General features: G+C 44.4%; 4 protein-coding genes and 1 pseudogene across 10 annotated transcripts; 4 read left to right on the forward strand and 1 right to left on the reverse strand.

Annotated features, from left to right (window-relative positions):
- Positions 1 to 10,543: 10,543 nt before the first annotated feature.
- On the reverse strand, positions 10,544 to 45,479 carry LOC130297742 (oocyte zinc finger protein XlCOF7.1-like). The gene is made up of 12 exons (XM_056550627.1): positions 45,368 to 45,479; positions 40,924 to 41,001; positions 40,523 to 40,702; positions 37,854 to 37,980; positions 37,703 to 37,770; positions 36,730 to 37,183; positions 33,217 to 34,250; positions 23,752 to 23,919; positions 22,482 to 22,608; positions 22,337 to 22,398; positions 21,580 to 21,892; positions 10,544 to 12,310 (listed from the first exon to the last, which is right to left on the reverse strand). The coding sequence occupies exons 1-12, from the start codon at positions 45,443 to 45,445 to the stop codon at positions 11,259 to 11,261; spliced, it is 3,741 nt and encodes a 1,246-aa protein (XP_056406602.1). The 5' UTR covers positions 45,446 to 45,479; the 3' UTR covers positions 10,544 to 11,258.
- LOC130343773 (U2 spliceosomal RNA) lies at positions 15,500 to 15,676 on the forward strand (annotated as a pseudogene).
- A 6,512-nt stretch (positions 45,480 to 51,991) lies between the features above and the next one.
- LOC130296951 (zinc finger protein OZF-like) lies at positions 51,992 to 80,597 on the forward strand. 5 transcript variants are annotated; one of them, XM_056549035.1, is made up of 5 exons: positions 51,992 to 52,259; positions 74,208 to 74,334; positions 74,418 to 74,485; positions 75,569 to 76,145; positions 78,713 to 80,595. In XM_056549035.1, exons 2-5 carry the CDS (start codon positions 74,247 to 74,249, stop codon positions 79,651 to 79,653), a joined length of 1,674 nt encoding a protein of 557 aa, XP_056405010.1. In that variant the 5' UTR covers positions 51,992 to 52,259; positions 74,208 to 74,246; the 3' UTR covers positions 79,654 to 80,595. The 5 variants fall into 5 exon arrangements, with proteins under 5 accessions (XP_056405010.1, XP_056405016.1, XP_056405002.1 ...); XM_056549041.1 differs by lacking the exon at positions 51,992 to 52,259 and adding an exon at positions 70,426 to 70,579 and having other exon boundaries at positions 75,569 to 76,133; positions 78,713 to 80,597; XM_056549027.1 differs by lacking the exon at positions 51,992 to 52,259 and adding an exon at positions 70,437 to 70,579.
- A 7,498-nt stretch (positions 80,598 to 88,095) lies between these two features.
- On the forward strand, positions 88,096 to 107,741 carry LOC130296786 (oocyte zinc finger protein XlCOF7.1-like). Of its 3 annotated transcripts, none has more exons than XM_056548718.1 (7): positions 88,096 to 88,343; positions 94,502 to 94,580; positions 94,857 to 95,036; positions 97,444 to 97,570; positions 97,654 to 97,715; positions 97,869 to 98,157; positions 106,408 to 107,741. In XM_056548718.1, exons 1-7 carry the CDS (start codon positions 88,279 to 88,281, stop codon positions 107,508 to 107,510), a joined length of 1,905 nt encoding a protein of 634 aa, XP_056404693.1. In that variant the 5' UTR covers positions 88,096 to 88,278; the 3' UTR covers positions 107,511 to 107,741. The 3 variants fall into 3 exon arrangements, with proteins under 3 accessions (XP_056404693.1, XP_056404708.1, XP_056404700.1); XM_056548733.1 differs by having other exon boundaries at positions 88,097 to 88,343; positions 94,453 to 94,580; positions 106,408 to 107,738; XM_056548725.1 differs by lacking the exon at positions 88,096 to 88,343 and adding an exon at positions 88,353 to 88,444 and having other exon boundaries at positions 94,453 to 94,580; positions 106,408 to 107,740.
- A 297-nt stretch (positions 107,742 to 108,038) lies between these two features.
- Positions 108,039 to 118,558, forward strand: LOC130297276 (oocyte zinc finger protein XlCOF6.1-like). The gene is made up of 2 exons (XM_056549580.1): positions 108,039 to 108,287; positions 117,438 to 118,558. Exons 1-2 carry the CDS (start codon positions 108,155 to 108,157, stop codon positions 118,433 to 118,435), a joined length of 1,131 nt encoding a protein of 376 aa, XP_056405555.1. The 5' UTR covers positions 108,039 to 108,154; the 3' UTR covers positions 118,436 to 118,558.
- Positions 118,559 to 144,179: the final 25,621 nt, after the last annotated feature.

Raw genomic sequence — 144,179 nt, forward strand, 5'->3', positions numbered from 1 at the left:
CAGCCCCCCCCCCCTTATAAACACCCCCCAGTCCAGTGTGAAGTAACAAGGAGCTAGAAAGAAAGAAAGAATAGGGTGGGTAATTTGTGATCTGCTTCATTGATATTCCTATATGTATATTCTTGTACTAGCAGAGTACCCGGTGTTCCTACCTAAATGCTGTGGGAGAGTAAAAGGGGTACTCCACTGCCTCAGCGTTCGGAATTTTTTTTTCCAAACGCTTGGGGCGGACGATGGGGGTTGTGACGTCACAGCCACAACATGTACCTACATACATACACACATATATATGGATACGTACAGTCATGGCCGTAAATGTTGGCACCCCTGATATTTTTAAGAAAATGAAGTATTTCTCACAGAAAAGGATTGCAGTAACACATCTTTTGCTATACACATGTTTATTCCCTTTGTGTGTATTGGAACTAAACCAAAAAAGGAGAAAAAAAAAGCAAATTGGACATAATGTCACCAAACTCCAAAAATGGGCTGGACAAAATTATTGGCACCCCTTTCAAAATTGTGGATAAATAAGATTGTTTGAAGCATGTGATGCTCCTTTAAACTCACCTGGGGCACGTAACAGGTGTGGGCAATATAGAAATCACACCTGAAAGCAGATAGAAAGGAGAGAAGTTCATTTAGTATTATTTGCATTGTGTGTCTGTGTGTGCGCCACACTAAGCATGGACAACAGAAAGAGGAGAAGAGAACTGTCTGAGGACTTAAGAACCAAAATTGTGGAAAAATATCAACAATCTCAAGGTTACAAGTCCATCTCCAGAGATCTAGATTTGCCTTTGTCCACAGTGCGCAACATTATCAAGAAGTTTGCAATTCATGGCACTGTAGCTTATCTCCCTGGGCGTGGACGGAAGAGAAAAATTTATGAAGGGTGTAAACGGAGGATAAGCAGCCCCAAACAAGTTCCAAAGATATTCAAGCTGTCCTGCAGGCTCAGGGAGCATCAGGGTCAGTGCGAACTATCCATCGACATTTAAATGAAATGAAACGCTATGGAGGAGACCCAGGAGGACCCCACTGCTGACACGGATGTAAAAAAAACTAAAATGAACTTGAGTAAGCCAAAATCCTTCTGGCAAAGCATCTTGTGGACAGATGAGACCAAGATAGAACTTTTGGTAAAGCCCATCATTCTACTGTTTACCGAAAACGGAATGAGGCCTACAAAGAAAAGAACACAGTACCTACAGTGAAATATGGTGGAGGTCAATGATGTTTTGGGTTGTTTTGCTGCCTCTGGCACTGGGGGCCTTGAATGTGTACAAGGCATCATGAAATCTGAGGATTACCAATGGATTTTGGGTCGCACTGTACAGCCCAGTGTCAGTAATCCTGGGTTTGCATCCGAGATTATGGGTCTTCCAGCAGGACAATGACCCCAAACATACGTCAAAAAGCCCCCAGAAATGGATGACAACAAAGCGCTGGAGAGTTCTGAAGTGACAGCAATGAGTCCAGATCTAAATCCCATTGATCACCTGTGGAGAGATCTTAAAATTGCTGTTGGGAAAAGGCGCCTTCCAATAAGAGACCTGGAGCAGTTTGCAAAGGAAGAGTGGTCCAACATTCCGGCTGAGAGGTGTAAGAAGCTTATTGATGGTTATAGGAAGCCACTGATTTCAGTTATTTTTTCCAAAGGGTGTAAATATTAAGTTAAGGGTGACAATAATTTTGTCCAGCCCATTTTTGGAGTTTGGTGACATTATGTCCAATTTGCTTTTTTTCCTCCCTTTTTTGGTTTAGTTCCAATACACACAAAGGGAATAAACATGTGTATAGCAAAACGTGTGTTACTGCAATCCTTTTCTGTGAGAAATACTTTATTTTCTACAACAATTTCAGGGGTGTCAACATTTACGGCCATGACTGTACATGTAAATACATACACACATATATATGGATACATACATGTAAATACACACACACACATATATATGGATACATACATGTAAATACACACACACACATATATATGGATACATACATGTAAATACATACGCACATATATATATGGATACATACATGTAAATACATACACACATATATATATATATATATATATGGATACATACATGTAAATACATACACACATATATATATATATGGATACATACATGTAAATACATACACACATATATATATATATGGATACATACATGTAAATACATACACGCATATATATATATATGGATACATACATGTAAATACACACATATATATATATATATATGGATACATACATGTAAATACATATACACATATATATATAGATACATACATGTAAATACATACACGCATATATATGGATACATACATGTAAATACACACACACACATATATATGGATACATACATGTAAATACATACACGCATATATATATATTGATACATACATGTAAATACACACATATATATATATGGATACATACATGTAAATACATACACACATATATATGGATACATACATGTAAATACATACACGCATATATATATATTGATACATACATGTAAATACACACATATATATATATATGGATACATACATGTAAATACATACACACATATATATATGGATACATACATGTAAATACATACACACACATATATATGGATACATACATGTAAATACATACACGCATATATATATATTGATACATACATGTAAATACACACATATATATATATGGATACATACATGTAAATACATACACACATATATATATGGATACATACATGTAAGTACATACACGCATATATATATATATGGATACATACATGTAAATACATACACGCATATATATATGGATACATGCATGTAAATACACACACATATATATGGATACATACATGTAAATACATACACACACATATATATATATATATATATGGATACATACATGTAAATACATACACGCATATATATATGGATACATACATGTAAATACACACACACATATATATGGATACATACATGCAAATACATACACACATATATATGGATACATACATGTAAATACATATACACATATATATGGATACATACATGTAAATACATACACACATATATATATGGATACATACATGTAAATACATACACACATATATATATGGATACATACATGTAAATACATACACACATATATATGGATACATACATGTAAATACATACACACACATATATATGGATACATACATGTAAATACATACACACATATATATATATGGATACATACATGTAAATACATACACACACATATATATGGATACATACATGTAAATACATACACGCACATATATATGGATACATACATGTAAATACATACACACACACACACACATATATATGGATACATACATGTAAATACACACACACACACATATATATATACATGTAAATACATACACACACACATATATATGGATACATACATGTAAATACACACACACACATATATATATGGATACATACATGTAAATACATACACACACACACACATATATATGGATACATACATGTAAATACACACACACATATATATGGATACATACATGCAAATACATACACACATATATATGGATACATACATGTAAATACATATACACATATATATGGATACATACATGTAAATACATACACACATATATATATATATATGGATACATACATGTAAATACATACACGCACATATATATGGATACATACATGTAAATACATACACACATATATATATGGATACATACATGTAAATACATACACACACATATATATGGATACATACATGTAAATACATACACACACATATATATACATGTAAATACATACACACACACATATATATGGATACATACATGTAAATACACACACACATATATATATGGATACATACATGTAAATACATACACACACACACATATATATGGATACATACATGTAAATACACACACACATATATAGCGTATATGGATACATACATGTAAATACATATACACATATATATGGATACATACATGTAAATACACACACACACACATATATATACATGTAAATACATACACACACACATATATATGGATACATACATGTAAATACACACACACATATATATATGGATACATACATGTAAATACATACACACACACATATATATGGATACATACATGTAAATACACACACACATATATACCGTATATGGATACATACATGTAAATACATATACACATATATGGATACATACATGTAAATACACACACACACACACATATATATATGGATACATACATGTAAATACATACACACACATATATATATATGGATACATACATGTAAATACATACACACATATATATATGGATACATACATGTAAATACACACACACATATATATGGATACATACATGTAAATACATATACACATATATATATGGATACATACATGTAAATACATACACACATATATATATATGGATACATACATGTAAATACATACACACATATATATATGGATACATACATGTAAATACACACACACATATATATGGATACATACATGTAAATACATACACACATATATATATGGATACATACATGTAAATACATACACACATATATATGGATACATACATGTAAATACATACACACACATATATATGGATACATACATGTAAATACATATACACATATATATATGGATACATACATGTAAATACATACACACATATATATATGGATACATACATGTAAATACACACACACATATATATGGATACATACATGTAAATACATACACACATATATATGGATACATACATGTAAATACATACACACATATATATATGGATACATACATGTAAATACATACACACACATATATATGGATACATACATGTAAATACATACACGCACATATATATGGATACATACATGTAAATACATACACACACATATATATGGATACATACATGTAAATACATACACACACATATATATATACATGTAAATACACACACACACACACACACATATATATACATGTAAATACACACACACACACACACATATATATACATGTAAATACACACACACATATATACATACATGTAAATACATACACACACACATATATATACATGTAAATACACACACACACATATATATATACATGTAAATACACACACACACATATATATATACATGTAAATACACACACACACACACATATATATATACATGTAAATACACACACACACATATATATATACATGTAAATACACACACACACATATACATACATGTAATTACACACACACACATATATATATACATGTAAATACACACACACACATATACATACATGTAATTACACACACACACAAACTGGGGGAGATCATCAAAACCTGTGCAGAGGAAAAGTTGCTGAGTTGCCCATAGCAACCAATAAAATTGACAGCACAACGGAAATATTTTTTTCAGTTAGGGTACGTTCCCACATGCCGTATTTTGCTGCGTATTTTCGTTCCCATTGAAGTCAATGGGTAGGAATATCAGCTGTGTATTTTGCTACCCATTGACTTAAATGGAAAGGAAAATACGCAGCAAAATACGCAGCATGTGGGAACGTGCCCTAAAACTGACCTCTTCTGTTTATTCTGTGGGTCAATATGATTAAAAGCATACTCATTGGTATCTGCAAGAGGAATTATGTAGATTTGGTTTCGGCCCGGTGTTTCGAAAGTGGATTTCTATTCTGTATAAGTCCCCTATGGCCCAAGTTCTAGTTAATGGGGTTTGTTCACCTTCTTTCTCTCTTGGGAGGGGGACACAGCAAGGGTGCACACTGTTTCCGCTATTGTTCGCGGTGGCAGTGGAGCCCCTGGCGCTCCTCGACAGGATGAGCGTATTGGTCTTTATACCAATGACATGGTGCTATTTATGTTACGTCCTAAACCGGCCTTGCCATATGTCATCCATTTGATGGACCGGTTTGGGATGTTCTCGGGCCTGTGCATTCATTTGACGAACTCTACATTTATGCCTCTGCTGGAGGGGGAGTGGCCTTCTGTGGCGTGCGGCCTGCCGGTTGTACACAACTTTAAAGATCTTGGTGTGCACCTTAAAGGGGTACTCCGCCCCTAGACATCTTATCCCCTATCCAAAGGATAGGGGATAAGATGTTAGATCGCCGCGGTCCTGCTGCTGAGGAGCCCTGGGATCCCCGCTCCGGCACCCCGCTATCATTACTGCACAGAGCGAGTTCACTCTGTGCAGTATTGACAGGCGATACAGGGGCCGGAGCAGCGTGACGTCATGGCTCCGCCCCTCGTGATATCACGGCCCGTCCCCTTAATGCAAGTCTATGGCAGGGGGCGTAACGACCGCCACGCCCCCCTCCCATGGACTTGTATTGAAAGGGGCGGGCCGTGATGTCACGAGGGGCGGAGCCGTGACGTAACGATGCTCCGGCCCGTGTACTGCCCGTCATTATGTGCAGAGCGATCTCGCTCTGTGCAGTAATGATAGCGGGGTGCTGCAGCAGCGATCCCCAGGGGTCCCCAGCAGCAGGACCGCGGCGATCTAACATCTTATCCCCTATCCTTTGGATAGGGGATAAGATATGTAGGGGCGGAGTACACCTTTAACAAGGACCCCTCCCTAGATTTACAGTTTAATATTCTTCCTTTGCTCCCTTATGTATGTGCTAAATTTAAGATTTGGCGTTCGCTCCCTCTAGCTGTGGCGGGTTGTATCACTTTAATTAAACTGATTATTCTTCCAAAATGTCTATATTGTCTGGAGCATTCTGCATGCCTCATCCCTGAATCCTTTTTTGAAGCCTTCCAGTCCTTGCTATCCCCATTCATATGGGGCCCGAACAGAGCCGTTTGAAGGAATTTGGGGGCCCCAAGCAAAATGGACATTTTGCGGAACAGTTCGGAACAGTTCCCCCCACGTTAGGTGCGGCAGAGTTCCCCCCCACATTAGGTGCGGCAGAGTTCCCCCCCCCCCCCAACGTTAGGTGCGGCAGAGTTCCCACCCCCCCATGTTAGGTGCGGCAGAGTTCCCCCCCCCACGTTAGGTGCGGCAGAGTTCCCCCCCCCCCACGTTAGGTGCGGCAGAGTTCCCCCCCCCCCCCCCACGTTAGGTGCGGCAGAGTTCCCCCCCCACACACATTAGGTGCGGCAGAGTTCCCCCCCCCCCCCACATTAGGTGCGGCAGAGTTCCCCCCCCCCCCCCCACGTTAGGTGCGGCAGAGTTCCCCCCCCCCACGTGAGGTGCGGCAGAGTCCCCCCCCCCCCACACACACATTAGGTGCGGCAGAGTTCCCCCCCCCCACATTAGGTGCGGCAGAGTTCCCCCCCCCACATTAGGTGCGGCAGAGTTCCCCCCCCCCCCCACATTAGGTGCGGCAGAGTTCCCCCCCCCCCACATTAGGTGCGGCAGAGTTCCCCCCCCCCACATTAGGTGCGGCAGAGTTCCCCCCCCCCCCCCACATTAGGTGCGGCAGAGTTCCCCCCCCCCACATTAGGTGCGGCAGAGTTCCCCCCCCCCCCCACATTAGGTGCGGCAGAGTTCCCCCCCCCCCCCATTAGGTGCGGCAGAGTTCCCCCCCCCCCCCATTAGGTGCGGCAGAGTTCCCCCCCCCCCATTAGGTGCGGCAGAGTTCCCCCCCCCACATTAGGTGCGGCAGAGTTCCCCTCCCCCCACATTAGGTGCGACAGAGTTCCCCTCCCCCACATTAGGTGCGACAGAGTTCCCCTCCCCCACATTAGGTGCGGCAGAGTTCACCCCCCCTCCCACATTAGGTGCGGCAGAGTTCCCCCCCCTCCCACATTAGGTGCGGCAGAGTTCCCCCCCCCCCTCCCACATTAGGTGCGGCAGAGTTTCCCCCCCCCCCCCTCCCACATTAGGTGCGGAAGAGTTCCCCCCCCCCCCTCCCACATTAGGTGCGGCAGAGTTCACCCCCCCTCCCACATTAGGTGCGGCAGAGTTCACCCCCCCCTCCCACATTAGGTGCGGCAGAGTTCCCCCCCCCCTCCCACATTAGGTGCGGCAGAGTTTCCCCCCCCCTCCCACATTAGGTGCGGAAGAGTTCCCCCCCCCCCACATTAGGTGCGGCAGAGTTCCCCCCCCACATTAGGTGCGGCAGAGTTCCCCCCCCACATTAGGTGCGGCAGAGTTCCCCCCCCCCCCCCACATTAGGTGCGGCAGAGTTCCCCCCCCCCACATTAGGTGCGGCAGAGTTCCCCCCCCCCACATTAGGTGCGGCAGAGTTCCCCCCCCCCCACATTAGGTGCGGCAGAGTTCCCCTCCCCCACATTAGCTGCGGCAGAGTTCCCCTCCCCCACATTAGGTGCGGCAGAGTTCCCCCCCCCCCACATTAGGTGGGGCAGAGTTCCCCCCCCCCCACATTAGGTGCGGCAGAGTTCCCCCCCCCCCCACATTAGGTGCGGCAGAGTTCCCCCCCCCCCCCACATTAGGTGCGGCAGAGTTCCCCCCCCCCCCCACATTAGGTGCGGCAGAGTTCCCCCCCCCCACATTAGGTGCGGCAGAGTTCCCCCCCCCCCCCACATTAGGTGCGGCAGAGTTCCCCCCCCCCCCACATTAGGTGCGGCAGAGTTCACCCCCCCTCCCACATTAGGTGCGGCAGAGTTCACCCCCCCCCCCCACATTAGGTGCGGCAGAGTTCACCCCCCCCCTCCCACATTAGGTGCGGCAGAGTTCACCCCCCCCCTCCCACATTAGGTGCGGCAGAGTTCACCCCCCCCTCCCACATTAGGTGCGGCAGAGTTCACCCCCCCCCTCCCACATTAGGTGCGGCAGAGTTTCCCCCCCCCCTCCCACATTAGGTGCGGAAGAGTTACCCCCCCCCTCCCACATTAGGTGCGGCAGAGTTTCCCCCCCCCCTCCCACATTAGGTGCGGAAGAGTTCCCCCCCCCCCACATTAGGTGCGGAAGAGTTTCCCCCCCCCCCCACATTAGGTGCGGCAGAGTTCCCCCCCCCCCACATTAGGTGCGGCAGAGTTCCCCCCCCCCACATTAGGTGCGGCAGAGTTCCCCCCCCCACATTAGGTGTGGCAGAGTTCCCCCCCCACATTAGGTGCGGCAGAGTTCCCCCCCCCACATTAGGTGCGGCAGAGTTCCCCCCCCCCACATTAGGTGCGGCAGAGTTCCCCCCCCCACATTAGGTGCGGCAGAGTTCCACCCCCCCCCCACATTAGGTGCGGCAGAGTTCCCCCACCCCACATCCACATAAGGGTGGCAGAGTTCCCCCCACATTAGGTGCAGTATAGTTCCCCCACATTAGGTTGGCAGTATAGTTCCCCCACATTAGGTGCAGTATAGCTCTCCACATTTGGTGCAGTATAGTTCCCCAACATTAGGTGTAAAATGTTCCCCCACAGACATCCAGCCTCCAGCCATGCAGTGTATGGCTGGAGGCTGTATGCCTGTTTACTGCCCTACTTCAGTGCTTTGACCACTGCTCCTCTGGTCCGGCCACCATAGCAGTAGGTCCCGGGACTGGAGGAGCGGTGGTCTGAGCACTGAAGCTGGTGTGCCGCTGGTCACTTACCATGCTGGCCAGCACATGTCCTGTTCGCTGCTCCGCTCCTCCGTGTTGCTTTCCAATGGGCGCACGCACGGGACGTCCCAGCGTGCGCTACCTCCCGGCGTTCCCTGCGAGGGCCGAGAGGGTTAACAGGGGCATGGCATGTCCTTAATAGGGATGTTCTTAATGGGGATGCGGAAATTTATCTGGGGGGTGACTTAGTTACCTTTGTCATTAGTGACTTAGCTGGGCGACTTAGTTACCTTCGTCATTAATTGCTCAACGACCCTTTATCAGGTGCAGAGAATGCTCTAACGAGATTTGCTAACACTATACCGCCACGTCCTCTTCCGGAAGGATCTCTTATGGGTGGTCTTCTTCTGTTTCATAAAGTTGCTATACAGGTGTGGAAGGCAGCCAAAAGGGTGTATGCTTATACTGATGTGCCCTCCGATCTCACACTGCGGCATAACCCTCACCTGCCTCAGTTGCTGGGATCTCAGGACTCCCCCCGGTTCTGGGGCGAGGTGGCTGTTCATCTTTTGCCTGATGTGTATGTTGATGGGGTCCTGATGTCCTTTACTCAGGTGCAAGAATCCTATGGAGGTGACCAGGGACTCGTTCTATAAATATTTACAACTCCGTCATGCACTCCAGGAGAAGTTCCCAACGTAGTTCTTATTGGTACTACTATTGCCTATATGTGTCTTTTTTGGTCAATTTTTATTAAATTTTTTTTCTTTGATATGATGCATATTTTTGCGTTAGCATAAAAAAAATCATAGTGCTGAGCCCCAGAAAAAAGTCATACTTACCAATCCTTGGTCCCCCAATCCCATGAACCTTTGGAAAGTTGCCGGCCCCCATGTAACCCAAAGGGTAAACAGACATATTAGAGGCCTCCATATGGGGTCACAACTTTATTTTTAACTAGTTCTGTGAAGGGTAGCTGCCAATAGTTAGGTCAAGGGTACCAAAAAAAAAAACAGACATCGGTTATGCATCAAATTGTGACACTTTATTCAGCTTATGGAATTCATTACAAAACCACAACGTGCTATCAGATTTTTAAATAAAGACAGTGGGACTTGCCACGTGGCTTACTACCAGCCACCCAACAATGTAGAAACAAATGTGTTACCCTAGTCACAGTGCCCCCTTTTTTTGAAGCTGCAGTCTAGGATTTAAACTACCATCAGAGGATCCAGTTCTGCACAGCTTCACCTAGCAGACCTAGCTTTTACAGCCCAGTAAGAAGCTGTTTTCAGCACCTGTGCTGATGTGGGCTAGTCTGAAAACCTGAAGGAGACTCTGCTCACTGAGCCCCATTGCTAAACCAATTGCGTAGGTCCTGGTCTGTGTAGATCCTAGCCTTCCTTTCCTGATTGGCGCCACCCCTGGACTTCCCATACAAGCTCAGCCTTTCCACTTCCTCTTTGCAAAATTATTGTACTTCCTACCATAATCCAGCTTTTCAGGCCATTGTTCTGCTGCTACTGGTACCTGTGCACCCAATTCTGGCTGAGTATTTTACCAAGATTCTGCCTTACCTGCAATCATATTTCTGCTACCTGTGTACTGACCTTCAGCTGACTACTGACCATGATTAGTTTCTTGTACACTGTATCCATATAGTGTTGTTACTGTGATGTTGCGCATCTAATGCAACTGAATTTAGTCATTTAGTGCCCTATATTGGTTTCTCCACTTTGTGAATTTGCTGATGTTTCTTAAGCTTTGAATTCTGAGTAAAACATTTCCCACATTCTACACACGAAAACGGCTTCTCCCCCGTGTGAGTTCTCTGATGTTCAACAAGATTTGATTTATAAGTAAAACATTTCCCACATTCTTGACATAAAAATGGCTTCTCGCCTGTGTGAATTTTTTGATGCCTAGTAAGTTTTGATTTCCAAGTAAATAATTTCCCACATTCTGGGCATGAAAATGGCTTCTCCCCTGTGTGTATTTTTTCATGATCAACAAGAGTAGATTTCTTCGAAAAACATTTTCCACATTCTGGGCATGCAAATGGCTTCTCCCCTGTGTGAGTTTTTCCATGTTCAACAAGATTTGATTTCTGGGTAAAACATTTCCCACATTCTGAACACGAAAATGGCTTCTCCCCAGTGTGATTTCTTTGATGTTCAACAAGATATGATTTATGAGTAAAACATTTCCCACACACCTGACATGAAAATGGCTTCTCCCCTGTGTGAGTTCTTTGATGTTCAACAAGATGTGATTTTAGAGTATAACATTTCCCACATTCTGGGCATGAAAATGGTTTCTCTCCTGTGTGAGTTTTTCGATGTTCAACAAGATTTGATTTCTGAGCAAAACATTTCCTACATTCTGGGCATGAAAATGGTTTCTCCCCTGTGTGAATTCTCTGATGTGTAACAAGATGTGATTTCCAAGTAAACAATTTTCCACATTCTTGACATGAAAATGGCTTCAACCCTGTGTGAGTAATGTGATGTTTAAGAAGTGATGATCTCCAAGTAAAACATTTCCCACATTCTGAACATGAATATGGCTTATCCTTATTTTGCTTAACAGTCTGTAGTGAATCAGTAGATAGTTCCTGTATAACAGGATGAGATGACAGATCTTGGCTGTGAAGGGCTGAGGGTGTATCTGGGATAATGGAATGTTCTTCATATGTATCTTGTGTGATATCATCATCTGCTTTATAATCTGAAGATATAAGATTCTCCTCTGAGTTCCAGGTACAGTCATCTGCCAAAAATAAGATTTTTTTTTTTTACAATAACAACATGAAAAACATTTCATATATAATTAGTCTTTTTTTAATAACATCCTGAAGTGCAGCTCTATACCCACCTGTAGGATCGGTTGGTCCAGGACACATTTAACCATAAGTCTGTCTTAATGCGGCTGTTTGACAGAGCAAAGAGCTATTGGCAAAAGGGACTGTAGCCATCTAAATGGGGCTACTACTACCTTAAGGGAGGCAGCTGTTACTACTACATACGGGGGGGGATCTGCAAATATATATACATGGGGCTAATATCTACAGGGAAAAACCCCTATTTATATGGGGCTGCTATCTACACAGGGACCTACCTATATCTGGCACCTAATTGAGCGCCTGCCTAATGGGGGAAACTACGCAAAAGGACCTGTCTGCCTACTGGAGCGACCTGCATACTCTTCCCAAACCCAATTATCTATCCCCTCTACTGTGTGGGACACAAAGGGGGTATTATTACTGTTTGGGGCACTATAGGGGCTGAAAAAAACATGGAGACTAGTTGTAGCTGGAAGAAATGATAGTCTGCTGGAAGGGAAAAGAAAACTGAACGACTAATTAAAGAAAACGCCACCTATGTGTCACCCAATGTTACTGCACTGTAATAACTTATATGGATTGCAGAGCCTGTGTTGAGCTAATATCTACCAATATATGGTCACTGTATGGGGGAAATATTTTCCCTTTGTATACTTGTTGTAGGTTGTGAGATTACCATAACACTGTGGCTAGCTTTTTGTGAACTGGTATTTCCTGTTTGAGTTTTCTTCTTTTGCCTACAAATCCCATAATTCCATTTTCCTTCCTCCCACACATCAGCCACCCCACCCATTGAAACATAAATGAGCTGTATTCATTCAAAAGACCTGTGGTTTTCAATCAGGGTGCCTACAACTGTTGCATTAGTGGCAGATTGATCTCTCTCCCACCAAGCGATCGCTCCACCCATTGAAGCAGACAGGCTCCCTGTCATCAGCTGACTGGTGATGTCAGGTCTCGGCCGTATTGCAACCTGGGAAAAATCTGAGACAACAGTCATTTTGTATGCTGGTAAAAATAAATGTTGGGGTGAAAATCAGAGAAGAATTGTGAGAAAACCGTCACACACAGGTACAGACACTATATTATGAACTACACTAACTGTACAGCCCCTGTAGCATAGTCACATAAAAAGATTCCTGGAATGGGGTATGATTTACAAATCTGTTTAACTTTCTGGCACCAGTTGATTTAAAAAAAAAATGTTTTCCAGTGGAGTACCCCTTTAAATGAAAGATACAAATATGTGTGACTGTAGTCAGAGTCCTTTCAGACACAGAAGACCTCCAATCTAAAAACTGCATACAAACCCTTGCCATGCTCCTACCTAGAGATTAGCTGATCCCAGGATCCCAGGAAAAAAGAAAAAAAATATTTATTAACTGGGTCCAGAAAGTTAAACAGATTTGTAAATTACTTCTATTAAAAAACTTAATTCTTCCAGTACTTATCAGTTGCTAAATGCTCCACAGGAAGTTCTTTTCTTTTTGAATTTCCTTTCTGTCTGACCACAGTGCTCTCTGCTCACACCTCTGTCCATTTTAGGAACTGTCCAGAGTAGAAGCAAATTATCATAGTAAACCTATCCTACACTGGACAGTTCCTGACAGGGACAGAGGTGTCAGCAGAGAGCACTGTGGTCAGACAGAAAGGAAATAAAAAAAAAAAATAACTTTCTGTGGATCATACAGCAGCTAATAAGTACTGGATTGATTAAGATTTTTTTTATCAGCTGCTGTATGATCCACAGAAAGTTATTTTTTTTTTAAATTTCCTTTCTGTCTGACCACAGTGCTCTCTGTTGACACCTCTGTCCATTTTAGAAGTTGTCCATAGTAGGAGCAAATATGGAGCAAATCCCCATAGCAAACCTATCTTGCTCCGAACAGTTCCTAAAATGGATAGAGGTGTCAGCAGAGAGCACTGTGGTCAGACAGAAAGGAAATTCAAAAAGAAAAGAACTTCCTGTGGAGCATTTAGCAGCTGATAGGTACTGGAAGGATTAAGATTTTTTAATAGAAGTAATTTACAAAGTAATGTTTTCCAGTGGAGTACCCCTTTAAAGCTACTCATCTGAAGGTTTTATTGTCATTCTCCTCTTGTTCCGATCACCGCCGGGAGATCCTGTCACTATCTGAAGTCATCTTTGACAAGCCAGCTGGATCTCATATTTGTAAGCTTCAATTTTCTGTTTTATTTCTGTCCAGCGGACAATAATTTAAAGGCTGACCCTTCCCATTCCTTTGACACAGCAGACCAGATTGAAGAACCTATGGCCGTGTCAAGGTGAAGAACATTCCCCAGGAAATGTCTATGTATCTCCTGCCAAGAGAAAGATAATTCTCACATGGGGAAATTGCTCTAAAATTCTGGCCACCCTGGAGTGTGTAAGTCTGTGGATCTACTATGTCACCATTACTGGTGCCCTGGAAGAACATAACTATGGACTTTATTACTGACCTCCTATCTTCTACTGGCTGTTATGGGTAGTGATGGATTGATTGTCCCAATTGTTTCCGCTTCCAAGGCTACCTTCTGCCACTAGTCTTTCCATCTGTTCCTGTAGCACATCTTCTGTCTCCACGGTCCTCACCTGCATATCGTATCTGATATGGAAGTGCAGTTAAAGAGTACCTATAATGACCTGAACTCTCCCTCCCTAATCCCCCCCCCCCCCCCCATCTGTCCCTGACTCTCACTGACACTATCCCTGTGTCTCTTTCATTCAAAACCCCCTCTTTCTACCTGATTTATTGTCTTCTTGGCTGCTCATTCAGCTGTCCTAGTGTGAGGGAGGAAGGGGTGAGTGGCCCAGCATAGAGGCTGTGAACACAGCAGCCGACAGCTCTGAATCTTCTCACCTCTGTTTACAACTGCAGGTGCAGAGAGAAGAAAGATCAGAGCTCAGATAGTAAAATGAATGAGGGCATGCAGTAAGGCAGAGTCAGGAGTATGCCGTGCAGTGCTGTGAGCACAGTGCTGGCTCCTGCCTGTCTGACTGACAGGCAGGGAGCAGTGCTGAGCTTGTCTGTGTCCTGGGTGCAGTCTGAGATTTAGGACTCCAGCATGAGTCTGAAATCTATAAAAAAAAAAAAAAAAAGGGCTTGCAGCCAGGACTGGCTTCTCTGCCTTTTGGCTAAGATCAAGTGTAGTATCTGTTCTCATCAGTTTCATGCCAGTGGGGAGACACGCTGGTGTGGGGATGGGTGCTGCATGGAGGGGGCAGGTGTACCAGGGCTTTCTGGGGCTAGTTCTGAGGAATCAGCTCGACAGCTGCTCCGATGTGACCTGTTACCTCCGGGTCTCATCATGAGGCTGAGAGGGTCTAGAGCCGAGGTACTTTTGTGCCTCGGGGAGTGGTGACCCCGAAACTCACTGGGTGTACTGGCTCACTGAGTGGAAGCATGGGCACCATAATCTCTTCACCTTGTGGCACTCACCTCTTGATTCCGGCCTTCTGGCTCTAGGATCAGAGACATTATTATAGATCCGGCCGGATGTCCGGGCAATATATCTGCGCACATTCACTTATTTATTTAATTTTGTCACTGTGTCACTTTTTGCGTGTTGTGTGTCCACAGGATTTGTCAGGATGCGGTAGCCCTTCTGGGTGTCCCTCCTGGCGGTCTAGGGGAGGTGTGTGGCCATTAGGTTCTGCACCTCCCTGCAAACACCCCGGGTACTCCTGCTATGGCAGGGTACCTACCGTTATCGGCTCTGCGGGCAGATATCTTGGCTAACGCCAAGGGGATGCCGGGAGCATTTGTGGTCCCTTTGTAGCTTCGGCGAAAAGGGGCATCGAACCTGGAACCTCGCAGGTACCTTTTGGTCCGGAGGCGAAGGGTAAGGTTTCTTGGGGGCCTCTCTCCTATGGGAGAAGGGCTTGCGATAGACCGCATCCTCTGTGCACGTTTTTTTTAGTGTAACACGTTTGCACTTTTTCTTGCACTTTGGGTGATTCGAGAGCACGTTCCTCGGCTCTTAGAAATCTGGTAGGGAGACCTCTAGTGGTCATTTTTTCAAAGTGGAAAATTAAATAGTAAGAAGCATATTGGAAAGTTTGTCTGCATACAATTATACTATAATATATCAAAAGTTTTTTTTAATGAAAGGTACCCTTTAATGTCAAGATTCTGGAGACACTTAGTGGTCTGCTCGAGGTCAAGTTGGACATCTTTTCCAGAGACCACCCACAGTCTAATGGACGGGAAGTACAAGTGAACCTGATATTAGAGAAATAACTACAACACATACATAGGGTACGTCTCCCATTAGGGCAGAAATATCCTACATCAATCAAACGGGCTCTTCTCCCTTCTATACTGTGTCTTCATTGGGCTGACCCAAATTGCCATCTCAGATTGCGGGCCTCTTGTCATTGTTCCGTTTTCACTTACTATCCATGGGTATATGATTTTAGAGTAATTAGTTTAGTCATCGCTTGAAGAGTCCAATCTTGATATGTCGATTAGAGATGAGCGAACTTACAGTAAATTCGATTCGTCACAAACTTCTCGGCTCGGCAGTTGATGACTTATCCTGCATAAATTAGTTCAACTTTCAGGTGCTCCGGTGGGCTGGAAAAAGTGGATACAGTCCTAGGAAAGAGTCTCCTATACTGTATAAGTTCGCTCATCTTTAATGTCGATCAAGGGTTGTACTTAAGTTAAAGGGCTACTTTGCTGCTCAGCGTTTGGAACAAACTGTTCCGAACGCTGGAGCCGGGAGCTTGTGACATCATAGCTCCGCCCCCTCGTGATGTCACTCCCCGCCCCCTCAATGCAAGTCTATGGGAGGGTGCGTGACTATGTCACGCCCTCTCCCATAGGCTTGCATTGAGGGGGGGGAGGGGCGAGACGATGTGAGGGGCGGGGTTTTGACGTCACGAGCTGCCGGCTCCAGCGTTCGGAACAGTTTGTTCCAAGCTCTAAGCAGTGGAGTACCCCTTTAAGAACATGGACAATCACAACTGAACTACCGTAAGTAGTCTGGATATTCCTTCTCAGCCTTAGCAAGGAAAGACGAAACGTAATGCATTATATGCTCTCATAGTGAATCCACCAACTAGGAGCATCTTAAAAAGCGTATACACGGTGCAGAATATTTAGCTCACCATGACTGTCCCGGAGGTTACCAGTGTCACCACCGTCAGCCAAGCTGCATCAAGTATGTTTTTTCCCCCAGTGTAAATAATCCCAACTCATTATATTTTCCCAGTCTATTAGGAACGACATTCCGGAGGGGAAAGTCAACATCATTTTTGCTAAGACATTTTCTTGTTTCGTGGTTTTAGTGATCCCCAGACTAAGGGTGCGTTCACGCGGCCGTCTGTCCCCGTTTTTTTTATCCACGTTTCGGTTCCGTCCTTCGTGTCAATGGGATTTTTTCACAATCCGTTTACATCCGTTTGTACCCGTCTGCACTCATTTCCATTTTGCTGAGCTGTTTTTGTGGACAAATTGCTGGTTAGAGGCATCCATTTTGCTGAGCTGTTTTGTGGACAAATTGCTGGTTGGAGGCATCCACTTTGCTGAGCTGTTTTTCTGGACAAATTGCTGGTTGGAGGCATCCACTTTGCTGAGCTGTTTTGTGGACAAATTGCTGGTTGGAGGCATCCACTTTGCTGAGCTGTTTTGTGGACAAATTGCTGGTTGGAGGCATCCACTTTCCTGAGCTGTTTTGTGGACAAATTGCTGGTTGGAGGCATCCACTTTCCTGAGCTGTTTTGTGGACAAATTGCTGGTTGGAGGCATCCACTTTGCTGAGCTGTTTTGTGGACAAATTGCTGGTTGGAGGCATCCATTTTGCTGAGCTGTTTTGTGGACAAATTGCTGGTTAGAGGCATCCATTTTGTCGAGCTGTTTTTGTGGACAAATTGCTGGTTAGAGGCATCCACTTTGCTGAGCTGTTTTGTGGACAAATTGCTGGTTGGAGGCATCCACTTTCCTGAGCTGTTTTGTGGACAAATTGCTGGTTGGAGGCATCCACTTTGCTGAGCTGTTTTGTGGACAAATTGCTGGTTGGAGGCATCCACTTGGCTCATTGTGTCAATCTTCCGCACATTCCAATAATTGGTGGCCAATACTCCGTCGTTTGTTGCATGTTTGCTCTATATGCTACAGGGTACATCCAAAGACTCCAAGGAAATCGGATCCGATCAATGACTAGGCGGGATGGACACCATAGTTCTGCAGGCGGCTTGTTTCTCACAATATCCGACCCCCGACTAGTTACTTTTACGGGTCTTGTCACGCCCAAGACACATAAAATACATTTTGGTCTAACAATTTGTAGTTTGCAACTAAGCATGCTAGAATTCTTATTGATTTATTGCAAGTAGAGCTGGGGAAAGGGCCAGATCGATCCTGAAACGTGTTACATGAAATAGATTGTTAATTTTTGGTATTTTCCTATATCCCGTTATTTGGCAGCGCTCCGGTACATTAAGTATCTCTGATACAATTTTTTCTGCTCTATTATTTCCCGCATGGTTTTGTGGGTAAGGGAGAGCTGCAGCCTTACTTTTATTTTGCCGAAAATGGCCAAAGCTGTGCAATAGAGGACATACTATTGATTTTTACCACATTGACGGTTGTGCCTCGTACCTGCACAACAGGATCTGTTGAGTTCCTATAAGCAGGGCGTTGGTCATTCGGATTAGTGGATCCTACACATTGAAGTGTTTGTTGGTGTTTTTTATTTCCTTAATCAGGGTATGCCCCCAATTAGGCTTACCTATATAGCATGGACAAGATCTGTGGTGTAGTGTCCACCCCACAGTAGGAGAGATACTTGATAAACTCTTCCCAACAAAAATGAAGTAAATAAAAAAAGGGGAATAAACCATAGGAAGTGTCTAAAACATAACTTTTACTGTTTTCTTTGCTAAAATACACCAATTCTGTGCCCTTGTTCAGATATAATCAGATATAATGTTCAGATATAATCTGGTGCCAATTGTACCAAATATGTAGATGGACCAACGCGTTTCCGCTGCGTACAGCAGCTTCCTCAGGGGATCAGTAGTAATGGTACAGTCAATTATCTCCTTGACACACAATCTGATAAAGATAAGAATGGATGGGCCCGAGAGCTACCTACAGTGGTAGGGAGCCAGTTTGCTGGCTACTGGCGCTCTCAGAGTGCCAGTAGCCAGCAAACTGGCTCCCTACCACTGTAGGTAGCGCTCGGACCCATCCATTCTTATCATTTACCGGACATCTAAACCAATCCTGAAGGGACTGGAGGTCTCCCTCAGTAAACAAGCCTGTCTGGTATTTGTTATATATTATGTACTGTTTCTACATCATTTATACCTCATTATTGACCATGCTGTGATGGACCTTATTTAAAGGGGTACTTATTTAAAGGTGGACAACTTTTTTTTTTTTTTAAATCAAATGGTGCCAGAAAGTCAAACAGATTTGTAAATTACTTTTATTAAATAATCTTAATCCTTCCAGTACTTATTAGCTGCTGAATACTACAGAGGAAATTCTTTTCTTTTTGGAACACAGAGCTCTCTGCTGACATCTCTGTCCATTTTAGGAACTGTCCAGAGCAGCATATGTTTTCTATGGGGATTTTCTCCTACTCTGGACAGTTCTTAAAATAGAATGTCAGCAGAGAGCTTTGTGTTCTAAAAAGAAAAGAATTTCCTCTGTAGTATTCAGCAGCTAAAAAGTACTGGAAGGATTAAGATTTTTTAATAAAACTAATTTACATATCTGTTAAACTTTCTGGCACCAGTTGATATATATATAAAAAAAAAAAAAAATACGTTTTCCACTGGAGTGCCCATTTAAGATTCCATCTTTATCAGTGTCTGTCTTTAAGAGATTGAAGCACTATACATACTTAATGAAACAGTATAGTCGGACCCTTTGGTTTTTGCTGCATCTTTGACTATTCTGATGTTTAATTTATCAGATTGTGTGTCAAGGAGATAATTGACTGTGCCATTACAACTGATCCCCTGAGGAAGCTGCTGTACTCAGCAGAAACGCGTTGGGCCACCTACACATTTGGTACAACTGGCACCAGATTATATCTGAACATTTTATTGGGGTCACAGAATTGGTGTATTTTAGCATACAAACAAGTAAAATGTTATGTTTCAGAGAACTTCCTATGGTTTATTCCCCCTTTTTTTTTTTTTGTTTTTTGTTACTACATAGCATGGCCAAGACACACCTCAGGCATCTTCAGTATATTCCTTCCATAATTACATCCTTCTGTATGAACCTGTCATCACTTGCTGCCTCAACTACAAGTCACCAGGGTGGACCCCGGGCGTTCCTCTACCCCACTAGCCATGTGTAAGGAACTGAAGGGTTAACTTGCACTGAGAGCTTTTGTTTGGGCTTGTTGCTTTGGTTACGCCTGTCTGCTGGGACTGGTCAGCTGACCTAGATTGCAGCACCTGCTCTGGCTCCATATAAGTTGGCAGTCTACTCCCAGTCAGTGCTTGCTATAGAGCTCTGTTGGTACTCTAGCTAGCTGTCTTCTGTATTGGTTTTATCTGGCTTTTTGAACCTTTGGCTCCTCTCTCTGACTATTCTCTCTGTTATTAGCGATTTTGTACTGTGACGCGGATAGTTGACATTGGACCTATTGAGTGAGCGTTTAGTCTTTTTTGTTAGTTTGTCTGTTATTACAGTCCCCGGACTTTAGACTGTGTCATTGTAGTTTATTATTTTGACAAATACGCCCCTCACGTATATAGGAAGGGACTGTCTTCGTGATTGTGGACCTGTTATTTAGGACAGGTACGCAAGTAGGCAGGGACAGGGGGAGTGGGCGAGAATAGTGTGAACTCCTTCCCTGCCCATATGTGACAACATGATTGATAGATCTCTCTATATATAAACAGGGGGAAAAGTATTAATCAAGGCTGCTGGGGCGGGCTGAAGCCACCGGGGATAGTCCCGACGACTCGTAGTTCCCGGAGCATGAAAGTGATGACAGGTTCCCTTTAACTAAAGAAAAGGCTCAGAAGAACAGCATTATTGAATAAACCAGCTTTCCCTGGACATTCACTTTCTCACTCAGCAAAGTATGTACACTCCCCATCAGCAGGTTTCCTGCCACCAGTAAACATTTGTTTGAAAGGGAACACAGGACGCAGAATTCCACCCAAATTCATTACAGCCACTGAATCTGTCACTCTAAATTGCATTTAGTGGTTACTACTCACCTGGGCGATTTCCAGTAGGAATGACCTCCTTATACTGCTCATCACCGCTCACATCTGTCTCTTCTTCTTTTACTATTATGTCTGGAATATTAAAATAGCTCAGATCTTTCCCTGTAGTAATGTCTTCCTTATACTGCTCATCACCGCTCACATCTGTCTCTTCTTCTTCCTTTATGTCTGTAGTATTAATATAGATCAAATCTTTCCCTGTAGGAATGTCCTCCTTATACTGCTCATCACCGCTCACATCTGTCTCTTCTTTTGCTATTATGTCTGTAGTAATATAGTTCTGATCTTCACCTTGATTCATGAGCTGTGAAAGAAAAAAGGCAGGAGGAGTTATCTAAGCCCCATAGCTGCAGGTCTCCTAGAAGCCGGACATAGATATTAGATGATGGGTCAATAACCTCAGGACCCTCATACACATGTATATCCCCCATGGCTAGACAGGCTTCAGGTTGTGTCAGTGGAGGAGATCAGCTCCTGCCAGACACCTCTGGGGTTTGTCTTGGAGGAAATAAAGGATCAGATGGGTATAAATCCAACCTGTTGGTTCCTTATTCCAACCAGCAGTCTCCATAGCCAGAAAACTGTGAGAAGATCCAGACAACATGTAATGTCTATGGTCGGCTTTATCCTGTCATCTCCACCTTTCTCATTCCACAAGTATAAAGCATATAATACTGTAGGATAAAACAAGACTGAACACAAGAGCTTCACAGCCCTTCTACAGATCATAGGGAATATCTCCATCTACCTGATCCTGTGGAAGAAGAGGACGGGGACACCTCTCTGCTGCTGTTCTCTTACTGGATCTGACTGTAGGGAACACATACAGAGACTGAATTCATTCTTTACATACAAATAATGAGAGGACGTGTGTATATAGTCATGTCTATTACCTGCTGATGTGAGGGGCTGCTGATCCTCCATCATCACCTGATCCTTGTACTGATCCTTGTGTCCTTCTACATACTCCCACTCCTCCATGGAGAAATAGACCGCCACGTCCTGACACCTTATAGGAACCTGACACATAATGATACAGTCATCACCCCGACCCCTCCAGTGGTGTTACTGTATAATGTCCCAGCATTCCCAGCAGTGTCACCTCTCCAGTCATCACCAGACCCCTCCATTACTGTATAATGTCCCAGCAGTGTCACCTCTCCAGTCATCACCAGACCCCTCCATTACTGTATAATGTCCCAGCAGTGTCACCTCTCCAGTCATCACCAGACCCCTCCATTACTGTATAATGTCCCAGCATTCCCAGCAGTGTCACCTCTCCAGTCATCACCAGACCCCTCCATTACTATATAATGTCCCAGCAGTGTCACCTCTCCAGTCATCACCAGACCCCTCCATTACTGTATAATGTCCGAGCAGTGTCACCTCTCCAGTCATCACCAGACCCCTCCATTACTGTATAATGTCCGAGCAGTGTCACCTCTCCAGTCATCACCAGACCCCTCCATTACTGTATAATGTCCCAGCATTCCCAGCAGTGTCACCTCTCCAGTCATCACCAGACCCCTCCATTACAGTATAATGTCCCAGCATTCCCAGCAGTGTCACCTCTCCAGTCATCACCAGACCCCTCCATTACTGTATAATGTCCCAGCAGTGTCACCTCTCCAGTCATCACCAGACCCTCCATTACTGTATAATGTCCCAGCATTCCCAGCAGTGTCACCTCTCCAGTCATCACCAGACTCCTCCATTACTGTATAATGTCCCAGCAGTGTCACCTCTCCAGTCATCACCAGACCCCTCCATTACTGTATAATGTCCCAGCATTCCCAGCAGTGTCACCTCTCCAGTCATCACCAGACCCCTCCATTACTGTATAATGTCCCAGCAGTGTCACCTCTCCAGTCATCACCAGACCCCTCCATTACTGTATAATGTCCCAGCATTCCCAGCAGTGTCACCTCTCCAGTCATCACCAGACCCCTCCATTACTGTGTAATGTCCCAGCATTCCCAGCAGTGTCACCTCTCCAGTCATCACCAGACCCCTCCATTACTGTATAATGTCCCAGCAGGGTCACCTCTCCAGTCATCACCAGACCCCTCCATTACTGTATAATGTCCCAGCAGTGTCACCTCTCCAGTCATCACCAGACCCCTCCATTACTGTATAATGTCCCAGCATTCCCAGCAGGGTCACCTCTCCAGTCAGCAGCTCCATCATCTTGTTGATCAGTTCTAGGACCTTCTGTTCCTCCATTTCCTCATGTATCAGGGAGTGAGGTGGGGGTCCCGGGATTGGGCTCAGGGTTCTTCCCCATCCTTCACACACAGGGGCCCAACAGCGCCCACTAGAGGACTTCTTCACTACTGTGTAATCCTGTGTATGGAGAGACACATTAATATCACTAAATACATACTACAGAATTCCTCACCTCTCCAGTCATATCCATCTGTTATTACATAGATAAGAATGAGGTCATGTGACATCACTCCCAGAATCCCTCACCTCTCCAGTCATATCCATCTGTAATTACATAGATAAGAATGAGGTCATGTGACATCACTCCCAGAATCCCTCACCTCTCCAGTAAGCCGGAAGAGTATCTGTAGGGTGAGGTTTATGATCCTGTCGGCCATCTTGTTCCTGTCTCTCTCCATGGTTGATGGGTCATCCAGGAGAATTCTCTTATATAGAAGATATCAGCAGACGATCCTGGATTGGAGAAACCTGAAGGGAAGAAGAGGAGACGATGAGAAATGGCGGCTGCTAATAGAAACAACAACCCCAACCTCATATCATGAGTCTTCTTGGCCTTTTGCCTAAGATCAAGTGTAGTATCTGTTGTTATATGAGACCTGTACCTGCTGGATCTGTTAGGTTCGGGTAGAGTAAGAGCCGAGGTGTAAAGTGCCCTGGGAGTGGTGACCCCACTGGAAGGATGGCACATAGCAGGCACTTTTTCTTCCACTCTTCTAGGCACTCACCCTTTGTATCTCGGCCTTCTGATGAGGATCAGGGAATTTTTATAGATCCGGTCGGATGTCCGGGCAGTATTACACTGTGCACATCCACTTATTTATTGTTATGTCCCTGTGCTCACGTTTTGTGTTCTTTATGTTCACTAGTATTGGTCAGGGTGCGGTGCTCTTCTGGATCTCGCTCCTGCCGGTCTTGGGGCGGTGGGTAAGGGTTAAATTAACTATCCTATATTTATAGTTGTCATAGAGACGCATGGAGGGGGCATGTCAGCTGTAGCTTCGCACCGTGGTCGGCACGCCTCATTCATGCACAGAGCCGGGAGATCGCGGGGGGTCCCAGCAGTCGGATAGGGGATAAGTTTTGTGATACTGGATTTTTGCATTTCTTGGTTTCCTCCAGCCCTCCTGGTTTTTCCTCCTAAGAGCCATAACCCTGTTTTTTTTTTTTTCAATCCACAGACCCATATGAGGCTTATTATTATTATTATTATTATTATTATTATTGCTGTTGTTGTTTTTTGTGCGACCAATTGTACTTTGTTATGACACTTTTCATATTACCATGAAATGCACCACACAAAGAAAAAGTTATCTGTGGCGGAAAATTGAAAAGAAAAACACTATTTTTCCATATATGGGGCTGTATGAGGGTCATTCTTAGTGATGTGATCTGTAGTTTTTAACCCCTTAAGGACGCAGGACGTAAATGTACGTCCTGGTGAGGTGGTACTTAACGCACCAGGACGAACATTTACGTCCTGTACATAACCGCGGGCATCGGAGCGTTGCCCGGGTCATGCGCGGCTGATCCCGGCTGCTGATCGCAGCCAGGGACCCGCCGGCAATGGCCGACGCTCGCGATCTGGCGAGCGTCCGCCATTAACCCCTCAGATGCTGGGATCAATACAGATCCCGGCATCTGCGGCAGTGCGCGATTTCAATGAATGATCTGATCGCCCGCAGCGCTGCTGTGGGGATCCGATCATTCAGAACGCCGCACGGAGGTCCCCTCTCCTTCCTCCTTCCGGCTCCCGGCGTCTCCTGCTCTGGTCTGAGATCGAGCAGACCAGAGCAGGATATGACCGATAATACTGATCTGTTCTATGTCCTATACATAGAACAGATCAGTATTAGCAATCATGGTATTGCTATGAATAGTCCCCTATAGGGACTATTCAAGTGTAAAAAAAAAATGTAAAATTAAAAGTAAAAAAAAAAAGTGAAAAATCCCCTCCCCCAATAAAAAAGTAAAACGTCAGTTTTTTCCTATTTTCCCCCCAAAAAGCGTAAAAAATAAATTTAATAGACATATTTGGTATCGCCGCGTGCGTAAATGTCCGAACTATTAAAATAAAATGTTAATGATCTCGTACGGTGAACGGCGTGAACGTAAAAAAAAAAAAAAAAAGTCCAAAATTGCTACTTTTTTAATACATTTTATAAAAAAAAAATGATAAAAAATGTATTAAAATTTTTTTATATGCAAATGTGGTATCAAAAAAAAAGTACAGATCATGGCGCAAAAAATGAGCCCCCATACCGCCGCTTATACGGAAAAATAAAAAGTTAGAGGTCATCAAAATAAAGGGATTATAAACGTACTAATTTGGTTAAAAAGTTTGTGATTTTTTTTAAGCGCAACAATAATATAAAAGTATGTAATAATGGGTATCATTTTAATCGTATTGACCCTCAGAATAAAGAGCATATGTCATTTTTACCATAAATTGTACGGCGTGAAAACAAAACCTTCCAAAATTAGCAAAATTGCGGTTTTCTTTTTAATTTCCCCACACAAATAGTATTTTTTGGTTGCGCCATACATTTTATGATATAATGAGTGATGTTATTACAAAGGACAACTGGTCGCGCAAAAAACAAGCCCTCATACTAGTCTGTGGATGAAAATATAAAAGAGTTAAGATTTTTAGAAGGCGAGGAGGAAAAAACGAAAACGTAAAAATAAAATTCCTTAAAGGGGTAGTCCAGTGGTGAAAAACGTATCCCCTATCCTAAGGATAGGGGATAAGTTTGAGATTGCGGGGTGTCCGACCGCTGGGGCCCCCTGCGATCTCCTGTACGGGGGCCAGGCTCTCCAGCCAGATAGCGGGTGTCAACCTCCGCACGAAGCAGTGGCTGACATGCCCCCTCAATACATCTCTATGGCAGAGCCGGAGATTGCCGAAGGCAGCGCTTCGGCTCTGCCATAGAGTTGTATTGAGGGGGCGTGTCGGCCGCCGCTTCGTGCGGAGGTTGACACGCCCCCTTCCCGCTGGCTGTCGGGGCTCCGTACAGAGAGATCGCAGGGGGCCCCAGCGGTTGGACCCCCGCGATCTCAAACTTATCCCCTATCCTTAGGATAGGGGATAAGTTGTTCACCACTGGGTCACCACTGGACTACTCCTTTAAGGCCAAAATATGCTGAGTCCTTAAGGGGTTAAGGAGGGGGAGGGTCTTATTCACATTTATTGAAACTTAGGGTGTGCTGGGAGTTGTAGTTGTGTGCCATATAGAGACACACATGATAGGACAGCGATCCCCAGCTGTCAGGGCATGCTGGGAGTTGTAGTTCTGTACCATATTGGTGAACGTTTCTTTCTTTTATTTGTGGTGTACACATGTATGTGCGCCAAGTGTATTAGATGGTGCGTGTAATGAATATGGGTCCGGTAACATTTCTTACTTCACTACATCCCTCTATATGGTTCCTACTTTTTGCGCCACTTAGTCGCCATGATGAATTCCTGAGCGCAGCGTCTGCGACATTTCACTTTCCATTGTGTTTTCTCTCAAAGCTGCTGTGGGCAAAAAGATGCAAAAAAAGTCACAACACAAAACCACAACAAACAAACACATCTAAATCCTCTGATAAATCCCCCAATAGAGTTTATATATAAAGAAGAAACCTCCTGATCTGACCATAAATACACAATATATACAAATGTACATACCTGTACAGAGCCGTGTACTTACAGGACCTGCATGATGTCACCGTCATGTGATCAGTCACATGGAGGAGGAGGAGTCACATGATCAGGGGCTGCTGCTCTAGGCTCATCTGCTCAGTGTATGCAGGACTCTGCTGTGCTGGTTGTGATCGCTGCTGGATGAGCTGAAGTTATGTGTATGCAGCAGAGCTGTGTGTGTGTGTGTGATGTGCGTGGTGCAGAGCTGTGTATGTGTGTGTTATATATGTCTGCAGCAGAGCTGTGTGTAATGTGCATGTAGCTGAGCTGTATGTGTACACAGTAGAGCTGTATATGTGTAATGTACATGTAGCTGAGCTGTATGTGTACACAGTAGAGCTGTATATGTGTAATGTGCATGTAGCTGAGCTGTATGTGTACACAGTAGAGCTGTATATGTGTAATGTGCATGTAGCTGAGCTGTATGTGTACACAGTAGTGCTGTATATGTGTAATGTACATGTAGCTGAGCTGTATGTGTACACAGTAGAGCTGTATATGTGTAATGTGCATGTAGCTGAGCTGTATGTACACAGTAGTGCTGTATATGTGTAATGTACATGTAGCTGAGCTGTATGTGTACACAGTAGAGCTGTATATGTGTAATGTACATGTAGCTGAGCTGTATGTGTACACAGTAGAGCTGTATATGTGTAATGTACATGTAGCTGAGCTGTATGTGTACACAGTAGAGCTGTATATGTAATGTACATGTAGCTGAGCTGTATGTGTACACAGTAGAGCTGTATATGTGTAATGTGCATGTAGCTGAGCTGTATGTGTACACAGTAGAGCTGTATATGTGTAATGTACATGTAGCTGAGCTGTATGTGTACACAGTAGAGCTGTATATGTGTAATGTACATGTAGCTGAGCTGTATGTGTACACAGTAGAGCTGTATATGTGTAATGTACATGTAGCTGAGCTGTATGTGTACACAGTAGAGCTGTATGTGTAATGTACATGTAGCTGAGCTGTATGTGTACACAGTAGAGCTGTATATGTGTAATGTACATGTAGCTGAGCTGTATGTGTACACAGTAGGGCTGTATATGTGTAATGTACATGTAGCTGAGCTGTATGTGTACACAGTAGAGCTGTATATGTGTAATGTACATGTAGCTGAGCTGTATGTGTACACAGTAGTGCTGTATATGTGTAATGTACATGTAGCTGAGCTGTATGTGTACACAGTAGAGCTGTATATGTGTAATGTGCATGTAGCTGAGCTGTATGTGTACACAGTAGAGCTGTATATGTGTAATGTGCATGTAGCTGAGCTGTATGTGTACACAGTAGAGCTGTATATGTGTAATGTGCATGTAGCTGAGCTGTATGTGTACACAGTAGAGCTGTATATGTGTAATGTACATGTAGCTGAGCTATATGTGTACACAGTAGAGCTGTATATATGTGTAATGTGCATGTAGCTGAGCTGTATGTGTACACAGTAGAGCTGTATATGTGTAATGTTCATGTAGCTGAGCTGTATGTGTACACAGTAGAGCTGTATATGTGTAATGTACATGTAGCTGAGCTGTATGTGTACACAGTAGAGCTGTATATGTGTAATGTACATGTAGCTGAGCTGTATGTGTACACAGTAGAGCTGTATATGTGTAATGTACATGTAGCTGAGCTGTATGTGTACACAGTAGAGCTGTATATGTGTAATGTGCATGTAGCTGAGCTGTATGTGTACACAGTAGAGCTGTATATGTGTAATATACATGTAGCTGAGCTGTATGTGTACACAGTAGAGCTGTATATGTGTAATGTACATGTAGCTGAGCTGTATGTGTACACAGTAGAGCTGTATATGTGTAATGTACATGTAGCTGAGCTGTATGTGTACACAGTAGAGCTGTATATGTGTAATGTACATGTAGCTGAGCTGTATGTGTACACAGTAGAGCTGTATATGTGTAATGTACATGTAGCTGAGCTGTATGTGTACACAGTAGAGCTGTATATGTGTAATGTACATGTAGATGAGCTGTATGTGTACACAGTAGAGCTGTATATGTGTAATGTGCATGTAGCTGAGCTGTATGTGTACACAGTAGTGCTGTATATGTGTAATGTACATGTAGCTGAGCTGTATGTGTACACGGTAGAGCTGTATATGTGTGTAATGTGCATGTAGCTGAGCTGATGCCATTTGTTATCACATAGTTGTCCGGTTCCTTTATAAATCCTAATGATATTAGAAATCCCGCCAATGCTCCTGATCAGAAGTTTCTGTCCTATATACGTTCGTTCTTACAGACACACACGATTATATACACAGGATACAATTACAATAATTTCCGGCACCTGTGGCTTCGTCCATTACATTTAGTGTCGGTGTATAAATAGTCATTGAGTTTTTTCGCTCTCACGTTGATGCTCTGAGCAGGTGAGATACTGAGCCATGGGGAGCAGAAAAGAACTGTCACCAGTGTATTAAGGTAATAGAACTTTATACAGATGGGAAAGGATAGAAAAAGATCCAGAGCCCTGAAGACGCCGGTCACTACTGTTTAATCACTCATTAAGAAATGTACAATCCGGGGATCTCCTAATACCAAGACCAGGTCAGGTGACCAATGAAAGATTCCACCACAACTAAAAACTACTTATTTTTTTTTAAGTTTTTCTGGTGTGTGGAATCTGCCAATTTTGTACCCTGTGAGTTTTATTTATTTATTTTTTTACTGCCTTCAGAGTACCACTCCGTGGGTAGGATGCAGAGCGCCCGGTCCATTGAATGTGAGGAGGGATGTATAGCATCATTACTCACCTCCACCGGCCGTATAGTAGTGCGCACATGTATACTATAAAGGAGCCCAGACTCACTGCTTCTTTAGGGGCTATACAGTGTATTCAGCTATCTAGAGATTGCGGTATATACTGTATACAGAAGCCGCTGTCCACTTACCTCATCCTGTTCTGGATCAGTGATGACATCATTAGGGATGGAAATACAGCAGGGACCAGGGGTGGTGAGTGTATTAAGCCCTGATCACTTTGTACATTTTGCCTTCTGGTAGTGTCTTCCCAGACAGGGAGACTCCAGCTGTTGCTAAACTACAACTCCCAGTATGCCCCAACAGCCAAAGGCAGTCTGGGCATGATGGGAGTTGTAGTTTTTAAACTATTGGGGGCTCCCTGTCTGGATTATGCTAAAAATGTACAAACCCATTTTCATGTTTTTCTCTTCTTCTTGTTTTAGATCCGTCTATTCTGGGGACTACGTTGGATTTTGCCGATTATGTCAATGACCAGTGTTTTTTTTTTTTTCGTTTAATAAAATGGCTACGAGGGCTTTGGCGGAGTGTTTTTTAAATATAATTTTTTTTTAGTGTGTTTTGGTTTTTAAATTTTCTGGCATAGTAGTGGAAGCCGTCTTATAGATAGAGTCCATTACTGAGCTGGGGGTTAATGTTGGCCCCAAAAACAGCTACCGCTAACCACCAAATATTACCCAGGTAACCAAAAAATGGTGCTCCTTGGCCTAGCCGGTAACAGGCTGGTATTATTTAGTCTGGTGAGAGCCAGTAATAATGGTCCTCGCCCACCCTGATAACATCAGGCTGTTGCTGTTTGGTTGGTATCTGTCTGAGAATGAAAAGATGGGGAACCCTAAGCATATTTTTTCCATAAATAAAGAAAATACCTAAATTTGAAAAAAAAATTAAAAAACAAAGTTTCCTGTCTTTTCATTCTCAGCCAGATACCAACCAAGCAGCAAGCCCTGGTTTAGTAATGGATTTTGTCTATAAGACGACATTCACTAGTAATCCTGAAAATTACATTTAAATAAACAAAACACAATGAAATTTTTTATTTAAAAAAACACTTCCCCACAAGCCCTTGTTAGCTTTTTTTTTTTTTTTTAAGAAAAAGAAAAAAAATGCTGGTCATCGACATAGTCCACAGAATCAGATGTAGTTCTCTGCATACACAGATCTGAAACAAGAAGAAGAGAAAAACACAAATAAGGTAATGTCTTCCAAAACAGGGAGCCTCAAATTGCTGCAAAACTACAACCCCGAGCATACTCGGACAGCCTTTGCTGGGAGTGGTAGTTTATCAACAGCTGGAGTCTCACTGTCTGGGAAAACACCACCAGAAGGGACGAGCGACAGAGACCCGGCCAGAGCAGGAGCCAGGATGGTGAGTGGACTTCAGCTTACGCATCCAGTATCCTTAGCGCTATGCATCACTACTTCCTTCCACTGATGCTTAACCCCTTAACGACCAAGGGTGTAAATGTACGTTCTGGTGCAGAGGTACTTCATGCACCAGGACATACATTTACGTCCTGTGCATGACCGCGAGCATCGGAGCGCTGATTGTGGTCATACACGGCAGGTCCCGGCTGCTATCGCTGTTAATGGTGGACATCATCGCACTGATGTCCGCCATTAACCCCCTCAGATGCCGTGATCACTACAGATCACAGCATCTGCGGCAGTGCGGCTACTGTAATAGCTGGTCTGATCGCCCCCGGAACAGCCTATTGGGGTTCAGATCAGCTAAAATGGTGGACGGAGGTCCCCTCACGTGCCTTTGCTGCTTTTCCACTGATCTGCCTTCCAGCAGACTAAATGTGAAGATCGCCGATAATACTGATCAGTGCTATACATATACAATGATCGCCAGGAATAGTTCTCTATGGGGACATAATGAGTTAAAAATAAAAGTAATAAAAATTTAAAAAAATCCCCCCCCCCCCTAATAAAAAATTTTAATCACCTCTTTTCCCCATTTTACCCCTAAAAAGCGTAAAAAAAATAATAATTATTAAACATATTTGGTATCGCCGCAGGCGTAAATGTCCGGGAAATTAAAAAAATAGCTGCTTTTTAGTCAAACAGTTTATTCAAACAATTAATAAAAAGCGATCAAAAAGTCACATATACAGAAGTGGTACTAAAAAAACTACAGATCAGGGTGCAAATAATGAGCCCTCATACAGCCCCATATACAGAAAGATGAAAGTTATAGGTTGTCAAAATAGGGCGATTTTAAACATGCTGATTTTGTAAAAAAAAAAAAAAAAAAGTTTGATATTTTTAAAAGCCGTCCAATAAAAAAAAGGTATGTAAAGATGGATATCATTTTAATCGTATTGACCCACAGAATAAAGAACACATTTAATTTTTACCGTAAAGTGTACAGCGAGAAAACAAAACCCTTCAATGTGCAAAATTGTGGTTTACATTCATTTACGTTTCCTCAATAAAAAAAAATTTTGGGTTCGTCGTACATTTTATGGTAAAATTAGAGATGTCACTACAAAGGACAATTGGTCACGCAAAAAAAACAAGCCCTTATATGGGTCTGTGGATGGAAATATTAAAGTTATGGATTTTAGAAGGTGAAGAGGAAAAAATGAAAATGCAAATAATAAAATTGGCTGCGTTCTTCAGGGGTTAAACTATGGAGTTTTTGCTAAAAAAAACAAACAAAAACAAAAAAAAACAGTCTCAGCATGCTGCAGATTGGCAAAATGTGAATATCACAACCATATATCACACTCTTTTCCTACCATGTAAACTATAGTGATGACATCGCTGGATCGGTGACTACGTTCTAAAAGAAAACTTTTATTAACAATTGGGAACAAGTTTGGAGATGCAGTATATGATATATGTATAAATGTCAGATATCCTATGTACATGGTTGATATATAGATGTCTTATCTGCATCATTTATTGCTCTGAATTGTCTTCTCTCCTGTGTGAATTCTGAGATGTCTGATAAGTATTGATTTCTGAGTAAAACATTTCCCACATTCTGAACATGAAAATGGCTTCTCCCCTGTGTGAGTTCTTAGATGTCTGATAAGTTCTGATTTCTGAGCAAAATATTTACCACATTCCAGACACAAAAATGGCTTCTCTCCTGTGTGAATTTTTTCATGTCTAACAAGATCTGATTTCTGATTAAAACATTTTTCGCATACTGAACATGAAAATGACTTCTCTCCTGTGTGAATTCTTGTATGTCTGATAAGTATTGATTTCTGAGTAAAACATATTCCACATTCCGAACATGAAAATGGCTTCTCTCCTGTGTGGATTTTTTGATGTCTAACAAGAGTTGATTTCTGAGTAAAACATTTTCCACATTGTGAACATGAAAATGGCTTCTCTCCTATGTGAATTTTTTGATGTTGACGAAGATGTAATTTGTCAGTAAAACATTTCCCACATTCTGCACATGAAAATGGCTTTTCTCCTGTGTGAGTTATTTGATGTTTAACAAGATATAATTTACAAGTAAAACATTTCCCACACTCTGAACATGAATATGGTTTCTCTCCGGAGTGAATTCTTTGATGTAGACGAAGATATGATTTCTGAATAAAACATTTCCCACATTCTGAGCATGAAAATGGCTTCTCACCTGTGTGAATTCTTTGATGGTTAACAAGAGATTGTTTCTGAGTAAAACATTTCCCACATTGTAAACATAAAAATGGCTTCTCTCCAGTGTGAATTCTTTGATGTAGACGAAGATTTGATTTCTGAATAAAACATTTCCCACATTCAGCACATGAAAATGGCTTCCATATATTTTGCTGTGATGACTCAGATGATAGGACCGTTTTTAAAGGATCAGATGACAGATCTTGTCTGTGAAGGGCTGAGGGTGTATCTGGGATAATGGAATGTTCTTCATATGTATCTTGTGTGATATCATCATCTGCTTTATAATCTGAAGATATAAGATTCTCCTCTGATCTCCCAGTACAGTCATCTGCAGAGAAGAAAACAGATTTATTTTTAAGTAATAACTAGAGATGAGCGAACTTACAGTAAATTTGATTCGTCACGAACTTCTCGGCTCGGCAGTTGATGACTTTTCCTGCATAAATTAGTTCAGCTTTCCGGTGCTCCCGTGGGCTGGAAAAGGTGGATACAGTCCTAGGAGACTCTTTCCTAGGAATGTATCCAGCTTTTCCAGCCCACCGGAGCACCTGAAAGCTGAACTAATTTACGCAGGATAAGTCATCAACTGCCGAGCCGAGAAGTTCGTGACGAATCGAATTTACTGTAAGTTCGCTCATCTCCCGTAATAACCTTAAGGCTTGATTTACACTTAGGAATTTCGCCGGCGGACGTTCCGCTGCTGAAATTTTACCACGGAAAGAATGGACTTGTTTATTCTTTCTACAGAACATGCGCAGTCCTATGGCGGCACTCTGAATCTCTGGCCAGAAATTCCTTAGTGTGAGCCTAACCCCTTAATGACCCAGGAAATTTACATTTTTGCTATTTTTTTTTTCATCCTCTCCTAAGAGACGTAATACATTTTTCCATCTACAGGGCCAGATGAGGGTTTGTTTCTTTTACTTTGTAATGACACCTTTTATTATACCATAAAATAAACTTCAAAATGGAAAAAAAAAAAATTGCGAGGTGACAATGTTTTTTTTTATTCCATTTACTGTGCGCCATAAAAATTACAACTTAAAAAGAAAAGAAAAAAGCCCCAAAAAGTCTTTAAATTGCTATATTCTGCCCCCATATACCTGGTTTAGTTTCCCCTGTATGGAGCGGTGTCAGGACATTACTTTTTTGCCTCGTGAGCTGTAGCTTTATCTTTATTATACTATTTATTTATTATAAATATTTATTATAGTACAGACCAGACAGTGGGATCACCGAGCAGCCACCACCAGGTAATCTGTGTGGGGCACTAATAATAGTAATACATGATATCAGTGCGGGGACAGAAGGGGGAAATATCAGTGTGAGGATACAGAATAACTATATATATATATATATATATATATATATATATATATATATATATATATATATAGACGCTCACATATTCCACAGCGCTGTACAGAGTTTGTCTTGTCACAAATTGCTTCCTGTGCCCATTGGGGATCACAATCTAAATTCTTAATTCACCTATCAGTATGTTTTTGGAGTGTGGGAGGAAACCCATGTAAACAAGGGGAGAACATACAAACTCCTTGTAGATGTTGGTCTTGGTGACATACTAGCTGTACACGCGTGCTCTGCAGACCATATAAGTGATTATGTGTGTGGACCCACAGTGCCACTTGGCTTTGGACCAGACTTGGGAGTGTAATTGAAGTGTTCCCCTGGTTTTCACCCTTTATCCCGCTCCAGGATGCGGAAAGCGGACATAGCCACAGGGGAGAAACCAGGTCGCTGCCACAAGAATGGTCCTGGTAACTGGTATCTGGTCAGGCCAGAACACCCCGGTGCCAAGCACAGGGAATACAAGCAGGTGGGGCGAGCGGACACTATAGGAGGATTTGGTGCAGAGTCAGATGAAGCAGAGCTGACTAGGTGTTTTAGCTAAGCTGCAGCTGTAAGAAAAGCAGAGCTGAGGAGCTCAAATGCAGCCAGACGGAGCAGTCAGAAATAGAAGACAGAAGAGTGGTCGACAATCAGGGTTAGGTACAGGAGAAGCAGACAGATACTGAGGGATAAGGCTGAAGCAGAATCAGGAAGCAAGCGAAGGTCAAACACACAGATAAACAGAACTGGATACAAACACCTACGATTGTAGCACTAACTACACTATTACTGAGGCACCACAGGTAGGGAGGAATGCTCCCTTATAGGTGGTGCCTGACAGAGATTGGAGGAGGATTTATTAGAGAGCGCACCTTGGCCCTAGAAGTTTAAGCCAGTGTTTGCATGCAGTCCCTAGAGGGCAGAGAGGAAACTGCAGCTATGTCTGAAGCAGCAGGAGGGAGTCCAGAAGAGGAAGGCCAGGGTGTACAGCAGAGACATGGCACAGAGAATGTCACCTGACAGAGGTAAGAGCCAGGACACATAGTACACCGGTGGTTGTCCTCCATCACTATTACAGATAACATTTACATCCGGTGACTCACAAGTGGCGTCTTCTCCGATCGGAATAGTTCACCTTTTCTTTTCTATCTGGCCCAGACAGCCATGAAGACTTCTCCAGGCCAAAGCTTGTCTCTGCAGAATCTGCTGACATAAATTTTGGGCTCTTTTCTCCAGCACAATTCCCGGCACTTTACAACCTCCCCCATAGTAGGCCACCATATAGTACTAATATATCGACCAATAAAAAATAAAAATCGCTCACCTCTCCATACAGCAGAAAAGACCGGACAGGACACAGAGCCTAAATAATTCTACACACAAATATTGCAGCCAGTGACTGTAGAATCTGTGACTCTTCTCTGCATTTAGTGGTTAGTACTCGCCTGGACGGTTACCTGTAGAAATGTCCTCCTTATGCTGCTCATCACCGCTCACATCTGTCTCTTCTTCCCTTATGTCTGTAGCATTAATATAGATCAGATATTTTCCTGTAGGAATGTCCTCCTTATACTGCTCATCACCGCTCACATCTGCCTCTTCTTCCTTTATGTCTGTAGTATTAATATGGATAAAATCTTTTTCTGTAGCAATGTCCTCCATATACTGCTCAGCACCGCTCACATCTGTCTCTTCTTCTTCCCTTATGTCTGTAGCATTAATATAGATCAGATCTTTTCCTGTAGGAATGTTTTCCTTATACTGCTCATCACTGTTCTCATCTGTCTCTTCTTCCTTTATGTCTGTAATATTAATATGGATAAGATCTTTTTCTGTAGCAATGTCCTTCTTATACTGCTCATCACTGCTCACATCTGTCTCTGGAGCATTAAAACTGTTCAGATCTTCACCCTAAATTATAAGATGTGGAAGAAATATTATAAGTCATCAGACAGTAGGAGAAGTCACCTGGAATGCTTTATATGAGCAGATAAAAAATCAATAAACATCATGAGGAACACAAATGACAGGAGTTGTAATTTGAGCCCCATAGCTGCCCCTAGAAGCCAGACATAGATATTAGATGATGGATCAATAACCGTATATCCCCCATGGCTAGACAGGCTTCAGGTTGTGTCAGTGGAGGAGATCAGCTCCTGCCAGACACCTCTGGGGTTTGTCTCGGGGGAAATAAAGGATCAGATGGGTATAAATCCAACCTGTTGGTTCCTTATTCCAACCAGCAGTCTCCATAGTCAGAAAACTGTGAGAAGATCCAGACAACATGTAATGTCTATGGTCGGCTTTATCCTGTCATCTCCACCTTTCTCATTCCACAAGTATAAAGCATATAATACTGTAGGATAAAACAAGACTGAACACAAGAGCTTCACAGCCCTTCTACAGATCATAGGGAATATCTCCATCTACCTGATCCTGATCCTGTGGAAGAAGAGGACGGGGACACCTCTCTGCTGCTGTTCTCTTACTGGATCTGACTGTAGGGAACACATACAGAGACTGAATTCATTCTTTACATACAAATAATGAGAGGACGTGTGTATATAGTCATGTCTATTACCTGCTGATGTGAGGGGCTGCTGATCCTCCATCATCACCTGATCCTTGTACTGATCCTTGTGTCCTTCTACATACTCCCACTCCTCCATGGAGAAATACACCGCCACGTCCTGACACCTTATAGGAACCTGACACACAATGATACAGTCATCACCCCGACCCCTCCAGTGGTGTTACTGTATAATGTCCCAGCATTCCCAGCAGTGTCACCTCTCCAGTCATCACCAGACCCCTCCATTACTGTATAATGTCCCAGCATTCCCAGCAGTGTCACCTCTCCAGTCATCACCAGACCCCTCCATTACTGTATAATGTCCCAGCATTCCCAGCAGTGTCACCTCTCCAGTCATCACCAGACCCCTCCATTACTGTATAATGTCCCAGCATTCCCAGCAGTGTCACCTCTCCAGTCATCACCAGACCCCTCCATTACTGTATAATGTCCCAGCATTCCCAGCAGTGTCACCTCTCCAGTCATCACCAGACCCCTCCATTACTGTATAATGTCCCAGCATTCCCAGCAGTGTCACCTCTCCAGTCATCACCAGACCCCTCCATTACTGTATAATGTCCCAGCAGTGTCACCTCTCCAGTCATCACCAGACCCCTCCATTACTGTATAATGTCCCAGCAGTGTCACCTCTCCAGTCATCACCAGACCCCTCCATTACTGTATAATGTCCCAGCATTCCCAGCAGTGTCACCTCTCCAGTCATCACCAGACCCCTCCATTACTGTATAATGTCCCAGCATTCCCTGCAGTGTCACCTCTCCAGTCATCACCAGACCCCTCCATTACTGTATAATGTCCCAGCATTCCCAGCAGTGTCACCTCTCCAGTCATTACCAGACCCCTCCATTACTGTATAATGTCCCAGCATTCCCAGAAGTCACCTCTCCAGTCATCACCAGACCCCTCCATTACTGTATAATGTCCCAGCAGTGTCACCTCTCCAGTCATCACCAGACCCCTCCATTACTGTATAATGTCCCAGCAGTGTCACCTCTCCAGTCATCACCAGACCCCTCCATTACTGTATAATGTCCCAGCATTCCCAGCAGTGTCACCTCTCCAGTCATCACCAGACCCCTCCATTACTGTATAATGTCCCAGCAGTGTCACCTCTCCAGTCATCACCAGACCCCTCCATTACTATATAATGTCCCAGCAGTGTCACCTCTCCAGTCATCACCAGACCCCTCCATTACTATATAATGTCCCAGCAGGGTCACCTCTCCAGTCATCACCAGACCCCTCCATTACTGTATAATTTCCCAGCAATGTCACCTCTCCAGTCATCACCAGACCCCTCCATTACTGTATAATGTCCCAGCAGTGTCACCTCTCCAGTCATCACCAGACCCCTCCATTACTGTATAATGTCCCAGCATTCCCAGCAGTGTCACCTCTCCAGTCATCACCAGACCCCTCCATTACTGTATAATGTCCCAGCATTCCCAGCAGTGTCACCTCTCCAGTCATCACCAGACCCCTCCATTACTGTATAATGTCCCAGCAGTGTCACCTCTCCAGTCATCACCAGACCCCTCCATTACTGTATAATGTCCCAGCATTCCCAGCAGTGTCACCTCTCCAGTCATCACCAGACCCCTCCATTACTGTATAATGTCCCAGCATTCCCAGCAGTGTCACCTCTCCAGTCATCACCAGACCCCTCCATTACTGTATAATGTCCCAGCAGGGTCACCTCTCCAGTCATCACCAGACCCCTCCATTACTGTATAATGTCCCAGCAGTGTCACCTCTCCAGTCATCACCAGACCCCTCCATTACTGTATAATGTCCCAGCAGTGTCACCTCTCCAGTCATCACCAGACCCCTTCATTACTGTATAATGTCCCAGCATTCCCAGCAGTGTCACCTCTCCAGTCATCACCAGACCCCTTCATTACTGTATAATGTCCCAGCATTCCCAGCAGTGTCACCTCTCCAGTCATCACCAGACCCCTCCATTAGTGTATAATGTCCCAGCATTCCCAGCAGTGTCACCTCTCCAGTCATCACCAGACCCCTCCATTACTGTATAATGTCCCAGCATTCCCAGCAGTGTCACCTCTCCAGTCATCACCAGACCCCTCCATTACTGTATAATGTCCCAGCATTCCCAGCAGTGTCACCTCTCCAGTCATCACCAGACCCCTCCATTACTGTATAATGTCCCAGCATTCCCAGCAGTGTCACCTCTCCAGTCATCACCAGACCCCTCCATTACTGTATAATGTCCCAGCATTCCCAGCAGTGTCACCTCTCCAGTCATCACCAGACCCCTCCATTACTGTATAATGTCCCAGCAGTGTCACCTCTCCAGTCATCACCAGACCCCTCCATTACTGTATAATGTCCCAGCAGGGTCACCTCTCCAGTCATCACCAGACCCCTCCATTACTGTATAATGTCCCAGCATTCCCAGCAGGGTCACCTCTCCAGTCATCACCAGACCCCTCCATTACTGTATAATGTCCCAGCAGGGTCACCTCTCCAGTCATCACCAGACCCCTCCATTACTGTATAATGTCCCAGCAGTGTCACCTCTCCAGTCATCACAAGACCCCTCCATTACTGTATAATGTCCCAGCATTCCCAGCAGTGTCACCTCTCCAGTCATCACCAGACCCCTCCATTACTGTATAATGTCCCAGCAGGGTCACCTCTCCAGTCAGCAGCTCCATCATCTTGTTGATCAGTTCTAGGATCTTCTGTTCCTCCATTTCCTCATGTATCAGGGAGTGAGGTGGGGGCCCCGGGATTGGGCTCAGGGTTCTTCCCCATCCTTCACACACAGGGGCCCGACAGCGCCCACTAGAGGACTTCTTCACTACTGTGTAATCCTGTGTATGGAGAGACACATTAATATCAATACATAAAAATACACGTATAGAAGAAAAAGACCTGGCACTACTACTTCACACACTGTGCACTCTTGTCTCGGGTAGGACACGTATAGGCAGTTGGTCCAACAGAAGCAACACTACCAGGTGGTGCAATACTGGTCATAAAGCATAGTCCAAATGCAAATACGAGTAGAAGAAAGAAAGATCGATGCACTCACCACTTCAGTTGCTAAATTCTTCTGAACACCGCGTCGCCGGTCCTTTCCTTGCACTGTGGTCCTGCTTTGTAACGAACCCTTTTGTTAATAAGAAGAATTTAGCAACTGAAGTGGTGAGTGCATCGATCTTTCTTTCTACTACTCGTAATATCACTACATACATTCCGAGAATCCCTCACCTCTCCAGTCATATCCATCTATTACATAGATAAGAATGAGGTCATGTGACATCACTCCCAGAATCCCTCACCTCTCCAGTCATATACATCTGTTATTACATAGATAAGAATGAGGTCATGTGACATCACTCCCAGAATCCCTCACCTCTCCCGTCATATCCGTCTGCTGTTACATAGATAAGAATAAGGTCATGTGACATCACTCCCAGAATCCCTCACCTCTCCAGTCATATCCCTCTGTTATTACATAGATAAGAATGAGGTCATGTGACATCACTCCCAGAATCCTTCACCTCCCCAGTCAAATCCATCTGTTATTACATAGATAAGAATGAGGTCATGTGACATCTCTCCCAGAATCCCTCGTCTCTACAGTCATATCCATCTGTTATTACATAGATAAGGATGAGGTCATGTGACATCACTCCCAGAATCCCTCACCTCCCCAGTCATATCCATCTGTTATTACATAGATAAGAATGAGGTCATGTGACATCACTCCAAGAATCCCTCACCTCTTCAGTCATATCCATCTGTTATTACATAGATAAGAATGAGGTCATGTGACATAACTCCCAGAATCCCTCACCTCTCCCGTCATATCCGTCTGTTATTACATAGATAAGAATAAGGTCATGTGACATCACTCCCAGAATCCCTCACCTCCCCAGTCATATCCATCTGTTATTACATAGATAAGAATGAGGTCATGTGACATCACTCCCAGAATCCCTCACCTCTCCAGTCATATCCATCTGTTATTACATAGATAAGAATGAGGTCATGTGACATCCCTCACCTCTCCAGTCATAACCGTCTGTTATTACATAGATAAGAATAAGGTCATGTGACATCACTCCCAGAATCCCTCACCTCTCCAGTCATATCCATCTGTTATTACATAGATAAGAATGAGGTCATGTGACATCACTCCCAGAATCCCTCGCCTCTCCAGTCATATCCATCTGTTATTACATAGATAAGAATGAGGTCATGTGACATCACTCCCAGAATCCCTCACCTCTCCAGTCATAGCCATCTGTTATTACATAGATAAGAATGAGGTCATGTGACATCACTCCCAGAATCCCTCACCTCTCCAGTCATATCCATCTGTTATTACATAGATAAGAATGAGGTCATGTGACATCACTCCCAGAATCCCTCACCTCTCCAGTCATATCCATCTGTTATTACACAGATAAGAATGAGGTCATGTGACATCACTCCCAGAATCCCTCACCTCTCCGGTCATATCCATCTGTTATTACATAGATAAGAATGAGGTCATGTGACATCACTCCCAGAATCCCTCACCTCCCCAGTCATATCCGTCTGTTATTACATAGATAAGAATAAGGTCATGTGACATCACTCCCAGAATCCCTCACCTCCCCAGTCATATCCATCTGTTATTACATAGATAAGAATGAGGTCATGTGACATCACTCCCAGAATCCCTCACCTCCCCAGGCATATCCATCTGTTATTACATAGATAAGAATGAGGTCATGTGACATCACTCCCAGAATCCCTCACCTCCCCAGGCATATCCATCTGTTATTACATAGATAAGAATGAGGTCATGTGACATCACTCCCAGAATCCCTCACCTCTTCAGTCATATCCATCTGTTATTACATAGATAAGAATGAGGTCATGTGACATAACTCCCAGAATCCCTCACCTCTCCAGTCATATCCGTCTGTTATTACATAGATAAGAATGAGGTCATGTGACATCAGTCCCAGAATCGCTCACCTCTCCCGTCATATCCGTCTGCTGTTACAAAGATAAGAATAAGGTCATGTGACATCACTCCCAGAATCCCTCACCTCCCCAGTCATATCCATCTGTTATTACATAGATAAGAATGAGGTCATGTGACATCACTCCCAGAATTCCTCACCTCCCCAGTCATATCCATCTCTTATTACATAGATAAGAATGAGGTCATGTGACATCACTCCCAGAATCCCTCACCTCTCCAGTCATATCCATCTGTTATTACATAGATAAGAATGAGGTCATGTGACATCACTCCCAGAATCCCTCACCTCTCCAGTCATATCCATCTGTTATTACATAGATAAGAATGAGGTCATGTGACATCACTCCCAGAATCCCTCACCTCTCCAGTCATATCCATCTGTTATTACATAGATAAGAATGAGGTCATGTGACATCACTCCCAGAATCCCTCACCTCTCCCGTCATATCCGTCTGCTGTTACATAGATAAGAATAAGGTCATGTGACATCACTCCCAGAATCCCTCACCTCTCCAGTCATATCCCTCTGTTATTACATAGATAAGAATGAGGTCATGTGACATCACTCCCAGAATCCTTCACCTCCCCAGTCAAATCCATCTGTTATTACATAGATAAGAATGAGGTCATGTGACATCTCTCCCAGAATCCCTCATCTCTACAGTCATATCCATCTGTTATTACATAGATAAGGATGAGGTCATGTGACATCACTCCCAGAATCCCTCACCTCCCCAGTCATATCCATCTGTTATTACATAGATAAGAATGAGGTCATGTGACATCACTCCAAGAATCCCTCACCTCTTCAGTCATATCCATCTGTTATTACATAGATAAGAATGAGGTCATGTGACATAACTCCCAGAATCCCTCACCTCTCCCGTCATATCCGTCTGTTATTACATAGATAAGAATAAGGTCATGTGACATCACTCCCAGAATCCCTCACCTCCCCAGTCATATCCATCTGTTATTACATAGATAAGAATGAGGTCATGTGACATCACTCCCAGAATCCCTCACCTCTCCAGTCATATCCATCTGTTATTACATAGATAAGAATGAGGTCATGTGACATCCCTCACCTCTCCAGTCATAACCGTCTGTTATTACATAGATAAGAATAAGGTCATGTGACATCACTCCCAGAATCCCTCACCTCTCCAGTCATATCCATCTGTTATTACATAGATAAGAATGAGGTCATGTGACATCACTCCCAGAATCCCTCGCCTCTCCAGTCATATCCATCTGTTATTACATAGATAAGAATGAGGTCATGTGACATCACTCCCAGAATCCCTCACCTCTCCAGTCATAGCCATCTGTTATTACATAGATAAGAATGAGGTCATGTGACATCACTCCCAGAATCCCTCACCTCTCCAGTCATATCCATCTGTTATTACATAGATAAGAATGAGGTCATGTGACATCACTCCCAGAATCCCTCACCTCTCCAGTCATATCCATCTGTTATTACACAGATAAGAATGAGGTCATGTGACATCACTCCCAGAATCCCTCACCTCTCCAGTCATATCCATCTGTTATTACATAGATAAGAATGAGGTCATGTGACATCACTCCCAGAATCCCTCACCTCCCCAGTCATATCCGTCTGTTATTACATAGATAAGAATAAGGTCATGTGACATCACTCCCAGAATCCCTCACCTCCCCAGTCATATCCATCTGTTATTACATAGATAAGAATGAGGTCATGTGACATCACTCCCAGAATCCCTCACCTCCCCAGGCATATCCATCTGTTATTACATAGATAAGAATGAGGTCATGTGACATCACTCCCAGAATCCCTCACCTCCCCAGGCATATCCATCTGTTATTACATAGATAAGAATGAGGTCATGTGACATCACTCCCAGAATCCCTCACCTCTTCAGTCATATCCATCTGTTATTACATAGATAAGAATGAGGTCATGTGACATAACTCCCAGAATCCCTCACCTCTCCAGTCATATCCGTCTGTTATTACATAGATAAGAATGAGGTCATGTGACATCAGTCCCAGAATCGCTCACCTCTCCCGTCATATCCGTCTGCTGTTACATAGATAAGAATAAGGTCATGTGACATCACTCCCAGAATCCCTCACCTCCCCAGTCATATCCATCTGTTATTACATAGATAAGAATGAGGTCATGTGACATCACTCCCAGAATTCCTCACCTCCCCAGTCATATCCATCTCTTATTACATAGATAAGAATGAGGTCATGTGACATCACTCCCAGAATCCCTCACCTCTCCAGTCATATCCATCTGTTATTACATAGATAAGAATGAGGTCATGTGACATCACTCCCAGAATCCCTCACCTCTCCAGTCATATCCATCTGTTATTACATAGATAAGAATGAGGTCATGTGACATCACTCCCAGAATCCCTCACCTCTCCAGTCATATCCATCTGTTATTACATAGATAAGAATGAGGTCATGTGACATCACTCCCAGAATCCCTCACCTCTCCAGTAAACCGGAAGAGTATCTGTAGGGTGAGGTCTATTATCCTGTCGGCCATCTCGTTCCTGTCTCTCTCCATCCCAGACAGTAGAGCCCTAAATGAACTGAGCAGAATAATAGCAATATCCCCTGATCATGTGACTACTCCCCTCCTCCATATGACTGATCACATGACTGTGACATCATGATAGGTCCTGTAAGCACAAAATAGATTCTGACTGCAGAGTGAAGGTTTAGTCTACACAGCAACAACCCTTCTCCTATTTACTCCTCTTGTCTCCTCCCCATAGATTGTAAGCTCTTGTGATCAGGATCCTCACTCCTCTTGTCTCCTCCTCCTCATAGATTGTAAGCTCTTGTGATCAGGATCCTCACTCCTCTTGTCTCCTCCTCCTCATAGATTGTAAGCTCTTGTGATCAGGATCCTCACTCCTCTTGTCTCCTCCTCATAGATTGTAAGCTCTTGTGATCAGGGTCCTCACTCCTCTTGTCTCCTCCTCCTCATAGATTGTAAGCTCTTGTGATCAGGATCCTCACTCCTCTTGTCTCCTCCTCATAGATTGTAAGCTCTTGTGATCAGGATCCTCACTCCTCTTGTCTCCTCCTCATAGATTGTAAGCTCTTGTGATCAGGATCCTCACTCCTCTTGTCTCCTCCTCATAGATTGTAAGCTCTTGTGATCAGGATCCTCACTCCTCCTCCTCCTCATAGATTGTAAGCTCTTGTGATCAGGATCCTCACTCCTCTTGTCTCCTCATAGATTGTAAGCTCTTGTGATCAGGATCCTCACTCCTCTTGTCTCCTCCTCATAGATTGTAAGCTCTTGTGATCAGGATCCTCACTCCTCTTGTCTCCTCCTCCTCATAGATTGTAAGCTCTTGTGATCAGGATCCTCACTCCTCTTGTCTCCTCATAGATTGTAAGCTCTTGTGATCAGGGTCCTCACTCCTCCTCCTCCTCATAGATTGTAAGCTCTTGTGATCAGGATCCTCACTCCTCTTGTCTCCTCCTCCTCATAGATTGTAAGCTCTTGTGATCAGGATCCTCACTCCTCTTGTCTCCTCCTCCTCATAGATTGTAAGCTCTTGTGATCAGGATCCTCACTCCTCTTGTCTCCTTCTTATAGATTGTAAGCTCTTGTGATCAGGATCCTCACTCCTCTTGTCTCCTCCTCATAGATTGTAAGCTCTTGTGATCAGGGTCCTCACTCCTCTTGTCTCCTCATAGATTGTAAGCTCTTGTGATCAGGATCCTCACTCCTCTTGTCTCCTCCTCATAGATTGTAAGCTCTTGTGATCAGGATCCTCACTCCTCTTGTCTCCTCCTCCTCATAGATTGTAAGCTCTTGTGATCAGGATCCTCACTCCTCTTGTCTCCTCCTCATAGATTGTAAGCTCTTGTGATCAGGATCCTCACTCCTCTTGTCTCCTCCTCATAGATTGTAAGCTCTTGTGATCAGGATCCTCACTCCTCTTGTCTCCTCCTCCTCATAGATTGTAAGCTCTTGTGATCAGGATCCTCACTCCTCTTGTCTCCTCCTTATAGATTGTAAGCTCTTGTGATCAGGATCCTCACTCCTCTTGTCTCCTCCTCATAGATTGTAAGCTCTTGTGATCAGGATCCTCACTCCTCTTGTCTCCTCCTCATAGATTGTAAGCTCTTGTGATCAGGATCCTCACTCCTCTTGTCTCCTCCTCCTCATAGATTGTAAGCTCTTGTGATCAGGATCCTCACTCCTCTTGTCTCCTCCTCATAGATTGTAAGCTCTTGTGATCAGGATCCTCACTCCTCTTGTCTCCTCCTCATAGATTGTAAGCTCTTGTGATCGGGATCCTCACTCCTCTTGTCTCCTCCTCATAGATTGTAAGCTCTTGTGATCAGGATCCTCACTCCTCTTGTCTCCTCCTCATAGATTGTAAGCTCTTGTGATCAGGATCCTCACTCCTCTTGTCTCCTCCTCCTCATAGATTGTAAGCTCTTGTGATCAGGATCCTCACTCCTCTTGTCTCCTCATAGATTGTAAGCTCTTGTGATCAGGATCCTCACTCCTCTTGTCTCCTCCTCCTCATAGATTGTAAGCTCTTGTGATCAGGATCCTCACTCCTCTTGTCTCCTCCTCATAGATTGTAAGCTCTTGTGATCAGGATCCTCACTCCTCTTGTCTCCTCCTCATAGATTGTAAGCTCTTGTGATCAGGGTCCTCACTCCTCTTGTCTCCCCCTCATAGATTGTAAGCTCTTGTGATCAGGGTCCTCACTCCTCTTGTCTCCTCCTCATAGATTGTAAGCTCTTGTGATCAGGATCCTCACTCCTCTTGTCTCCTCCTCATAGATTGTAAGCTCTTGTGATCAGGATCCTCACTCCTCTTGTCTCCTCCTCCTCATAGATTGTAAGCTCTTGTGATCAGGATCCTCACTCCTCTTGTCTCCTCCTCATAGATTGTAAGCTCTTGTGATCAGGATCCTCACTCCTCTTGTCTCCTCCTCATAGATTGTAAGCTCTTGTGATCAGGATCCTCACTCCTCTTGTCTCCTCCTCATAGATTGTAAGCTCTTGTGATCAGGATCCTCACTCCTCCTCCTCCTCATAGATTGTAAGCTCTTGTGATCAGGATCCTCACTCCTCTTGTCTCCTCCTCCTCATAGATTGTAAGCTCTTGTGATCAGGATCCTCACTCCTCTTGTCTCCTCCTCATAGATTGTAAGCTCTTGTGATCAGGATCCTCACTCCTCTTGTCTCCTCCTCATAGATTGTAAGCTCTTGTGATCAGGGTCCTCACTCCTCTTGTCTCCTCCTCCTCATAGATTGTAAGCTCTTGTGATCAGGATCCTCACTCCTCTTGTCTCCTCCTCATAGATTGTAAGCTCTTGTGATCAGGATCCTCACTCCTCTTGTCTCCTCCTCCTCATAGATTGTAAGCTCTTGTGATCAGGATCCTCACTCCTCTTGTCTCCTCCTCATAGATTGTAAGCTCTTGTGATCAGGATCCTCACTCCTCTTGTCTCCTCCCCATAGATTGTAAGCTCTTGTGATCAGGATCCTCACTCCTCTTGTCTCCTCCTCCTCATAGATTGTAAGCTCTTGTGATCAGGATCCTCACTCCTCTTGTCTCCTCATAGATTGTAAGCTCTTGTGATCAGGATCCTCACTCCTCTTGTCTCCTCCTCCTCATAGATTGTAAGCTCTTGTGATCAGGATCCTCACTCCTCTTGTCTCCTCCTCATAGATTGTAAGCTCTTGTGATCAGGATCCTCACTCCTCTTGTCTCCTCCTCCTCATAGATTGTAAACTCTTGTGATCAGGATCCTCACTCCTCTTGTCTCCTCCTCATAGATTGTAAGCTCTTGTGATCAGGATCCTCACTCCTCTTGTCTCCTCCTCCTCATAGATTGTAAGCTCTTGTGATCAGGATCCTCACTCCTCTTGTCTCCTCCTCATAGATTGTAAGCTCTTGTGATCAGGATCCTCACTCCTCTTGTCTCCTCCTCATAGATTGTAAGCTCTTGTGATCAGGATCCTCACTCCTCTTGTCTCCTCCTCATAGATTGTAAGTTCTTGTGATCAGGATCCTCACTCCTCTTGTCTCCTCCTCATTGATTGTAAGCTCTTGTGATCAGGATCCTCAATCCTCTTGTCTCCTCCTCCTCATAGATTTTAAGCTCTTGTGATCAGGATCCTCACTCCTCTTGTCTCCTCCTCATAGATTGTAAGCTCTTGTGATCAGGGTCCTCACTCCTCTTGTCTCCTCCTCCTCATAGATTGTAAGCTCTTGTGATCAGGATCCTCACTCCTCTTGTCTCCTCCTCCTCATAGATTGTAAGCTCTTGTGATCAGGATCCTCACTCCTCTTGTCTCCTCCTCCTCATAGATTGTAAGCTCTTGTGATCAGGATCCTCACTCCTCTTGTCTCCTCCTCCTCATAGATTGTAAGCTCTTGTGATCAGGATCCTCACTCCTCTTGTCTCCTCCTCCTCATAGATTGTAAGCTCTTGTGATCAGGATCCTCACTCCTCTTGTCTCCTCCTCATAGATTGTAAGCTCTTGTGATCAGGATCCTCACTCCTCTTGTCTCCTCATAGATTGTAAGCTCTTGTGATCAGGATCCTCACTCCTCTTGTCTCCTCATAGATTGTAAGCTCTTGTGATCAGGATCCTCACTCCTCTTGTCTCCTCCTCATAGATTGTAAGCTCTTGTGATCAGGGTCCTCACTCCTCTTGTCTCCTCCTCATAGATTGTAAGCTCTTGTGATCAGGATCCTCACTCCTCTTGTCTCCTCCTCCTCATAGATTGTAAGCTCTTGTGATCAGGATCCTCACTCCTCTTGTCTCCTCCTCATAGATTGTAAGCTCTTGTGATCAGGATCCTCACTCCTCTTGTCTCCTCCTCCTCATAGATTGTAAGCTCTTGTGATCAGGATCCTCACTCCTCTTGTCTCCTCCTCATAGATTGTAAGCTCTTGTGATCAGGATCCTCACTCCTCTTGTCTCCTCCTCATGGATTGTAAGCTCTTGTGATCAAGATCCTCACTCCTCTTGTCTCCTCCCCATAGATTGTAAGCTCTTGTGATCAGGATCCTCACTCCTCTTGTCTCCTCCTCATAGATTGTAAGCTCTTGTGATCAGGATCCTCACTCCTCTTGTCTCCTCCTCATAGATTGTAAGCTCTTGAGATCAGGATCCTCACTCCTCTTGTCTCCTCCTCCTCATAGATTGTAAGCTCTTGTGATCAGGATCCTCACTCCTCTTGTCTCCTCCTCCTCATAGATTGTAAGCTCTTGTGATCAGGATCCTCACTCCTCTTGTCTCCTCCTCATGGATTGTAAGCTCTTGTGATCAAGATCCTCACTCCTCTTGTCTCCTCCCCATAGATTGTAAGCTCTTGTGATCAGGATCCTCACTCCTCTTGTCTCCTCCTCATAGATTGTAAGCTCTTGTGATCAGGAACCTCACTCCTCTGGTCTCCTCCTCATAGATTGTAAGCTCTTGTGATCAGGATCCTCACTCCTCTTGTCTCCTCCTCCTCATAGATTGTAAGCTCTTGTGATCAGGATCCTCACTCCTCTTGTCTCCTCCTCATAGATTGTAAGCTCTTGTGATCAGGATCCTCACTCCTCTTGTCTCCTCCTCATAGATTGTAAGCTCTTGTGATCAGGAACCTCACTCCTCTGGTCTCCTCCTCATAGATTGTAAGCTCTTGTGATCAGGATCCTCACTCCTCTTGTCTCCTCCTCATAGATTGTAAGTTCTTGTGATCAGGATCCTCACTCCTCTTGTCTCCTCCTCATTGATTGTAAGCTCTTGTGATCAGGATCCTCAATCCTCTTGTCTCCTCCTCCTCATAGATTGTAAGCTCTTGTGATCAGGATCCTCACTCCTCTTGTCTCCTCCTCATAGATTGTAAGCTCTTGTGATCAGGGTCCTCACTCCTCTTGTCTCCTCCTCCTCATAGATTGTAAGCTCTTGTGATCAGGATCCTCACTCCTCTTGTCTCCTCCTCCTCATAGATTGTAAGCTCTTGTGATCAGGATCCTCACTCCTCTTGTCTCCTCCTCCTCATAGATTGTAAGCTCTTGTGATCAGGATCCTCACTCCTCTTGTCTCCTCCTCCTCATAGATTGTAAGCTCTTGTGATCAGGATCCTCACTCCTCTTGTCTCCTCCTCATAGATTGTAAGCTCTTGTGATCAGGATCCTCACTCCTCTTGTCTCCTCATAGATTGTAAGCTCTTGTGATCAGGATCCTCACTCCTCTTGTCTCCTCCTCATAGATTGTAAGCTCTTGTGATCAGGGTCCTCACTCCTCTTGTCTCCTCCTCATAGATTGTAAGCTCTTGTGATCAGGATCCTCACTCCTCTTGTCTCCTCCTCCTCATAGATTGTAAGCTCTTGTGATCAGGATCCTCACTCCTCTTGTCTCCTCCTCATAGATTGTAAGCTCTTGTGATCAGGATCCTCACTCCTCTTGTCTCCTCCTCCTCATAGATTGTAAGCTCTTGTGATCAGGATCCTCACTCCTCTTGTCTCCTCCTCATAGATTGTAAGCTCTTGTGATCAGGATCCTCACTCCTCTTGTCTCCTCCTCATGGATTGTAAGCTCTTGTGATCAAGATCCTCACTCCTCTTGTCTCCTCCCCATAGATTGTAAGCTCTTGTGATCAGGATCCTCACTCCTCTTGTCTCCTCCTCATAGATTGTAAGCTCTTGTGATCAGGATCCTCACTCCTCTTGTCTCCTCCTCATAGATTGTAAGCTCTTGAGATCAGGATCCTCACTCCTCTTGTCTCCTCCTCCTCATAGATTGTAAGCTCTTGTGATCAGGATCCTCACTCCTCTTGTCTCCTCCTCCTCATAGATTGTAAGCTCTTGTGATCAGGATCCTCACTCCTCTTGTCTCCTCCTCATAGATTGTAAGCTCTTGTGATCAGGATCCTCACTCCTCTTGTCTCCTCCTCCTCATAGATTGTAAGCTCTTGTGATCAGGATCCTCACTCCTCTTGTCTCCTCCTCATAGATTGTAAGCTCTTGTGATCAGGATCCTCACTCCTCTTGTCTCCTCCTCATAGATTGTAAGCTCTTGTGATCAGGAACCTCACTCCTCTGGTCTCCTCCTCATAGATTGTAAGCTCTTGTGATCAGGATCCTCACTCCTCTTGTCTCCTCCTCCTCATAGATTGTAAGCTCTTGTGATCAGGATCCTCACTCCTCTTGTCTCCTCCTCCTCATAGATTGTAAGCTCTTGTGATCAGGATCCTCACTCCTCTTGTCTCCTCCTCATAGATTGTAAGCTCTTGTGATCAGGATCCTCACTCCTCTTGTCTCCTTGTGGTGTCCCGGTACCGCATTACATACCGTACCTTGTATGGTGGTCCCCAAAGTCAGAGATACTATGTTCAGGTAGGGTCCCCCATGTGGGACAGCCCCTAGTCGTCTTTTCTTTTCTAGTTTTGTAATTTCTAAATGTATATATTTAATATAATGTATATTAGTATGCTTACCTTGGTAGCGTCGCAGGACCTTCTGTCATGTGACTATGTTAATTCCCCTATGGTATGTTGGAGGACCTTTGGAGGTCCTTGGGTCACATGTTTACCCATAACTCTTTGTACAGAAGATTGACAGTTGTTATGGACCAGTGAGCTTAAGTCCAGCCCCTGCCCATATAAGGAAGCTGTAGCCAATGATCGCTCTCTTGGGTTGCTGCTCGCGTGGATGCCGGACTAGCAGGACGGATCTGCGCAACTTTCAAAGACAAGCTAGGCCAGAAACCTGCCGGCCTCAGCATAAAACTAAACCGTGAGTTGAAATCTCAATCCCCGCTAAAGCTAGCGTGATTACTGGACCAAATCTAAACCCCTAAATCCAGTGGATCACCGTAACAATTATCTTCCTAAGCTCAATAGACTCACGAGGTCCCAACCACTTCTCAAGCTCTAATAGACTCTGTAATATGGACTGTTCCTGTTCATTATTGCCTAAAATCTTCAGTAAAAGTTCCGACAAGTTTCTGCAAAACTCCGGTTGTTGGCAATCAATTATTTCCTATCTCCCTATGGGTGGCGGTAGGGCAATCATACAGAGAATAGCCCTCACCCTGGCATCACGAATGGAAAGGGTTAAGCAAGCACCCTTAGTAACCGCACAGCTACACCCCTATATACCCTACTCCCCCAGGCTATCACATAGCTTTTTGGCGTCACGAACAGGATACGGGTGTGTGCCTACAGCTCTTGCCACCAGTTTAAGTGTACTCCCCCTATGAAAAAGACTTTATCAATGTGTTACGAAGCACCATTTAAGTATTCAGGATCGTGTGGATGGTGCCGCGTGCAGAGAGCACACGCGAAAAGTAAGGGGGCGAGGCGAAAATGTATCGGCTGTAGAAATGTGTAAAGAGAGAAGTGAATTCATACTACGATCCTCTGGTCCGGTCAGCGATGCAAGAGTTAACCTCCTGCCGGAAAAGCGCGCAAAGAAAGCCCGTGCTGGACCACGGCCCACCCCTGGGCGTGGCTATCAAGTAAATGTGTTGCAGCCAAAAGGGAACTTAAATTCACTGCTGTTGTTTCCGGGGGGATCGGAAGTTGGGGCTGCCCCGATGGCGTCCTTCCGGCCAGCAGCCATTTTGGAGAAGCCCATTATAAAACGAGCCCTGCACAGGGACCTCTTCAGTCTGCACAAGGGAGAGATGCAGAGTACAGACATGGCGGAGAGTAGCGTTCCACGTGGCGTGAGCACCAAGATGGCGCCGGAGCAAAGCAAAGTTGTCGCAGTCGCAGACCAACTATTCCACGAGCTTGACGACCGTCTGCAGTGGTTATCATTGGATGAAGAGGGGGCCTGCAATCTTCCCCCACTGCCCGATGATAACAATGACTGCCCGGATACCCCTCCAGGGGAAATCGCTGGGACACCTGGAGCATCGTCACCTGTGAGACTGTCCCCTCACCACCGGACATGGGGTTCGTGGGCTGAGATCCCGACGGAGGAGTCTTCTGTAAGTACCCCATCAGAAGCTGCATTTTCTTCCTCCACCCGCCCTGAGCCAGAAATACCCCTGTCTGCTTTGCCGAGTGCACGACCACGCTCACCAAGATTGCCTAAATGGACCTTTGGGGATGAACCCGAAATGATCCAGTACATGCATGATGTTCTCCAACCCCTGCCTGGGAAGTCCCTTCCACCGGTCCCTAAGGCACAGAGGGAAAGGGCCCATCACGAGGCAGAAATGGATGAATTGATGGAAAAGCTAAAGGCCCGACACCGAGAACTTTATGCCCCAAGCATGTGCATCTACCTCGTGGGGAGAGGATCCGCTACCAAGAAAACATCAAAGAAATGAAGGCACTCTACATTTGCATGTGGGACTATCCCCGAGAAGGGGAGAAGCCCTTGGAACGTCGCAGAGCAACAGTGGCCAAGTTTGACAAGGTCAGAGGTTACGGTACCCTCATTGATTGCCACACCGGCTATACCATCTTGGTAAACCGACGAGCTGTACAGCTCCTTGGAGTTGGGTGAGATAGTGGAATACACACCCGTCCAGGGCCTGCGAGGAGAGTGGGCTGTCGCAGTCACCAGACCAGCAGCTCCAACCCAGCTTCATTTCAAGTATTTTCCATCCACTGATTGGGAAGAGGACCCCTTCCAGCTGAGGCCGAAATGGCCCGCTCCTGATGCCTCCACCTTCAAGCCTGAGGAGGAGTTTCTACAGCAGCAGCCACTTCCTTCTGTTTCCTGCAAAGTGCCCAGGCCTACTCCTACCAAGGAGGTTTGGCCTCAACTGCCGGCACCAACCACAGTACCTAGACCTACTCCCGGCGTGGAGGTTTGGCCTGCCCACCAGGTACCCACGAAAGTGCTGCGGCTCATTCCCGACAAGGAGGTGGGGCCGTATCAACCAGCACCAACTATTAATCTTAACCCTACAGTGTCACACTCTACCCTCACTAATGTGTGGGAAAGCCACATCAATTCTTTGCCTGTTTGTGATCTTGAGAGGGGTAGAGGTTCTAGAAGAGGAGCCGGACGACATCGCAAGAGTTTCTTCTAAAATGTGACACTTGTCTTTTCTTAACCTCTTAAGGACACATGACGTACCGGTACGTCATGTGTCCGCTCCCGATCGTCATAGCGGGTCGGGCCCGGCCTCTAACAACGACCGAGACCCGTGGCTAATAGCGTGCGGCATTGATCGGGTGCTGCACACTATTAACCATTTAGACGCGGCGTTCGAAGTTGAACGCCGCGTCTAAAGTGAAAGTGAAAGCATGCCGGTTAGCTCAGGGAGCTGTTCGGGATAGCCGCGACGAAATCGCAGCATCCCGAACAGCTTACAGGACAGCTGGAGGGTCCCTACCTGCCTCCTCGCTGTCCGATCGCCGAATGACTGCTCAGTGCCTGAGATCCAGGCATGAGCAGTCAAGCGGCAGAATCATCGATCACTGGTTTCCTATGAGAAACCAGTGATCAATGTAATAGATCAGTGTGTGCAGTGTTATAGGTCCCTATGGGATAACAATGATCAGTATAAGAGATCAGTGTGTGCAGTGTTATAGGTCCCTATGGGAGCTATAACACTGCAAAAAAAAGTGCAAAAAAGGTGAATAAAGATCATTTAACCCCTTCCCTATTAAAAGTTTGAATCACCCCCCTTTTCCCATAAAAAAAAAAACCGGTGTAAATAAAAATAAACATATATGGTATCGCCGCGCGTGGAAATGTCCGAATTATAAAAATATATCGTTAATTAAACCGCACGGTCAATGGCGTACGCGCAAAAAAATTCCAAAGTCCAAAATAGTGCATTTTTGGTCACTTTTTATATCATGAAAAAATGAATAAAAAGCGATCAATAAGTCCTATCAATGCAAAAATTATACCGAAAAAAACTTCAGATCACGAGCCCTCATACCGTCCCATACGCGGAAAAATAAAAAAGTTATAGGGGTCAGAAGATGACAATTTTAAACGTATACATTTTCCTGCATGTAGTTATGATTTTTTCCAGAAGTAAGACAAAATCAAACCTATATAAGTAGGGTATCATTTTAATCGTATGGACCTACAGAATAAACTTAAGGTGTCATTTTTACCGAAAAATGCACTACGTAGAAACAGAAGTTACAAAACTGCGTTTTTTTTTCAATTTTGTCTCACAATGATTTTTTTCCCATTTTGCTGTAGATTTTTGGGCAAAATGACTGACGTCATTACAAAGTAGAATTGGTGGCGCAGAAAATAAGCCATCATATAGATTTTTAGGTGCAAAATTGAAAGAGTTATGATTTTTTAAAGGCAAGGATGAAAAAACGAAAATGCAAAAACGGAAAAACCCTCGGTCCTTAAGGGGTTAAAGTTTTGTCTTCACAGACTTTTCTGCAACGTTCAAGAAGTGTACCTAGCAGGACTATGCTAAGACTGTTCCAGTTGACACCGTAACCATTAAGCTTTTGTGCCTGGTCCTTAGACCAAGAGACTCCTAGCTGTAGGAGACTCGTAAGTGTGTACCCGGCTAAACTGCGCTAGCCGTGATCTGTGGACTCTTAGTGCAGGTGGACTGCTGATCCTTGCACGTCTGTTTACGTGTAAATACCTCAACAGTAATGTAATATTCTTTTGCTCAAATTGCACTTATCAGGTGAATGCACCTGAACCCTCTTGGAGTGTCTAATAAATGTTTATGCTAAGGTAACCAAATGTAAATGGTTATTGTACATGGAAAATTTTTGCTTTATGCACGTGTACACAAAAGGAAAAAAATAAATAAATAATAAGTGTTGTAGTAGTTGCTAGTAGGTGGCTCTCTCAGCTCCTCTGGGAGTAACATTTCCGTCACCCATCACTAACACCTTCTCAAAGGTCTACACAGGGAAAACCACCCTTAAGGTACCAAGACTGACATTTCACGTAGTACTGTACACATAGTACCCCAAACTAATCACTCAAGTGTACTTACCTCACTTAAAACTTAGTACACCAAACAACAAAAATATCTTGCACTCAAGTAAACGCTTTAGGAATTGTAGCCTATGTCATTTTCCAATTCCTGCCACTGTTGTGTATACTAACTCTTCTCTTAGTTCTCTTTCGTGTGCGAAATGCCCTGCCCAGCCAGTAGGTGCTCTTGTGAGCTAAAGTATTATACGTAATCAAAAAGGTAACCTAGGTAAGGTTTATCTGTTGTGTTCTAGGGGTAAGAGCGTGTAGCCAATGGACCCTAGTAGCTAGCTTATTGGTAGATAGCCACAGGCAAGCCAGTAAAAACCCTCAGTGTACTAAACAGGTAACTAGTATGGCAAAAAAATGTTTAGTGAGATTTAAAAATGTTAAGTAAAAGTGCTAGGATGTATCTCATGTATAATAATGTCATCCTGTTACTAAATTCATGAACCAAGTAATCCTGTTCATGAGTTTACCCATGTATATGTTTGTACCTTTAAAAAGTTAAATAAACCTTGTAGTGTTATACAGCCTGACTAATGGACATTTGAAAAATTATGCCCAGGACTGTTTTAAATCAACCTTCACTTCGTCCCTCTGTCTTAGGGGACAGACGTCGAGGCCGACTTATTTTAAGTAAAGGGGTTTGTGGTGTCCCGGTACCGTATTGCATACCGTACCTTTTATGGTGTTCCCAAAGTCAGCGTTACTACGTTCAGGTAGGGTCCCCCAGGTGGGGCAGCCCCTAGTCACCTCCTCCTTCTCTAATTTTATAATGTTTATGTGTACATAGTTAATAATGGGTATATTTAATATAATACATATTAGTATGCTTACCTTTGTAGCGTCGCAGGACCTTTGGTCATGTGACTATGTTAATTCCTCTATGGTATGTTGGAGGACCTTTGGAGGTCCTTGGGTCACATGATTACCCATAACCCTTTGTAAAGATGATTGACAGAAGTACTGGACCAATCAGCTTAAGGCCAGCCCCTGCCCATATAAGGGAGCTGTAGCCAATGATCGCTCTCTTGGGTTGCTGCTCTTGTGGATGGCGCACTATCAGGACGGATCTGCGCAACTTACAAAGACACTCTAGGCCTGAAGCCTGCCGGCCTCAGCCTCAATCAAACCGTAAGTCCTAAACTAAATCCCCGCTATAGCTAGCATGACTGCTAAATCCAACGGAACATCGCATATCAGTCTACGGACTCTAAAACGCTTAAGGTCCCAACCACTGTCAATCTCTAAGCGACTTTGCCTGTATAGAGACTGTTCTGGTTATGAAACTTGCATAAAATCTTCGGTAGAAGTTCCGACTGTTTTCAGCAAACTCTCCGGTTGTGGACATTCAATTATTCCATACCTCCCTATCGCTCTTGGGAAGGGTGGTGGTAGGACAAGCATTGCAGAGGAGCCCTCACCCTGGCGTCATGAATAGAAAGGGTTAACCAGACACCCTTTAATAACCGCACAGCTACACCCCATATACCCTACACCCCCAGGCGATCACAACAATGTACTCCAAGCTGGTACATTGGGGTAGAATTCTGGGGAATTAAAATCAGGAAAAAGGATTAAAAAAATGCAGTACCGCATGGAAGTGTGATACTCCCTGAAGCAATCCTTAATGCAGAGGCCCGGATGATCGGGGCAAGTGTCACACTGAGTGGTGGTGTCCTTCCATATCCCCCTCCTGTGACACACTCTGCATTTTTTCTGGGATCGCCCCTTCTTTCCAGTGTAGGGGACCTCACCTGGAAAGTGTTGGCCTGGGACGATACGGGTACCTCCAGTTCCTGAGGTGCTCTGACCCGCTCTTTGCTGTTCGCCAAAGATAAGGGCCTTTGTATAACCTCTTGGTCCTGCAGGAATGTCCCTGTGTTGCCAGCATACTGGGACCGTACAAAAGAGTTGTACATGGCAACCTGCACCATGTAGACCACAACTTTTTTTTTGTACCATATCCGTGTTTTCCGCATGGCGTTATATGGCTTGAGGACTTGATCAGAGAGATATGAAGATATTTAAAGTGTAGCTCCCACCATCATGTTTTTTTTTTTTTCTGTCCCTGCCTATTGCCCTTCTATCCCTAACCCCCTCCCTGCCTTTATTATTATTTTTTTTTACTATTTTAAAAATGGCATTTAGTTTGCCTGGTAGTGTGCTCACTACCTGGCAGACTTCCCCAGCAGGCACCACGTCACTGATGCCTGGAGGCACACCATGATGGCTGCACATCCCTCTCCCCGCCGCGCAGCCCGCAAAAACAACCCCCCCCCCCCCCCCCGTCGCGCTGCTCAACTCCCTCCCCCCCCCCTTAGTTAACCTACTCAGTGTCCCTCCAGCTGTTTCCCCACTACAACTCCCAGCTTGCCCTGACATCTACTGGCTGTCAGGGCATGCTGGGAGTTGTAGTGGGGAAACAACTGGAGGCACACCGTGATGGCCCATCCCGCTCCCGCCACGCAGCCCGCAACCCCCCTGGCCCTGCTGCGCCGCACAACCCACTACCCCCCCTCCCCTCCCCCCGCAAAAACATTCAGTAACAGACACAACATAGATAATCTGTCGCCGGGGCCAGCCAGGGAGCCTGCGCGCGTCCTCTTCATTCAAAGCGCTCGCTCCCACCTGTCTGATTGACAGGCGGGAGCAAGCACCACAGTGAATGAATTCCGACTCGTTGCCAGGCTTCAACGAGTCGAAATTCATTAGTGACGTCACTGCCCAAGGCATTCGGCCACTAGGAGGGCGACCCCTAGTGGCCGAATTTAACCCCTTCAGGACCAAGCCCCTTTTGGCCTTAAGGACCAGAGCGTTTTTTGCACATCTGACCACTGTCACTTTAAACATTAATAACTCTGGAATGCTTTTAGTTATCATTCTGATTCTGAGATTGTTTTTTCGTGACATATTCTACTTTAACATAGTGGTAAATTTTTGTGGTAACTTGCATCCTTTCCTTGTGAAAAATCCTAAAATTTGATGAAAAATTTGAAAATTTTGCATTTTTCTAACTTTGAAGCTCTCTGCTTGTAAGGAAAATGTATATTACAAATAAAAAATTTTTTTATTCACATATACAATATGTCTACTTTATAGTTGCATCATAAAAGTGACAAGTTTTTACTTTTGGAAGACACCAGAGGGCTTCAAAGTTCAGCAGCAATTTTCCAATTTTTCACAAAATTTTCAAACTGACTATTTTTCAGGGACCAGTTCAGGTTTGAAGTGGATTTGAAGGGTCTTCTTATTAGAAATGCCCCACAAAAGACCCCATTATAAAAACTGCACCCCCCAAAGTATTCAAAATGACATTCCGTCATCATTTTAACCCTTTAGGTGTTTCACAGGAATAGAAGCAAAGTGAAGGAGAAAATTCACAATCTTCATTTTTTACACTCGCATGTTCTTGTAGACCCAATTTTTAAATTTTTACAAGGGGTAAAAGGAGAAAATGTATCGATCTATTTGTAGCCCAATTTCTCTCGAGTAAGCACATACCTCATATGTCTATGTAAAGTGTTCGGCGGGCGCAGTAGAGGGCTCAGAAGGGAAAGAGCGATAAGGGGATTTTGGAGAGTACGTTTTTCTGAAATGGTTTTTGGGGGCATGTTGCATTTAGAAAGCCCTTATGGTGCCAGAACAGCAAAAAACCCCACACATGCCATACCTTTTTGGAAACTAGACCCCTTGAGGAATGTAACAAGGAATAAAGTGAGCCTTAATACCCCACAGGTGTTTCACGACTTTTGCATATGTAAAAAAAAAAAATAAAATTTCCACTAAAATGTGTGTTTCCCCCCTAATTTCACCTTTTTGCAAGGGTTAATAGCAGAAAATACCCCCCAAAATTTGTAACCCCATCTCTTCTGAGTATGGAGGTACCCCATAAGTTGACCTGAAGTTCACTATGGGCGAACTACAATGCTCAGAAGAGAAGGAGTCATATCTGGCTTTTTGAGAGCAAATTTTGCTCGGGGGGCATGTCGCATTTAGGAAGCCCCTAAGGTGCCAGAACAGCAAAAAAAAAAACACACATGGCATACCATTTTGGAAACTAGACCCCTTGAGGAACGTATCAAGGGGTACAGTGAGCATTTGCCCCCCACTGGTGTCTGACAGATCTTTGTAACAGTGGGCTGTACAAGTTTTCATTTTCATGGACCACTGTTCCAAAGATCCGTCAGACACCAGTGGGGTGTAAATTCTCACTGCACCCCTCATTACATTCCGTGAGGGGTGTCGTTTCCGAAATGGGGTCACATGTGGTTTTTTTTTTTTTTTTGCGTTTGTCAAAACCGCTGTAACAATCAGCCACCCCTGTGCAAATCACCTCAAATGTACATGGTGCGCTCTCCCTTCTGGGCCTTGTTGTGCGCCCCCAGAGCACTTTGCGCTCACATATGGGGTATCTCCGTACTCGGGAGAAATTGCATTACAAATTTTGGGGGGCTTTTTTCCCTTTTACCTCTTGTGAAAATGTAAAGTATAGGGCAACATCAGCATGTTAGTGTAAAAAATAAAAATATTTTACACTAACATTCTGGTGTAGACCCCAACATTTCCTTTTCATGAAGGGTTAAAGAAGAAAAAGCCCCCCAAACCTTGTAACGCAATTTCTCCCGAGTACAGCGATACCCCATATGTCGCCCTAAACTGTTGCCCTGAAATACGACAGGGCTCCAAAGTGAGAGCGCCATGTGCATTTGAGGCCTAAATTAGGGATTTGCATAGGGGTATTCTACGCCAGTGATTCCCAAACAGGGTGCCTCCAGCTGTTGCAAAACTCCCAGCATGCCTGGACAGTCAACGGCTGTCCGACAATACTGGGAGTTGTTGTTTTTCAACAGCTGGAGGCTCTGCTTTGGAAACAGTGGTGTACCGGACGTTCTTATTGGGGGAGGGGGGCTGTGTAGGGGTATGTGTATATGTAGTGTTTTTAACTTTTTATTTTATTTTGTGTTAGTGTAGTGTAGTGTTTTTAGGGTACAGTCACATGGGCGGGGGGATTACAGCGAGTTTCCCAGCGCAAAATTTGCTGCATCTCAAGATGCGAGAAACCCACTGTAAAAGCATCGCCCATGTGAATGTACCCTGTACATTCACGGGGGTGGCATGGCGGGGGGGAAGGGGGGGACTTGCATCAGCTGTTGCAAAACCACAACTCCCAGCATGCATGGTCTGTTAGTGCATGCTGGGAGTCATAGTTTTGCAACAGCTGGAGGCACACAGGTTAGGGAACACTGAGTTAGAAACAGACAATGTTTCCCAACCAGTGTGTCTCCAGTTGTTGCAAAACTACAACTCCCAGCATGCCCAGACAGCTGAAGGGCATGCTGGGAGTTGTAGTTCGGCAACATCTGAAGGGCCAGATGTTGCTGAACTAAAACTCCCAGCATGCCTGGACAGTCAGTGCATACTGGGAGTTGTAGTTTTGCAACAGCTGGAAGAGCACAGATTGGAGACCATTATACAATGGTCTCCAAACTGGGGCCCTCCAGATGTTGCAAAACTACAACTCCCAGCATGCATGGTCTTTTAGTGCATGCTGGGAGTTATAGTTTTGCAACAGCTGGAGGCACACAGGTTAGGAAACACTGAGTTAGAAACAATGTTTCCCAACCAGTGTGTCTCCAGCTGTTGCAAAACTACAACTCCCAGCATGCCCAGACAGCTGAAGGGCATGCTGAGAGTTGTAGTTCGGCAACATCTGAAGGGCCAGATGTTGCTGAACTAAAACTCCCAGCATGCCTGGACAGTCAGTGCATGCTGGGAGTTGTAGTTTTGCAACAGCTGGAAGAGCACAGATTGGAGACCATTATACAATGGTCTCCAAACTGAGGCCCTCCAGATGTTGCAAAACTACAACTCCCAGCATGCCCAGAAAGCCAAAGGCTGTCTAGGCATGCTGGGAGTTGTAGTTTTCAGACTCCTAGAAGCAGCAGTGAAGATCTTCACTGCTGCCTCTGAGGACCACATACTTACCCGTCGCTGCTCGTCCACGTGGCCGGTCCCGCGCTGCTCCTCGGTCCCGCCGCTGAATCAGGTAAGTCCGCCGGTCCCCACGTGTTCCCCCCGAATGCCGCAGGTCCCCGCGAGCCCCTGCAGCCTTCGTCCCCCGTTCTGCCCGACTTCCAGGGGCGGGCAGTGCGGGGGATCTGAACTTTCACCCCAGATCACTGTGATTGGTCCACAGGGACCAATCACAGTGATCGCTGACCAGGACCATCAATTGATGGTCCTGGGGGTGAAGCAGAAGTTGTCCCCTGCTGGAAACAGCGGGACTTCTGCCAGTTAACCCGTGCGATGCGCATCGCCGGATTAACTGAATGTCATTTATAAACGCCGGGATGCGCGAACGCACTGCACAACCCGGCGTTTATATATGACATTCTGCGGGAAGGGGTTAAAAGTGATTTTAAACTGTTTTAAAATCACTTTTTTTTTATTAAAGTATATTAGAGATATGTTGTAGTACTTAAGTACTACAACATATCAATTTTTTCATTTCATGACAGTGCCCATTTAAAGCATATACTTATACAGACCAGGGCCGGATCATCATTGGCGCTCATGGAGCGCCTGCTCTGGGTCCTGGGCCCGCAGGAGGCCCCCACTCCAGGCCCGCCCCTGCATTAACTTTAAAAACGCAGGGGCGGCCAGGTAAGTAGCGCACGCAGGGACGTCACTGACATCCCTGCGTGCGCCCATACGAGAAAAGCAGAGCATTGAAGAGGACGCGCGCGCATTGTAAGTTACCAGCGGCACGTCGTTTTCAGTGTTCCGACCTCCGCTCCTTTGGTCCCGGGACTATGACCGGGGATTGTGACCCCGGACCGGTGGAGCGGTGGTCAGAGCACTGAAGTGGGACAGTAAACAGGCATACAGCCTCCAGCCATACACTGTATATGGCTGAAGGCTGTATGTCTGTGGGGGAACTGTACTGCACCTAATGTGAGGAGCTAAACTGCACCTACTGTGGGGAGACTATACTGCACCTAATGTGAGGGGAACTATACTGCACCTAATGTGGGGAGCTATACTGCACCTAATGTGGGGGAATTATACTGCACCTAATGTGGGGAACTATACTGCACCTAATGTGGAGGAACTATATTGCACCTAATGTGGAGGAACTATACTGCACCTAATCTGGGGAGCTATACTGCACCTAATGTGGGGGACTATACTGCACCTAATGTGGGGCAACTATACTGCACCTAATGTGGGGAACTATACTGCACCTAATGTGCGGGAACTATACTACCAGCCTAATGTGGAGGAACTATACTGCACCTAATGTGGGGGAACTATACTGCACCTAATGTGGGGAGCTATACTGCACCTAATGTGGGGGAATTATACTGCACCTAATGTGGGGAACTATACTGCACCTAATGTGGAGGAACTATATTGCACCTAATGTGGAGGAACTATACTGCACCTAATCTGGGGAGCTATACTGCACCTAATGTGGGGGACTATACTGCACCTAATGTGGGGCAACTATACTGCACCTAATGTGGGGAACTATACTGCACCTAATGTGCGGGAACTATACTACCAGCCTAATGTGGAGGAACTATACTGCACCTAATGTGGGGGAACTATACTGCACCTAATGTGGGGAGCTATACTGCACCTAATGTGCGGAAACTATACTGCACCTAATGTGGGGGAACTATGCTGCACCTAATGTGGGGGAACTATGCTGCACCTAATGTGGAGGAACTATAATGCACCTAATGTGGGGGAACTATACTGCACCTAATGTGGGGGAACTATACTGCACCTAATGTGGGGAGCTATACTGCACCTAATGTGGGGGAACTATGCTGCACCTAATGTGGGGGAACTATGCTGCACCTAATGTGGAGGAACTATACTGCACCTAATGTGGGGGAACTATACTGCACCTAATGTGGGGCAACTATACTGCACCTAATGTGGGGAAACTATACTGCACCTAATGTGGCGAAACTGTACTGCCAACCTAATGCGGGGGAACTATACAGCCAACCTAATGTGGGGGAACTGTCGGGGGGCACTATATGTGGGGAACTATACTCCATCTAATGTGGGGAGCTATACTGCACCTAATGTGGGGAACTGTACTGCACCTAATGTGGAGGAACTATACTGCACCTAATGTGGGGAACTATACTCCACCTAATGTGGGGAGACTATACTGCACCTAATGTGGGGGAACTATACTGCACCTAATGTGGGGAGAACTATACTGCACCTAATGTGGGGGAACTATACTGCACCTAATGTGGGGGAACTATACTGCACCTAATCTGGGGGAACTATACTGCACCTAATGTGGGGAGCTATACTGCACCTAATGTGGGGAAACTATACTGCACCTAATGTGGGGAGCTATACTGCACCTAATGTGGGGGAACTATACTGCACCTAATGTGGGGAGCTATACTGCACCTAATGTGGGGAAATTGTACTGCCAACCTAATGCGGGGGAACTATACAGCCAACCTAATGTGGGGGAACTGTCGGGGGGCCCATCATAATGAAGTGCTCTGTCTTCCAGGCAGCCTTAATCTGGCCCTGATACAGACTGATGTCAAAATGATATTGAATACACTCTCAACGCGTTTCTTCCATCACGGATCATCAGGCTTCCGGCAGGTACCCCCCAAATAATCATGTAAAAATCATGTAAGTCTTTGCCCTGCGCATACTAAGCCCCGCCTTATGCGTTCCATAATGCGCTCCATTCAGCGGAAGTGACCACATGCGCATAGTAAGGCAGTCATAATGCCGTGCGCATGGTATATTTTGCCCTGTACGTTCCATCATGCGCTCCATAAACACATGGCATAGACATGTAAAACATCACCAAGCGCATTAGTAACCCGGCCATTATGCGCTCCACACATGCGCATCTTATCCCCTATCCAAAGGAAGATGTCTGATCGTGGGGGTCCCGCTGTTAGGGCCCCTCGCAACCCCCCACAGCACCCGTCGTTTGTTTAGAACTGCAGCAGTGGTCATGACGTCACGGCCACGCCCCTTGTGACATCATGCCATGCCCCCTCCATTTATGTCTATGGGAGGGGGCGTTTCGCCCCCTCCCGTAGACATAAATGTAGGGGGCATGGTGTGATGTCACGAGGGGCGTGGCCGTGATGTCACAATCACGGCCTCCTGCTCCGAGCGTTGGAGCTCCGGAGTACCCCTTTTAAAAAAACACGTGGTTAAGAGAATTAAGGCCATAGACATCAATCAAGCAATATGTACAATTTTTAATAATCAGCAAATACCTTCCCTGGGCCAGGAGTAGCTACAAATAAAAGTAACAGGAAGGAGAACAGACCTGTCCCAGTGAGCAGGCCCAAACCCCATTTAACTACAAAAGGAAGAACAAGACGCGCAGAGAAAGAGAAACTCCACCCAATCCCTAACCAGAAAACAGATACCGCTAAGCATAGGGTAAAACGTAACGGATCCGCAGTGTAAAGTACACTGCGGATCCGTTACGTGTGACCCGACCCACTTTGTGCCTCCAGCTGTTGCCACCACACAACCCACCCTCCCTTCCCCCGCATCGCCCCTGGCCTCCTCGAAGCGGCAAACTGCCCGTACATGCAGCCACATAGTGGGCCTATGAGTAACCGAGTGCACTCCTAAATCGCGAAACAGCCGCAAGACTATAGAAACCCCATTTGCCTACTGTGTACACATACAGCTCAGCTACATGTACATTACACATATACAGCACTACTATGTACACATACAGCTCAGCTACATGTACATTACACATATACAGCTCTACTGTGTACACATACAGCTCAGCTACATGCACATTACACATATACAGCTCTACTGTGTACACATACAGCTCAGCTACATGTACATTACACATATACAGCTCTACTGTGTACACATACAGCTCAGCTACATGCACATTACACATATACAGCACTACTGTGTACACATACAGCTCAGCTACATGTACATTACACATATACAGCTCTACTGTGTACACATACAGCTCAGCTACATGTACATTACATATATACAGCTCTACTGTGTACACATACAGCTCAGCTACATGCACATTACACATATACAGCTCTACTGTGTACACATACAGCTCAGCTACATGTACATTACACATATACAGCTCTACTGTGTACACATACAGCTCAGCTACATGTACATTACACATATACAGCTCTACTGTGTACACATACAGCTCAGCTACATGCACATTACACATATACAGCTCTACTGTGTACACATACAGCTCAGCTACATGCACATTACACATATACAGCTCTACTGTGTACACATACAGCTCAGCTACATGCACATTACACATATACAGCTCTACTGTGTACACATACAGCTCAGCTACATGTACATTACACATATACAGCTCTACTGTGTACACATACAGCTCAGCTACATGTACATTACACATATACAGCTCTACTGTGTACACATACAGCTCAGCTACATGTACATTACACATATACAGCTCTATTGTGTACACATACAGCTCAGCTACATGTACATTACACATATACAGCTCTACTGTGTACACATACAGCTCAGCTACATGTACATTACACATATACAGCTCTACTGTGTACACATACAGCTCAGCTACATGTACATTACACATATACAGCTCTACTGTGTACACATACAGCTCAGCTACATGTACATTACACATATACAGCTCTACTGTGTACACATACAGCTCAGCTACATGTACATTACACATATACAGCTCTACTGTGTACACATACAGCTCAGCTACATGCACATTACACATATACAGCTCTACTGTGTACACATACAGCTCAGCTACATGTACATTACACATATACAGCTCTACTGTGTACACATACAGCTCAGCTACATGTACATTACACATATACAGCTCTACTGTGTACACATACAGCTCAGCTACATGTACATTACACATATACAGCTCTACTGTGTACACATACAGCTCAGCTACATGTACATTACACATATACAGCACTACTGTGTACACATACAGCTCAGCTACATGTACATTACACATATACAGCTCTACTGTGTACACATACAGCTCAGCTACATGCACATTACACATTTACAGCTCTACTGTGTACACATACAGCTCAGCTACATGCACATTACACATATACAGCTCTACTGTGCACACATACAGCTCAGCTACATGTACATTACACATATACAGCTCTACTGTGCACACATACAGCTCAGCTACATGTACATTACACATATGCAGCTCTACTGTGTACACATACAGCTCAGCTACATGTACATTACACATATGCAGCTCTACTGTGTACACATACAGCTCAGCTACATGTACATTACACATATGCAGCTCTACTGTGTACACATACAGCTCAGCTACATGTACATTACACATATACAGCTCTACTGTGTACACATACAGCTCAGCTACATGTACATTACACATATACAGCTCTACTGTGTACACATACAGCTCAGCTACATGCACATTACACATATACAGCTCTACTGTGTACACATACAGCTCAGCTACATGCACATTACACATATGCAGCTCTACTGTGTACACATACAGCTCAGCTACATGCACATTACACATATACAGCTCTACTGTGTACACATACAGCTCAGCTACATGTACATTACACATATACAGCTCTACTGTGTACACATACAGCTCAGCTACATGCACATTACACATATACAGCTCTACTGTGTACACATACAGCTCAGCTACATGCACATTACACATATACAGCTCTACTGTGTACACATACAGCTCAGCTACATGCACATTACACATATACAGCTCTACTGTGTACACATACAGCTCAGCTACATGTACATTACACATATACAGCTCTACTGTGTACACATACAGCTCAGCTACATGTACATTACACATATACAGCTCTACTGTGTACACATACAGCTCAGCTACATGTACATTACACATATACAGCTCTACTGTGTACACATACAGCTCAGCTACATGCACATTACACATATACAGCTCTACTGTGTACACATACAGCTCAGCTACATGTACATTACACATATATAGCTCAGCTACATGTACATTACACACACACAGCTCAGCTACATGTACATTACACATATACAGCTCTACTGTGTACACATACAGCTCAGCTACATGTACATTACACATATACAGCTCTACTGTGTACACATACAGCTCAGCTACATGTACATTACACATATACAGCTCTACTGTGTACACATACATCTCAGCTACATGTACATTACACATATACAGCTCTACTGTGTACACATACAGCTCAGCTACATGTACATTACACATATACAGCTCTACTGTGTACACATACAGCTCAGCTACATGTACATTACACATATACAGCTCTACTGTGTACACATACAGCTCAGCTACATGCACATTACACATATACAGCTCTACTGTGTACACATACAGCTCAGCTACATGTACATTACACATATACAGCTCTACTGTGTACACATACAGCTCAGCTACATGTATATTACACATATACAGCTCTACTGTGTACACATACAGCTCAGCTACCTGTACATTACACATATACAGCTCTACTGTGTACACATACAGCTCAGCTACATGCACATTACACATATACAGCTCTACTGTGTACACATACAGCTCAGCTACATGTACATTACACATATACAGCTCTACTGTGTACACATACAGCTCAGCTACATGTACATTACACATATACAGCTCTACTGTGTACACATACAGCTCAGCTACATGTACATTACACATATACAGCTCTACTGTGTACACATACAGCTCAGCTACATGTACATTACACATATACAGCTCTACTGTGTACACATACAGCTCAGCTACATGTACATTACACATATACAGCTCTACTGTGTACACATACAGCTCAGCTACATGCACATTACACATATACAGCTCTACTGTGTACACATACAGCTCAGCTACATGTACATTACACATATACAGCTCTACTGTGTACACATACAGCTCAGCTACATGTACATTACACATATACAGCTCTACTGTGTACACATACAGCTCAGCTACATGTACATTACACACATACAGCTCTACTGTGTACACATACAGCTCAGCTACATGCACATTACACATATACAGCTCTACTGTGTATACATACAGCTCGGCTACATGTACATTACACATATACAGCTCTACTGTGTATACATACAGCTCAGCTACATGTACATTACACATATACAGCTCTACTGTGTACACATACAGCTCAGCTACATGTACATTACACATATACAGCTCTACTGTGTACACATACAGCTCAGCTACATGTACATTACACATATACAGCTCTACTGTGTACACATACAGCTCAGCTACATGTACATTACACATATACAGCTCTACTGTGTACACATACAGCTCAGCTACATGCACATTACATATATACATACAATATCTATATATAGTAAGTTCTCCTAAAAAGGTGTCAGTGTACTGATTATACTGCATACATGGTAGGTGTGAATATATATGGATATATAGTTACTACAATAGGTGTTTATGGAGGAGGAGGAGGTTGTGTGTGAGAGAAATACAGGAAGAGATCTGGGTGTAGTGGGAAGAGCCCGGGGGCGGCACTGGGAGTACTGGGCGGACTGGTAGTCAGGCTCTAGGCATGCTGGGTATTATGGGAGGAATAGGAAGTGCAGACAGAAGAAGAGGAAGTGAGGAGAGCTGACATAGTACAGAGGTAAAGTGTATGTGTTCTCATCTACACTGTGTATATTCCAGTGTTTACTAACTGGGGTGCCTCCAGCTGTCGCAAATCTACAACTTCCAGCATGCTGGGGGCTGTAATTTTGCAACACCTGGAGGCACCCCAGTTAGGAAATACTAATATATATGGGCAACTGGTCCACTCATCCTCTACATTGGTTTTGATAAATCTCCCCCATAGTATATGTCAGTGTTTCCCATCCAGGGTACCTCCAGCTGTTGCAAAACTGTACAACTACAGCATGCTCAGACAGCCAACAGCTGGGACATTATACAGTAATGGAGGGGTCTGGTGATGACTGGAGAGGTGACACTGCTGGGAATGCTGGGACATTATACAGTAATGGAGGGGTCTGGTGATGACTGGAGAGGTGACACTGCTGGGACATTATACAGTAAAGGAGGGGTCTGGTGATGACTGGAGAGGTGACACTGCTGGGAATGCTGGGACATTATACAGTAATGGAGGGGTCTGGTGATGGCTGGAGAGGTGACACTGCTGGGAATGCTGGGACATTATACAGTAATGGAGGGGTCTGGTGATGACTGGAGAGGTGACACTGCTGGGACATTATACAGTAATGGAGGGGTCTGGTGATGACTGGAGAGGTGACACTGCTGGGAATGCTGGGACATTATACAGTAATGGAGGGGTCTGGTGATGACTGGAGAGGTGACACTGCTGGGACATTATACAGTAATGGAGGGGTCTGGTGATGACTGGAGAGGTGACACTGCTGGGAATGCTGGGACATTATACAGTAATGGAGGGGTCTGGTGATGACTGGAGAGGTGACACTGCTGGGAATGCTGGGACATTATACAGTAATGGAGGGGTCTGGTGATGACTGGAGAGGTGACACTGCTGGGAATGCTGGGACATTATACAGTAATGGAGGGGTCTGGTGATGACTGGAGAGGTGACACTGCTGGGACATTATACAGTAATGGAGGGGTCTGGTGATGACTGGAGAGGTGACACTGCTGGGAATGCTGGGACATTATACAGTAATGGAGGGGTCTGGTGATGACTGGAGAGGTGACACTGCTGGGACATTATACAGTAATGGAGGGGTCTGGTGATGACTGGAGAGGTGACACTGCTGGGACATTATACAGTAATGGAGGGGTCTGGTGATGACTGGAGAGGTGACACTGCTGGGACATTATACAGTAATGGAGGGGTCTGGTGATGACTGGAGAGGTGACACTGCTGGGACATTATACAGTAATGGAGGGGTCTGGTGATGACTGGAGAGGTGACACTGCTGGGACATTATACAGTAATGGAGGGGTCTGGTGATGACTGGAGAGGTGACACTGCTGGGACATTATACAGTAATGGAGGGGTCTGGTGATGACTGGAGAGGTGACACTGCTGGGACATTATACAGTAATGGAGGGGTCTGGTGATGACTGGAGAGGTGACACTGCTGGGACATTATACAGTAATGGAGGGGTCTGGTGATGACTGGAGAGGTGACACTGCTGGGAATGCTGGGACATTATACAGTAATGGAGGGGTCTGGTGATGACTGGAGAGGTGACACTGCTGGGAATGCTGGGACATTATACAGTAATGGAGGGGTCTGGTGATGACTGGAGAGGTGACACTGCTGGGAATGCTGGGACATTATACAGTAATGGAGGGGTCTGGTGATGACTGGAGAGGTGACACTGCTGGGACATTATACAGTAATGGAGGAGTCTGGTGATGACTGTAGAGGTGACACTGCTGGGACATTATACAGTAATGGAGGGGTCTGGTGATGACTGGAGAGGTGACACTGCTGGGAATGCTGGGACATTATACAGTAATGGAGGGGTCTGGTGATGACTGAAGAGGTGACACTGCTGGGAATGCTGGGACATTATACAGTAATGGAGGAGTCTGGTGATGACTGGAGAGGTGACACTGCTGGGAATGCTGGGACATTATACAGTAATGGAGGGGTCTGGTGATTACTGGAGAGGTGACACTGCTGGGAATGCTGGGACATTATACAGTAATGGAGGGGTCTGGTGATGACTGGAGAGGTGACACTGCTGGGAATGCTGGGACATTATACAGTAATGGAGGGGTCTGGTGATGACTGGAGAGGTGACACTGCTGGGACATTATACAGTAATGGAGGGGTCTGGTGATGACTGGAGAGGTGACCCTGCTGGGAATGCTGGGACATTATACAGTAATGGAGGGGTCTGGTGATGACTGGAGAGGTGACACTGCTGGGAATGCTGGGACATTATACAGTAATGGAGGGGTCTGGTGATGACTGGAGAGGTGACACTGCTGGGACATTATACAGTAATGGAGGGGTCTGGTGATGACTGGAGAGGTGACACTGCTGGGACATTATACAGTAATGGAGGGGTCTGGTGATGACTGGAGAGGTGACACTGCTGGGAATGCTGGGACATTATACAGTAATGGAGGGATCTGGTGATGACTGGAGAGGTGACACTGCTGGGACATTATACAGTAATGGAGGGATCTGGTGATGACTGGAGAGGTGACACTGCTGGGACATTATACAGTAATGGAGGGGTCTGGTGATGACTGGAGAGGTGACACTGCTGGGACATTATACAGTAATGGAGGGGTCTGGTGATGACTGGAGAGGTGACACTGCTGGGACATTATACAGTAATGGAGGGGTCTGGTGATGACTGGAGAGATGACACTGCTGGGACATTATACTGTAATGAAGGGGTCTGGTGATGACTGGAGAGGTGACACTGCTGGGAATGCTGGGACATTATACAGTAATGGAGGGGTCTGGTGATGACTGGAGAGGTGACACTGCTGGGAATGCTGGGACATTATACAGTAATGGAGGGTTCTGGTGATGACTGGAGAGGTGACACTGCTGGGAATGCTGGGACATTATACAGTAATGGAGGGGTCTGGTGATGACTGGAGAGGTGACACTGCTGGGACATTATACAGTAATGGAGGAATCTGGTGATGACTGGAGAGGTGACACTGCTGGGACATTATACAGTAATGGAGGGGTCTGGTGATGACTGGAGAGGTGACACTGCTGGGACATTATACAGTAATGGAGGGGTCTGGTGATGACTGGAGAGGTGACACTGCTGGGAATGCTGGGACATTATACAGTAATGGAGGGGTCTGGTGATGACTGGAGAGGTGACACTGCTGGGAATGCTGGGACATTATACAGTAATGGAGGGGTCTGGTGATGACTGGAGAGGTGACACTGCTGGGAATGCTGGGGCATTATACAGTAATGGAGGGGTCTGGTGATGACTGGAGAGGTGACACTGCTGGGAATGCTGGGACATTATACAGTAATGGAGGGGTCTGGTGATGACTGGAGAGGTGACACTGCTGGGAATGCTGGGACATTATACAGTAATGGAGGGGTCTGGTGATGACTGGAGAGGTGACACTGCTGGGACATTATACAGTAATGGAGGGGTCTGGTGATGACTGGAGAGGTGACACTGCTGGGACATTATACAGTAATGGAGGGGTCTGGTGATGACTGGAGAGGTGACACTGCTGGGAATGCTGGGACATTATACAGTAACACCACTGGAGGGGTCGGGGTGATGACTGTATCATTGTGTGTCAGGTTCCTATAAGGTGTCAGGACGTGGCGGTGTATTTCTCCATGGAGGAGTGGGAGTATGTAGAAGGACACAAGGATCAGTACAAGGATCAGGTGATGATGGAGGATCAGCAGCCCCTCACATCAGCAGGTAATAGACATGACTATATACACACGTCCTCTCATTATTTGTATGTAAAGAATGAATTCAGTCTCTGTATGTGTTCCCTACAGTCAGATCCAGTAAGAGAACAGCAGCAGAGAGGTGTCCCCGTCCTCTTCTTCCACAGGATCAGGATCAGGTAGATGGAGATATTCCCTATGATCTGTAGAAGGGCTGTGAAGCTCTTGTGTTCAGTCTTGTTTTATCCTACAGTATTATATGCTTTATACTTGTGGAGATGGCAGGATTAGCGCCGACATTACATCATTTTCTACAAGTTTCTCGTATCATGTTTAGGACCTGTTAGGGCTTCAGTCTGGGCCTAGAGACATTGTAGCTATCACATCATGAACTTATCTTAAGACCTGTATCCCGCATTGGATGTTGCAGATAAAGTATTGCGAGCGCGTTTATTCCTATGTTTATACCTAATGGGAGCCAACCCGTGAAGATGAAGCTATTCAGGATTAGTACCTACATCTCAGGCTAGAGAAATATAAAACTAAGACCCACATACATTCTTTTACATACTATTCATACTAGATACCTCCTTTTTCTAGCTATTGAACTGTATCATCTTAAGAGAAAATTTTGCACATCACTGGTTCCAAGTCACTGCACAATCAACATCAGGGGCACCCCGCTTTCCAATCACCAGTCATACCACATAGAGTGTGCCCCGGGGAGAAGAATTGTATCATTCTGCAGTTCACCCCTTGGTACATGATTTTTAAAGGGTACCTAAATCTCAGACTGCAGCCGGGACACAGACAAACTCCCTGGCAGGGAGCAGTGCTGAGTTTGTCTGTGTCCCGGCTGCAGTCTGAGATATTAGGACTCCAGCATAAGTCTGAAATCTATAAAAAAAAAAGGACTGGTAGGGAGAACCCTAGTGGTCATTTTGTCAAAGTGAAAATTACATAGAAAGAAGCATATTTTTTAATAACATGCTATTGGAAAGTTATTCTGCATACATTAATCTATAATATATCAAAAGTATTTTTGATGAAAGGTACCCTTTAACTTCATCTAACAGGATTTAATGTCATGGCTGATCGGGTTGTCATTGAGCTGTCATATAATATCTATGTCCGGCTTCTAGGAGACCTGTAGCTATGTTGCTCAGCTAACTCCTCCTGTCATTTTTTTGTTTGTCATAAATAATGATCTTTTCTGCATATCAAGAACCTTCCATGTGACTTCTCCTTTTTTTTTTTTACAGCTGATGAATCAGAGTCAAGATAACAGCAATATTTTTGCTCTAGACATAAGGATAAAAGATGAGGAAGAGACATATGTGAGCGGTGATGAGCAGTATAAGGAGGACATTCCTACAGGAAAAGTTCTGATCTATGTTAATGATACAGACATAAAGGAAGAAGAGACAGATGTGAGAGGTGATGAGCAGTATAAGGAGGACATTACTACAGGGAAAGATCTAATCTATACTAATGTTACAGTCATAAAGAAAGAAGAAGAGACAGATGTGAGCGTTGATGAGCAGTATGAGGACATACATACTGGGAAGGATCTGATCTATACGAATGCTACAGACAGAAAGGAAGAAGAAGGGACAGATGTGAGCGGTGATGAGCAGAATAAGGAGGACATTCCAAAAGGGAAAGATCTGATCTATATTATTGCTACAGACATAAAGGAAGAAGAAGAGACAGATGTGAGCGGTGATAAGCAGTATAAGGAGGACTTTCCTACTGGGGTAAAAGAAGAAGACGACGACGATGATGATGATGAAGAAACCGATGTGAGCGATGAGTACACTCCTACAGGTAACTGCCCAGGTGAGTAGTAACCACTAAGATAAGTGCATTTCTTGAAATGTGTTTCAGGTCTGATTAACCCCTTAGCAACACAGCACGTAAATGTACGTCCTGGTGAGGTGGTACTTAACCGTACATTTATGTCCTGTACATGACCGCGAGCATTGGAGCGCAACAGGTCCCGGCTGCTGATAGCTGTCTGAGACCCGCCGGTAATGGCTGACATCCGCAATTGTGCGGATGTCCACCATTAACCCCTCAGATGCCGTGATCAATACAGATCACGGCATCTGCGGCAGTGTGGCATGATCGGATTGCCCGCAGTGGTGCCGTGGGGATCCAATCATCCATAATGGCGGAGGGAGGTCCTCTCACCTGCCTCCATCTGTCTCCCGGCATTTCCTGCTCTGGTCTGTGATCGAGCAGACCAGAGCAGGAGATAGCCGATCACACTGATCAGTGCTATGTCCTATGCATAGCACTGAACAGTATTAGCAATCAACTGATGTAAACATTTTTTTTTTATAAACATATTTGGTATCGCCGCGTGCGTAATTATCTGAACTATTAAAATATAATGTTAATGATCCCGTACGGTGAACGTAAAAAAAAAAAAAAAGTTTAAAATTGCTGCTTTTTGTTTTTTTTTTAATAACATTTTATTTTTTTTAAAAAATGATAAAAAATGTATTAAAAGTTTTACATATGCAAATATAATATCAATAAAAAGTACAGATTACGGCACAAAAAATGAGCCCTCATACCGCCGCTTATACGAAACAAAAAAAGTTATAGTCAGCAAAATAGAGGGATTTTAAATGTACTAATTTGGTTAAAAAGTTTGCGTTTTTGTTTTTTTAGCGGTACAATAATAGAAAAGTATGTAATCATGGGTATCATTTTAATTGTATTGACCCACAGAATAAAGGACACATGTCTATTTAACCATAAGGTGTATAGCGTGAAAACAAAACCTTTCAAAATTAGCAAAATTGCAGTTTTCTTATCAATTACCCCACACAATTAGTATTTTTTTGGTTGTACCATACATTTCATGGTAAAATGAGTGATGTCATTACAAAGAACAACTGGTTGCGCAAGAAACAGGCCCTGATACTCGTCTGTGGATGAAAATATAAGAGTTATGATTTTTAGAAGGCGAAGAGGAAAAAATGAAAATGTAAAAAGAGAATTAAAGGGGTACTCCGGTGGAAAACTTTTTTTTTTTTTTTTTAATCAACTGGTGCCAGAAAGTTAAACAGATTTGTAAATCATTTCTATTAAAAAATCTTAATCCTTCCAGTACTTATTAGCTGCTGAATACTACAGAGGAAATTCTTTTCTTTTTGGAACACAGGGCTCTCTGCTGACATCATGACCACAGTGCTCTCTGCTGACATCTCTGTTCATTGTAAGAACTGTCCAGAGTAGGAGAAAATCCCCATAGAAAACATATGCTGCTCTGGACAGTTCCTAAAATGGACAGAGATGTCAGCAGAGAGCACTGTGCTCGTGATGTCAACAGAGAGCTCTGTAATCCAAAAAGAAGAATTTCCTCTGTAATATTCAGCAGCTAATAAGTACTGGAAGGATTAAGATTTTTTCATAGAAGTAATTTACAGATCTGTTTAACTTTCTGGCACTAGTTGATTTGAAAAAAGTTTTCCACCGGAGTACCCCTTTAAGTGTCTTGACATTGATACCCAGTCATCACCACCTTCATTTGCAGTGGTGGTGTGAACGAGAAACCTGATCTGTGGCGGATTTGAATAGTATCGTCTTTAGCAATAAATCAAGGTTTTGTTTCAGGTTGGAGTATGGAGGCCTTGTGGTATCATTCTAATTGGCACTCCAGAGCGTTGTGCAAAAAAAAAAAAGACTAACTATTAGAGATGAGCGAACTTACAGTAAATTCGATTCGTCACGAACTTCTCGGCTCGGCAGTTGATGACTTTTCCTGCATAAATTAGTTCAGCTTTCAGGTGCTCCGTTGGGCTGGAAAAGGTGGATACAGTCCTAGGAGAGCACGTGTAGTAACTCGACAGCTCCACTCTCCCGCACCTGCGCTCGGACAGGCCAGCAGCGCACCTGGCCGAATGGGATCAACAGGAAATAATGGAAATGTCCAGCGCTTGAAGGTGCAAAAACTTCTTCAGCTTTATTAAGTCATAAAAACATGCAGCATAGGGACAAGAACGCCGACGCGTTTCGGATCAGTGCGATCCTTAGTCATGGCCATGACTAAGGATCGCACTGATCCGAAACGCGTCGGCGTTCTTGTCCCTATGCTGCATGTTTTTATGACTTAATAAAGCTGAAGAAGTTTTTGCACCTTCAAGTGCTGGAAATTTCCATTATTTCCACAGTCCTAGGAGACTCTTTCCTAGGACTGTATCCCCCTTTTCCAGCCCACCGGAGCACCTGAAGGCTGAACTAATTTACGCAGGATAAGTCATCAACTGCCGAGCCGAGAAGTTCGTGACGAATCGAATTTACTGTAAGTTCGCTCATCTCTACTAACTATAAATATACAAAACATTTTTAAGGCTGTTCCTCAAAAAAATAATACAATCTGTTTTATCCTTTAGATATTAAAGCAGATGATGATATCAAAGAAGATACTTATGAAGAACATTCCATTATCCCAGATACACCCTCAGCCCTTCACAGCCTAGATCTGTCTTCTCATTCATCACAGGCGGTTAAGCAAAAGACAAGTGGCAAAAGGAGAGTTAAACAGAAAAGAGCTCACAAAGAGAAGAAGCCATTTTTATGTAAAGAATGTGGGAAAATTTTTACTGCAAAATCATCTCTTCTTGATCATCAGAGAATACACACGGGAGAGAAACCATTTTCTTGCCCAGAATGTAAGAAGAGTTTTCCTTGGAGAAACTCTCTTATCGAACATCAGAGAATTCACACAGGGGAGAAGCCATTTTTATGCCAAGAATGTGGTAAAAGTTTTATTCGAAAAAAAGATCTTGCCGATCATAAGAGATCTCACACAGGGGAGAAGCGATATTCATGCTCAGAATGTGACAAAAGTTTTACAATGAAATCATATCTTGTTCAGCATCAGAAAACTCACACAGGAGAGAAGTCATTTTCTTGTCCAGAATGTGGGAAATGTTTTCCTTACAGATCATCCCTTCATGAACATCGAAAAATACACACAGGGGAAAAGCCATTTGCATGCAATGAATGTGGAAAATCTTTTGTTCGGAAAACGTATCTTGACATTCATCAGAAAATTCACACTGGGGAGAAGTCACATTCCTGTTCAGAATGTGGAAAATCTTTTACCCAGAAATCAAGTCTACTCCTACATCAAAGAATTCATACTGGGGAGAAATCATTTTCGTGCGAAGAATGTGGGAAATCATTTTCTAGGAAATCAAAACTGGCAAGACATCAAATAGTTCACACAGGAGAGAAGCCATATTCTTGTTCAGAATGTGGAAAATGTTTTAGTGACAAATATTGTCTTGTTAAACATCAAAAAATTCACACAGGGGAGAAGCGGTCTTAATTACAAGAATACAGGGAGTGTTTTAGTCACAAATCAACTCTTTTTGGACATCAGAGAATTTACATGAGAGAAGCCATTTTCATGCCCAGAATGTGGGAAATATTATTTTTTATTTTTCAAATTCAAAAAGAGTTTATTTAATAAACCGGGAATACAATGGCATAAGTGGGAAATATTTTAATCAAATATCACATTTTATTAACCATAAGAGAATTCACACAGGAAAATAATAATAATGATCAGAATGTGGGAAAGGTTCTATCCACTATCACATTTTATTAACCACTTGTGGACCACCTGTTGTCTATAAATATCGAGGCGGTCCACTATTACCTTCCTAAAAGCTGCAAGAGACTAAAGCCAACAGAGGGGCTCCCCCAGAGGAAAAGCCAGGGACTGTTTAATTCCATCCCCGCCTCCCCGATTGCTTTATACGCAGCACCAATAAATACCATCAATACAGCTCAGCAGGTGCCATAAGTGATCACCCGGTGCTGGGCCTAACAAACTTGGATCAGCTCTGCTTTAAGTATAGGGGCGGCTGTATTTCTACCTGTAAGGCTAGGTTCACAATGGGGAGATTCCAAGTGCGGCCAGCGCCAATTGAATCAGTCGGCGCTAGGACCGCACGGACATTGCAGTCCCCAATAGACTGCAATGTGTTCCGCGAGTATTTCTGCTTCAAAAATGAGCAACGCCTTTCTTAAGGCGGAAATTTAAAAGCAGATTTTCCGTTCAAAAATTCCGAAGTGTGAATTGGTGAATGGAAAACCCATTCACTATACATTTTAGTAAGCAGAATTTTTGCATTTACAAATCAAAGCGGAACTGCAGGCAGAAATTCCGTAGTCTGAACCTTTCCTCACTGTGGCTAATATGTCAGCCCCAGTTATAGGAGCAATCAACAAAAAATGCTCCAAAATGTACAGTAAAAAAAAAAAAAAAGTGTATATATATATATATATATATATATGTATATACATATATATGTGTGTGTGTGTATATGTATATATATATATATATATATATATGAGTAATAAAAAATAAATAAATGAGGAAGCCTAAATGGCAGCTTCTGGCCCCGTCCCACTTTTTATACATTGCCTATATAGAATGAGAGGACACACAGGAGGTTACGATTTTAAACAGTAGTTTAGTGGCACTTTGTGATATTAATAAAAATTTTTAGCAATATCAGGAAAAATAAAAATTTCTAATGTAAAAAAATGACATAAAAAAAAATTATTTGAATACTTTGTTTCCAAATCCGCACATATCTTTTTTTTATTTATTTATTTATTGAAACCCCTTAAAGGGGTACTCCGCTGCTCAGCGTTTGGAAAAAACTGTTCCGAACGCTGTAGCCGGGAGCTCATGGTGTCATAGCCCCCGCCCCCTCACGATGTCACGTCCCACCCCCTCAATGCAAGTCTATGGGAGGAGGCGTGACGTCTGTCACGCCCCCTCCCATAGACTTGCATTGAGGGGGCAGGGCTATGATTTCACGAGCTTCCTGGCTACAGCGTTTGGAACAGTTTGTTCTAAACGCTGAGCAGCGGAGTACCCCTTTTAGGACACAGCCCATTTTGGCCTTAAAGACACAGATAATTACATTTTTTGCATTTTCATTTTTTCCTACTCTCCTTTTAAGAGTCATAACTCTTTTAGATTTCCCTTTCAGACCCATATGAGGCTTGTTTTTTGCGCGACCAATTGTACTTTGTAATGACACCTTTTATTTTAACAAGAAAATTTACAACAAAAGCCAAAAAAATATATATATTATTTTTGTGGGGAAATAAAAATGTTGTGTTTTTTTGTTTTCATGCAGTACACATTACGGTAAAACTGACTTGTTCTACTTGTTCTGTGGGTCAATTCAATTAAAACGATTTGCGTTTTGGTCATTTTTGCACAGGCACCGTTCACTGTAGGGGATCATTAATAGTCCGGACATTTCCAAACACGATGTCTCCAAATATGTTGGTTTATTTTACTTAACTTTTTTTTGACAATTTTTTTATTTTTAAGTCCTATAGGGGACTGTTTTTTTCAGTACTTTAGTTAATAATTGTGAACGTTGTTATATATAGGAATAGCACTGATTTGTATTATCTGCAATCTACTTGAAGGCAGGCCAGAGAAGAAGAGCGCAGCAGCTGCCTGAAGCAGGTGAGAGGAGCGCCGGCGGCCATCTTAACTCATCGGACCACTGTAATTGCACAGTTTGTGGGCCGGTGAGCGGGGGCCCCGGATCCCCAGCATCGGTGGTGGGATCGGGGCCCCAGGAGTGGAGTCAGCGAAAAAGGGCATGCTGGGAGTTGTTGTTATGCAACAGCAAAAGGCACAACTACAACTCCCAGCATGCCCTTTGGCTGTCCGTACATGCTGGGTGTTGCAGTTATGCAACAGCTGGAGGCACATTTTATCTATGAAAAAGGGTGCATCCAGCTGTTGCATAACTACAATCCCCAGCATGCACGGACAGCCAAAGGGCATGCTGGAAGTTGCAGTAGTGTGCCTCCAGCTGTTGCAAACTACAACTCCCAGCATGCACTGACAGACCGTACATGCTGGGAGTTGTAGTTTTGCAATGTGTTAGCTTTTGAAACAGCTGAAGGCACATTGGGTGCAATACACAGAGTTTGTTACTTAACTCAGTGTTTCGCAACATGTGTGCCTCCAGCTGTTGCATAACTACAACCCCCAGCATGCACGGACAGCCAAAGAGCATGCTGGGAGTTGTAGCCTTGCAGTAGCTGGAGGTTTGTAACCCTTCCCTCCCCCATGTGAATGTACATTCACACGGGGGATTTACAGCGAGTTTCTCGCTGCAAGTTTAAGATACAGCAAACTTTCCACTGCAGCTCAAACTCACAGCAGGAAACTCTTTAAACCCTAAAAACACTACACTACACAAAATAAAAAGTAAAACACTACATATAGACCCCCCACTACATATACACATTTACCCCCCCCCCCCCCTAATAAAAATCGTCTGGTGCGGCAGTGTTTCCAAAACGGAGCCTCCAGCTGTTGCAAAACCACTCCCAGTATTGCCAAGCAGCCATTGACTGTCCAGGCATGCTGGGAATTTTTCAACAGCTGGAGGCACCCTGTTTGGAAAACACTGCCGGAGGGTTATTTTGTTATCGGAGGCAAGTGTAATTCTTGCATCCAGGTTCCTATGCAAATCCCTAATTTAGGCCTTGAAAGCGCTCTCTCACTCTGGAGCCCTGTCGTTTTTCAAGGATACAATTAAGGGCCACATATGGGGTATCTCCGTACTCAGGAGAAAAAAATTAACTTTTTAGACTAACATGCTGGTGTTGCCCCATACTTTTCATTTTCACAAGAGGTAAAAAAAAAATTTGTAACGCAATTTCTCCTGAGTACGGAAATACCCCATATGTGGGTATACAATGCTCTACGGACGCACAACAAGGCTCAGGAGTGAGAGCGCACCATGTACATTTGAGGCCTAAATTGGTGATTTGCACAGGGGTGGCTGATTTTACTGTGGTTCTGACATAAACACAAAAACATAAATACCCCATTTTGGAAACTACACCCCTCACGGAATGTAACAAGGGGTATAGTGAGCCTTAACACCCCACAGGAGTTTGACAAATTTCTGTTAAAGTTGGATGTAAAAATGAATTTAAAAAAAATCACAAAAATGCTAGTGTTGTTTTACATTTTTCATTTTCACAAGGGAAAATAGGAAATTTTGTATCCCCGTTTCTTCTGAGTATGGAAATACCCCATGTGTGGATGTCAAGTGCTCTGCTGGCGAACTACAATGCTCAGAAGAGGAGGAGCGTCATTGAGCTATTGGAGAGAGAATTTGTTTGGAATGGAAGTCGGGGGCCATGTGTGTTTACAAAGCCCCCCGTGGTGCCAGAACAGTGGACCCCCCCACATGGGACCCCATTTTGGAAACGACCCCTCACGTAATGTAATAAGGGGTACAGTGAGTATTTACACAGGTGTCTGACAGATTTTTGGAACAGTGGTCCGTGAAAATGAAAAATGTAATATTTCATTTGCACAGCCCACTGTTCCAAAGATCTGTCAAACGCCAGTGGGGTGTAAATACTCACTGCATCCCTTATTACATTCCATGAGGGGTGTAGTTGCCAAAATAGACAGAGATGTCAGCAGAGAGCACTGTGGTCATGATGTCGGCAGACAGCTCTGTGTTCCAAAAAGAAAATAATTTCCTCTGTAGTATTCAGCAGCTAATAAGTACTGGAAGGATTAAGATTTTTTAATAGAAGTAATTTACAAATCTGTTTAGCTTTCTGGCACCAGTTGATTTAAAAAAAAAATTTTTTTTTTTACACGGGAGTACCCCTTTAACATCACATATACACAGGTCTCTGGGACGGGACTCTGGCTCTCTGTGAGTTTGTAGATATTTTCCTTATTTCCTTCTTTCAAAGAAGCTGCTAAATCAGACAAAAAAAAAATAAGGAACATGATAAAAAAACAACCCCCCCCCCCTTTTTATTTTTTTTAGAATTGGTTAGTTTTTTTTGTATTTTTGCTGCTATGTTGGGGGAAAGATCTCCTCGTGAGTGTTCGGCGTATTTCCAGCACCGAGATAATGTATTTGAAGCATATAGACATTTTGGTTGGATGATTGAGCACCCCAGCTTTTGCCGTGGGAGGTGCTCATAGTGGTACCTCCTTTCGCAAATAATTTTGTTTTGCCTATAATGAAAACCGTTTACACCTGTTCTTTAGAAAGTGTTGTTTCAACTGGGTTTGGGGGGGGTGTTGGGTTCTCTCCGTATTCTTTTCACTGAAGCAGTATCTTTGGGTTTCAGTGCAGAAGCGATTAAAGGGGCATTTCGGCTTCATACATATTATCCACTATCCAAAGGTTAGGGGATAACATGTATGATCGCAGGGATCCCGCTGCCGAGGACTCCCACGATCTCTGTGCAGCCCCCAGCGTTCTGTGCCGGACGCTGCCTCGGAGACGGGGATGTGATGTTATGGCCACGCCCCTAGTGACGTAATGCCACCCCACATCCATTCATGTCTATGGGAGGGGGCGTGACAGCCGTCACACCCCTCCCATAGACATGAATGGATGGGGCATGGCATGATGTCACTAGGGGCGTGGCCATGACATCACATCCCCGTCTCCGAGGCAGCGTCCGGCACAGAACGCTGGGGGCTGCACAGAGATCGCGGGCTGTATAAAGCCAGAATACCCCTTTAAGGTCCCAAAAAGAGGGTGGTGTGGGTCGTTAGCCACTCCTTAATTTATTCAGCCCATAAGAGAGCTGGTGTACGTAAACATGCATCCTGCTTAGGTTCAGATTTCTGACTGTGTGGTTATTTATTGGTGGGGTATTCAGGGTCTTCACTGGAATGATTTGTTATAAGAAATCAACGATCGGTACGTAGGGACGGAATGACGTTGGGAAAGCGAGCGCAGTACTGCTGCTGTCTGTTTTCTCAGAATGTAAAAGGGTCTTTCTTTATTTGCAGACCTTGTTACCAGATATAGGTCTGTGCTCTTCAGAGAAGGTGCTGCACGTGGCCGGGTCACATCATGGTTTGTGCTTTATGGAGAAAATCAGGCGCAGGCGCAACTGCATCATGACGAAATGTGCGACCTATATTAATCGTTTATGTAACAAACTGACCTCAAAGATTTCCTCCAAGGCCTTTACACCTACGAGCACTTTTCTCCACTGCTAATACTTCTACCTATACATCTATGAGCACTTCCCTCTCTACTGCTAATACCTCTCCCTATACATCTATGAGCACTTCCCTCTCTACTGCTAATACTTCTACCTATATATCTATGAGCACTTCCCTCTACCTATACACTTATGAGCACTTTCCTCTACTGCTAATACCTCTCCCTATACACCCATGAGCACTTCCACCTGTACTGCTACACTGACAAAATACTGTACTGGATCACCCACTGATAACACACTGTAACAAACCTCCTCATGTAATGTCCATATTACTGGGATTACACACTGATAACACACTGTAACAAACCTCCTCCTCATGTAATCTCCTTACTACTGGGATCACACACTGATAACACACTGTAACAAACCTCCTCCTCATGTAATCTCCTTACTACTGGGATCACACACTGATAACACACTGTAACAAACCTCCTCCTCGTGTAATCTCCTTACTACTGGGATCACACACTGATAACACACTGTAACAAACCTCCTCATGTAATGTCCATATTACTGGGATTACACACTGATAACACACTGTAACAAACCTCCTCATGTAATGTCCATATTACTGGGATTACACACTGATAACACACTGTAACAAACCTCCTCCTCATGTAATCTCCTTACTACTGGGGTGACACACTGATAACACTGTAACAAACCTCCTCCTCATGTAATCTCCTTACTACTGGGGTCACACACTGATAACACACTGTAACAAACCTCCTCCTCATGTAATCTCCTTACTACTGGGATCACACACTGATAACACACTGTAACAAACCTCCTCCTCATGTAATCTCCTTACTACTGGGATCACACACTGATAACACACTGTAACAAACCTCCTCATGTAATCTCCGTACTACTGGGATCACACACTGATAATACACTGTAACAAACCTCCTCCTCATGTAATCTCCTTACTACTGGGATCACACACTGATAACACACTGTAACAAACCTCCTCCTCATGTAATCTCCTTACTACTGGGATCACACACTGATAACACACTGTAACAAACCTCCTCCTCATGTAATCTCCTTACTACTGGGATCACACACTGATAACACACTGTAACAAACCTCCTCCTCATGTAATCTTCTTACTACTGGGATCACACTGATAACACACTGTAACAAACCTCCTCCTCATGTAATCTCCTTACTACTGGGATCACACACTGATAACACACTGTAACAAACCTCCTCCTCATGTAATCTCCTTACTACTGGGATCACACACTGATAACACACTGTAACAAACCTCCTCCTCATGTAATCTCCTTACTACTGGGATCACACACTGATAACACACTGTAACAAACCTCCTCCTCATGTAATCTCCTTACTACTGGGATCACACACTGATAACACACTGTAACAAACCTCCTCCTCATGTAATCTCCTTACTACTGGGATCACACACTGATAACACACTGTAACAAACCTCCTCCTCATGTAATCTCCTTACTACTGGGGTCACACACTGATAACACACTGTAACAAACCTCCTCCTCATGTAATCTCCTTACTACAGGGATCACACACTGATAACACACTGTAACAAACCTCCTCCTCATGTAATCTCCTTACTACTGGGGTCACACACTGATAACACACTGTAACAAACCTCCTCCTCGTGTAATCTCCTTACTACTGGGATCACACACTGATAACACTGTAACAAACCTCCTCCTCATGTAATCTCCTTACTACTGGGATCACACACTGATAACACACTGTAACAAACCTCCTCCTCATGTAATCTCCTTACTACTGGGATCACACACTGATAACACACTGTAACAAACCTCCTCCTCATGTAATCTCCTTACTACTGGGATCACACACTGATAACACACTGTAACAAACCTCCTCCTCATGTAATCTCCTTACTACTGGGGTCACACACTGATAACACACTGTAACAAACCTCCTCCTCATGTAATCTCCTTACTACAGGGATCACACACTGATAACACACTGTAACAAACCTCCTCCTCATGTAATCTCCTTACTACTGGGGTCACACACTGATAACACACTGTAACAAACCTCCTCCTCGTGTAATCTCCTTACTACTGGGATCACACACTGATAACACTGTAACAAACCTCCTCCTCATGTAATCTCCTTACTACTGGGATCACACACTGATAACACACTGTAACAAACCTCCTCCTCATGTAATCTCCTTACTACTGGGATCACACACTGATAACACACTGTAACAAACCTCCTCCTCATGTAATCTCCTTACTACTGGGATCACACACTGATAACACACTGTAACAAACCCCCTCCTCATGTAATCTCCTTACTACTGGGATCACACACTGATAACACACTGTAACAAACCTCCTCCTCATGTATTCTCCTTACTACTGGGATCACACACTGATAACACACTGTAACAAACCTCCTCCTCATGTAATCTCCTTACTACTGGGGTCACACACTGATAACACACTGTAACAAACCTCCTCCTCGTGTAATCTCCTTACTACTGGGATCACACACTGAGGAGCAGAGATCTCTACACACAACACAACAAAAGCGAGTGCCCAACCAGGATCTGCTAAAAACTGGAGGTGTAGGACCTGTAATGATGTCACGACCATATGACGAGTACATGTGTGGGCGGAGCTTAGCAGAACAGAGAGATTTTAGCTGAAGGACCTGTGATGGTGATCATGTGACAAGAGTGGGCGGGTCTCAGCGGTCGTAAAAAGATAACGGATGTATTAATAATAAAGTCTAGTTACAAGAATTAAAGTTTAGTGGAGGTCACATGTTCCTCGTGTAGACTGCAGCTACGGTCTATAGCCAGACCTTTGTCTTCTAGACGTGTGACTCCTCCCCTCTTCCATGTGACTGATCACGTGACTGTGACATGGCAGGTCCTGAAGCAAAGAGGAAACTACAAAGCGGCCCGTACAGCTCTGCAGCCAGGTGGAGGTACGTGTGTGGTCACCGCACAGCAGGGGCAGCATCATTAACCCTTTCAGGGCTGGGTAGTTTTGAACCCTAAGGATGAAGAGGGAGATTTATGGGGTTTGGTGAGGTTCTCTTTGTTGCCCATAGCAACGCATGCCAGCTCAGCTTTGATTTCTCCTAGTGCAGTGGTATAATGAGAGCCCAGCTCTGTTTGGTTGCTATGGGCAACAGAAAGCATTCTACTATATGTCATTGAGGCCTCAGAAAACTCAAAGGGGGAGATTTATCAAAACCTGTGCAAAGGAAAAATTGCCTAGTTGCCCATAGCAACCAATCAGATCGCTTCTTTCATTTTACAGAGGCCTTGTTAACCCCTTAAGGACCCAGACAATTTTCAGTGTAGGACCCGGCCATTTTTTTAACATGTGACCGTGACCTCTGTAGTATTCCGCAGCTAATAAGTACAGGAAGGATTAAGATTTTTTAATAGAAGTCATTTACAAATATGTTTAACTTTCTGCCACCAGTTGATTTAAAAGAAAAAAGGTTTTCACCGGAGTACCCCTTTAATAACTCCGAGATGCTTTTACCTTTCATTCTGATTGCGAGATTGTTTTTTCGTGACATATTCTACTTTATGTTAGTGATAACATTTTGTTGATACTTGTATCATTTCTTGGTGAAAAATTCCAAAATTTGATGGAAAAATTGAAAATGTAGCATTTTTTTTTGCTTTGAAGCTCTCTGCTTGTAAGGAAAATGAATATTCCAAATAAATTATATATTGATTCACATATACAATATGTCTACTATATGTTTGCATCATAAAGTTGAAATGTTTTTACTTTTGGAGGACATCAGAGGGCTTCAAAGTTCAGCAGCAATTTTTAAATTTTTCACAAAATTTTCTAAATCGAAATTTTTCAGGGACCAGTTCAGGTTTGAAATGGATTTGAAGGGCTTTCATATTAGAAATACCCCACAAATGACCCCATTATAAAAACTGCACCCCCAAAGTATTCAAAATGACATTCAAAAGGTTTGTTAACCCTTTAGGTGTTTCACAGGAATAGCAGCAAATTGAAGGAGAAAATTCTAAATCTTCATTTTTTACACTCGCATGTTCTTGTAGACCCAGATATTGAATTTTTACAAGGGGTAAAAGGAGAAAAATCTTCCTAAAATTTGTAACCCAATTTCTCTGGAGTAAGGAAATACCTCATGTGTATGTCAAGTGTTCGGCGGGCGCAGTGGGGTCAGAAGGGAAGGAGCGACAATGGGATTTTGGAGAGTGAGTTTTTCTGAAATGGTTTTTGGGGGGCATGTCACATTTCGGAAGCCCCTATGGTGCCAGAACAGCAAAAAAAAAAAAAAAACACATGGCATACTATTTTGGAAACTACACCCCTCAAGGCACGTAACAAGGGGTCCAGTGACCTTTAATACCCCACAGGTGTTTGACGTCTTTTCATTAAAGTTGGATGTGAAAATGATTTTTTTTTTCACTAAAATGCTAGTTTTCCCTCCAAATAATTTTTTTTTTACAAGGGATAATAGGACAAAATGACCCCCAAAATTTGAAACCCCATCTCTTCTGAGTATGGAAATACCCCATGTGTGGACGTCAAGTGCTCTGCGGGCGAACTACAATGCTCAGAAGAGAAGGAGCGCCATTGAGCTTTTGGGAAACAAATTGTTTGGAATGGAAGTCAGGGGCCATGTGCGTTTACAAAGCCCCCCGTGGTGCCAGAACAGTGGACCCCCCCACATGTGACCCTATTTTGGAAACTACACCCCTCACAGAATTTAATAAGGGGTGCAGTGAGCATTTACACCCTACTGGCATTTGACAGATCTTTGGAACAGTGGGCTGTGCAAATGAAAAATTTAATTTTTCATTTTCACGGACCACTGTTCCAAAAATCTGCCAGACACTTGTGGGGTGTAAATGCTCACTGTACCCCTTATTACATTGCGTGAGGGGTGTAGTTTCCAAAATGGGGTCACATGTGGGTATTTTTTTTTTTTTTGCGTTTATTTCAGAACCGCTGTAAAATTGGCCACCCCTGTGCAAATCACCAATTTAGACCTCAAATGTAAATGGTGCACTCTCATTCATGAGCCTTGTTGTGCGTCCGCAGAGCATTTTACGCCCACATATGGGGTATTTCTGTACTCAGGAGAAATTGCGTTACAAATTTTGGGGGTCTTTTTTTCCTTTTAACGCTTGTGAAAATAAAAAGTATGGGGCAACACCAGCATGTTAGTGTAAAATTTTTAATTTTTTTACACTTACAAGCTGGTGTAGACCCCAACTTTTCCTTTTCATAAAAGATAGCAAAACGTTTTCAGATGTCAATATCCTATGTTCGGAATGTAATTAAGAAATGGCAGTCATCAGGAACAGTGGAAGTTAAAGCAAGATCTTGAAGACCAAGAAAAATATCAGACAGAACAGCTCGCAGGATTGTGAGAAAACTATTCAAAACCCACGTTTGACTGTACAATCCCTCCAGAAAGATCTGGCAGACACTGGAGTTGTGGTACACTATTCCACTATAAAGAGATACTTGTACAAATATGGTCTTCATGGAAAAGTCATCAGAAGAAAACCTCTTCTACGTCCTCACCACAAAAATCAGCGTTTGAACTTTGCAAATGAACATATAGACAAGCCTGATGCATTTTGGAAACAAGTTCTGTGGACCTTTAAATATAAAAAAGTTTTAGCACCAACCCACTGGGATAGCTAACTGAGCAGCCTAGATACAACAAGGTGGATCCCTGTACTACTATCCCCATGCCCATGTTTGAACGACATCCCCACACGGACTTTCTCCCATTACAACGTAACTGTACACAGCCATGTACGGCACGTTCCGGATTGGCCACCCACATACCATCCCACAGCGAGCGACCAATCAGCTTCGAGAGGATCGTCTCCATTAATTTCCCACGGCGGCAACCCTGCACAGCGATGACAGCCTCCTCCTACTGCCTCCTGATTGGTCCCACGGACATCGGCAGCTCTCGGATTGGTCGCCACCACGGACATTTTTCGTCGTTCTGTTTAAACTCCTAAATACTCCTTTAAAAGACTATACCTATATATTTTTCCATGTTTTACGTGGTTTTCATGCTCCTTTTATTGAAAATGTTTTATAACGTAGGTCTCTAGTGCCCAGTCCACACCTGGCCCCGGCACCCATCTTACATGACGTCAACAGCTCACTTGGATTTGGCGCCATTTTATGTATTTAAAACCTCATACCTGTCACCTCTCCATACAGCAACCACCTGCAATTGAAAAAGGGAGCTGTGACTCCCGAAACGCGTCTTGCTTTATTCATTTATTTTCTTTGATTTCTTTATGCTGTAAAATAAATTATTTATTTATACCCACGACTTCGGGTTACTTCCTTGGGAGCGCCGTCTCTACTGCATAGGTCTAGGGCCAAAAAGCATCTGACGCATTTCTGAAAGTACGCTTTCCTTCCTCAGAGATCTAAGATGTTACAGGGTCACGGCTATTTATATTGGATCTGTCAGTCATCCCTCTTTCCTCAGTCTATTTTTAATAAAGTTCATATATCTCCCGTATGCTTCATAATACAGTCCAAATGGGATTTAGGTTTTATTCCCCACAGTAAAACAGCAGTCCTCATGTAAAAAACGCATAAAAAGTGCACCTAAAGTGTCTCCTAGTGTGAATAGGTTCCAACCAAGAAGCCAAGCTTCCGAAGGAATGTAGTTTGATCTGTCCCTCTATCATTCTTTACTGTGGGTGCCACACGCAAATCGGTAAACATAGGCAATCGTGTGGCACCCACAGTAAAGAATGATAGGGGGGGGGGGGGAATAATAATAATAATATATATATTTTTTTTTATTTGGTTGGAACCTATTCAAACTATGAGACACTTTAGGTGCGTTTTTTACATGAGGACTGCTGTTTTACTGTGGGGAATAAAACCTAATTCCCATTTGGGGAATATACGGGGGATATATGGACTTTATTAAAAATAGACTGAGGAAAGAGGGATGATTGACAGATCCAATATAAATAGATGTGACCCTGTAACATCTTTGATCTCTGAGGAAGGAAAGCGTACTTTCAGAAACGCGTCAGATCCTTTTTGGCCCTAGGCCTATGCAGTAATGACGTGACTAGCATATCTCGGGTCACGACTTTAGTGCAGTAACATCGGGGAAGCCAGCCGGCGAGACGCTTCCGGCAGGGGCAGATCTCCCAGAAATCGGCTCCCTAGCATTGTGGAACTCCAGCTCTCGTTTAAACCCTGCACCTAATCACCTTTAACCGCTCCAGACAGCGGAAGGTGTTTCAGAAGCAAACCAGAGTATACCAGGAGACTGGACAGGACCTCACAGCAAGTCTGCAGTACCGATATCTACAATACAGTGAACACTGAGTGCTACACCTTTTACTCCCGGCAAGTTCTGTGGACCGATGAGGTTAAAGTTGAACTTTTTGGCTGGAATGAGCAAAGGTACGTTTGGAGAAGAAGGGGAACAGAATTTAATGAAAAGAACCTCTGTCCAACTGTTAAGCATGGGGGTGTATCAATCATGCTTTGGGGTTGTATTGCAGCCAGTGGCACAGGGAACATCTCACAAGTAGAAGGAAAAATGGATTCAATAAAATTTCAGCAAATTTTGGATGCTAACTTGATGCCATTTGTGAAAAAGCTAAAGTTAAAGAGAGGATGGCTCCTACAAATGGATAATGATCCTAAACACACCTCGAAATCCACAGGGGATTACATCAAGAGGCGTAAACTGAAGGTTTTGCTATGGCCTTCACAATCTCCTGACCTCAGCATAATTGAAAATCTATGGATAGACCTTAAAAGAGCAGTGCGTGACAGAAAGACCAGAAATCTCAAAGAACTGGAAGACTTTTGTAAGGAAGAATGGGCAAAGATACCTCAAACATGAATTGAAAGACTCTTGGCTGGCTACAAAAAGCGTTTACAAGCTGTGATACTTGCCAAAGGGGGCAGTACAAGATATTAACTCTGCAGGGTGCCCAAACTCTTGCAGACACCATTTTTTTGTTTTCTGTTATTTTGAAAGTGTAAATGATGGAAATAAAATCTAACTTTTGTTGACATAATATAAGAATGTCTAATCTGTAATTTGATGCCCTTTGGAGATTTTTCCATCTTTCCTTGTCTTCTTTATGCACATTAATACAAATTTTTACCTGGGGTGCCCAAACTTTTGATCCCCACTGTAGTCTTTAAAAAGGGTCTTTATTAGTTTATTTAGTTTTTGCACTTATGTTTTTTCCTCCTCGCCCTATAATAGTCATAACTCCTATTTTTCCATGTGTAGACCCAAGTGAGGACTTGTTTTTCGCGGGACCAACACTTTTACTGTGTAAGACCACCTTTTATTTTTCTATAACATCTGCTCCGAAACAAAGAAAAAACTATTTCTGAGGTGAAATTGCAAATTTGGGGATTTAACTTTTTACACCATTCACCTTCTGCTCTGACTTACAAGATATTATGATACTTTAGGTCGCCCTGATTACAGCAATACCAAATTTGTTTAGTTTCTTTAGTTTTTTAAAGGAAATCTGTCACCATATTTTTCCGTATACTGGGCTGTTTGAGGGCTAATTTTTTGTGCCATAATCTGCTATTTTTTTGGTATTGATCGGACTTTTTTGGTATTGATCTGGCTTTTTGATCACTTTTTACTTAATGTTTTCTGCATATGATGTTATAAAAAAAATCGCAATTCTGTGGCTTGGTATTTTTTTATGTTAACGCAATTGACCATACGGGATATATAATATATTTATATAATTTATTTTTATTATGTTTCTTGTATTTAATGGGGGGGGGATAATGGGAATTTTTAATATGGAAGGGGGGGAACGTGTGTGTTTTTAGAAGCCCGCTCCATACACTCTATACACCACTGGGTTTTCTGGCCGGCACTACTAGTCCAAAGCAGGGATGAATGTTGGCAAAATTCACCAGCCCAGTGCCCACAACTGTATGTCCCGGGCGTCAGGCGATAGGAATTCCACATCCCTGTCAAATTGTTTAAATATATAGGGGTTTGTTTTTCAATTGCCTTATCTCTTTTATCTTTTTAGCTTTCTATAATACAGGATCTTTTACCGATAATTCTTCTGACCACTCAAGGATGAAGAGAGACAGGAACAAGATGGCCGACAAGATCATAAACCTCACCCTACAGATACTCTTCCGGCTTACTGGAGAGGTGAGGGATTCTGGGAGTGATGTCACATGACCTCATTCTTATCTATGTAATAACAGATGGATATGACTAGAGAGGTGAGGGATTCTGGGAGTGATGTCACATGACCTCATTCTTATCTATGTAATAACAGATGGATATGACTGGAGAGGTGAGGGATTCTGGGAGTGATGTCACATGACCTCATTCTTATCAATGTAATAACAGATGGATATGACTGGAGAGGTGAGGGATTCTGGGAATGTATGTAGTGATATTAATGTGTCTCTCCATACACAGGATTACACAGTAGTGAAGACGTCCTCTAGTGGGCGCTGTCGAACCCCTGTGTGGGAAGGATGGGGAGGAACCCTGAGCCCAATCCTGGAGCCCCCACCTCACCCCCTGATACATGAGGAAATGGAGGAACAGAAGATCCGAGAACTGATCAACAAGATGATGGAGCTGCTGACTGGAGAGGTGACACTGCTGGGACATTATACAGTAATGGAGGGGTCTGGTGATGACTGGAGAGGTGATACTGCTGGGAATGCTGGGACATTATACAGTAATGGAGGGGTCTGGTGATGACTGGAGAGGTGACACTGCTGGGAATGCTGGGACATTATACAGTAATGGAGGGGTCTGGTGATGACTGGAGAGGTGACACTGCTGGGAATGCTGGGACATTATACAGTAATGGAGGGGTCTGGTGATGACTGGCGAGGTGACACAGCTGGGACATTATACAGTAATGGAGGGGTCTGGTGATGACTGGAGAGGTGACACTGCTGGGAATGCTGGGACATTATACAGTAATGGAGGGGTCTGGTGATGACTGGAGAGGTGACACTGCTGGGACATTATACAGTAATGGAGGGGTCTGGTGATGACTGGAGAGGTGACACTGCTGGGAATGCTGGGACATTATACAGTAATGGAGGGGTCTGGTGATGACTGGAGAGGTGACACTGCTGGGACATTATACAGTAATGGAGGGGTCTGGTGATGACTGGAGAGGTGACACTGCTGGGAATGCTGGGACATTATACAGTAATGGAGGGGTCTGGTGATGACTGGAGAGGTGACACTGCTGGGACATTATACAGTAATGGAGGGGTCTGGTGATGACTGGAGAGGTGACCCTGCTGGGAATGCTGGGACATTATACAGTAACGGAGGGGTCTGGTGATGACTGGAGAGGTGACACTGCTGGGAATGCTGGGACATTATACAGTAATGGAGGGGTCTGGTGATGACTGGAGAGGTGACACAGCTGGGACATTATACAGTAATGGAGGGGTCTAGTGATGACTGGAGAGGTGACACTGCTGGGAATGCTGGGACATTATACAGTAATGGAGGGGTCTGGTGATGACTGGAGAGGTGACACAGCTGGGACATTATACAGTAATGGAGGGGTCTGGTGATGACTGGAGAGGTGACACTGCTGGGACATTATACAGTAATGGAGGGGTCTGGTGATGACTGGAGAGGTGACACTGCTGGGACATTATACAGTAATGGAGGGGTCTGGTGATGACTGGAGAGGTGACACTGCTGGGAATGCTGGGACATTATACAGTAATGGAGGGGTCTGGTGATGACTGGAGAGGTGACCCTGCTGGGACATTATACAGTAATGGAGGGGTCTGGTGATGACTGGAGAGGTGACACTGCTGGGACATTATACAGTAATGGAGGGGTCTGGTGATGACTGGAGAGGTGACACTGCTGGGAATGCTGGGACATTATACAGTAATGGAGGGGTCTGGTGATGACTGGAGAGGTGACCCTGCTGGGACATTATACAGTAATGGAGGGGTCTGGTGATGACTGGCGAGGTGACACAGCTGGGACATTATACAGTAATGGAGGGGTCTAGTGATGACTGGAGAGGTGACACTGCTGGGACATTATACAGTAATGGAGGGGTCTGGTGATGACTGGAGAGGTGACACTGCTGGGACATTATACAGTAATGGAGGGGTCTGGTGATGACTGGAGAGGTGACACTGCTGGGAATGCTGGGACATTATACAGTAATGGAGGGGTCTGGTGATGACTGGAGAGGTGACACTGCTGGGACATTATACAGTAATGGAGGGGTCTGGTGATGACTGGAGAGGTGACCCTGCTGGGAATGCTGGGACATTATACAGTAATGGAGGGGTCTGGTGATGACTGGAGAGGTGACCCTGCTGGGACATTATACAGTAATGGAGGGGTCTGGTGATGACTGGAGAGGTGACACTGCTGGGAATGCTGGGACATTATACAGTAATGGAGGGGTCTGGTGATGACTGGAGAGGTGACCCTGCTGGGACATTATACAGTAATGGAGGGGTCTGGTGATGACTGGAGAGGTGACACTGCTGGGAATGCTGGGACATTATACAGTAATGGAGGGGTCTGGTGATGACTGGAGAGGTGACACTGCTGGGACATTATACAGTAATGGAGGGGTCTGGTGATGACTGGAGAGGTGACACTGCTGGGAATGCTGGGACATTATACAGTAATGGAGGGGTCTGGTGATGACTGGAGAGGTGACCCTGCTGGGAATGCTGGGACATTATACAGTAAAGGAGGGGTCTGGTGATGACTGGAGAGGTGACACTGCTGGGAATGCTGGGACATTATACAGTAATGGAGGGGTCTGGTGGTGACTGGAGAGGTGACACTGCTGGGAATGCTGGGACATTATACAGTAATGGAGGGGTCTGGTGATGACTGGAGAGGTGACACTGCTGGGAATGCTGGGACATTATACAGTAATGGAGGGGTCTGGTGATGACTGGAGAGGTGACACTGCTGGGAATGCTGGGACATTATACAGTAACACCACTGGAGGGGTCGGGGTGATGACTGTATCATTGTGTGTCAGGTTCCTATAAGGTGTCAGGACGTGGCGGTGTATTTCTCCATGGAGGAGTGGGAGTATGTAGAAGGACACAAGGATCAGTACAAGGATCAGGTGATGATGGAGGATCAGCAGCCCCTCACATCACCAGGTAATAGACATGACTATATACACACGTCCTCTCATTATTTGTATGTAAAGAATTAATTCAGTCTCTGTATGTGTTCCCTACAGTCAGATCCAGTAAGAAAACAGCACCAGAGAGGTGTCCCAGTCCTCTTTTTCCTCAGGATCAGGTAGATGGAGATATTCCCTATGATCTGTAGAAGCTCTTGTGGTCAGTCCCCTCACCCTCCAAGACTCCTCATCTTTTGCTCATATAAAACATTCCAGGTGACTTCTACTGTCTGATGACTTTTACAATATTTATTTTACATCTTATGAATCAGGGAGAAGATCTGAACAATTTAAATGCTCCAGAGACAAACGTGAGCAGTGATGAGCAGTATAAGGAGCATATTCACACAGGGAAGGATGTGATCTATTTTAATGCTACAGACATAAAGGTAGAAGAAGAGGAGACAGATGTGAGCGGTGATGAGCAGTATACGGAGGACATTCCTACAGGGAAGGATCTGATTTATATTAATGCTACAGACATAAAGGAAGAAGAAGAGGAGACAGATGTGAGCGGTGATGAGCAGTATAATGAGGACATTCCTACAGGAAACCGCCCCGGTGAGTAGTAACCCATAAATGCAGAGAACAGTCAGAGATTCTACAAATGTTTTTAAGCTTCAGGTCCTGTCAGTTTTTCCTGTACATTCTTTTATTCAGTATTCAATGCAAATACATGGAAAACGATATGTTACCGCCATGAGTGTCTACAGAAACCTTTTCATGGCAGGGGGCATTCATTTTAACATCATCCATGTTCTGCCTCTTTTTGACAATGTCATGAAGGGAAGTTGCCATTGCCTGATTTGAATGTTGGAATTTACCATCTATTTTTATGTTAAACCCTTAACGCAAATGGACGTACATTCATGTCCATTTTCGGCTCCCGAGGTATGACGCGCGCTCAGCAGGAGAGTGCACATAATACCCGGTGGGTCCCAGTTGCTATAAGCAACCAGGGCCTACGGTTAATGCCGAACATCATCGATCGGGCTGATGCCCAGCATTAATCCTTTAGACGCGGCGATCAAACTTGATTGCCGCGTCTAAAACAAAAGTAAATAATGCCGGTTAGGTCTCCGGTGCTGTTCGGGACCGCCACGGTGAAATCGCGACATCCCGAACAGCTTTCAGGGCGTGAGGAGGATCCCTACCTGCCTCCTGCACGTCTGATCGACGAATATCTGCTCCGCGCCTGAGATCCAGGCAGGAGCAGTCAAGCGGTGATCACACTGATCAGTGTTATACTATTGCATAACAGTGATCAGTGTATTCAATCAGTGTGTGTAGTGTTATAGGCCCCTATGGGGGCTACAACATTGGAAAAAAAGATCATTTAACCCTTCCCCTAATAAAAGTTTGAATCACCCCCCTTTTCCCATTTAAAAAAAAAAAAAAAAAAACAAGGTTAATAAAAATAAACATATGTGGTGTAGCCGTAAATGTCCGAACTATAAAAATATATAGTTAATTAAACTGCACGGTCAATGGCGTACACGTAAAAAAATTCGGAAATAGCATATTTTTGGTCACTTTTTATACCATAAAAAAATTGAATAAAAAGTGATCAAAAAGTCCGATCAATACAAAAATGGTACCGATAAAATATTCAGATCACGGCGCAAAAATGAGGTCTCATAGAGGTTATAGGGGTCAGAAGATGACATTTTTCAACATAAATTTTGATGCTTGTAGTTATAATTTTTTTTAGTAGTAAAATAAAATCAAACCTATATAAATCGGGTATCCATGCGACCGTATGGACCTACAGAATAAATATTAAGTGCAATATTTACCGAAAACTGCACTGCGTAGAAACGGAAGCCCCTAAAAATCACAAAATGGCTTTTTTTTTTTTCAATTTTGCCCCACAAATAGTTTTTTTTCTGGTTTAGCAGTAGATTTTGTGGTGAAATTATTAATGGTATTACAAAGTTAATTTGTTGGTGCAGAGAAAAAGCCCTCATATGGATTTTTAGGGGGAAAATTTAAAGTGTTATGATTTTTAGAAGGTGTGGAGAAAAAAAACAAAAGTGCAAAAATGAAAAATCGCCAAAGAGGGAAGGGGTTAAAGGAGAACTCCAGCCAAAACTAACTTATTCCCTATCCACTGGATAGGGGACAAGTAGCTGATCGCGGGGGATCTGCTTGATGGGACCCACTGCGATCTCCAGAATGGGACCCTGGCTTTCAGTAAGGAACGCATGCAGTAGACGGCACATGCGCTATTCATTTCTTCTTCTTTGTTTTTTTTACTGTAATTTTTATTAACAGTTTTCATAGATACAAATCCAAAACATGAAAAGAAAAAAAAACAAGCAATTAACAGCACAAAGGGCCGAGACCCTGTAACAGTCATGGGATCTTGGATAAAGAGGAATATATGTGGGGGCCCATAAAAGCAATTAAACCTAAACAAGAGCCCCTATTACTAAGATACAAGCATATAAAGGAAACCATAGTGCTGACTGTGAGGGTAGCTTAGAAAAGCAAAAGTCCGTTTGTCAGCATAAATAGTCAGCCAAGCCCACAAAAAAGGGGGGGGGGGAGGGTAGTAGGAACGAAAAGGGGGCCACAAGACAGACACACAAATGAACACAAGACCAGCAGGGAAGTGAAGAAGGGAAAGAAAAGAAGAAGAAATAAGTAGAAAAGGGGGACAAGGCGGTTGCCGGTCGGAAAATCAATCCCAGGGTTCCTAGATAGAGAGGAAAGAGGGGATAGAGTTGTTTAAAGTGGCCGTAAGGAGTTCCAGGGAACGGATCTCACGAATACGGGTCAACAGATCAGTCTCTGATGGAGGAAGAGTTCTCTTCCAACACTTAGCGATAAGGGTCTTACCAGCCAGAACAATGTGCATAAAGAGCCTAAAAGGCTTCTTAGATAGAGTGGGATGAGAAAGGTGGAGAAGATAGATGAGCGGGTCCAGGGGGACTGAAACGCCCAGGGCATCAGATATTAAGTGCCGCACCATTTTCCAGTAATCCACTAGGAGAGGACAGGATGAGAAAATATGAAATTCCGTACCCAACCCCACAACACCAGCACTGAGGAGGGATAGTAGGGTTAAGTCTATTCAGGAGTTCTAGAGTGTGATACCAGCCCATAATCAGTTTATACTGGGTTTCCTGATAGGCGGTGCAAATAGAGGCCTTAGAAGCCCTCTCCCAAATAACCCTCCACTGAGGCAATGTAATGACAGTGTTTAAGACCTCCTCCCAATGGGCCATATAACGGTGCAATTGGGGGGGGGGGGTCGCCACTGGGCAGGAGAGAACAAGAAATAGGGTCAACTATATTAGCCCAGCAGAAGAGGCCTCGAGAACCCCACTACCGCACTGTAACAGAGGACATACCAGAAGGAAAATTAGGATGATAAAGGAAAGACCGCAGGGGGAAGAAAGGAAAAAACAGTTTGAACTTCCTGGAGCAGTACCCCCAAACATATCTAGAGAAACACATGGGGCCCAGGAAAGGGGAGAGAGAAATAGCCGATGCTGGAGGATACCATAGGAGAGAATTAGGGTGAATGGGGGCTAGCCATAGCTTCTCCAGCCCCATCCAGCGGCTGTAAGCATTGTATGTGGACCAAGCCGCAAGATGGCGCAGGTGAGCAGCCCAGTAATATTTAGTCACATCAGGAACCGCTAGGCCCCCCATAGCCCTACCAGCCATCATGATGGGCATCAAGAGAAGGTGTCTTTTCCCGTCCCAAATAAAATGGCACCCAGGTTGGTAACGTTTCGAAAAAATAAAGCAGTTTCAGGAGGATCGTCATTTGAACCGCCACAATTGGGCCAAAAAAGTAGATATATTGTGACCTCCATTTCTCCAAGAGAGCTCTAAGTTCCCAAAAAGGGGGAGATAGTTAGCGGAATAGAGAGAGGAATAGCGAGAAGTGATGTGGACTCCTAAATACTTAATAGCGGAAGAGGACTATTTAAAAGAATAATTAGAGCGGAGGAGGGTAGAAAAGGACAGCGGAAGGTTCAGAGGGAGTGCTTCCATTTTGGAGAGATTAACTGTATAGCCAGAAACCTCACCATATGTATGAAAAGCTTTATAAAGATTAGGAAGAGAAAGCAAGGGGTGAGAGAGTGTCAGAAGTACATTGTCAGCCAATAAGCAAATCTTAAATTCCCTATCATGTAAGAGAATGCCAGTGATGTCTGGGTCCCCCTAATCATAGCAGCCAAAGGTTCTGTGCATAAAGCGAAGATCAGGGGGGAAAGCGGGCAGCCCTGACGGGTGCCATTAGACAGTGGAAAGGTAGGTTAAGAAGCGTGAGGGAGTTTGAGAGAAGCAGTAGGAGAAGAATAGAGACCCGGCAGAGCAGTGAGAAAGTTGCCCGTGATTCCGAATTTCTGGAGGGTGGCAAAGAGAAACGGCCACCCCAGCCTATCAGGCCTTCTCGGCATCTAAACGCACTACTCATTTCTATGGCTGCGCCAAAGATGCCCGAGTTGGCCAGGCTGTTTGGCTTCTTCCCAGTTACTGGCAGTGGCTGCTAGCTGCAAACATATTTGGAGTGGAGACACTTTGAGATTCGCTGCCAGCAGCACCATAGTTTATAAGCTTCTAACGAAGGAATTTTTTTAAGGGGCTCTCCACCCCTAGACCTCTTATTCCCTATCCAGCAGCGGGACCTCCGCGATCTCGACTGCGGTACCCTAGACATCCAGTGTACGAAGAGAACTTCGCTCTGTGCCGAATGACTGGCGATGCAGGGAGGAGGCTCGTGACGTCACGGTCACACCCCTCAATGCAAGTCTATGGGAGGTGGAATGACGTCCATCACGCCCCCTCCCATAGACTTGCATTGAGGGGGCATGGCCGTGACGTCAGGAGCCTCCGGCGCTGCACCCGATGCTCTAAACGAAGGCCGGGTGCAGCAGAGAGATTGCGGGAGTCCCCAGCAGCAGGACCCTCGCAATCAGACATCTTATCCGCTATCCTTTGAGTAGGGGATAAGATGTCTAGGGGCAAAGTATTCCTTTAAAAGAGCCAAGCTGTATGGAGGGTAAGCTAACTCTAACTAAGATTTAAGTGCCTGCTTTGCTCCACCCTGCAAACTTCTATGGGCACCGCTATGGGTGATGTTTTATGATAAACATATTTTTTAGTACTGCTTGATTATCTTCTTGTTTTCTATCTCGCTATCTGTATAATAAAGTAATCCTGAAGTTTTCATTCTGTCCACTATGCCCAAACTAAGGAATGACTTCTTTGAAGCGTACTTGTCAGATTACCCCCCCCCCCCAAAAAAAAAAGAAAGAAAAACAGTTATATGTTGCTCAGTACCTCATCCTGATCACGTACATGTCATTTTTATGTGTCTACAACCCATATTTCTCTTAAGAATTACCTTTATTTACTTGCCATTATTGCTTAGTGAGGTTTCTGTTCATGCAGAGACATGGGGCGTGTCCTTCTCTTCTCCTCACTGTGATGACTCCTCCCACTCCCTCACTCTGCTCTAACTCACAGAGGGCCCTGGACCTGCCTGCAGCCCTGTCAATCATTCATGGTGTCCATGACATGTCGATGACCACTGGACACTGCAGGACTGGTATGTGTCTTAGGAGGCAGGGGGACCCCTAGTGGCCAGTTTATTGACTGGCTTTTTCTTAGTATGAAATACTGAACATTTTCTGATGAGAGCAATTGCAAAACAGATTATTTTTGCATGGTTTATAACATATGAAAAGTAATTGGATCTGACAGTGCCCATTTAAATGTCACAGAGCATGCCCAGTAACCTGTCCCATTCATGTCAATGGGACAGTTCCTGTCTATTGTTGCCAGTTGAAGTGTCAGGGAGGGGACACCTTTACCTTGATTGTAAAGGAAGTATGCCTCTCATCCCTTATGGGTATAATGCTAGGGAGTTATCCACTCAAGCTAGAAGGTACCAGGAGCAGCCGGTTTACATCAGGTACTCGGATTCCCTAAGGAATTGGCAGGAAGCATATACGTATATAAGAGAAAAGGGTTTATTCTATTTACTTATGATGCAGTTGGGGATTATAACCTCTTCTATAGATAGTGTTATCTATGGTTCATGAGTCCTGCTGTAAAACATATCTCTTAAAGGGGTACTCCAGTGGAACATTTTTTTTTTTTTTTTAAATCAACTATTGCCAGAAAGTTAAACAGATTAGTAAATTACTTCTATAAAAAAAAATCCTAATCCTTCCAGTACTTATCACCTGCTTTTCTTTTTGAATTTCTTTCAGTCTGACCACAGTGCTCTCTGCTAACACCTCTGTCCATGTCAGGAACTGTCCAGAGCAGGAGAGGTTTGCAATGAGGGATTTGCTCCCACTCTGGACAGTTTCTAAATTGGACAGAGGTGTCAGCAGAGAGCACTGTGGTCAGACAGAAAAGAAATTCAAAAAGAAAAGAACTTCTTGCGGATCATACAGCAGGTGACAAGTTACTGGAAGGATTAAGATTTTTTAATAGAAGTCATTTACAAATCTGTTTAACTTTCTGGCATCAGTTGATTTAGAAAAAAAATTAAGTTTTCCCCTTTACTGCTGTTACTACTACTAATGGGGGGGAGAGGATTTATTCCTGTTTTGAAGAAACCAATTGCTCCTATATGACCCCTATCAGTTTACTCTGTGTTAAAGGGGTATTCCGGTTTTAGAAAATTGTGTGTAAATGAAAATCAGCCCAAGATATACAACTTACTAATATAGTGTTATTACTAATTATACTAGCTCTTGCATGTTTTTTAACGATATACCTCGATTTGTATAGCCCTCTCACTGTCAGTGTGGTGCTTCCTGACTTTCCTGCTTCCTGACCTTCCTGCTTCCTGACTCCTAGCTCTCTCCTGACAGGAAGTTGTGTAGCCCTCTCATTGTCAGTGTGATGCTTCGTGACTTTCCTGCTTCCTGACCTTCCTGCTTCCTGACTCCTAGCTCTCTCCTGACAGGAAGTTGTGTAGCCCTCTCATTGTCAGTGTGGTGCTTCCTGACTTTCCTGCTTCCTGACTTTCCTGCTTCCTGACTCCTAGCTCTCTCCTGACAGGAAGTTGTGTAGCCCTCTCATTGTCAGTGTGGTGCTTCCTGACTTTCCTGCTTCCTGACCTTCCTGCTTCCTGACTCCTAGCTCTCTCCTGACCGGAAGTTTTGTAACCCTCTCATTGTCAGTGTGGTGCTTCCTGACTTTCCTGCTTCCTGACCTTCCTGCTTCCTGACTCCTAGCTCTCTCCTGACAGGAAGTTGTGTAGCCCTCTCATTGTCAGTGTGGTGTGTGTATAAATATATATATTTATATATATATATATATATATATATATATATATATATATATATACACAGTGATTCCCCAACATACGATGGCCCCGACATACAATCATTTCAACATTCGATGGCCTCTCAGAGGCAGCATCAACATACGATGCTTCTGTGAGTCGGGCCATCCCTTAAACGGCTATCCGGCAGCGCTGACTGCTTCAGCTGCCACGAGATAGCTGTTTAATATGCCCCATGTGCCCCGCTGAATGATACTTACATGTCCCCGCCGCTCCCGCCCGTCATGTCGCCGCTCCTCTACTGCTACATGCGCCGTCGCTCTCCGTCGCCATCATCACGTCGCTGCTCCGTCATCCAGTTGTGGCAGCTTAAGCGGAGACGTGATGACGGCGCAGGGCAGCAGCGACATAGTGATACAGCAACAGAGGAACAGTAAACTGACTGGCCAGAGCGGCAGGGATACGTGAGTAAAATCCATGGTACGAATCCCTCAAAATACGATGGTTTCAACAAAGGATGGAGCTCCTGGAACCAATTACCATCTTATTTTAGGGACCACTGTGTATATATTTGTTTATTTTTTAGATGTAGGGAGAATTAATTATGTATACATCATGGTTCGTTGTACTGAACAAGGCACAGGAAGAGAAGCAGACAAGGAATGAGTACAGCATGTTCTGCAGGCTGTTCTTCTGTGTTATGCAATGTTCTGCAGCAGCTCTGGGCTGGTAACAGGCGGAAGATAATTGTGATGAAGAGATGAGGGAATTATTGTACTGAGAAACTACTCAACTAGGAACTAGTGAGAGGACGTAATAGGGGAGAGGATTACAGACTCACAAAATAGATGGATTTTTGGGGATTTCAGAACTTGGGAAACACAGGCAAGCACTGTTATATGCTTCTGCAGCATTTTTATTATTTTTACTTGATGTTGGAGTAACCCTTTAAAGGGGTTCTCTGCCTCTAGACATCTTATCCCCTATCCAAAGGATAGGAGATAAGATGTCTGATCGCAGGGGTCCCGCCGCTGGGGACCCCTGCGATCTCCCTGCTGCACCTGGCAATCGTTTAGAGTATCAGGGGCAGCATCGGAGGCTTGTGACGTCACGAGCAGGGCGTGACCACAACGTCATGAGCCTCCGGTGCTGCACCCTTTGCTCTGAACAAACGCCGGGTGCAGCAGGGAGATCGCTGGGGGTCCCAAGCGGCAGGACCCCTGCGATTAGCGATCTTATCCCCTATCCTTTGGATAGGGGATAAGATGTATAAAGCCAGAATGCCCCTTTAACCGAAAAATAAAAAGATAGATTGTTGCGCACGGGGTGAGGGTGGAGAGAGAATCCCCTGCTGCTATTGTCAGGAGCGGTATTAATCGATTTTACAGCAAGTTTGGCTGAACTCTAACCTGACCGTTCGGCCATTGATTGCTTCGGTCTCCATTAATTGTCGCTGCTTTCAGAGTGATCTGAATGCCTAAAAGAGGTGAAAATCAGTAAAAAAAAAAACACAAAACAATAAATAAGCCCTGTTTTATTCTTGGCAGATGACTGTACCAGGAGATCAGAGGGACATGTGATGTCTTCAGATTTTACCACATATCACAGAACATATGAAGAACATTCCATTATCCCAGATATACCTTCAGTCCTTCACAGCCAAGATCTCTCATCTCATCCTTTTAACTCAGTTCTAAGTTGTGAGCCATTGCAGTCTTTTAAGCAAAATAAGGAGAAGCCATTTTTATGTTCAGAATGTGGGAAAGGTTGCATTTCAAAATCACAACTTATTAACCATGAAATAAATCACCTACGCGAGAAATCATTTCCAAGCCAAAAGTGTCGAAAAATGTTTACTCCGAAACGGGATCTACATCAGAAAACTCACACAGGAGAAAAGACATTTTCATGCCCAGATTGTGGGAAATGTTTTTCTTGGAAAACACATCTTGTTGGACGTAAAAAAATTCAGACAGGAGAGGAGCCGTTTTCGTGTTCAGAATGTGGGAAATGTTTTACTCTACAATCAAATGTGGTTCAACATCTGAGGAAACCTTACTCGTGCCAAGAATGTGAGAAATGTTTTACTCGGAAACAAGATCTCCTGCTACATCAGAGAACTCACACAGGAGAGAAGCCGTTTTCGTGTCCTCAATGTGGCAAATGTTTTAATCAGAAGTCAAATCTTGACAAACACAAAAAAATTCACTCTGGGGAGAAGCCATTTTCATGTGCAGAATGTGAGAAATGTTTTACTCGAAAATCACATCTTGTTGATCATCAAAGAACTCACACAGGGGAGAAGCCATTTTCATGTTCAGAATGTGGGAAATGTTTTACTCAGAAATCTAGTCTTGTGAAACACGAAAAAGCTCACACAGGGGAGAAGCCATTTTCATGTTCACAATGTGGGAAATGTTTTACTTACAAATCGAATCTCGTTGATCATCAAAGAACACACGCAGGGCGGAAGCTATTTCCATGTCCAAAATGTGAGAAATGTTTTGCTCAGAAGGCAAATGTTACTAAACATCTAAAAGCTCACACAGGGGAGAAGCCTTTTTCATGCCAAGAATGCGGGAAATGTTTTACTCAGAAATCGAATCTTGTTAAACATCAAAAAATCCACACATGGAGAAGCCAAATTTGAGCCCTAAATGGTGTTTGGAATAGACTTATTAACAAAAAAATAAATAAAGCACCCATGTAGAAATCCCCAATAAATGTATCATTTTGCTCTAATAGTGTAATAATTTCTAAATCTCCTCATTACATTTAATAATATACATACTGCATCTCCAAACGTATTACCAGTTGTTAATAAAAGTTTTCATTCTTCTATCCATCTCAACGCTAGAGTTCTGCATGATAGGAAAAGAGTCTTATGTAGCTAAATACAGCTCACTCTGCTACACACAGCCCAGAGCAGTTCAGTGTGTGATGAGCTATGATTGGATAAGGCTGCACACACCCCCTTTATGCCTAGAGTTCTGCATGATAGGAAAAGAGTCTTATGTAGCTAAATACAGCTCACTCTGCTACACACAGCCCAGAGCAGTTCAGTGTGTGATGAGCTATGATTGGATAAGGCTGCACACACCCCCTTCAGGCCTAGAGTTCTGCATGATAGGAAAAGAGTCTTTTGTAGCTAAATACAGTGATGATGTTGCTCCTCATGGAGAAGACCAAACAGTCCTACCCCAAGGGGAGCTGCTACTGGAGATCGAACCATCTGAGAAAGAAGTTAGATATATTGGTACAAAATGGATAAATTCTGGGGTACAACCAAATTAGATGCATAAAATTTTATTCCATCTTCCGGCATCAATGACATTCCGATGTAGCAACTCTACGTATACTTACAGATGTGATGTAGCAAGCTGCCATGCCACCCCACAACCACATTGCAGGAGTGCCTATAGCAGGGGTAGGCAACCTTTTGGTAGTGCTGTTCCCAAATTTTTTTTGAAGGTGCTTGGTGTGCGGGAAACATGGGTGTGGCTTGCTGTGAGTGGGGGTGTGGCTTGTCAAAGGTTTTTATTTTTACAGAATTGTCCCTATATATTGTTCTCGCTGTAAGGACCTTACAGTGAGAACAACCATTTTAACTCAGACCTGTATAATACAGACCCAGAATCAGTCCACACCACAATACAGACCCCAGAATCAATCCGCACCATAATACAGACCCAAAAATCACCACCCACCATAATACAGACCCCAGAATAACCACCCACCATAATACAGACCCCAGAATCACCACCCACCATAATACAGACCCCAAAATAACTACCCACCATAATACAGACCCCAGAATCACCACCCACCATAATACAGACCCCAGAATCAGTCCCCACCATAATACAGACCCCAGAATCACCACCCACCATAATACAGACCCCAGAATCACCACCCACCATAATACAGACCCCAGAATCACCACCCACCATAATACAGACCCCAGAATCACCACCCACCATAATACAGACCCCAGAATCAGTCCCCACCATAATACAGACCCCAGAATCACCACCCACCATAATACAGACCCCAGAATCACCACCCACCATAATACAGACCCCAGAATCACCACCCACCATAATACAGACCCCAGAATCACCACCCGCCATAATACAGACCCCAGAATCATTCCCCACCATAATACAGACTCTGAATCACCACCCACCATAATACAGACCCCAGAATCACCACCCACCATAATACAGACCCCAGAATCACCACCCACCATAATACAGACCCCAGAATCAGTCCCCACCATAATACAGACCCCAGAATCATCACCCACCATAATACAGACCCCAGAATCACCACCCACCATAGTACAGACCCCAGAATCAGTCTCCACCATAATACAGACCCTAGAATCATCACCCACCATAATACAGACCCCAGAATCACCACCCACCATAGTACAGACCCCAGAGTCACCACCCACCATAATACAGACCCCAGAATCAGTCCCCACCATAATACAGACCCCAGAATCACCACCCACCATAATACAGATCCCAGAATCACCACCCACCATAATACAGACCCCAGAATCACCACTCACCATAATACAGACCCCAGAATCAGTCCCCACCATAATACAGACCCCAGAATCATCACCCACCATAGTACAGACCCCAGAATCAGCCCCCACCATAATACAGATCCCAGACTCACCACCCACCATAATACAGACCCCAGAATCACCACCCACCATAATACAGACCACACCATAGTACAGACCCCAGAATCACCACCCACCATAATACAGACCACACCATAATACAGACCCCAGAATCACCACCCACCATAATACAGACCCCAGAATCACCACCCACCATAATACAGACCTCAGAATCACCACCCACCATAATACAGACCCCAGAATCACCACCCACCATAATACAGATCCCAGAATCACCACCCACCATGATACAGACTCCAGGATCACCACCCACCATAATACAGACCCCAGAATCACCACCCACCATAATACAGACCCCAGAATCACCACCCACCATAATACAGACCCCAGAATCAGTCCCCACCATAATACAGACCCCAGAATCACCACCCACCATAATACAGACCCCAGAATCAGTCCCCACCATGATACAGACTCCAGGATCACCACCCACCATAATACAGACCCCAGAATCAGTCCCCACCATAATACAGACCCCAGAATCACCACCCACCATAATACAAACCCCAGAATCACCACCCACCATAATACAGATCCCAGAATCACCACCCACCATAATACAGACCCCAGAATCACCACCCATCATAATACAGACCCCTGAATCACCACCCACAATAATACAGACCCCTGAATCACCACCCACAATAATACAGACCCCAGAATCACCACCCACCATAATACAGACTCCTGAATCACCACCCACCATAATACAGACCCCAGAATCACCACCCACCATAATACAGACCCCTGAATCACCACCCACCATAATACAGACCCCAGAATCACCACCCATCATAATACAGACCCCTGAATCACCACCCACAATAATACAGACCCCTGAATCACCACCCACAATAATACAGACCCCAGAATCACCACCCACCATAATACAGACCCCAGAATCACCACCCACCATAATACAGACCCCACCATAATACAGATCCCAGAATCACCACCCACCCTAATACAGACCCCAGAATCACCACCCACCATAATACAGACCCCAGAATCACCAACCACCATAATACAGACCCCAGAATCACCACCCACCATAATTCAGACCCACCATAATATAGACCCCAGAATCACCACCACCACAATACAGACCCCCCCCTCCCCCGTTACATAATACAGACCCCAGAATAAGACCCCAGTTGTGTTGCACAATAATATTTATACAGTTACAACTGACTCACAATTCACGTCTTTCCTTCTGTTCTCCTTCTGGCTCAGACCACCATGACGACTTCTTCCAGCCAAAACCCATCACTGCAGCATCTGCAGGACAAACATCTTAGTTTCTGGATTTTCCAGTGCACTCCCCAGAAGTGCTAAATTCAGTCGAGTTTATTCCATTTTAAACAGCGTCATAGAGAAGGCTACGTTTCAGCGACCTGTCTTTGTCTTGCATGAGAGGTGACAGAACGTAGCCTGCTCTGTAACACTGTTTGAAATGGAATAAACTGCACTGAATTCTGCTCTTTATACTTTGGTGAGCTACAATTTTCCTTGGGTAGAAGTAGGTAGGTAGCTATGCAGGTAGGTTAGTAGATATGGAGATAAGTTCATAGGTAGGTAGCAAGGTAGGTACATGGGTAGCTATGTATGTAGGTAGGTACCTGGGTAGATAGGTACGTAGTTAGGTAGCAAGTAGGTAGTTAGGTAATTAGGTTGCTATGTAGGTAGGTAGCCAGGTGGCTAAGTAGGTGGGTATGTAGCCAGGAAGTTTATAAGGTAGGTTACCAGGCAGGTAATTGTGTAGGCAGCCAGGTAGGGAAGTAGCCAGTGCTCTTTCACATCCAAATCATCATCCTCCCCCCCCCCCCCCCCCGTCACTTGCACCCTCTTCCCCCCTGTCACTTGCACCCATCATCACTTGCACCCCCCTTCCCCCCATTATCACTTGCACCCCCCCATCATCACTTCCACCCCACCCCATAATTGTGTAGGTAGCCAGGTAGGGAAGTAGCCAGTGCTCCGTCACATCCAAATCATTATCATCATCCCTGTCACCTGCACCCCCGTCACCTGCATCCCCTTCCCCCCGTCACCTGCATCCCGTCACTTGCACCCCCCCTTCATCCCTTGCACCTCCACCATCATGTCTTGCACACCCCCATCCATCGTCACTTGCACCCCCCATCATCACTTGCACCTCCCCCATCATCACTTGCTCCTCCCTATCATCATTTGCACCCCCCCCCCAATCATCATTTGCACCCCCCTTCCTGCTTCCCCCTTCCTGCTTCCCCCCTCCCGTCACCTTCCCTCCCCTGCTCTGCAGATTCCAGGATGGTTTAAAATAAAAAAAATTTTTATCGCAGGCAGGAATCTCCTGGGCTGCACAAGCTGGCTACATTCTTCTCCCACTACAGTGCAGGCGCCGATGAGAGACGTCATCGGCGCCTGCGCTGCATGCGTGCAGAGGTCACAGGTCTCACAGTGAGAGGATGCTTAACTGTGCGTGCGTGTGCACGCCTTGCCCCGCTTGTGACGTCACAGCCACTCCCACTCAATGCAAGTCTATGGGAGGGGGCATGACAGCCGTCACGCCCCCTACCATAGACTTGCATTGAGGGGTCGTGACGTCACGAGCCTCCGGATCGCCTGTCATCTGGCACAGAGCGAAGTTCACTTTGTGCACCCGATGTGCTGCAGTCGAGATCACGGGGGTTTCCCAGCCGCAGGACCCCTGCGATCAGACATCTTATCCCCTATCCTTTGGATGGGGGATAGGATGTCTAGGGGCGGAGTACCCCTTTAAATTTTGTGTTTTACGACAATTCAATAATTGTGAAAGGCTATATATATTGACTAGACTGAGAAGCTTACAGTTTACACGTGATGCTTATAAGGGGTTGGTTGGTCAAGGCTTTTCTGGAGAGTACTATCACTGTACAAGAAACCTGGGGCCTCCTAAAACCCAACCTATATTAGATATACGTTAATAAATCATACCAACAAAGAAACAAAAATCAGCTGATCCCTCTTATAATTCCTGGGGTATCGTACCGTCCCTTGAAAAAGGTCCTATCCAGATAATTGCACCGGGAAGCCGTGGTTTGGTCAAAAAAGACAACCGATATAGACCACGAATATCACGATCCTGTATAAAACCCATGAAAAACTCGACGCATATCACCCCTCAATAATGGGGTTCATCAGGGGATAAGAGACAGAATAACAACATAGCAGCAATAATTCTAAGAATGGCATGTACATAATGAAAACAACAGCATGTAATAGTTCCCATTGGTCCAAATGGGCCCGTGTTGTCACGATGACCTGTGGAGAGGATTGGATAGATGATGCCAAATAGATCTCCCCAAACCGCTTCAGTGAAATGAAGAGGCTTTTCTGGAGAATATTTCCCTTTCTATGTATATAGACAAGCATAGTCTTTAATAGGCACTAAAGTGAATGTACGAAACGTTTGAATATATCTTATCAGAAAAAAATGTCTGATTTATCAGGATCCAACCCTGCTTCCTTCCATTGCTAAACTCCTTATTCCTTCTGAAAAAAACTGTTCCTTACCATCATCTTTTTTACAGGATAGTCTAGCAGCTCACTAAGAGATTAGGTCATATCATGCCCCCTCATCTCTATAGACTTGGGAGTAGCATCATGTAACCTAATCTCTCAGTGAGCTACTTGACTATCTTGTAAAAGGAAGATGGAAATGAGCTGTTCTACAGAGCCAGAAGCAAACACAGAAAGCATAAAGGCATTTTTTCAGGATAAACAGTGACGGATGTGAACATGAACAGAAGCATAATTTCTGGGATGTGATTTAAAGGGGTATTCTGGCTTTATAGGATATAGGATATAGGATAAGATGTATGATCGTAGGGGTCCCGCCGCTGGGACCCCCATGATCTCAGTGCAGCCCCTGGCATTCTGTGCCGGGCGCTGCCTCCGAGACGTGACATCACAGCCACGCCCCCTCATGATGTTACACCACGCCCCCTCCATTCATGTCTATGGGAGGGGCCGTGTTTGTAAAGTCGCGTCTCGGAGGCATCACCCGGCACAGAATGCCAGGGGCTGCACCGAGATCGCGGGGGTCCCAGCAGCAGGACCCCTGCGATCATACATCTTATCCCCTATGCTTTGGATAGTGGATAAGATGTATAAAGCCAGAATACCCCTTTAAATCACATCCCAGAAATAATGCTTCTGTTCATGTTCACACCCGTCACTGTTTATCCTGAAAAATTGCCTTTATGCTTTAAGAACACAACAGGTTCAAAAAGGAGAGCAAAGCCCATATAAGAGGTTTTTGAGTAAAAAATTGATGGTTTCCCCATAGGATAGTACACGGATCCTTATTTAGATCATAAAGTGTGGCATAAAAATCTGTAAACGGTTAATAGTGTCTTGGGGCGTAATGAGTTTGCCTTTCTTATCCTGGGTCCATAGAAAGAGAATTTTGGTTTTAAATGGGTACTCCGCCCCTAGACATCTTATCTCCTTTCCAAATGATCCCCGCAATCTTTGCTGTGGCACCCCAGACATCCGGTGCACGGAGCGAACTTCGCTCCGTGTAGCATGACTGGCTCGTGATGTCACGGACAGACCCTGCTTGTGATGTCACGGGTCAAGCGGGGCGTGGCCATGACGTTACGAGCCTCCAGCGCTGCACCCGATGCTCAAAACGAACGCCAGGTGCAGCAAGGAGGGGGGACCCCAGCGGCGGGACCCCCGGGATCAGACATCATATCCCTTATCCTTTGGCTAAATGTCTAGGGGCGGAGTACCCCTTTAAGGTGGTGAGAAGCTACTACAGGCATAGTACTTAGCATTTAGCTTCCTAAGGGATTTCTCATGAGACTAAAATAGGCATTCTGTCAATTGGCATCCTAAGAGAAGAATGTCTGCCCCATAACTCCTCTGCTGCCGAGACTTATGAGAAGCTTCCTAAAGGGGTACTCCGCCCCTAGACAAATTATGCAAAGGATATGGGATAAGATATCTGATCGCTGGGGTCCCGCCGCTGTGGACCCCCGCGATCTCCCTGCTACACCCGGCGTTCGTTTAGAGCGTCGGGTGCAGCGCCGGAGGATGGGACATCATGGTCCCGCCCTGCTCGAGACATCAGGGACATGCCCCTTCAATGCAAGTCTATGGGAGGGGGCGTGGCTGTGGCGTCATGAGCGGGGTGTGACCGTGATGTCATGAGCCTCTGTCCCGCATCACCAGTCATCTGGCATGGAGCCAAGTTCGCTCCATGCACTGGATGTCTGGGGTGCCGCAGCCAAGATCGCGGTTGTCCCCAGTGGCAGGATTCCCACGATCAGACATGTTCTCCCTTATTCTTTGGATAGGGGATAAGATGTATAGGGGCGGAGTACCCCTTTAAGCTTTGATTTTTTTGAGGCAGGTCTTCGATTGTAGCTCTTCTCGCTTTTTTAAGTCTATGACCCAGTTTAATGAATGTGCCCCTAATGACTGCCTTATTAGCTTTCCATAGGGTAGATGTGTCATTCCCATCCTTTTCGCTATAGGAGTACTCTGGTGCAGAGTATTCCTGCTCCGTCCTGCCCGGGCTGCAAAAAAAATGAAAATAAACCATCACTCACCTCCCTGGGTTCCAGCGGAGCGCCACTACAGCTGATCGGGCCTCCAGTCCATCTACTTCATACTTCCGTGTGAACGAAGCGTCACATGATGCTCAGCCTATCGCCGGCTGCCGCGATGTTCTGCCTCGGCCGGCGATAGGCTGAGCGCCATGTGACGCTTCGTTCACACGGAAGTATGAAGTAGATGGACCGGAGGACCGATCAGCTGTAGTGGCGCTCCGCGGGAACCCAGGGAGGTGAGTGATGGTTCATTTTCATTTATTTTGCAGCCCGGACAGGATGGAGCAGGAATACTCTGCACCGGAGTACTCCTTTAAGGCTGAAGTAGTTCTCAAAGTCTTTGCGCAGTACCCCTTTAAGCCTGTTGGCACCACTCATTAATATCTACAATAAGATTGGGTGGAAGAGCCTGTAGGCCCCACCAAAAATCCAACACACTAATTTTTGGTGTACTGGTGGAAGAGCCTGTAGGCCACACCAATGACCTTTATACAAGTCCTATGTAACACGAGAGTGACGTATACATTTAGGTTATAGTGATGCAAGTTTTCACAGACACTAATAATACATTTACAATGCTATTATGAAGTGAGCGCAGGAGCTGTGCTCGTTTCATAGCGGGTGAGTGACGGCTGCTATCAGCAGCCAGGGACTCCCCATCCAATGGCAGACATCAGCAATCAAACTGACGTCCCCACTAAGCCTTTTAGATGCCTTGATGAATTCTGTCTATAGCATTTATAAGGAAAATGTCAGATGCTGGTCGGTTCAGGGGGCTCATCGGACCCCCGCAGTGAAATCGCAGGGCTATAATTAGTGCAAATTGTGTCCGGGGGTCTCTTACCCTCCTTCGACATACATGATCTCCAGTGTATAACTGCTGGGACCCCCCGATCTCCTGTACGGTGCCCCAGCTCCAGGGGTATAGAGGTAGCAGTCGCACCAGGGCCCTGGTGCCTAAGGGGGCCCCCAAAACACATCTGCCCCATAAGGAACCAATATTTAAATTGGTATATGGGGCCATATTGCAGATTCCGGCTCTGCTACTGTAATGATGTTTCGCACCCAGCACGTAAGCTGGCCGAAACATGCCCCCTCCATTAATTTCTATGGGAGAGGCAGAGACATGCGAACACTGTGTCTCCGCCTCTCCCATAGAGATGAAGGGAGGGGGCGTTTTTCGACTAGCTTATGTCCTGGGTACGACACACTCGTTAGAGAAGCAAAGTCGGGGCCCCCTACAGGAGATAATAGGGAGTCCCAGCGGTCAGATAGGGGATACGTTTTTTCCCCGCTGGATATCTTCTTTAATTGTATTGACTCACATAATAAAGAGTACTGTACAGCAGTACTGTAAAGTGCACTGCGTAAAGAACGAAACCCCCCAAAAGTTGCTAAATAGTTTTTGTCCCCCAACACCCCCCCCCACACACACACACACACACAAACACACAATTGTTTACATTTTTTTTTTTCTTTTACCTTACTTTTTTTGGTAAAAATTCATGGTTTCATTAGAAAAAGTAAAATTTGTCCCGCAAAAAACAAGCCCTCATATGGGTCTGTTGATGGAAAAATAAATGATGGCTCTCCAAAGGGGAGGAGGAAAAAAACGAAAACATAGAAATGAAAATTAGCATATGTACTTAAAACCAGTAGATAGGACAAGAAGTCTCTATACACAGCAGAGGAAAATATTATCTGTACTTAAAGGGGTACTCCGCTCCTAGACATCTTATCCCCTATCCAAAGGATAGGGGATATGATGTCTGATCACAGGGGTCCCGTCCGTTTAGAGCGTCGGGTGCAACACCGGAGGATCGTGACGTCACGGCCACGACCCTCAATGCAAGTCTATGGGAGGGGGCGTGACGGCTGTCACACCACCTCCCGTAGACTTGCATTGAGGGGGCGTAGCCATGATATCACGAGCTGGGCGTTACTGTGACGCCACGAGCCTCCGCCCCGCATCGCCAGTCATCAGGCTCGGAGCAAATTAGATCAGATCAGATGCTGGTGATGGAAGAATGGAGACCGGTATCAATAGTTCCCCTTTAGGATGTTGTATGAAAAAAGACTTGATATAAATATAATGAAACCTCTCCAAAAGACCATTTCTTTGAGAAGACCACCCCCATAGAAGACAACTATTTTTGTGCCATTTTAGGTGGATGCCTCAAAAAGGTTTTATTGAAATATCTTTTTTTACGATTATCAGTAAAAAAAAATAAAAAATAAAAAAGATAATAATAAATAAGACCTGTTTTATCCTTGGCAGATGACTGTACCAGGAGATCAGAGGAGAATCTTATATCTTCATATTATAAAGCAGATGATGATATCACACAAGATACATATGAAGAACATTCCATTATCCCAGATACACCCTCAGCCCTTCACAGCCAAGATCTGTCATCTCATCCTGTTACACCCGTCCTGTCTTCTGATTCATCACAGAATGTTAAGCAAAATAATGAAAAGCCATTTTTTTGTTCCGAATGTGGGAAATGTTTTATTTCGAAAACGCAACTTATTAACCATGATAAAACGCACATACGTGAGAAACTATTTCCAAATCAAGAATGTAGGAAATATTTACCTCAGAAACAGGATCTACATCAGAGAACTCATGCAGGAGAGAATCTGTTTTCATGCCCAGATTGTGGGAAATATTTAACTCTGAAATCAAATTGTGGCGAACATCTGAGAACTCACACGGGAAAAATAACATTTTCATGCCAAGAATGTAAAAAATGTTTTACTCGGAAACCAGATCTTATGCTGTATCGGAGAACACACATAGGAGAGAAGCTATTTTCGTGTCCTGACTGCGGGAAATGTTTTACTCGGAAATCAAATCTTGAGAAACATAAAAAAATCCACACAGGAGAGAAGCCATTTTCATGTCCAGAATGTGAGAAATGTTTTAATCGGAAATCGCATCTAGTTAATCATCAAAGAACTCACACAGGGGAGAAGCCATTTTCGTGTTCACAATGTGGGAAATGTTTTACACAGAAATCTAGTCTTGCCAAACATCTGAAAGCTCACACGGGTGTAAAGCCATTTTCGTGTCCGAAATGTGAGAAATGTTTTACTGTGAAGTCAAATCTTTCTAAACATTTACAAACTCACACAGGGGAGAAGCCATTTTCATGCACAGAATGTAGGAAATGTTTTACTCAGAAATCAAACCTTGTTAAACATCAAAAAACTCACAAGGGGAGAAGCCAAATCTGTGCACTAAATGGTGTCGGAAATACACACATCAACTAAATAAACTAATGCACCCAACGTAGAAATCCCCAATTAAAGGGGTACTCCGCTGCTAGACATTTTATCCCCTGTTCAAAGCATAGGGGATAAGAAGTCTAATCGCGGGGATGCCGCTGCTAGGGCCCCCCCCCCCGTAATCTAAACAAACACCGGGTTCTTGTGGCAGTGGTCATGATGTCACGGCCACGCCCCTTGTGACATCACGCCACGCCAGGGGCGTGGCGTGATGTCACAAGGGGGCACGGCCGGGACATCACGATCACAGCCTCCGACTCCGAATGTTCTGAACAAAATGTCCAGGATGCTTGAGCACCGGAGTGCCACTTTAACTTCTCCTTTTTTCTATCGTATTGGAATCACTTTTATATATCATCATTACATTTAATATTATACATCTCATACTGCATCCTCAAATGTATTAATAAAAGTTTTTTAATAAAAGTTTTTTCATTTAAAACTTAGTCTCCTATCCATCCGTCTCACCGCTGGAGTTCTGTATGATAGGAAAAGAGTCTTAAAGGGGTATTCCAGGCAAAACCTTTTTTATATATATATAAATCAACTGGCTCCGGAAAGTTAAACAGATTTGTAAATTACTTCTATTAAAAAATCTTAATCCTTCCAATAGTTATTAGCTTCTGAAGTTTTCTGTCTAACTGCTCAATGATGATGTCACGTCCCGGGAGCTGTGCATGATGGGAAAATATCCCCATAGGAGCTGGACAGCTCCCGGGACGTGAGTCATCAGAAAGCAGTTAGACAGAAAACAACAACTCAACTTCAGAAGCTAATAACTATTGGAAGGATTAAGATTTTTTAATAGAAGTAATTTACAAATCTGTTTAACTTTCCGGAGCCAGTTGATATGTATAAAAAAGTTTTGGCCTGGAATACCCCTTTAAATCGCTAAATTCTAACAAAGCCTAAATGTCACATTAAATGCAACAAATTTTAGCTATGAAAAATCTTTCTAATGTACTTTGTTTAAAAAAAAAAAAAAATTGAGTTTTATATGTTTTATTGGTGTTTAACCCCTAAGGACGAAGCGTTTTTCAGTTTTTGCATTTTCGTTTTTTTCCTCCTTACCTTTTTAAAAATCATAACTCTTAAAAAAAAATCCATATTATGGCTTATTTTTTGCACCATCAATTCTACTTTTTCAGTGACATCAGTCATTTTACCCAAAAATCCACGGCGAAACGGAGAAAAAAAACAGTGTGCGACAAAATGGAAGGAAAAATGCCATTTTGTAACTTTTGGGGGCTTCCGTTTCTACGCAGTGCATATTTCGGTAAAAATGACACCTTCTCTTTATTCTGTAGGTCCATACGGTTAAAATGATCCCCTACTTATATAGGTTTGATTTTGTCGTACTCCTGGAAAAAAATCATAACTACATGCAGGAAAATTTATACGGGCTCATTTTTTGCGCCGTGATCTGAAGTTTTTATCGGTACCATTTTTGTTTTGATCGGACTTTTTGATCGCTTTTTATAAAGAAAATTGTAATTTTTTTACGTGTACGCCATTGACCGTGCGGTTTAATTAACAATATATTTTTACAGTTTGGACATTTCCGCACGCGGCGATACCATATATGTTTATTTTTATTTACACAGTTTTTGTTTGTTTTTTTGTGATTCAAACTTTTAGTAGGGAAGTGGTTAAATCACATTTATTAACACTTTATTTTCACTTGTCAATGTTATAGCTCCTATAGGGGACTATAACATTGCACACACTGATCTCTTACACTGATCTCTTACATTGATCACTGCCATGCATTAACATGGCATTGATAAGTGTTATCGCCGTGCTACTGCTCCTGCCTGGATCTCAGGCACGGAGCAGTCATTCGGCGATTGGACACGCAGGAGGCAGGTAAGGATCCTCCTGGTATTCTGGAAGCTGTTTGGGACGCCGCGGCGGGACTAAGCTCCTGGGATGCTTTCGGTTTCACTTCAGACGCAGCAGTCAACTTTGATCGCCTCGTCTGAAGGGTTAATACCTGGCATAACCGTGATCGGTGATGTCCGATATTAGCCGCGGGTCCCGGCCATTGATGGCCGCCGGGACCGACCCGATATGATGCGTGACCCCGCGTTATATAATGCAGGAGCCGGCGCAGTTGTTAAGGAGTTAAAAAAGCTTCCACTAGGTGTCTCCCTACTTGTCCAGAGCACATTTCCCCCCCCATCTTTTGCACAGACTTTGGACTCCTGCTGGCCTGGCAGAGAGCTGGCCAGACTTTGGACTCCTGCTGGCCTGGCAGAGAGCTGGGGGGGGGGGGGGGGGGGTCCAGCCTTATCCAATCATAGCTCATCTCACACTGCTCTGGGCTGTGTGTAGCTGAGTGAGGGAGGAAGGTCTCCCCTGTATGGCTTCAGATGATGTCACGCCTGCTGGGTAATGCCCCTTCCCAGTCTGTGAATCTTACTGAGACTGAGCAGAAAATACAGAGCAATATCAAGGTGGGAAACTAACAAATAATAAAAAATAAAGGCGAGGGGGGGGGGTATCATGATGGGGGCAGTGAACTGGGAGGATTATAAAATTTAACAAGATCATGATAGGTACTCCTTAAAGGGTTTTTTCAAGGGAAAAATATTGGTGGCCTGTCCATAGGATAGATCAGCTGTTTGGGCGAGCCGCACCACCAGAAGTGGTCATTGTAAAATAAGTGGTAAACATATACCCAGATAACAAAAGAGTCTTTGGAGGACAGAAGGTCGGTGCTATGAGCGTCATGACTGCGGCCCACCAGGGACTAGGAGGAAGAGACCGAGATGCTAGATCATCAGTAACACAGACCGCAGACCTTCTGACATTAAGTGGGGGGATGTTATCCAGAAGACTTGTTCTACTAAAGCAGTGGTTCTCAACCTTTTTTGCGACTGTACCCCCAAAGTGTGAAAGTATGTCCGCTGGCGAGAGGTAGCCACGGACAAAATAAATAGCTCACTTAAAGGGGTACTCCACCCCTAGACATCTTATCCCCTATCCAAAGGATAGGGGATAAGATGTCTGATCACTGGGGACCCCCACGATCTCAGCTGCTGCACCCCAGACATCCGGTGCACGCAGCAAACTCCTCTCCAGGCCGGATGACTGGCGATGCGGGGCGGAGGCTTGTGATGTCATGCCCCGCTCGCGACGTCACAGCCATGCCCCCTCAATGTGAGTCTATGGAAAGGGGGCGTGATGGCGTTCGCGCCCCCTCCAATAGACTTGCATTGAGGGGGCGTGGCCATGACGTCATGAGTCTCTATCCCGCAATGCCAGTCACCTGGCACGGAGTGAAGTTCGCTCCGTGCACCGGATGTCTGGGGTGCCGCAGCCGAGATCTCGGGGGTCACCAACGGCGGATAAGAAACTTCACCTTCATTTCATCACATTAAAAGCATAGACATGGAAAGACTTCAGCACATGGATAAAATCCTTGGGAAAAGCGCCAGGCATGACGCGTTTCAGGTCATGTGACCTTTCATCAGATGCATGGTGGGAAGCCGAAAGGAGGGGAATATATTGGGCCAAACAAATGGAACGGGTGAGTGAAACACTAACCTGGGATTAACCCCATATGTTCCAAAAAGTGCAGTTTCCCCTCGGCTAAGCACCATGACCACAAGCGATTACAATACATGAATTGCAAACATAAGAAAAAAGTTTGTGCTTATATATGTTGAGAAACTAAATACATAACAGCCAAAGTATAATTACAAAATATATAGTTTAAACATACATATCAAACAGTGTGATATTCATATGGTTTGACTAAAATTACAAGGACATTCAATAGTTTAGAATAACATCTGACCTTAAAGGGGTATTCCAGGAAAAATCTTTTTTTTATATATCCACTGGCTCCAGGAAGTTAAACATCTTTGTAAATTACTTCTATTAAAAAATCTTAATCCTTTCAATAATTATTGGCTGCTGAAGTTGAGTTGTTGTTTTCTGTCTGGCAACAGTGCTCCCTGCTGACATCTCTGCTTGAGACAAGCAGAGATGTCAGCAGAGAGCACTCTTGCCAGACAAAAAACAACAACTCAACTTCAGCAGCAGATAATTATTGAAAGGATTAAGATTTTTTAATAGAAGTAATTTACAAATCTGTTTAACTTTCTGGAGCCAGTGGATATATATAAATAAGTTTTTTCCTGGAATACCCCTTTAATAATCTTTTGGTGCTGCCAATGTAAGAAATATTGCAGCTTTTACAATAAATTTTATAAACGACATAGGTGGACTCACAATTAATAAATTGTTTAATAGGGAAAGGGATAATAAAAATTGGATTATTCGGTCGGCAGACAAGGGGGGGGGGCTGTAATTTTTATGGATACAGATTTGTATTGTATGCTTAATAAACTCATTTTGAGCGATCATATTACATACACTCCTATTACTTACAATCCTACAGCCCTTTTCTCCAGCAAATTGGAATTAAAGGGGTGAATTTAGTATGTACCTGGCAGACAGTAATAGACATGATTAGAAAGGATTTGCGCTTGTCTTGGGGCTTAATGGCTATGTCATGAGATTACCATAACACTGTGGCTAGCTTTCTGTGAACTTGTATTTCCTGTTTTCAGTTTTCTTGTTTACCTACAAATCCCATGATTCCATTTTCCTCCTTACCACACATCAGCCACTCCACCCATTGAAACATAAATTAGCTGCAGACCTGTGGTTTTCAATCAGGGTGCCTCCAGCTGTTGCATTACTAGCAGATTGCTCTCTCCACCCATTGAAGCAGACAGGCTCCCTGTCATCAGCTGACTAGTGAGTCAGGTCTCGACCGCATTGCAAGCTGGGAAAAATCTGAGACAGCAGTCATTTTGTATGCTGTTAAAGATAAATATTGGGATGAAAATCACATAAGAATTGTGAGAAAACCGTCACACACAGGTACAGACACTATATTATGAACTACACTAACTTTACAGCCCCTGTAGCATAGTCACATAAAAAAATTCCCCTTCATGACCCAGTCCATTTTCACCTTCATGACCTGGGCATTTTTTGAAAATCTGACCACTGTCACTTTAAGCATTAATAACTCTGGAATGCTTTTACTTATCATTCTGGTTCCGAGATTGTTTTTTCGTGACATATTCTACTTTATGTTATCGGTAAAATTTCACTGATATTTGTATCCTTTCTTGGTAAAAAATCTAAAAATTTCATGAAAATTTAGAAAATTTAGCATTTTTCTAACTTTGAAAGTCTCTGCTTGAAAGGAAAATGGATATTCCAAATAAATTACATATTGATTCACATATACAATATGTCTACTTTGTGTTTGCATTAAAAAATTGACAAGTTTTTACTTTTGGAAGACACCAGAGGGCTTCAAAGTTCCGCAGCAATTTTCCAATTTTTCTCAAGATTTTCAAAATCGTAATTTTTCAGGGCCCAGTTCAGGTTGGAAGTGCATTTTAAGGATCTTCATATTAGAAATACCCCATAAATGACCCCATTATAAAAACTGCACCCCCCAAAGTATTCAAAATGACATTCAGTAAGTGTTTTAACCCTTTAGGTGTTTCACAGGAATAGCAGCAAAGTGAAGGAGAAAATTCTAAATCTTCATTTTTTACACTCGCATTTTCTTGTAGACCCAATTTTTGAATTTTTACAAGGGGTAAAAGGAGAGAAATCACCCTAAAATTGGTAACCCAATTTCTCTTGAGTAAGGAAATACCTCATATGTGGATGTCAAGTGTTCGGCGGGCGCAGTAGAGGGCTCAGAAGGGAAGGAGCGACAATGGGATTTTGGAGAGTGAGTTTTTCTGAAAGGGTTTTTGGGGGGCATGTCCCATTTAGGAAGCCCCTATGGTGCCAGAACAGTGGACCCCCCCCACATGTGACCCCATTTTGGAAACTACACCCCTCATGGAATTTAATAAGGAGTGCAGTGAGCATTTACACCCCACTGGCGTTTGACAGATATTTGAAACAGTGGACTGTGCAAATCAAAAATTTTATTTTTCATTTTCACAGACCACTGTTCCAAAAATCTGTCATACACCAGTGGGGTGTAAATGCTCACTGCACCCCTTATTACATTCCGTGAGGGGTGTAGTTTCCAAAATGGGGTCACATGTGGATATTTATTGTTTTGCGTTTGTCAGAACTTCTGTAACAATCAGCCACCCCTGTGAAAATCGCCTCAAATGTACATGGCGCACTCTCCCTTCTGGGCCTTGTTGTGCGCCCCCAGAGCACTTTGCGCCCACATATGGGGTATCTCCGTACTCAGGAGAAATTGCGTTACAAATTTAGAGGGTCTTTTTTCCCTTTTACCTCTTGTGAAAATGAAAAGTATAGGGCAACACCAGCATGTCAGTGTAAAAAATTTATTTTTTTACACTAACATGCTGGTGTAGACCCCAACTTCACCTTTTCATAAGGGGTTAAAGAAGAAAAAGCCCCCCAAAATGTGTAAGGCAATTTCTCCCGAGTACGGCGATACCCCATATGTGGCCCTAAACTGTTGCCTTGAAATACGACAAGGCTCCAAAGTGAGAGAGCGCCATGCGCATTTGAGGCCTGAATTAGGGATTTGCATAGGGGTGGACATAGGGGTATTCTACGCCAGTGATTCCCAAACAGGGTGCCTCCAGCTGTTGCAAAACTCCCAGCATGCCTGGACAGTCAATGGCTGTCCGGCAATACTGGGAGTTATTATTTTGCAACGGCTGGAGGCTCCGTTTTGGAAACAGTAGCGTACCAGACGTTTTTCATTTTTTTGGGGAGGGGGGGGGGGCTGTGTAGGGATATGTGTATATGTAGTGTTTTTTACTTTTTATTTTAGGTTAGTGTTAGTGTAGTGTAGTGTTTTTAGGGTACAGTCACATGGGCAGAGGTTCACAGCAAGTTTGCCGCTGGAAGTTTGAGCTGCAGCGCAAAATTTGCGCCATCTCAAACTTGCAGCACTCACTGTAAACCTCCGCCCATGTGAGTGTACCCTGTACATTCACATTGGGGGGAGGGGGCAAACATCCAGCTGTTGCAAACTCCGAGCATGCCCTTTGGCTGTCCGTGCATGCTGGGAGTTGTAGTTTTGCAACAGCTGGAGGAACACTGGTTTGGAAACACTAAGTTAAGTAATAAACTTTCAAGTGTTTTGCAACCAAACTTAGTGTTTCCAAACCAGTGTGCCTCCAGCTGTTGCAAAACTACAACTCCCAGCATGCATGGTCTGTCAGTGCATGCTGGGAGTTATAGTTTTGCAACAATTGCAACAGCTGGAGGCACTGAGGTAGGAAACGGACAATGTTTCCCAACTAGTGTGCCTCCAGTTGTTGCAAAACTACAACTCCCAGCATGCCCAGACTGCCCAGGCATGCTGGAAGTTGTAGTTCGGCAATATCTGAAGGATCAGATGTTGCCGAACTACAACTTCCAGCATGCTTGGGCAGTCTGGGCATGCTGGGAGTTGTAGTTTTGCAACATCTGGAGGTCCACAGTTTGGAGACCACTGTATAATGGTCTCCAATCTGTGCTCTTCCAGATGTTAGAGAACTACAACTCCCAGCATGCCTGGACAGACTGAGCATGCTGAGATTTGTAGTTTTGCAACATCTGGAAGAGCACAGATTGGAGACCATTATACAGTGGTCTCCAAACTGTGGACCTCCAGATGTTGCAAAACTACAACTCCCAGCATGCCCAGAAAGCCAAAGGCTGTCTGGGCATGCTGGGAGTTGCAGTTTTGAAACTCTCAGAGGCAGCAGTGAGATCGCTTTACGGCGATCTCACTGCTGCCAATGAAGATGCCGCCCTGCTGCCGGAAACTCACCTCCGGGACGCAGCGCAGCCGGTACCGCACGGAGGACGCCGGGACCGCACGGAGGACGCCGGGACCGCTCGGGACACCGCTCCGACGGGTAAGTGACGCCGGGGGACGGGTCAGGGACACTTAGCACAGCGGTGTGTGTCCCGATCCCCGTGATCGGGATTCACACACCGCGCTGCTAAGTATTCTGATAGCGAAACGCTGCTATCAGCTAGTCAGATTTGACCAGCTGATAGCAGCGATCGCTGGGGGGGGTGGGGGACGAAACACCCCGTGGTCACATGGTAAGATGGCTGGCTATCAGTGATAGCCACCATCTTTCCGGGCGCTGCGGGGTGCCGCGAGTAGCGGCAGTAATGTCCATGACGTACCTGTATGTCATGGGTCGGGAACACCTTCCCACTCATGACGTACAGGTATGTCATAGGTCGGGAAGGGGTTAATATAACGGGACGGTCTATCCTTAGGGGTTCTTTCACAGAAAGAATTTGATTATATGCGGGTTTCTAACCCAATTACACCCATTTTTCATTCACTACCCAAAATTCATAAGGACTGATTCCCGCCTCCTATGCGACCCATAGTGGCGGGAATCGGTTCTCTTAACGAACCCCTATGTCAATGGGTCGATTCCCTTCTTCAACCCCTTGTCGCCACCTGTCCCAGCCACATTAAAGGGGTACTACCGTGCTGACAACTTATCCCCTATCTAAAGGATAGGGGGATAAGTTGCCTTATCGCGTGGGGTCCCGCTGCTGGGGACCCCCGCGATCTCGCACGCAACACCCCGCTCTCATCAGGCCCCGGAGCGATGTTCGCTCCGGGGCCTGATGACAGCGGGGTGCTGCGTGCGTGGTCTGCATGGTCTGATGACTGCCGATCACGGGGCCGGAGTATTGTGACGTCACGGCTCTGCCCCCATGTGACGTTACGCTCCGCCCCCTCAATGTAAGTCTATGGCAGGGGGCGAGACAGCTGTCTCGCCCCCCTGGCATAGACTTACATTGAGGGGGCGGAGCGTGACGTCACGATCACCGGCCCCGTCATCAGATGTTCGCACCGGGGCCTGATGAGAGCGGGGTGCTGGGTGCGAGATCGTGGGGGTCCCCAGCGGCGGGACCCCTGGCGATCAGGCAACTTATCCCCCTATCCTTTAGATAGGGGATAAGTTGTCAGCACGGTAGTACCCCTTTAAAGATTCCCAACATCTTTTGTCTTTTATCAAGTGGCACGCATCTTATTCATGTCTCTCAGAGCGGTCTCTGATGTCATACATAACTCTTCCACATACAGTGAGGATTTGTGCCAGTTTATTCTAGATGCATTATCTTACATTTTGTCTCACAATTTCTTTAGTTTTCACGATCAATTTTATGTTCAGAGGACGGGTGCCTCAATGGGGGCCAAATCCTCCCCATTGGTGGCCAACATTTTTGTCCACTGGTGGGAGACGCAATACATCTTTTGTGACAATAATCCCCTTTTCTCCCATATCGTATGGTATGGGAGATATGTGGATGATGTCATTGTCATTTGGTCGTCCTCTCAACATAATGCTTCCTTATTCGTTGATTGTGTGAACAATAACCCACACAATTTGTTTTTCACATCCACCTGGCATAAATCCTCTACTCCTTTTCTTGAAATTTTACTTGAGGCCAAGCAGGAACGTGTTCACACCTCTACATATAGAAAGTCCACCGCAGGCAACACCATCCTGCGGGCGGAGTCATGTCACCCTAAACATACAGTTTTAGCTGTCCCTTTAGGTGAACTGACTCGCGCACGCAGGAACTGCTCTACTGAGGAAGCTTTTCAAATTGAGTCCACAAAATTTACGAGATAGGGGTTATCAACCCTGGTGTCTGAATAGAGCCAAACGTAAGGTTCAGTCTAAAACTAGAGAAAACCTTACTACCAAGTCTAAATCTGTTTTTTCCAGTCCTTCTTCCAAACCTACATTTGTGACCACTTAAAGCCTGGAATTCAACAACATTAACCCCTTAACGACGCAGGACGTAAATGTACGTCCTGGTGAGGTGGTACTTAACGCACCAGGACGTACATTTACGTCCTAAGCATAACCACGAGCATCGGAGCGATGCCCGGATCATGCGCGGCAGGTCCCGGCTGCTGATCACAGCCAAGGACCCGCCCGTAGAGGCGGATACCCGCGATCCCGCGGATGTCCGCCATTAACCGCTCAGATGCTGTGATCAATACAGATCACGGCATCTGCAGCATCGCGGTCATTAAAATGGAGGATCGGATCGCCCGCAGCGCTGCTGCGGCGATTCGATCATCCAGCACGGCAGACGGAGGTTCCCTCACCTGGCTCCGCTGCCTTCCGGGAGTCTTCTGCTCTTATCTGCCTTCCCGCAGACCAGAGCAGAAAATGACCGATAAACCTGATCAGTGCTATGTCCTATACATAGCACTGAACAGGATTAGCAATCGAATGATTGCTTTAAATAGTCCCCTATGGGGACTATTAAAGTGTAAAAATAAAAGTAAAAATAGTTAAAAAAAATAAAGTAAAAAAATTTGAAAACCCCCCTCCCCCAATAAAAATGTAAATTGTCCCATTTTCCCTTTCACCCACAAAAAGTGTTAAAAAAATATTTTATATACATATTTGGTATCGCCGCGTGCCTAAATATCTGAACTATCAAAATAAAATGTTAGTGATACCGTACGGTGAACGGCATGAACGTAAAAAAAAAAAAAAAAAAAGGTCCAAAATAGCTGCTTTTTATAACATTTTATTCCAAAAAAATTAATAACAAATGGATTAAAAGTTTTATATAAGCAAATATGGTATCAATAAAAAAGTACAGATCACGGCGCAAAAAATGATCCCTCATACCGCCGCTTATACGGAAAAATGAAAAAGTTATAGGTCTTCAAAATAGGGGGATTATAAACGTACTAATTTGGTTAAAAAAAGTTTGCTTTTTTTTTATGCGCAACAGTAATAGAAAAGTATATAATCATGGATATCATTTTAATCGTATTGACCCAAAGAATAAAGAACACACGTCATTTTTACCGTAAATTGTACGGCGTGAAAACGAAACCTTCCAAAATTAGCAAAATTGCGGTTTTCTTTTTAATTTCACCACACAAATAGTATTTTTTTGGTTGCGCCATACATTTTATGGTAAAGTGAGTGATGTCATTACAACGGACAACTGGTCGCGCAAAAAACAAGCCCTCATACTAGTCTGTGGATGAAAATATAAAAGAGTTATGATTTTTTGAAGGTGAGGAGGAAAAAATGAAAACGTAAAAATAAAATTGTCTGCGTCCTTAAGGGGTTAAACACATCATAAATAAGTTTTTACCAATTTTGTGTCAGGATCCGATTCTGAATAAACATTTAAAAAATGGTATTAATTTTTCCAGCAGACGGGCTCCAAATTTGTGTAATCTTCTTTCTCCCAGCGCTTTACCTTCTTCACCTTCTGCTTGCTGCCGCCCCTCATGGCTTAAATTGAAGGGATTTTTTAAATGCGGTTTATTCAGATGCGTTGTGTGTGAACATGCCGTTAAGACATCGACAATAGAAGTTCCGGACTCAAAACCTGTTTTCATTAAACAATTCATTAGCGTATATACTCGAGTATAAGCCGACCCGAATATAAGCCAGGGCCCCTAATTTCACCCCAAAAACCCGGGAAAAGTTATTGACTCGACTATAAGCCTAGGGTGGGAAATACATCATCCAGACCCCATCATCATCCCCCCCCCTTCATCATCACCACGTGTCAATCCCTTCATCAGTGGTCTTCAACCTGCGGACCTCCAGATGTTGCAAAACTACTACACTACTGCGGACCTCCAGATGGTGTAGTTTTGAAACCTCTGGAGGTCCGCAGGTTGAAGACCACTGCAGCCTTCATCATCATCCCACCCCTCCCTTCATCATCACCGCCTGTCAATCCCTTCATCAGTGGTCTTCAACCTGCAGACCCCCAGATGTTGCAAAACTACAACTCCCAGCAAACCCGGACAGCCATCGGCTGTCTGGGCATGCTGGGTGTTGTAGTTTTGAAACCTCTGGAGGTCCGCAGGTTGAAGACCACGGTGGCCTTCGTCATCATCCCCCCCCCCCCTTCATCATCACCGCCTGTCAATCCCTTCATCAGTGGTCTTCAACCTGCGGACCTCCAGAGGTTTCAAAACTACACCATCTGGAGGTCCGCAGTAGTGTAGTAGTTTTGCAACATCTGGAGGTCCGCAGGTTGAAGACCTCTGATGAAGGGATTGACAGGCAGAGAGTTCACTCGAGTATAAGCCGAGGGAAGCGTTTTCAGCACGAAAAATCATGCTGAAAAACTCGGCTTATACTCGAGTATATACGGTAATTGTGAGTCCACCTATGTGGTTTACAAAATTGATTGTAAAAGCTGCAATGTCTCTTACATTGGCAGCACCAAAAGATTATTAAAGAAGCAAATTCAGGAAGACTTGAGAGGAATTAATGGCATTTCATACACAAACGCATCCAACGTGTCTAAACATTAAAAAAATGTCCATGGAGGTAATATTTCAGATTTTTCATTTTCGGGTATCAAAATTGGGCAGTTACCAGATAGGGGAGGTGATCGTCTAAAAATGTTCCATAATAGGGAAGTCTTTTGGATTTATTCCCTACGTACTTTTCAACCACATGGTCTGAATTTAAAGAGGTACTCCGCCCCTAGACATCTTATCCCTTATCCAAAGGGAAGGGGATAAGATGTCAGATCGCCGGGGATCGCTGCTGCAGCACCCCGCTATCATTACTGCACAGAGCGAGATCGCTCTGCACGTAATGACGGGCAGTACAGGGGCCGGAGCATCGTTACGTCACGGCCCGCCCCGTCAATACAAGTCTATGGGAGGGGGCGTGGCGGTCGTCACGCCCCCTGCCATAGACTTGCATTAAGGGGACGGGCCGTGATGTCATGAGGCGCGGAGCCGTGACGTAACGATGCTCCGGCCCCTGTATCGCCCATCATTATGCACAGAGCGAACTCGCTCTACGCAGTAATGATGGCGGGGTGCCGCAGCAGCGATCCCCAGGGTCCCCAGCAGTGTATAGTATAGGTCAGTGTTTCCCAACTAGGGGTGCCTCCAGCTGTTGCAAAACTACAACTCCCAGCATGTTGGACTATATAGTAGTGTATAGTATAGGTCAGTGTTTCCCAACTAGGGGTGCCTCCAGCTGTTGCAAAACTACAACTCCCAGCATGTTGGACTATATAGTAGTGTATAGTATAGGCCAGTGTTTCCCAACTAGGGGTGCCTCCAGCTGTTGCAAAACTACTACTCCCAGTATGCCCGGACAGCCGTTGGCTGTCCGGGCATGCTGGGAGTTGTAGTTTTGCAACAGCTGGAGGGCCTACTGTAGGTATAGTATATTATACAGACCCCTGTCCATCCCAGAACCCTGACTCACCTTCCCAGTTGCTGCAGGGACCGTCCGGGGAGGGTGGTTCGGGCCATCCATCCTTCCTGTAGTGTCCGGTGGCATTCCGGGTGGAGGGTGAACCGGTCCGGGCTGTCCTTCTTCTCCGGGGGTCCTTCTTCTCCACTCCGGGCAGGCTCCGGCCTAGTAACGCTGCATAGACGCCGCTGCGCAGCGACGCACCTGACATCGCGGACGTAGCGGTGTCTATGCAGCGTTACTATTCCGGAGCCTAACCGGAGTGGAGAAGAAGGACCCCCGGAGAAGAAGGACAGCCCGGAGAAGAAGGACAGCCCGGAACGATTCACACTCCACCCGGAATGCCGCCGGACACTACAGGAAGGATGGATGGCCCGGACCGCCCCCATTAAGGGTAAGTTTAATTTTTTTTATTGACTCGGAGGGTGGGGGAGGGGCCCGACCGGTATAGCGGTATGGGCAAAAATCCATACCGTGGGAGAAAAAAAAAAACGGTATCCGGTTCATACCGGTATACCGCCCAGCACTAGTGGCATGACGTCACAACCACCGTCGCCTGCTGCATTCTGAACATAACGTCCAGGACGCCGGGTGCCTGCAGGGAGATCGCGGGAGTCTAAGCAGGCCATTGGGTAGGGGATAAGAGGTCTAGGGGTGGGTTAAAGGAGAGACCCCCTTTAAGGGGTTAAAGGGAAGACAAACAATAACTATTGATCAGATTTTAAAGCATTTTGTTTTTGTAGAAAGAAATCCCTTGAACTTAGTTGTAAAAAAAAGGCAGACCTCGGTCAGGAGAGACAATCCCCTGCACATATTGGCAAGAAAGATAGTTAAAGGGGGTATTTGAGTGGAAAACAAAAATGTTTCCAATTAACTGGTAAGAAAAAGTTAAACAGATTTGTAAATGACTTCTATTTAAAAATCTTAATCCTTTCAGTACTTATCAGCTGCTGTATGCTGCAGAGTAAGTTGTGTAGTTCTTTCCTGTCTGACCACAGTGCTCTCTGCTGACACCTCTGTCCATGTCAGGAACTGTCCAGAGCAGGAGAGGTTTTCTATGGGGGACAGTTTCTGGTACAGACAGAGGTGTCAGCAGAGAGCACTGTGGTCAGACAGAAAAGAACTACACAGCTTCCTGTGGAGCATACAGCAGCTGATAAGTACTGGAAGGATTAAGATTTTTAAATAGAAATCATTTACAAATCTGTTTAACTTTCTGACACCAGGTGATTTAAAAAAAAAAAATAATAATAATGTTTTTCACAAGAAAGTAAATGGTGCATGTGATCTGTACACAAGCGAGGGGAGGAGAGAAGGGGGCGATGTGGAGAGAATCCACTGAAGACATAAATGGGGTGTAGGTTTTAAAAGCAAATGGCAGAAACGAAGGAAAAAAACCTAAAAAAATAAAAATAAAACTACATTCAGGCTGACAAGGATAAAGTGGAAGAGAAGTGGAGCCAAAAGTCTCGTTGTAGTGCCATCAGTTTTGTTGACGCATGATCAGATGGTAGGATGGATACAATGTTCTATGATGTATACAGGACATTAGAAATGTTTTGTATGTTTATATTATCAGTAAAAAGAAAAAAAGAAATAAATGTGTTTTATCCTTGGCAGATTCTTGTACCAGGAGATCAGAGGAGAATCTTATATCTTCAGATTATAAAGCAGATGATGATATCACACAAGATACATATGAAGAACATTCCATTATCCCAGATACACCCTCAGCCCTTCACAGACAAGATCTGTCATCTCATCCTGTTATACCCGTCCTGTCTTCTGATCCACCACAGGCTGGTAAACAAAATAAAAGCCACAGAAGGGGAGTTAGACATCGGAAAGCTAATACAGAGAAGGAGTCATTTTCATGTTCAGCATGTGGAAAATGTTTTAGTCAGAAATCAATTCTTGTTAACCATCAAAAAACTCACACACAAGAGAAACCGTTTTCATGTTCAGAATGTGAGAAATGTTTTACTTGGATTTCACAACTTATTCAGCATAAAAAAAACTCACATATACGAGAAACAGTTTTCAAACCAAGAATGTAGGAAATATTTTATTCTACACCAGAGGACTCAGAAATCATCTCGTGTTAAACACCAAAAAGCTCGCAAAGAAGAGAAGTTTTCATGCCCAGAATGTGGAAAATGTTTTAGTTGGAAATTACATCTTGTTGAACATCAAAAGACTCACACAGGAGAGAAGCCATTTTCATGCCCAGAATGTGAGAAATGTTTTACTCAAAAATCAAGTCTTTATAAACACAAGAGAACTCACACAGGGGAGAAGCCATTTTCATGCCAAGAATGCAGGAAATGTTTTACTCAGAAATCATATCTTGTTTCCCGTCAAAAGATTCACAACGGGGAGAAGCCATTTTCATGTTCAGAATGTGGGAAATGTTTTATACAGAAATTACATCTTGTTGAACATCAAAAGACTCACACAAGAGAGAAGCCATTCTCATGCTCAGAATGTCAGAAATGTTTTACTCAAAAATCAAGTCTTGTTAAACACCAAAGAATTCACACAGGAGTGAAGCCATTTTTATGTCCACAATGTGGAAAATGTTTTACTCAGAAATCAAGACTGGTTCATCATCAAAGAACTCACACAGGAGAGAAGCCATTTTCATGCTCAGAATGTGAGAAATGTTTCACTAGGAAACAAGAACTTATTAGCCATCAAAAAACTCACACAGGAGAGTGTTAAATATAACAATGTTAATATATGTACTAATAGTGTAAAAAGGCGAGGCAGTCCTGCTAGGCTAGGTCAGAGTAAAAGATATAAGGTCAAAAATTAGAAGAAAGAGAGAGAGAGAAAAGAAAACGTGTCTAAAATAGCATAAAATTATAACATTTATTTGGAAAAATGATGTGAGGTCTGCGGCAGGGCCCTTGTCGCAGACTGGTCACTAGATAAAATGGTTACAATGGTATAAAATGCTAAAAATATAAAATATACACAGTGGTATTGCACTTCACTAATTGGACAATGAGACAATGAAAGTGCGGCAATGGGACAGTGCAAACAGTATCTGTTTAGTTATACTGTAATGTCATATTATAAGAGCCGGGATTAATCCAGATGAAAGTACATAGCAAAAAAGTTGATAATCCAATAAGGCAAATTTTCGATAGCTCTGGAGCCTCCCAGATTGGGGCCCACTATAAACGTTTTTAGGTGCAGAGATACAGGCGATGCCCCCTCTACCCCGACGGCACGGGGACTGAATGCAAGAGGGCAATCGCTATACAGTTCAGGCACTTAGTGCCTCTTACCGGCTACAGTGTGCACAGTCAGGTGAGTGCAGCTGTGCTTGCGATCTGTATACACGTCCCTCTGTCCTGGCGGCACGGGAGAAATGTAGGAGGGGTGATATGATCCGGTGCTGGGGGTTGGAGATGATGACTGGGAAGCAGCGTGTGGCAGCGCTGTGAAGCCTAGCGGTCGTAGCAGCGTATGGCAACGCTGGAGGTATCCTCTCTACTCCAACAGCACGGGGAGTAGGTGAGGACCGGCAATGCAGAATGATTGTCTCAGATGATGTGCAGGGTTGTCTTAACACCAGACGCGTTTCGGGGAACTGCGTCCCCTTTTTCAATGGTGGAGGTTCAGGAAGACTGTGATTTTTATGGGAAAAGGGGGGTGATTCAAACTTTTAATAGGGGAGGGGTTAAATGATATTCTTTCACTTTTATTTTTCACTTTTTTTTGCAGTGTTATAGCACCCATAGGGACCTATAACACTGCACACACTGATCTCTTATACTGATCATTGTTATCCCATAGGGACCTATAACACTGCACACACTGATCTCTTATACTGATCATTGTTATCCCATAGGGACCTATAACACTGCACACACTGATCTTTACCATTGATCACTGGTTTCTCATAAGAAACCAGTGATCGATGATTCTGCCGCATGACTGCTCGTGCCTGGATCTCAGGCACTGAGCAGTCATTCAGCAATCGGACAGCGAGGAGGCAGGTAGGGGCCCTCCCACTGTCCTGTAAGCTGTTCGGGATGCCGCGATTTCGGCTATCCCGAACAGCCCACTGAGTTAACCAGCATGGTTTCACTTTTAGCCGCGCGGCTCAGCTCTGAGCGCGCGGCTAAAGGGTTAATAGCGTGCGGCGCCGCGATCGGCGCTGCGCGCTATTAGCGGCGGGTCCCGGCTTCACTATGACGCCGGGCCCGCCGTGATATGATGCGGGGTTACCGTGTAACCCCGCGTTATATCACGGGAGCAGGACCAAGGACTTACCTGTACGTCCTTGGTCCTTAAGGGGTTAAAGGGGTACTCTGGTGGAAAACTTTTTTTTTTTTTGTTTTAAATCAACTGGTCCCAGAAAGTTAAACAGATTTGTAAATTACTTCTTTATAAAAATCTTAATCCTTCCAGTACTTATCAGCTGCTGTATGCGCCACAGGAAGTTCTTTTCTTTTTGAATTTCTTTCCTGTCTGACCACAGTGCTCTCTGCTGACACCTCTGTCCATTTTAGGAACTGTCCAGAGCCAGAGAGGTTTGCTATGGGGATTTGCTTCTACCCTGGACAGTTCCTAAAATGGACAGAGGTGTCAGCAGAGAGCACAGAAAGGAAATTCAAAAAGAAATGAACTTTCTGTGGAACAAATAGCAGCTGCTAAGTACTGGAAGGATTAAGATTTTTACACAGAAGTAATTTACAAATTTTTATAACTTTTTGGCACCAGTTGATTTAAAAAAATAGTTTTCCACCGGGGTTGCCTATGTCCCTATTGACAAGAGTTTCATACCCAGGGTATCATGGGACAATAAGCCTGAGAGGCCATGAGGAGCCAGAGAGATCCTGTTAGATGCAGCAATATCACTGCACGATAATTATACAATGGTCCTATGATTATTCCTTCTTCTTCTCTTTCCCATTACTTATAGAGGCCTCACATATATCTGGTAGTGGACTAGAGTGACCCTCCGACCTACGATGGCAAGCTGCTGCCGGATAGCAGCTTAATGTTCCCCGTGTGGTGCGGTAAGTATTACTTACCCCTCCACGATGCTCTGGGGTGCCCTCCGGGTCCAGCGCTGGTCTTCCGGCGTTTTCTCGGCCCTCTCCGATGATGTCAATACACTGCAGCGCACGTCATCCAATAGGAATGGCGTACGCAGCGGCGTAATGACGTCGCTACGCAGGCCCAGTAAGGCCTTGCGGTAGACAGAAGATTACCGGAGAAGACAGAAGAGGACCGGAGAAGACAGCGGAGGACCGGAGAAGACAGCAGAGGACCGGAGAAGACAGAAGAGGACCGGAGAAGACAGAAGAGGACCGGAGAAGACAGCAGAGGACCGGAGAAGACAGCAGAGAGGACCGGAGAAGACAGCAGAGAGGACCGGAGAAGACAGAAGAGGACCGGAGAAGACAGAAGAGGACCGGAGAAGACAGAAGAGGACCGGAGAAGACAGAAGAGGACCGGAGAAGACAGCAGAGGACCGGAGAAGACAGCAGAGAGGACCGGAGAAGACAGCAGAGGACCGGAGAAGACAGAGGAGGACCGGAGAAGACAGAAGAGGACCGGAGAAGACAGCGGAGGACCGGAGAAGACAGCAGAGGACCGGAGAAGACAGAAGAGGACCGGAGAAGACAGAAGAGGACCGGAGAAGACAGCAGAGGACCGGAGAAGACAGCAGAGAGGACCGGAGAAGACAGCAGAGAGGACCGGAGAAGACAGCAGAGGACCGGAGAAGACAGCAGAGAGGACCGGAGAAGACAGCAGAGAGGACCGGAGAAGACAGCAGAGGACCGGAGAAGACAGCGGAGGACCGGAGAAGACAGCGGAGGACCGGAGAAGACAGCGGAGGACCGGAGAAGACAGAGGAGGACCGGAGAAGACAGAAGAGGACCGGAGAAGACAGCGGAGGACCGGAGAAGACAGCGGAGGACCGGAGAAGACAGCAGAGAGGACCGGAGAAGACAGCGGAGGACCGGAGAAGACAGCAGAGAGGACTGGAGAAGACAGTGGAGGACCGGAGAAGACAGCGGAGGACCGGAGAAGACAGAGGAGGACCGGAGAAGACAGAAGAGGACCGGAGAAGACAGCGGAGGACCGGAGAAGACAGCGGAGGACCGGAGAAGACAGCAGAGAGGACTGGAGAAGACAGCGGAGGACCGGAGAAGACAGCGGAGAGCCCAGCGGAGGCTGGGGTCACCATCGGGAGCGGCGGGGACACCATCGGGAGCGGTGGGGACAGGTGAGTACAGCTTCCTATACTTTACATTGCACGGATCCCTCAACATATGATGGATTCGACAAACGATGGCTCACCACTGTAGTTCTTATTTGACTAAAATCCCCTCCCATAGACTTGCATTGAGGGGGGTGGCCGTGACTGTCACAAGCCTCCTCCCTGCGTTGCCAGTCATCCAGCATGGAGCAAACTTTGCTCCGTGCACCGGATGTCTGGGGTGCCGCACCTGAGATCACGGGGGTCCAAAGTGACGGGACCCCCGCAATCAGACATCTTATCCCCTATCCTTTTGAATAGGGGATAAGATGTCTAGGACAGAGTACCCCTTTAATGTTCTATTGATGTTTCTATCTCTTTAACACATTAACGACCATGGACGTGTAAACATGTCCAGGGGGGATGCACATTCCCACACCTGGACGAGTCTACACGTCCATGGTTCTCGTGGGTGCTGCCCAGTGCACCCAAGAGATCGCGGCAGGGACTCTGCTGTAACACACAGCCGGGACCCTGCCGCACTGCCGGGACCGAAATAAAATTCGGTCCCGGCAGTTAGACCCTCAGTCACTGCTATCCGACCAAGGACTGATCAGAGCGGTCCCTGGTCCAGACAATACACTTGTGGGGGTGCGGTATTGTTCTGGCAGCTCCGATCCTTTACAGGCATGGGGTGGGGTCTATAATTCATATAACGATGCCCTGAAAGCCAAAGGGGGCTCCTCTCCTTCTTGGACCTACCAGGCAACCAGATATGGCCTAAGTAGGGGTACTGCCCAGCCCGGGACGTACACGGTGATAAAATATGGGGCACATTTCCTCCATTTCAGAAGCGACTTACCAAAATGATGACCCAGAAATAAAGAATTTGTGGGAAAAAAGTCTAATTTAGAATTTTTAACACTGACTTTGTAATAATTCCTGCCAAAACACTATGGTAGTAAAATACTCACTGTACTCCCTAGTGAATACCTTGAGGGGTCTAGTTTTTAAAATGGGGTCATTTGGGGGGGGGGGGGTCCTATGTTCTACCACCTTCAAATTTCTGGGAACTTTGCATAGCACATAAAAAATAAAAAAATAAAGTACTTTTCAAATTTTGAAAATTTGAAGTAAAATTGTTAGGCTTTTAATTCCATTGACTTTGAAATAATTATAAAATCTAGATGAATACTTTAGGGGGTGTAGTTTCCAAAATGGGGTCACTTGTGGGGGATTTGTATGGTTCTGGCAGCTAAAACCCTTTGCAGGCATGAAGTGCGGCCTATAATCCATTCGGCCTAAAATGATGCCCTGAAAGCCAAATGGCGCTCCTCTCCTTCAGGGTCCTACCACGCGCCCAAGGAACCAAATATGGCCTAAGCGGGGGTATTTCCAAACACGGGCCGAGTAGCTTAATAAAATATAGGGGGCATTTCTATCAATATCAGAAGCGATGTACAAAAAATATGTCCCACAAATGATGAATTTGTGAAAAAAAAAAGCTAATTTAGAATTTTTTACACCAACTTTGTAATAATTCCTGCCAGAAAACTATGGGGTTAAAATACTCACTGTACCCCCTAACGAATACCTTGAAGGGTCTAGTTTTTAGGGGTGGGGGGGGTTCTTATGTTCTACCACCTTCAAATTTCTGCAAACTTTGCATAGCACATAAATAAAATTAACTTTTCAAATTTTGAAAATTTCAAGTAAAATTGTTAGGGTTCTAATTAATCAAAAATGTTAATAAAAAAACAAAAAAATGCTGTCAAAATAAAGTAGACATCTGAAGTATAAGTTTCATAAACTATTTGGTCAGTAAGTATAAATATATGCAACCAATTAGTGTTAAAATAGCAAAAAATCTTTATTTTGTTTTAAATTTCATGATTTTTTTTTGCGTTGTTAAAAAAAAACTACAAATGTTATCGGCTTTACTTATATTATGTACATGAAGGACAACGTGCGACAAATAAACTATGTCAGAATTATCGTGATTGGCAAAACGTTACCAGAGTTATTCTCTAATAAAGACAGACATCCCCGATTTGAAAAAACAGGCCTTTAATAGGCATACAGAGATAATTGTCTTGGTCCTTAAAGGGGTACTCCGGTGGAATACTTTTTTTTTTTTTTTTAAATCAACTGGTGCCAGAAAGTTAAAGGGGTATGTCTGGCCAAAACTTTTTTATATATATATATATATATATATCATCTGGCTCCGGAAAGTTAAACAGATTTGTAAATTACTTCTATTAAAAAATCTTAATCCTTCCAATAGTTATTAGCTTCTGAAGTTGAGTTGTTGTTTTCTGTCTAACTGCTTTCTGATGACTCACGTCCCGGGAGCTGTGCAGTTCCTATGGGGATATTTTCCCATCATGCACAGCTCCCGGGACGTGACATCATCATTGAGCAGTTAGACAGAAAACTTCAGAAGCTAATAACTATTGGAAGGATTAAGATTTTTTAATAGAAGTAATTTACAAATCTGTTTAACTTTCCAGAGCCAGTCTTTTCTTTTTGAATTTCGTTTTTTGTCTTGTCCACAGTGCTCTCTGCTGGCACCTCTGTCCGTGTAAGGAACTGTCCATAGTAGCATAGTTTTGCTATGAGGATTTTCTCCTGCTCTGGACAGTTCCTGATACGAGCATCGGGTGTCAGCAGAGAGCACAAAAAAGAAATTCAAAAAGAAAAGAATTTCCTCTGCAGCATGCAGCTGCTAAAAAGTACTGGAAGGGTAAACATTTTTTAATAGAAGTAATTTACAAATCTGTTTAACTTTCTGGCACCAGTTGATTTAAAAAAAATATATTTTCCACCGGAGTACCCCTTTAAGGGGTTAAAAAATGAATAACATGTAGATGTAAGTCACTAACATTACCTTATAATGCTTTCCTAATATTATTGAGATCATATTTGATTGGGGATCCATATATACATGTAATCATTGTGTTTATCTGCATATTTTAGAGCACCAGTGTATTGTTTATGATGTTGTAAAAGTACCGCCAAGCGCTAATCAATGAACTAAACAATTCTAGGTTATTAGTCGGGCCCAGATACATGAAATGCATGATTTATATATTTTTGGGCAATTCATCAAGTCCCATATTTTCCATTTTTGGGGACCATAGGTCATATTAGCGTCATGACCCAATGCCATTAGCAGCACAATTAAAGGGGTTATCTGAGAAAAAACTTTTTTTATATATATATCAACTGGCTCCAGAAAGTTAAACAGATTTGTAAATTACTTCTATTAAAAAATCTTAATCCTTTCAGTACTTATGAGCTGCTGAAGTTGAGTTGTTCTTTTCTGTCTAAGTGCTCTCTGATGACACCTGTCTCGGGACCCGCCCAGAGTAGACGCAAATCCTCATAGCAAACCTCTTCTACTCTTTGCAGGTCCCGAGACAGACAGAGGTGTCAGCAGAGAGCACTGTTGCCAGACAGAAAAGAACAACTTAACTTCAGCAGCTGATAATTGTTGGAAGGATTAAGATTTTTTAATAGAAGTAATTTACAAATCTGTTTACATTTCTTGAGCCAGTTGATATAAAAAAAAATTTTTTTTTCCTGATAACCCCTTTAACCTTTTCAGGACGTGGTGCATACGCACGTGGGAATTCCTGTCCCCGCCGCTAGCCGGTAGGGGACCGGACCAGGATGCCTGCTGAAATCATTCAGCAGGCATCCCGGCACATCGCTGGCACATCCCCCCCATGTCGGCGATCGCAGAAAATCGCACAAAATTCAGACATGCGATTTTCTGCTATTCTGGGCTGATCGTGTCTCTGGTGACCCGATCGCCCAGAAAATAGGGATGATCGGAGTGGTCAGTGACAGCCCCGATCATCCTGAGGGATAGGAGCGAGGTCGCAGTGCTGCGACCTCCTCCTATCCCCTGCCATTGGTCAGAAATAAATTCTGACCAATGGCAGCGCACGACAGTGGGTTGCCATGGAAACCCCCCGCTCTGCCCACCCCTGGATGTCGGGCAGAACGGGGGGAGAAGATGGAGGCCGATACCTGGAGGAGAAGATGCGATGTGGCCCTGCAATCAGCGGTGGAGACAGCGCAGATCAGCGGCGCAGGTAGGGGAACGAAGGGTGTAAAGGAAGGTGGCAGTAAAGCGATCTTTTCTGCTGCCCTTCTAGTGGTAGCCAAACTACAACTCCCAGCATGCCCAGACAGCCAAAGGCTGTCTGGGCATGCTGGGAGTTGTAGTTTTGCAACATCTGGAGGGTCACAGTTTGGAGACCACTGTTACAGTGGTGCCCAAACGGTAGCCCTCCAGATGTTGCCAAACTACAACTCTCAGCATGCTTAGACTGCCCAGGCATGCTGGGAGTTGTAGTTCTGTAACATCTGTCCCCTCAGATTTTGCAATTTTCATGAAAATTTAGAAAATTGCTGCTCTACTTTGAAGCCCTCTAATTTAAAAAAAAACTAAAAATATGTCCTTTTTATGATGCCAACATAAAGTAGACATATTGTATTTGTGAATAAAAATAAAATTTATTGTGAATATCCATTTTCCTTACAAGCAGAGAGCTTCAAAGTTAGAAAAATGCTACATTTTCAACATTTTCATGAAATTTGGAGATTTTTCACCAAGAAAGGATGCAAGTAACGCCAAAAATTTTCCACCAAAATAAAGTAGAATATGTCACGAAAAAAACAAACTCAGAATCAGAATAATCGGTAAAAGCGTCCCAGAGTTATTAATGCTTAAAGTGACGGTGGTCAGAATTGCGAAAAAGGGCTCAGTCCTTAAGGTGAAAAAGGGCTCAGTCCTTAAGGGGTTAAATATGCTCGCTCCGCATGGATTGAATATGGATATGGAAATATTCGGTTTCTATTAAAGACTCACTGTGGACATATTATACCAATGCTCATGTATATATAAAAGAGAGAACGGAATGCACCATCCCAGATGAAGGAAGTCATATTACTTCCGAAACGCGTCGGATTTTTGTCCTCTCTTGCAACCTGTAGTGATGTCACTAGCAGATACCGCGAACCATCCGGACTCCAGCGGGACACGGAACGGTAGAGACGCCGCTGGCCGGGGCAGTCTCCGGTCCTCCCCCCCCCCCGATAACATCCCTGCAAACAGCTAACGACAACGTGGATACCCGCTCTCACAACGGCAGCCCATTAGGAGAACGCACCCTGAAGGAAATACAGGTATTTTACTGTAACGGGCGCAGAGCATTGCGCCTATAGGATGTGCAAATATACAACAACAGCATCGTACTTGCTTCTTGCCTCTACCAACCATGGGGGAGATTTATCAAAACCTGTCCAGAGGAAAAGTTGCCCTGTTGCCCATAGCAACCAATCAGATCGCTTCTTTCATTTTTTAACAAGGCCTCTGCAAAATGAAAGAAGCCATCTGATTGGTTGCTATGGGTAACCAGTTTATATATTTATTTATTCATGTGTGTATCTATTTCAAATGCAGCACAGCGCACTTTACTGCTAAGGAAATACAGGTATTGAATTCCAACGGATGCAGAGCATTGCACCTTTAAAGGGGTATTCCAGGAAAAAACTTTTTTTATATATATATATCAACTGGCTCCAGAAAGTTCAACAGATTTGTAAATTACTTCTATTAAAAAATCTTAATCCTTTCAATAATTATCAGCTGCTGAAGTTGTTCTTTTCTGTCTGGCAACAGTGCTCTCTGCTGACACCTCTGTCTGTCTTGGGAACTGCACAGAGTAGAAGAGGTTTGCTATGGGGATTTGCTTCTACTCTGGACAGTTCCCGAGACAGGTGTCATCCGAGAGCACTTAGACAGAAAAGAACAACTCAACTTCAGAAGCTCATAAGTACTGAAAGGATTAAAGGAGTACTCCGATGCACCACAAAAAAAAAAAAATGCCACGATGTAGCCCATTAACTTACCTGTCCAACGACCCCTCAATCTTGTTAGACGGCCCAGCTGTTCTCCTGTTACGGCCGCCCGAAGTTCCTGGCCCGCCCTGGGAAAAACTACATCTCCCAGCATGCCCGCGCCTGACATCCGGCCAGCTCCTGCCCTCCCCCTGATTGAGTGACAGCGCTTAGGTGGGCCTATGGCAGCTCAGCTCAGCGCATAAATTAATAAATTAAGTTAGGGGGAGTAGCCGACTCCGGGCTGGGAGGCCGGCACAGCCCACAGTGACTCATGGGATCGATGAGTCACCGGGCAAAGATGGCGCCGGATCGTGAAAAAAAGGCGGTCGAGCGCCATCAAAGGCACCAGCTTCCGGTCTGATGGAAAACCGAG

The sequence above is a fragment of the Hyla sarda genome, chromosome 1 (assembly GCF_029499605.1).
Source record: "Hyla sarda isolate aHylSar1 chromosome 1, aHylSar1.hap1, whole genome shotgun sequence".
Classification (NCBI taxonomy): domain Eukaryota; kingdom Metazoa; phylum Chordata; class Amphibia; order Anura; family Hylidae; genus Hyla; species Hyla sarda.

Coding starts and splice junctions, on each gene's coding strand:
- LOC130297742 (XM_056550627.1), bottom strand. CDS start 45,445: ATGGAGAGAGACAGGAACGAGATGGCCGACAGGATAATAGACCTCACC. Junction 37,771..37,853: donor GCAGCCCCTCACATCAGCAG/GTAATAGACATG, acceptor TGTTCCCTACAG/TCAGATCCAGTAAGAGAACA. Junction 37,184..37,702: donor TTCCACAGGATCAGGATCAG/GTAGATGGAGAT, acceptor CTTATAATTTAG/GGTGAAGATCTGAACAGTTT.
- LOC130296951 (XM_056549035.1), top strand. CDS start 74,247: ATGGAGGAGTGGGAGTATGTAGAAGGACACAAGGATCAGTACAAGGAT. Junction 74,486..75,568: donor TTCCACAGGATCAGGATCAG/GTAGATGGAGAT, acceptor TTTTTTTTACAG/CTGATGAATCAGAGTCAAGA. Junction 76,146..78,712: donor TCCTACAGGTAACTGCCCAG/GTGAGTAGTAAC, acceptor TTTATCCTTTAG/ATATTAAAGCAGATGATGAT.
- LOC130296786 (XM_056548718.1), top strand. CDS start 88,279: ATGGCAGGTCCTGAAGCAAAGAGGAAACTACAAAGCGGCCCGTACAGC. Junction 97,571..97,653: donor GCAGCCCCTCACATCACCAG/GTAATAGACATG, acceptor TGTTCCCTACAG/TCAGATCCAGTAAGAAAACA. Junction 98,158..106,407: donor TCCTACAGGAAACCGCCCCG/GTGAGTAGTAAC, acceptor TATTCTTGGCAG/ATGACTGTACCAGGAGATCA.
- LOC130297276 (XM_056549580.1), top strand. CDS start 108,155: ATGCATAAAATTTTATTCCATCTTCCGGCATCAATGACATTCCGATGT. Junction 108,288..117,437: donor CAGGAGTGCCTATAGCAGGG/GTAGGCAACCTT, acceptor TATCCTTGGCAG/ATGACTGTACCAGGAGATCA.